At 39.5% G+C, this 128555-nt stretch overlaps 1 protein-coding gene and 2 long non-coding RNA genes across 4 annotated transcripts; 2 read left to right on the plus strand and 1 right to left on the minus strand.

Annotated features, from left to right (window-relative positions):
• Positions 1-25183: 25183 nt before the first annotated feature.
• SPACA1 (sperm acrosome associated 1) lies at positions 25184-46118 on the minus strand. Of its 2 annotated transcripts, XM_081528609.1 has the most exons (7): positions 45801-46118; positions 41385-41441; positions 35109-35210; positions 34253-34359; positions 33131-33266; positions 26166-26286; positions 25184-25428 (listed from the first exon to the last, which is right to left on the minus strand). In XM_081528609.1, the coding sequence occupies exons 1-7, from the start codon at positions 46012-46014 to the stop codon at positions 25272-25274; spliced, it is 894 nt and encodes a 297-aa protein (XP_081384735.1). In that variant the 5' UTR covers positions 46015-46118; the 3' UTR covers positions 25184-25271. The 2 variants fall into 2 exon arrangements, with proteins under 2 accessions (XP_081384735.1, XP_081384736.1); XM_081528610.1 differs by lacking the exon at positions 41385-41441 and having other exon boundaries at positions 45795-46118.
• Positions 46119-46151: 33 nt separating this feature from the next.
• On the plus strand, positions 46152-112921 carry LOC145520997 (uncharacterized). Its single transcript, XR_014064974.1, has 6 exons — positions 46152-46306; positions 78440-78551; positions 82073-82213; positions 102690-102792; positions 109410-109517; positions 110431-112921. It is a non-coding gene; the product is annotated as an uncharacterized LOC145520997 (long non-coding RNA).
• A 1087-nt stretch (positions 112922-114008) lies between these two features.
• LOC145521000 (uncharacterized) lies at positions 114009-121421 on the plus strand. The gene is made up of 3 exons (XR_014064977.1): positions 114009-116005; positions 117115-117233; positions 121098-121421. It is a non-coding gene; the product is annotated as an uncharacterized LOC145521000 (long non-coding RNA).
• The last annotated feature ends 7134 nt before the right edge of the window (positions 121422-128555 follow it).

Here is a 128555-nt window from a genome sequence, read left to right on the forward strand (position 1 = left end):
GTCTGGTATTCCCATCTCTTTCAGAATTTTCCACAGTTTGCTGTGATCCACACTGTCAAAGGCTTTGGCATAGTCAATAAAGCAGAAATAGATGTTTTTCTGAAACTCTCTTGCTTTTTCGATGATCCAGAGGATGTTGGCAATTTGATCTCTGGTTCCTCTGCCTTTTCTAAAACCACCTTGAACATCTGGAAGTTCACGGTTCACGTATTGCTGAAGCCTGGCTTGGAGAATTTTGAGCATTACCTTACTAGTGTGTGAGATGAGTGCAATTGTGCAGTAGTTTGAGCATTCTTTGGCATTGCCATTCTTTGGGATTGGAATGAAAACTGACCTTTTCCAGTTCTGTGGCCACTGCTGAGTTTTCCAAGTTTGATGACATGTTAAGTGCAGCACTTTCACAGCATCATCTTTTAGGATTTGAAATAGCTCAACTGGGATTCCATCATCTCCACTAGCTTTGTTTGTAGTGATGCTTCCTAAGGCCCATTTGACTTCACATTCCAGGATGTCTGGCTCTAGTTGAGTGATGACACCATCTTGATTATCTGGGTCGTGAAGATCTTTTTTGTACAGTTCTTCTGTGTATTCTTGCCACTTCTTCTTGATATCTTCTGCTTCTGTCAGGTCCACACCATTTCTGTCCTTTATTGAGCCCATCTTTGCATGAAATGTTCCCTTGGTATCTCTAATTTTCTTGAAGAGATCTCTAGTCTTTCCCATTCTATTGTTTTCCTCTATTTCTTTGCATTGATTCTTGAAAAAGGCTTTCTTATCTCTCTTTGCTATTCTTTGAAATTCTGCACTCAAATGGGTATATTTTTCCTTTTCTCCTTTGCTTTTCGCGTCTCTTCTTTTCACAGATATTTGTAAGGACTCCTCAGACAGCCATTTTGCTTTTTTGCATATCACTAAAGCTAACTCAAAAACAAACAAACAAAAAAACCAGTACTGCAATGAATGATAGATTATTTATCACAAATATTAAAGAAAAAATTCATGCACAGGGAATAGTATTGAGCTAGGTCAGTTATTCTCCATCCTGGCTGCATTTTAGAATCACCTAGGCATCCAGGTATCTGTAAAACAAAATACCAAAGACTGGATGCTGTCTCAAGAGGTTCAGAGAGTTCTTCCGATGCTATCAGACTAACCTGTGTGTGTGTGTACTCAGCTGTATCCAACTCTTTGCAATTTCATGGAACCTGAAAAATTCAAATTGTCTTCTAATACTAAGCACTGAAATTTCAGTGACTTTAGCTTTGTTTTTTCTTTTTAAATTTAAATAGAGTTAATCTGGCAGTTTTATTGTTCCCAACCTCACCCAGCCACCTTGTTGCCTTGCCAAGTGTATTTTCAAAACCATTAGGCAATATGTTGCATAGTTTAGCAATTATAACTTTAAAATGTAGGTTATGGAAAAGCAGAAATACTTTAAACTACAGCTGAGATACAGTATCCTAAGGACATATGTGAGTTTCCCAGATGGCTTAATCCCAAGGGAACATATGTAGACGTATACTTAATATAAACCATCAGAAAGCCCTGAAAATTAATCCGTTGTCATAAAGAGAGTGAAAGAATAATGAGTTTTTATTATTCAATGTATTCCCTTTAAATCTTGTTTTCAATGCCTTAACGATTGTTTGGAGACAAATTATACTATGGAATGTCTTATTAGACTCACCATGTGACTTTGAGGAAATAAGCCTTTCTCCTGGTATAAGTGGGAAATTAAGGAGAATGTTTTCTCTAGAGTTATGTCAAAAGGGCTCTAAATTTCAAAGTGAAGGAATGTGTAAGCAGATAAAGATACTTCAGTGAATTGGATTTTCTTGATTTATCTTTCCAAATGTAGGTATTTTCTATCTTGTTTTCAAATGCTGCTCAAATTCTTTTCATTTTCTTCATTAATCACAGTGTTTCAATGATATAACCTGTTTAACTGGTTTTTTGGTGTAATAGCCACATGTCTTTGTTTTTCTTTTTTCTTTTTCTTTTTTAAATGTTTCTTTATTGGCTACACTGGGTCTTAGTTGCAGCACATGGGATTTTCAATCTGCCTTGCAGCATGCAGGATCTAGTTCTCTGACCAGGGATTGAACCTAGGCCCCCTGCATTGGGAACGCAGAGTCTTAGCCACTGGACTACCAGTTAAGTCCCAAGTCTTTGTTTTTCTAATTGATTCATTGTTTATATCTTATCTATTCAAATAGATTTTATGTTTCCTATATTCTTATATATTTATTATATATTTTCAAATTCAAACATAACTTCTTTTTACTTTTGAACACTTCTGATATATCTTCTAATCCATACATTTATTTAATGCAATATTCTTAACATTTTCTGAGAAAACTAACTGATGAACACTCTAGATTTGAAGCAAGATGGAAATTTTTTTGCTGGTTATTTATTCTTGGAAAAACTTCATTCTCATATCAACTCAGTAATATATACCTTTTGTTCACTAACAAGACATTAATAGGAATAATGTATAGAACCAGTAATAGTGAATATGGACATCCCCACTACAGTAGGCAAGTTTTCTTCTTTCTTCCTATGTGTCCAACTCCCTCTTCCTATCTCATATTCAGTGTCAAATATGTACATGACCAGGCTACACCTGATTTTTCCATGGGATTGAACAACCTCAGATGATTGCCGGTCCAATTACCAACGCCAGATGCTTATAGAAGAGTGTTCAACTGAATCATCTTGCTGTACACTTGAACTAACACAGCACTGTAAATTAACTATACTAAAATTTAAAATCTTTTAATTAAAAATTTTACAGGAGGGAACAACTGAAAGATTTATTTAACAAATTAAAATATTTCGAATCTGCTGTAAATATAAGCAAAGTCCGATCTACATTCCATATTTCCCAAATTCCTGATATCCTTCTGTCTGTCACAATATAACACGATTGTATCTTGCCAGTGACCCAAATGTGGGCTAATAGCATTGCTTTATAACTGTCAATAGAAGGACTTTAATCAAACTGAATATGCAGTAAATGAATGTCATGTTTATGAAACAAAAGTGTTTACAAAATGACTTGTCATGCTTAATGCAACAACTCGAGGACAGTAGATTCTTAGTTGCTCTAAATGTCTTTCTGTGTATTGAATTATAGTTTTATAATTATAGTTTCTCATATATGGAAAACTTTATATGAGAAAGAACAAAATCACACTAGTATTTGGGGGGATATGTTTTTCAATATCAGAGAAGGCAATGGCACCCCACTCCAGTACTCTTGCCTGGAAAATCCCATGGACGGAGGAGCCTGGTAGGCTACAGTCCATGGGGTCGCTAAGAGTCGGACAGGACTGAAGCGACTTAGCAGCAGCAGCAGCAGCAGTTTTTCAATATTAGGAAGGAAACAAAGCTTATCTAATTATCCATCATATTGTCAGAGACAACTGCAAATACATACTTAAGGATTAGATGTTTATTTCTTTCCTTTCTCACAGGTCTTTTACACTTTAGTTTTATTTAATATCCAAAGTGAACTTCACAGAAGTCAATATGCATCTTAGCCCTGAAATCTATCATAACACTTCCTAGATAGTCTCAGGGAAGAGCAAATAGACTAACGAAGGAAGACTGAAGACATTCTGAAGTCTCCACTGAAATGTACCATGATTCAAAGAATAAATAAAAATTTGGGTTTTTTCTCCCTCCAGTATGTGGATTTTGCTTTTCAGACCAAGCCATGGTGACATTTTTGAGCATTACTTTGTCGATGCCTCATTGCTACTATTTGCATTTATATTGAGCAAAAATGTCAAGATACAATCCAGGTGGGAAAAGAAAAACATAAGTAGAGAACAAACAGTTGGCAATAAGTGTCTGATTTAAAGATTTCAAGGTGACCACCAATCTGCCTTTTAAGTAATTAGGGCTTATTTCTGCTCTTATGTACCCTCTCATCTTAAGTTTCTTGCGTTGGCAGAGTCTAATAGGCAGGAGGACAAAGGGTTGTCTTCTGGGTATCCAATTAGGTTACATTGTCAAGATGCTACTGTTTTCTTTTATCTGAAGTAAATATGAAAGCTAATTTAAGGAAATAAACACATAGATTTTTCATTTAGAAATATTTCTAATTTCAGATATTTCGGAAAACTTATTTTTAAAAAGGAAAACCAAGGTGTGGTTAATAATGAAAGTTAACCCCTGAACTCTGTACCTCATTGTTGAGATAATAGATGGTTCATAGGGGTTTTCTACCTGGTCTGATCTTGTAAACAGTTCACTGAAATATTAATAGATATTAAGGACAGGAAAGAAGGAGAAAAGGACAGAAGAGATTTCCAAGTGCCCTCTGGCAAATGAGAATGGCTTGCTTGTCCTTTGATGAGAAAGAAGTCCAGCACCTATCAGGGAAAGGGTCACTTCAGAGACACAGAGAATATGCAGCTGGCGGTAAAGATAGACTGATGGATGGGCAGAAAAAGAGTAGTTGTTGTTTAGTTGCTAAGTCATGTCTGACTCTTGTGGCCTCATGGACTGTAGCCCATCAGGCTCCTCTGTCCATGGGATTCTCCAGGCAAGAATACTGGAGTGGGTTGCCATTTCCTTTTCAGGGGATCTTCCCGACCCAGGGATTGTACCCATGTCTTCTGCATTAGCAGCTGGATTCTTAACCACTGAGCACCAGAGAAGCCCAGAGAAAAGGTAGACAAGTCAGAAATATAATCCTTCAGGGAACCATCATCACCTGCTCCATAAGAAGCTGGGGTTGAAACAGAGATGTTCTCTGGCAGGATCTCCCCTCCAGAATTAGAAATGAGCAGATGGTGAATGTTGGAGTCCCCTTTGGAGACAAGAGCTTGAAACATAAATTGAAGGATGAGGAAGCTGGCAATTCCTGTCATGGGTAGTGAAAGGGGAATGAAAGTTTAACACAGAGAACGTGACATTTTTGACTGGGAACTCCCATACTTTAAAGCTGCTTTTTTTGACATTGTCTTGGCTGGGAAAGTTATGAAGAAAAAGAAAATAGTTTTGCCTATTTTTCTGAGAAGTATTTGGCATTCTCAGAAGGTTATTGTAATTTGAAGAGCTTATGCCTCATCTAAAAGCATTCCTAACAATAAGCATAGACATCACTTTGTCGACAAAGATCTGTCTAGTCAAAGCTATGGTTTTTCCACTATGTATGATTGTGAGAGTTGGACCATAAAGAAAGCTGAGCACCAAAGAATAGATGCGTTCAAACTGTGGTGCTGGAGAAGACTCTTGAGAGTCCCTTGGATTGCAAGGAGATCAAAAAAGTCAATACTAAAGGAAATCAACCCTGAATATTCACTGGAAGGACTGATGCTGAAGCTGAAGCTCCAATACTTTGGCCATCTGATGCAAAGAGCAGACTCATTAGAAAAGACCCTGATGCTGGGAAAGATTGAAGGCAGGAGAATAGGGCGATAGAAGATGAGATGGTTGTATGGCATCCCCAATTCAATGGACATGAGTTTAAGCAAACTCTGGGAGATGGTGAAGGACAGGGAAGCCTGGCCTGCTGCTGTCCACGGGGTCACAGAGAGTCGGACATGGCTAAGTGACTGAACAACAACAGCAAAGAACAAGGCTTGCCTCTCCTTTTTCCATTTTCCATTTTCCTTTGTCTCAGCAGTCATGAAAGAGAAAAGAGTCCCCTAGATTTTCATCTCTATTCTCCCCTCAGCAAGTTCTCCTGATAGAGAATTTGTTAGACAGCAAAGAATAGATTCTCACAAAGTCATTTCTATAGTAACCTTTGGCAAAAGTACTACAGGGGGCACAGAGAAAAGAGCAGTTGTTTTGTCAGGGGTGGAAGCACAGGAACTTTTGCCAAGGAGAATGCAACATTGGCATTTAGGGTGATATTACCAGGAAGAAAGAAGAGAATGGGAATTTTCTGAAAGCAAAGGCATAGAGTCTATAAAGTTCTGAAAATCATTTGTATATTCCATGAAGCATCAAAAGCCTAGTAGTGTTGGAACATATAGGGAACCTAAAGATATAGGGCAGTATAGGATCAGGACACATATCTTGGGTCACCTGCTTTTGGTGGATATTGTATATTTGTATGGACCATGAGCCAGTGGTGTCTGGATCTTCCAGCTCAATAAGTGATTCCTTTATTGCTCCTAAGCCTTTGCTCAACTCATAAGTCAGACCTGCAATGCTGCCCATGAAGAGCAGAAGATGTGGGTGACTTTCTGTACACAGGTTCAGTGTAGCTGGTGGGAGGCAGAGGCTCTTTTTTTTGTATCCCGCAGCCTTTCAAGCAAACTCCAGGTTTTCTTGGGTCTATCAAAAGGCTGATGGGGAGGGGGAGGGGGACATCTGTTAATGAAACAAGATTTCCTGTGGCCACAGGTAGTTAAAGGGAGTCATTCCTCAGTGGACCATAGAGATACCCAGGGACAGCCTGACTCAAAGTGTTGAAGAGGAAGCAATTTGTCTCAAAGTCATCTGCCTCTTAAGAGTTTGGAGACCAAGGATAAGAAGTTGGAGAGCACTTGGTCTGAAAGTCAGGCGATTGTGTTCCATGCGGAGCATAGTTATACCACCTTGAGTTAATGACTCCATGAGACTTACTAACAGGATGGAGACACAGCTCTATGTCTCCATCAGTGGGCAAGGATCTACATTTATCTGGATCTGGATCTGGATCTAGATCTCCTACGTTGTTTTGGATTTGCACAGAAATTATTAAGCATTTGAAAATCACATAGTAGACAAAACAGCAGATAGTTGTTAAGCCTTCAAAATAGAACTTGCATCTAATTTCATGGAAGCAAGGAATGGTGCAAGCCTGTGAGCCTAGTCAGGAGCATGCATGCATGCTGTCGGCTCGGTTGTGTAGGACTCTTTGCGACCCCATAGACTGTAGCCCACCAGGATCCCTGTCCGTGGGATTCTCCAGGCAAGAATACTGGAGTGGGTTGCCATGCCCTTCTCCAGGGGATCTTCCCAACCCAGGGATCCAACCTGTATCTCTTATGACTCCTGCATTGGCAGGCAGGTTCTTTACCACTAGTGCCACCTGGGAAGTCTAGCCACAAAGAAGGCAAATTCAGCACTCCCACGAAAATATTCTTGGGTTATCCTGAGCTTTAATCCTACTTTCCTTTTGAAGTTTTTCATTTTCAGTGGAAAAATCTGGGGCTGGGTTTGAAAATTCTGTAACATCATACAATCATCATCTAAAAAGGCTTGGCATTGTGACTTGTGAGTGACAGTTCTGACTATTTCTCCAAGGTAGAATTCCCACAAATCAGTTATTGATGAATCCATTGCCCTGGATGGCAGTTACCATTATAAGATGTTACCAAGAGATATGCTAATTCCTCTCCAGAACATTACTGCTTTATGTACATTGCTAATCATGAGAGGAAGAGCTGTGTTCATTTCTAAGATAAAAATAATCTGAAAGCTAGACATATAATAATCCTTGCCCTGCAAATTCCATTCTAAGAGTCACTTATGCTCAGGATAATAGAGCTTGAAGATATATTCTAACCTGTCAAAGAGAGTCCCAAACTGCATGCATAAATATGAACTAGATATGATGAGCTATTTTCTGAATATAAGTCAGGCATCTTTTGAAGCAGAGTGAACACCTTTGGTTCCCTGATATTTGAATACATTGCAGCCTTAATTTAATGACTAGCATTTGAATAACCTGAAGAAATGACTGTAACCTCTAAGTTTATCTAAAGGATTGAGCAAAGCTTTGCAATAGGAAAAGTCACTCTAGTTGAAAATATCTGTCATTATAAAGAGTAACTCATACTCACTGTTATTTCTATTTGCTAAAATGAATGCAAATGTCTTTGTCTGTCCTTCAGCATACCTGGGCTGAGGAAGTGGCTCTCTGCATCTTATTACTTGAGATGGTTTTCTTCAAAATTCTTCTTCACTATTCAGCATTGCTAAGAACTAAAACATGGCAATCAAGAAGCTCATTTCACAAAAAAATAAAAAAAGATTTACTTAGGATGGGAACTGTGAACCATTAACATATTAACATAATTTAGTTGGCAGTAGATTAGTGATTATTTTCACCAGTGGATTCTTGATTATTTTATGGCTTTTACTACCTTCTAAAGAGTTTTTTTCTCTGTGAAGGTGTCTTCAAAGAAGGGGTGCTTCTCAAAGACAGAGAAATCTCCTTAGTCATCCATATGTATTCTTGTCTCTACTTTCTCTGAACGCATTAATGTCTGGCAATGTAACAAGCAAACAGTGCTCAATAGATGGCTATTGAACAAAATAATTAATAATTAAATATAAAATAGAGTTAGTTGATTCCAAAATTCAGGGTGGAACTACAAGAGGGCTTTTTTTCTTTTCACTATGGGAAAAAAATCACTTTCATTTTAAATTCTTTTCATTGAAGCAAAATTATCCCCAGAATAAGGTTAGCAGTCATGAAAAGGAATGGATTACAATAAAGACCCCGTTTCAGCCATAGGTGGTCCATTCTATCACTCTCCAACTCTTCTGTGGTTCCTAAATATCTCTATTGCACACCATCACTTCCTTTGAAGATTTCCAAGAGAGCAAGAACTCTATTCAGTAGGTTGCTTTGTACTTTAATCTGTAAGCTTTGCCTCTGGAAGTTTTACTTTTCTTACACAGAAAATCACAGCCATTATTAAAAATCACAGAGACAGAGCCAACAAGGGCTTTGATCATGATTACTTTGCCTGTAATTGTTACAATGAAAGGAAATACAAAAATTTCACTGGGGCATTTCAGTGCACATCCCATAGTCCAAGGTATCCAAGGTGAGCTTGGCATTGGTTGCCTTGTTGGTACCTGAACTATTTTGGCACATTTTTTAGTGAACTTCCTCTGCTGTTGAAACACCAGTCACACATTGCTTGCCCAACTGAAGTAGAACAAGAATCCCATTGTCACATTTGTAAGTAGGCTGGTTTCAATCTGGAAGTGCCAAAAAACTCAACATGTTTAAACAATGAGGAAATACGTTGGCACTGGCTGGAATACAGAAGTTCACAGACAGGGTTACTTGAGAAATAGTATAATTTAGTGGATCCAATTTCCTTGGCCTTAGGGTTCTGTCTCTGAATATCCTGTATGTTGTTAAATGCCCCATTCTTAAGATGAAATCGAAATGGCTGCATCACTTCTAGACCTTAAATCTATGCAGGGTAATTTGTTGTTATTCAGTCCCTCAGTCATGGCTGACTCTTTGTGACCCCATGGACTGCAGCACCCCAGGCCTCCCTGTCCGTCACCATCTCCAGGAGCTCAGACTCATGTCCATTGAGTCAGTGATGCCATCCAATCATCTTGTCCTCTGTCACCCTCTTCTCCTCCTCCCTCAATCTTTCCCAGCATCAGGGTCTTTTCCAGTGAGTCAGCTCTTCACATCAAGTGACCAAATTATTGGAGCTTCAGCTTCAGCATCAGTCCTTTCAATGAATATTCAAGGTTGATTTCCTTTAGGATTGATTAGGGTTGATCTCCTTGCTGTCTGGGAGAAGGCAATGGCACCCCACTCCAGTACTCTTGCCTGGAAAATCCCATGGACAGAGGAGCCTGGTGGGCTACAGTCCATGGGGTCGCTAGGAGTCGGACATGACTGAGCGACTTCACTTTCACTTTTCCCTTTCATGCACTGGAGAAGGAAATGGCAACCCACTCCAGTATTCTTGCCTGGAGAATCCTAGGGACGGCGGAGCCTGGTGGGCTGCCGTCTATGGGGTCGCACAGAGACGGACACGACTGAAGCGACTTAGCAGCAACCTTGCTGTCCAAGGGACTCTCAAAAGTCTTCTCCAACACCACAATTGAAAAGCATCAATTCTTCATCTCTCAGACTCCTTTATGGTCCAACTCTCACATCCATACATGACTACTGGAAAAACCATAGCTTTGACTAGACGGACCTTTGTTGGCAAAGTGATATGTCTGCTTTTTAATACACTGTCTAGGTTTGCCATAACTTTTCTTCCAAGGAGCAAGCATCTTTTAATTTCATGGCTTCAGTCACTGTCTACAGTGATTTTGGGGCCTGAGAAAATAGTCTGTCATTGTTTCCATTGCTCCCCATCTATTTGCCATGAAGTGAGGGGGACTGCCCTATTACCACTTTGCCAACAGTATGAAAAGACAGAGTAGTAATAGAGGAACAAAAATCTGTCCTTTCCCATGCTCTCTCTTAAGATAGAAAAAAATATTTTCCAGAAGCTTTGCAAACATCATCTCAATGTCACATGCCCAATCTTGAACCAATCTCTTACTCAGGAATTATGCCATCACACTCTGAAACTGACATCATCCCTTGAGTCACAAGACTTCTATACAAAGTGGGGGCATGAAACAGGCATCAAGGAGAAAACTGTCATTGTCAACCATATCATCATTGTGCCAGGACTATATATAACAACTGTTAAGACAATTCTGAAGCTTTGAGCTAAAGATGACATTTCTTTCTTTAGAAACTTATCCAAAATAACAAAAAGGATATGAGTATGGGGGCAACGATCCCACATCACATACTATGAAATATCTGCAAAATATTATAAAATCGGAATCAAAATAAATAAGGAGCTTGAGCGATAACACAGACTTTCTCAGGTCACTGGCAAAATACATATGAACTAAAAATGTGTCACTTTGGAAAAGCCTCATCCGAGGATTTTGTAATCACAAGAGCAAGATTTGGAAGCTGGAGATTGACTACAAAAAAAGCAGGTAATGTGACTGACAGAGGTCGAGAGACATAAGAGCCAAATTGCCCAGCTGAGGAGATCCAATATATACATGAAACAGAACATATAATACAGGCAAAAGCACTCAAGTACAATAGAAGAAAATTCTTCTGGAGAATAACAGAATTGAATCTACAGGTTGAAAGAAGAACCTCAACCAGAAAAAATAATATTGAATAATCAATACCAAGTTGTATCCTGATAAGATTACTGATCTTCATGAACAACAACATACATATACCTATGGCTGATTCATGTTGCTATATGGAAGAAACCAACACAACATTGTAAAGCAATTATCTTCCAATTAAATAAATTATCCTCCAATTAAAAATAAATAAAATTTTAAAATTACAAAAAAGAACAACAACAAAATGAATGTTACATTTATCCCAAGTAGAAAAATAAGTTCCCAGAAGCAGAAATAATCCAGTTGATGGAACTTACCTGGTGGTCTAGTGGTTAAGACTCCCTGATTTCACTGCAGGGGACATGGTTTCAATCCCAGGTTGGGGAATAAAGATCCTACAAGCTGTGCAGCATCATCTAAAATAAATAAATACTTAAATTATCATCTGATCTGTAAAAATCCTTTAAGTAATTTAGAAATAATCCACTTGACCCCAGAGGCTTATCTTCAGTAACGATATGTCATAAATAGCCGATCAGTATCTGCAAACTTCAAAGGGAGATAAAGTATATTCAAGAATTGAAGGAAGTTAAGAGGAAATGGGGATTTTCTTTGGATTGAATGTGGTCAGGAAGCAGGAAGTAGGAGTAATTTGAGAACTAGGTACCTAATAATTGTTAAAAATAAGAAAAAATGAAGCAAAGCTAACATCGTGATTGGTAAAGTGTCGACAATCACTCATGCTTTACAAAATAGGGGGATGTTTGATCATTTTTGTGGTTGGACAATGTTCATGTTTTTGTCTGAAGATGGTTTTCTATGAAGTTACTTATACTGAGCTGCAGAATGCCATAGCCTAGTTGTGAATATCAGGCCAGCTCCTGGGGGTTGGGGGCTGCCATCTCCCACTTTAGTGTCTGTAGTAGAAAGTTGTGTTGTGAATATGAAGATTGTATGGTGTCTTGGAAATTCTGGTATTCTTTAGAAACTTGCAAATAAAATTATTAACTTACAAATCTGACTCTAAGATTTTTTTTTTCTTTTTTATTTATTTATTTATTTATTTTATTTTTTAAATAAATTTATTTATTTTAGTTGGGGGCTAATTACTTTACAATATTGTAATAGTTTTTGCCATACATTGACATGAATCAGCCATGGGTTTACATGTGTTCCCCTTCCTGGACCCCCCACCCACCTCCCTCCCCATCCCATCCCTCTGGGTCATCCCATTGCCCCGGCCCTGAGCCCTTGTCTCATGCATCGAACATGGAATGGTGTTCTGTTTCACATATGATAATATACATGTTTCAATGCTATTCTCCCAGAACGTGACTCTAAGATTTTATTATGCTGTATGTCTGCTGTTCTAACTTTGTGAGTGGTGGATTTGTGCTGCCCTAGTTACAAAAATTATAATAGTAGCAATAATGACAGCTACCATTTATTGTGTCTAATATGTGCCAGACAGCATATTAAGTGATCTATATTTGAGTCTCTTTTACTTCTCTTAAAACCCAGTGAGGTAAGTCTAATTATAGATAATTATAAGCTTGGAGAGTGTACATAAATTCCCCAAGGTCACACAAAAAATAAGTGACAGAAACACAATACCTTTCCATGTCTCTCTAACCTCAAATCCCATGTCATTTCGTTGATATATGTTAATAAGGTTTCAGAAGCCTGTTATTTTCTATTATCAAAACAGAACAGGAAATGCTAAAAGCAACAGCAGTGGAAATAATAGCATAGGAAGTAAATTTTTGTAAAAAACTTTGAGACCGCCTCCTTCCCCAAGATAAATTGTTTTTTTTAACCTCAAATTTATTGGATTACCTGATATTTCCATAATGACTTTCCTTTTGTTATCTTGTTCTTTCAGCTGATCCCAAATAATTGCTTTAGGATAACTTTCTTCTTTTCTAGATTTCTTATCCCACTGGTGGATAAAATTTAGGTAATAAGTTTCTCCAAAGCACAGTGAGGAACTCATCCACAGATGATCACAAAGAAAGAAGATCCTGACCTCTGTAACTCAGACAGCCCTCCTCTGCTGGACCCTTTTGGTAATGGACTGAGAAACTGGGATATCAAGACAAAATATGGTGACATTTTTGGCAGACAATTCTTTTAGAAGATTTTTCTTTTTGGAGTTGCCCTTGAACTAGAGCATTACATGAAACATGCCATCAGGTCAGTAAAATTTCCCAAGAATTAGCTCACCAAGGAAGTTTTATCTTTTATGAAAGTTTACCCACATGCCCATGAAGGGTCATGACTGCTAAGTGACGGATTAGTGGTTAAAACTGCCACAATTTCTCATACCATCTCCCCTGCGTTATATGTGTCTTTCCCACACTACTTTCCCAGGTTGATCATGTCTGATTGTCCTCTAGGATGCTGACAGAACAGCAAAGGAGAGAAAGGGGTTTAGGAGTTACAATAAAAGGGGAAGGGCTTCCCAGGTGGCTCAGTCATAAAGAATCTGCTTGCCAATGCAAGAGACACAGGAGAAGTGAGTTCAATCCCTGGGTCAGGAAGCTCCCCTCGAGGAGAGCATGGCAACGCACTCCAGTATTGTTGCCTGGAGAATCCCACAGACAGAGGAACCTAACGGGCTACAGTCCATGTGGTCTCAAATAGTCGGACATGGCTGAGCATACATATACCCTGGACCATAAACAGGGAACCTGGTTTGGGAGACCCCAGCCTTGCTGGTGTCTGTTTTGACATCAGGGAAACCCATTATTTCCAGGAGAAGGTCCTCCAGCCTGCAGAAAAGGAGATGATTGACTCCAGACAATGCCTGAATGAGCCCCTTGGTTTGAAAAATGCAGAATAAAGAAAAAGAATGGGAAATGAGCTGCTCAAGGAACTGGGTGACCCAATCAATGGGAACAAATAATTATTTGAATTTATTTAATTGATGAATAGAGTCAATATTTATGTGTAAAATTTTTACAGAGGGGTAAGTTTTGGGGCTTTTTTTTTGGTCAAATGTTTAATGCAGCTGTCTCCTATCCCTCTGAGTGCCCACGATGGCATTCCTTTCTGGGGCCTGGAAAGCCATAGCTCCATTCCCAATCCACTTGACTGCAGAAGTCCAGCCCTTTACAAGGCTTCCCTCACTGATTATTTCTAGAACCTACAAAGAATATTTGCAAGTTCTACACACCTGTCCAGGCTATACCTTACCACAAACCTATCCTTCAATTCTCCAAAGCATGATTTCAACCAGACAATCATGTTTAAGCCCAATCGTAATGCTGATAAAGAGCTTCCCAGGTGGTACTAGTGGTAAAGAAACTGCCTGCCAGTGCAGGAGACATGAGAGACTTTGGTTTGATCCCTGAGTCAGGAAGATCCCCTGGAGTAGGAAATGGCAACCCACTCCAGTAGTCTTGCCTGGGAAATTCCACAGACAGAGGAGCCTGGTGGGCTACGATCCATGGGGTTGCAGAGTCGGACACGACTGAGCACACACACATACCCTCCAGGGGTCTATATTATGACCCTCTAGGATTCTTTGTTGGTGTCTCTCTCCTTAGGCCATGACCTCTCTCCAAGTGCCAGTACGAACCTGACCCTTTTTCACCCAATCCAGAGGCTTCCTCTCACTCCCAGGCTCAGAGCAGTGTCTGCTGGGATATAATTCCTCTCCTAACTCAGCCCCCTGACTTTTACCACTCAAAAAAAAAAAGTGTGGGTTTTTTTTTTTTTTTGCTCATCTATTTTGCTCAAAGAGCTAAAATAGGTATTTTTCTAAAAAAGGACAATTTTCTCTTAAAGTTGAACTCATATCTCTGTCTCTAGTAGAAGTTTCAGACTTTTATCCCTATTCCTGTCAAAGAATAGCCAATCTAAGGTATAGCAAGCACCCTGTAAAATGAGGCACAGGAAATATATCGTTGACATTACCATAAAGATTATCATCTCCATTGTTAAGACAAAAGGCAGCTGATCCTATCAATTTTTCTAAAAAGCAAAAATGAATGTTGATGGCTATATTTTCCCTAGTATTTTCCTTTATGGAAAGAAAAATCTTTGTGAAAGATCCTTTGAACCAGAATAATATAGTATTCCTGATGTAGAATGGAATTATATCAATAAGTTAATAAATAATTTAATAACATGAAGGCACTTTTTTTCCTAGTGAAAAAAATTGAAGCACACTTTCAGCCATCCTTAATCACACAGTGGAAGGCTCTTGTGTGCTCTCATGCACGCTGCAGGAGAACTGGGAGCCAGTCATGTCTTCTCGGTGAAGTTAGCACCACTCAAAGCCATCGTCCTGTGTTTAAAATTCTTACTCAAAAGCTTCTTTTGTTACCCAGCCTCTTCTGACCCCTCCATTTGCCAGAAGCCTTTACATTATTAGCGTTTCCCAGGTGGTTCAGGGGTAAAGAATCCTTCTGCCAATGCCCAGGAGACATGGGTTTGATCCCTGGGTTGGGAAGATGTACTGGAGGAGGACATGGCAACCCACTCCAGTATTCTTGCCTGGGAAATCCCGTGGACAGAGGAGCCTGGCGGGCTACAGCCATGGGATTGCTAAGTCAGTCACAACTGAGCAGATATGCATACACTTTACATTATTCAATGACTGTCTCTGTACCTCATGTTTCTTTTACTTCTTTATGGAATGAGGTTGAAATTCGGTTTTGTCCATTTCATTCAGTGTGGTGTGCTTGTAATTGATGCCAATGGCTTCTTGGCCATCTGCAGCTCTCTTCCTCTTCTCCTAAGTTCTATTTCCCTTGTTGAGAGGGTCACTTCTTTCAAGTTATGTGACTCCTTTCACACACACACTCTGTCCTTTCACTGCAGGATTTTGCATCCTGACCTAGTCCCTGGTCAACAAGATGACAGCTTTCTGACTATTCACATGTAATTCCTTTCCTCTTTTTTCTGAAATCCTCCTGCCTTCATCCTGCTCCCATGGCCACTTTACCCTCCTTGTCTTACCTTTTATGATAGTTAACAGAGTCAATGTATCTGTCTGAAATTTGTCTCTAACAGTTTATCATCTGGAGTCACGACCTTTAGCCTTTTGAAGTGATGGAGAGTTTTACTCCATTTCTGTTAAAATACTACAGCACAGCTTCTGTGAGGTCTCACCCAATTTCCAACCTAAAGGTACCATTGGCTGCATGATCTCTGGTTTTCATGGGTTTGCCTATTAAATTTTGTCTTTCTTTTTTGAAACATCACCCTGATTCATGTTCAGATTGTTACTTATCTTATTGCCATCTTTAATGTAGCAAGCATTCCCATAAAGTAGTAGGAAGGGAGCTGGGCTTGAGATCAGCAAAACCAGAGTTAAATACCTTAACACTCACATAGTATTAAGTAAGTTCTTTAACCTCCTCCAAAGCTAGTGGAGGTGATGGAATTCCAGTTAAGCTATTTCAAATCCTCAAAGGTGATGCTGTGAAAGTGCTGCACTCGATGTGCCAGCAAATTTGGAAAACTCAGCAGTGGCCACAGGACTGAAAAAGGTCAGTTTTCGTTCCAATCCCAAAGAAAGGCAATGCCAAAGAATGCTCAAACTACCGCACAATTGCACTCATCTCACATGCTAGTAAAGTAATGCTCAAAATTCTCCAAGCCAGGCTTCAGCAATACGTGAACCGTGAACTTCCAGATGTTCAAGGTGGTTTTAGAAAAGGCAGAGGAACCAGAGATCAAATCGCCAACATCCTCTGGATCATCGAAAAAGCAAGAGAGTTTCAGAAAAACATCTATTTCTGCTTTATTGACTACGCCAAAGCCTTTGACAGTGTGGATCACAGCAAACTGTGGAAAATTCTGAAAGAGATGGGAATATCAGACCATCTGACCTGTCTCTTGAGAAACCTGTATGCAGGTCAGGAAGCAACAGTTAGAACTGGACATGGAAAAACAGACTGGTTCCAAATAGGAAAAGGAGTACGTCAAGGCTGTATATTGTCACCCTCCTTATTTAACTTATATGCAGAGTACATCATGAGAAATGCTGGGCTGGAAGAAACACAAGCTGGAATCAAGATTGCCGGGAGAAGTATCAATAACCTCAGATATGCGGATGACACCACCCTTATGGCAGAAAGTGAAGAAGAACTAAAGAGCCTCTTGATAAAAGTGAAAGAGGAGAGTTAAAAACTTGGTTTAAAGCTCAACGTTCAGAAAACTAAGATCATGGCATCTTGTCCCATTACTTCATGGGAAATAGATGGGGAAACAGTAGAAACAGTGTTAGACTTTATTTTTGGGGGCTCCAAAATCACTGCTGATGGTGATTGCATCCATGAAATTAAAAGACGCTTACTCCTTGGAAGGAAGGTTATGGCCAACCTAAATAGCATATTTAAAAGCAGAGACATTACTTTGCCAACAAAAGTCCGTCTAGTCAAGGCTGTGGTTTTTCCATTGGTCACGTATGGTTGTGAGAGTTGGATGGTGAAGAAAGCTGAGCACTGAAGAATTGATGGTTTTGAACTGTGGTGTTGGAGAAGATTCTTGAGAGTCCCTTGGACTGCAAGGAGATCCAATCAATCCATCCTAAAGGAGATCAATCCTGGGTGTTCATTGGAAGGACTGATGTTGAAGCTGAAACTCCAATACTTTGGCCACCTCATGCGAAGAGTTGACTCATTGGAAAAGACCCTAATGCTGGGTAGGATTGAGGGCAGGAGGAGAAGGGGACGAGAGAGAATGAGATGGTTGGACGGCATCGCCGACTCGATGGACATGGATTTGGGTAGACTCTGGGAGTTGGTGATGGACAGGGAGGCCTGGTGTGCTGTAGTCCACGGGGTCGCAAAGAGTCGGACATGACTGAGCAACTGAACTGAACTGAAGCCTTAGCTTTCTCATCTTTAAAAGGAAACTAATACCAACCTCACCCAGAACTTGTAAGGACTGGATGAGATCATGAGTCTGGGTGTAAACTCCGCAGGTCTGTTGATTAGCACTTGACTCACACAAAAGGAGCAAGGTTAGCCAAATGATGCTGAAGCACTTTTAGGTAAAACTTGAATACAATCAGATGTTTGCTGTCCCATTATCCTCCCATCCATTGCATTTGGAAAGCCTCTAATACCTTGCTTATCTGAGTATAATAGCTCTAGGGTTTCTGTGAAAGCAGAAATTAGGGGTAGCATACTAGTATGCGGGGGCAGATAAGGGGAGCTACATTTGCATATCTCAGAAGTCTTCTACTATTCATAGCGCAGAACTGATGAGACTGTGAAATTTACGAGAACCTAAAAGTTCCACTGGATCGCCCACCTCCAACCTATACCAAGTCTTGTCCTGGTTCTGCCATGGGTTGGGTAGAAAAGAGAGAAGGAGCCATCTTTACTTTGTAAAGACAGCCATTAAATAGACCATCCCATGGAGGCTTTGGACATGGCACCCAAAAGAATGCATTATGTTTGCTCTTGCTGAGCATGTAGGAAAGCTTCTCCTGTGAATACAGGGAAATTGAGAAGCACACAAAGAATTTTGAGTAAGACCATTTCCCATTTTAAGCCTCATTATATGAGAATATTCCACTCTAGAGAGCAGCAGTACACTCAGTCTTTCAGTTCTTTTGGAGTTTGTAATGTTCTTCCTACCAAAAAGTCTTAATGTACCATTCAGAATAAATTCTCCTCTCCCAGCTTGCATCATAAATTCCAATCACATTGAGCTCTGAAAGGGCTCATCTTCACTCTAGTTTTTGACAATGATCATTTTTACATACTCATTGTGTACCAAGTACTGGGTTAGGTACACAGCCACAAAGATTATATCATGCAGTTGGAGTCATCAAAAGCTTATACTTTAGGTGGACTGCTAATAAAAATGTAAAAGAAGAAATAAAGAGCATAAATTCAATGTAAGCAGATCAGTGCAGAGGCAGTAGAGGCAGCAGAGCTCCTGGTGGGGTTGGTGGGTGCACAGCATGCTAATTCTTCCTCCCATCCCCCCAACATTCTTGGCCCCTCCCACAGTATTTGGCCTTCTTCCATTAGAAATGCAATTCTGAACTTTAACTGGGATCAGCCTCCCTTGCAGCTAAGTGCAGTCATGTGACTAAGGGCATCCAATAAGACGTGAGTAGTAAATGGTGTGTGCAACTTCCAAAAAGAAGCTGCTTTATCCCCAATTTTCTCTTTTGCCTTAACTGTAGCCTGAAATTGTGCCTTTTGCTCCTACTGAAGCTCTCACCATGTGAATGACTAAAGCAACAGGATGGACGATCTCTGAATCATCTCGTAGACAAGACTCACCAAGTCATGCCAGACTGCCTGCCAGCCTCTAGATTGTTACATAGGAGAGGAAAATGAATCTCTTATCTGAGCCGTTTAATGCTTTAGTCCCTTTATTATGGTGGCTTAACCTGTACTGAGTAAAAGAGAAGCTTCATGGTGGAATGGTTTGAAGGGTGGCTCAGATTTAGATTAAAGGAAAGTGAAAATGAGAGAAGGGAGGAAGAAAGAAAATGAGAATTCCCCCTTGAAGCAGAAAAATAAGAACAAAGATGTGGATATTGACATGCTTGGAGAGGGGTTGATGAATTGATCTTGTTGAAGCTAAAGATGCACATACAAGAGGAATAAAAGACAGAGTTTAAGTTTAGTTTGGGGTCATTTTGTGGAAGCACTTGAATAAGTAAAGTAAAATTCTTCACATGGAAAAAGGGATCAATGTTTTATTAGAGAATCTGTCTGAAAGGCACTGAATGGCCAGAGGCAGCTGGGAGAGATATTCACCTAGGGGAGTCAAGGAAAGATGGATCTGAACTTGAATGAAAAGGAAGAACTGATTCTAGGGAGACATTTACTGGCCTTGGAGACTATTTGGATAGGTAGAGGTGAGGTTTTGAGGCTGCATGACTGGAAGACAGCGGTATCACACAGGAGGTACTTCAAAAATATGCATATAAAGAAAGCTTCAGTTTCTGAAGATAATAGCAGTGCATCCATGAAGAAATATCCAAATATACCAGCAGAAACACAGAATTAAAGCTCTGGGGATCTGTTCAGGTTGGAGATATATAATTAGGGGCATCCCAAAGAGAAATACGGAAGACTAAGGGATTAAGCCGTAAGAAAGAGGATGACAGGGAGGTAGATGGAAAGCAGGGTTACTGAAGTCAAAGGAGATTTTTGATGAAAAAAGAGGGAGGGGGCTAATTGACACAGAGTAGGTGACAGGGAAGGTAACGATAGAAAGAAATTAAACTTGGATTCTGCATTCACGTTCTCTTTTCCTGTATATCCTCATATCTAGCTTTACTTAAAATCTTTTTTCCCCTAAAGTCTGTTCTTGTTAGTTTTCTTCTGCTGCCAAGACACTCATCACATCCTGCCTTGATTTACACAAACTCCTTCTCATTGGCCTCTTTCTCATCAGTTCCCTACTCCAGTCTTTGCCAACTGTGACTGCCAAGTCCATTTTTCTTTCCTGCTGTTCAGACTCTGTTTCTCCCACTCTCCTTTGGCGTCTCTTCACCTTCCAGCTTCCCCACAACTCTGCACCTGCTTACAACTCTTTCTCATCCTTCCTGCAGCCCCCGGCCTGCACCCCACCCCCACCCCTTCCTCTGGCCCTGTCGACTCCTCTGGCATCTTGAGACAGCAGATTCAGGCACTGGTAACTTCAGGCCAACACCCTACGTCATCCTCCCACACAGAGCTCCCTACTTGTGCACATCGATGCAGCTCCTATTCCTGCTGCAAAGAAACCCAGCACATTCACTCCCTTTCTGAAGCTTGCTCGCTCTAATAACTGTATGCTGCATGCTGCTTTTCCCTAGAGAATACAAAAGACTATTGCTTGTATTGTACTGTTTTCTGTCCCTACTACCTCTAGGGTTGTATATTGTTTGTTCTGGAAGAACATAATTTCATTACTGTCGGATGATTTCTTTTCCTTGTAAAGCACTTTATTGGTGTTACCTGGGGGCACTGCATAAATAATACAAATCTCACAATGCCCAACTGGCTGGTCCAAAATCACCTTGAGTTTTATCTCAGGAATACCTAAAACCCTATCTGTCAGAAAAGGGAGAAGATTAATATACAGAAAGGAAGCTGTGATGTTCCTATTGTCCTCGACAAATAACGCATGCCAAAAAAAAAAAAGTATCCAAGTGAAAAAGAAGCTCAGTGGGCATTGATGGTAGCTCAGCATAATTCCTCTAAGTGATGGAAACATTCCTCAAGGACATATCTACTGTCATCATATAAAGCGAACGTTTGTATTACTACCTTTCACTCATGCAAGTTTCACTTAGCAGAGATAGTAATGTACTTTTGTTTTTGGTGAAAATACTCACTACAGAGCCTAGGGACTATTATTATTTCAAATAAGATCTATATTTATAAATACATGGACAGATACAAAAAAATAATAAACTAGTACACATATCTCTCAGAACACGATTGAAATAATTGTTGCTTAGTCCTAAATTTTCTTCCTAACAAGAAAAAAACTTGAATACCTACCATTTATTCAAATGCACAGGGTATTTTCACAAAATGTGGAAGTTGAATATCAAAAAAGATGTGTTCCCTTTTGCAATTTATTTCCTTTAAATGGTAAAGAAAAAAACCTTAATATTCAACATCCTAGTTTCCTTTTCAACAAGAATCAGAAAGCTGTCAAAGACAAACTGTTTTCCGTCACACAAATGACTTGATCACAGATAATAAAACTGCACAAAACTCCAAGTCTAAATAACCATGTAAATGGGTTCTATGTTTTTTTGAGACAGATGGTGGATCACAATAGTGATGGGTTATGAATTCCAAAAAGATTGTCTTCCAGAATATAACCAAAAATGACTGGAGAAGATTTAAAATATAAAGTGAAACAACAACAACAACAAAAAAAAGCACATCAATTTTCAAGAGATCAAGAAGACAGAAACAGAGAATATATGGATTATGTTAGAGTCACTCTGGGGAGAAACCCATTTTGAGTTGAAACATTATGCCTATGTTAACTGAATAAATTTGAAATGCATTTAAACAGGATGAGTAATTCCATGACATATTCAAGAATGTAGAAAACTGCAACCTACTCTGTCTATCAACCAGCTTATCATTTGCTACTGGCCCCAAAATATGCCCAACAGCCCGTCATTGCTGTGAACTCAATCTTCGGTAGCTCTTAGCTGCATAAAATGAGAGTGAATTAGGAACTATTATGGACAAGAATTAAGCCCTCATTAATGAGATCTTGCATTTCAGTAGGACTCAAAAGAATGCAGATTAATGATTAAACTACCCTATCTAGGAAAGCATCAAAGTCATTGTCAAAAGGCCAATAATAAATGAATTTCAGGAAGGCATGGGCAAATGTGATAAAGCAGAAAAAAAAAATCAGGAGTGCCAATTTCAACATGGACTCCCTTGATATGTATACTTAGGCCACTGAGCTACATTTTTTCATATGTATTGTATTACACAAAATCAATCACCTATTCCTGCATACATCTCCAGTCTCATCTCCCACTACTCATTTCCTCTTTCTATACACTTCAGCTAACTCTTCTTCAAGATGTGTCATGTTACTTTCTGACTCAGAGGCTTCACAAATACTGTTCCCTCTGCCTAGGCTCCCCTCCTCATTAAACAGGGCAACTGCTATGGAGGCTTTATGTCTCCTTTAAATGTCATTTCTCTTACTACAGCTTCACAGAAATTTGCAGGTTTCAATATGTTCATCTCAGTCGTAATTAGTTTGTAGTTAGTTTTAATGGCTATCTTGGGTAATTGACCAACTCAAAGAGAAGGGTCTTATCTTTTGTAGGGGACACAGTCTGTATTCCTAGTCCCTAGTACAGTATCTGGCCCATAGGAGTAGCCCAATGAATGTCAGTTAATTGACAGGACAAACAAAGGAGTCTCTTGGTGAGTAGGGTGTCATTTGAATGCTGCACAAAATCTAGCTGCTGCATATGCAGACCAATGCTTTGGGGTCCAAGAGGAAGTCCTCTTTTTGGTGTGAAATTGCTTGGCTTTTCTTTACCTCCTGGATCCAGATGCAGACTTCAAGACTTTGTATGTGTGTGTGTGTGTGTGTGTGTGTGTGTGTGTGTGTGTTATTTTGGTGACCAGAAGTAAGAGATGCCTGGAATTTAGGAGTAGATGAGGACTAGAAGATGCTTCTGGCCTGATCTACCTGGAGAGCAAAGTGATGGGTCCCATCTATAGTGAGTGGTATTACACCCACATCTCCACTTCAGAGAGTCACAGTGTACATATGGCATGTCGATGGGAAGTCTTGCACAAGTCTTCAACTCATTCAACCATGAAAACCTATTTTTCAGAAAACACGTGTCCCTCAGGATAGTCTTACTAAGGCTGCTGCATCAAACAGCCTCTAACCCTTAGTGGTTTAAAAATAACATGGTTTATTTCTCTTTCACACTACACATTTACTGTTCATTGACTGGAGATCCTACACTGCATGGTCTTCACTCTGGGATCCAAGGTGTTAGAGCAGCCACTTTGTAAGCATTTCTGGTTGTTCTAGCAGAGAAAAGTGAGCTCTGGATGTTTCCACAGTGAAATGTTCTAGACTGAGAATGACATCCGGAATTTGGGCTCATAACTCATGGGCCAGAACTAGTCACGTGACTCCACCCAGTCACAAGAGTCTGAGGAGCTACTGTCCTCGCACATGGCTGGAAAACAGATAATCAGAAATATTCACTAAATAGCACTGACAACTAAACCTCCTAACCTGACTGAACACTAATAGTCACTGAAGTATAGTTGGAAATGACTGCTGTTCATGGTTTTGAAAATAAAAATTGATAGTAATTACTATTGAAGAATGTTTAGCATCTACACTAAAGTTACATGACCATACTTAGTCAGGAATAAGAAATAGGAAGGTTTATTTTTTTTCATACTTATCTGGGGGAAAGAGGAATGTCTCTCTCACACACCACACACACAAAACAATTCTTTTGGAAGATTTTATGAAAACAATTTCTTTTCACTTAGTCTCTAGTGGAATTTCTACAACAGACAACAAAATCATTTCCCAGCCAATTCTTCATTGCTTCTCTCAAATACGAATGCGTTATAACAAAAAGCATGAAAAATTCCATAACACAGCCTACGTCTAACCTACCAGGGGGAGGTATACCATAAATGTCCATTCATAATGTCTTCTTCATAGATGCGCAGAGTTAACAAATTCCATAATTTCAATAAAGTTGGCATACAATTCAGACAAAAAATTAAGTGTATTTTGTACTTACTATCATAGCCTCTGAAAATTAATTTCTGATGAAGTCTACCATATCAAATTATCTAATGTCTTAGTATCTTGGTTGATAGTTGATCACAACTGTATCGGTTAATGACACAGCAGCGGTTAACCACAAGAAGGCAGCGATGGCATTGAGATAAGTTTTGAGATGTTACCACCTGCATTCCAAACACAATGAAGGCACTTATCAGTAGCCATGCAAAACTCCTTAATTCACTGTTTCTATAAATTACAGGGCATGTTAAATTCTCATCATTTACTCAGCCATCCCCAAGTTCCTTCTTAGTTCTTTGTTATATACTCTTTCTATATGCTGCTAAGTTGCTTCAGTCGTGTCCAACTCTGTGCGACCCCATAGACGGCAGCCCACCAAGGCTCCGCCGTCCCTGGGATTCTCCAGGCAAGAACACTGGAGCGGGTTGCCATTTCCTGCTCCAATGCATGAAAGTGAAAAGTGGAAGTGAAGTCGCTCAGTCGTGTCCAACTCTTCACGACCCCATGGACTGCAGCCTACCAGGCTCCTCCATCCATGGGATTTTCCAGGCAAGAGTACTGGAGTGGGGTGCCATTGCCTTCTCCGCTTTCTATATGTAATCCTAGTTAAATGGCTTAATACATGTAAAATGCTTTGAGCAATGCTTGGCACATAGTAGCTACTAAGTGTCAGTTGTTTTCATTATTATTATTATTTTATGTCTTAAAAGTGATGCTTTGCATGTCTCCTGCCCTTCAGGGATGTGAAAATTTGGTTTGCTTTAAGCAAGATCAATCCAGTGCTCCCAGTGAGAAGGTCTAACATGCAAGGTATCTTCTATACGGTTTTTTTTTCTTGTTGAGGACAGAACAGGCAAATCATCTTAGAAGTGATCAAAGTGATTAAAAATGTATTTAAAAGATTTTGTGTACGTACCTCTAGATAAAGTGATTATCTGAAATGGTAAATGTTGAGAACAAATTTAAAAATTTTTGATAACTGCACCACCAAGATGCACTGATTAAAAAAGTCCCTTCTCATATTGCATTACCTTCAGACTATAACAAATCACTTACAATACTGTTAAAGTATGTAACTATATATTTTATTTTTATAATAATGAATCTGATATGCTCTAATCTCCTTTGGTTTGTTATACATCATCCATGCATCATTCATTCCATTCACTTAAAGCATCATCTTCATGTCCAGGTATTTCTGTTGGTGACTGGTCAAGAGAAGTTGAATCTTTGTATCTCATTGAACCCAGCTCAGACTGTATCTCAGTTGTTGAGGTCTTTGCCCCCCAGAAATCTTTGACTGCCGTCCTGGAAGAAAAAAATTTTTTAATATTTTTTGAAATGAAAACTAAAACTTTAGTTTTCTATATATAGAAGCGCCTCCCTGTTGTTGTTCAGCCACTAAGTCGTGTCTAACTCTGCAACCCCATGGACTGTAGCCTGCCAGGCTCCTCTGTCCATGGGATAACCCTGGTAAGAATACTGGAATGGCATGTCATTTCCTTCTCTGAGGGATCTTCCCCACCCAGGGTTGAACCCAGGTCTCCTGCATTGGCAGATGGATTCTGCTAAGCCACCAGGGAAACCCACAGAAGTGCCTCCTTAGTAAGGATTTATTTTTATTTTGCAGCGCATCAGCTGCATTGTGATAGTAGATGAGCCCTCAGATGTACCAGGGGGTGATACTCATGTAGGTATTAGAAATACCTCAAATGATGAACTAGTTGTTTATAATAACCACATTTTAAAGTTGTGATTATTTTCAACTAGACAACACAAATATTAATTCAATAAACTTTTTGCTTTAACAACTACTATATAAAATTGTGAAAACTGCATTTAAAAGTTTTCTCATGGCTGGGGATCAAGTCATGAGATCAGGTAGCTTGAACCAGGATTATCTCAGGAGGGATGAAGAGAGTTGGACAGTCTTGAAATCTGCATGAGAAGCATAATGGACAGAGCCTTAGATTCACTGGACAGGGAGGGGCAGACAAGCAGATTTTTTATCAAGGGTGATGGTTTAGTTGCAGTTCTTCACCTACCAGTTTATAATTATGAAGATCAGTATAAAGATCACAAATATGCAGATAATAACTCCTATGGTCAGCACAAAAACTAGGACTGCATCAGTGTCTGGTCGGCTTGCTCTTTTCATCTGTAATTCTAGAGAAAAAAATACACAGTGATGATTATTACCACTGGAAAAAAAAAAGGAAATGAACATCTAAATGGGAACTTTATATTTGGAAAAAAACTCTAGAAATATACAGGAAGAATTAGTGGAAAGTGTTAACGAACTTTCTCTGCAAGTTAGAAACGTTCTTTACAAACACGCAGAAAGGTTCCAAGAATCTGACAATAAACATCCTGCATTTTCACCACCTAGACACTACCATCAACATTTTAACTATCCTTCTATCAATCCACTGATCCACCTTATTTTTTTGACGCATTTCAAGATAATTTGCTAATGTCTGCACACTTCTTACAGAATTCAAGAGAATATCATTAACTAGAGTTCAATATTTGTTTATATTTTTTCTTTTGAGGTAAAATGTATGGACCCTGAATTGAACAACAATCTTAAATATGTTATTTATTTAGTTATGGCAAATGCAAACACACATATGTAATTCAAATCCCTAAAAACACACAGAATTACTCTACCCCAGAAAGTTTCCTTGAGCCCCTCCCAGTAAATCCCTGCCCAAACCTTCAGGCACAACTGCTGTCCTGATTTTCTTTTCCACATAGATTGGTTCTGCCTGATCTAGAATTTCATAGGAATGGAAACATTCATTATACTTTCTTTTGGGTAAGGCTTTTTAACTCAGTATAATGTTTTAGAGATTCAATCATAATTGTTGCATGTATCAATAGTTTTTTCTTTTTTATTACTGGGTAGTACGCCTCAATTATTCAGTCTCCGGATGGACACCCACACTGTTTCAGTTTGGGGTTATTATAAATAAACTGCTATGAACATTCTTATACAAGTCATTCTGTGAACACACACTTGCACTTCTCTTGGATAAATACCTATGAGTGGAACTGCTGGGTCATAGGGTTAGAAGTATGCTTAGTTTTCTAAGAAATTACAGGATCTTTTCCCAAACTGATCATACTTGCTATACATGGTTTATTAAATTCTTTTCCTGGATCTTATCTTTTCATTTCTCTAGTGATTCCTTTCAAAGAGCTGAAGTTTTAAATGTTTTAATGTAAGTTTCAGGTGTACAGTATTATGATTTGATATCTATATACGGTGACTCCCACCACAAGTCTAGTTACTATCCACCACCATAAAGTTGCCTCTCCTCCATCATTCATTTCACCTACCCTAAACCCCCTTTCCCTCTGGCAACCAATAATCTGGTTCTCTGTATCCATGAGTGTGTTTCTGTTTTATTTATTTTTTTAAATTCAACATATGAGTGAAATCTTTGTATCTGTCTTTCTCCATCTGACTTTACTTCACTTAGCAATACCTTCAAGGTCCATCCATGTTGTTGCAAATGTCAGGATTTCATTCATTTTCTGGCTGAGCAGTATTCTATTTTGTGTATGTGTGTGTATACACACGCACACACAACACATATATATGTGTATATATATAAAACATCTTCTTTATCCATTTGTCCATCAATGGACAGTTAGGTGGCTTCTATATCTTGACTATTATAAATAATGGTTCAGAGAACATAGAGGTACATATGTCTTTTTGAATTAGTGTTATGTTCTTTGGATAAATATACAAAAGCGGAAAAGCTGTGTCCTATGGTAGTATTATTCTTAATTTTTTGAAGATCCAATCCCATGGACGGAGGAGCCTGGTGGGCTGCAGTCCATGGGGTCGCTAGGAGTCGGACACGACTGAGCGACTTCACTTTCACTTTTCACTTTCATGCCTTGGAGAAGGAAATGGCAACCCACTCCAGTGTTCTTGCCTGGAGAATCCCAGGGACGGGGGAGCCTGGTGGGCGGCCGTCTCGGGGGTCGCACAGAGTCGGACACGACTGAAGCGACTTAGCAGCAGCAGCAGCATACTGCTTTTCATAGTGACTGCACCAACAGTGTACATGGGTTCCCTTTTCTCCACCTCCTCTACAACATTTGCTATTTTTCGTCTTTTTGATAACAATCATTCTAATAGGTATAAGGTAGTATCTGTGGTTTTGATTTACATTTCCCCAACTGGTGATGTCAAGCATATTTGTATGCATCTGCTATCTCTATGTCTTCTTTGGAAAAAAAAATGTCTGTTCAGATCCTCTGCCTGGTTTTATCAGGTTGTTTTTTTTTTTTATATGTTGATTACTGTGAGTTCCTTATACATTCTGGCCTATTAACGCCTCATCAGAGATACCATGTACAAATGTCTCCTCCCATTCTGTAAGCAGTCTTTTTGTTTTGATGATGGTTTCCTTTGCTATGCAGAAGCTTTTTAGTTTGAAGTAGTCCCATTGTTTATTTTTGCTTTTGTTTCCCTTGTCTCTGCAGTTAAATCTACAAAAACATCACTAAGACCTATATCAATAAGGTTACTGCCTATGTTTTTTTTCCTAGGAATTTTATGATTTTAGGTCTTATGTTCAACTCTTTAGTCCATTTTGAGTTTATTTCTGTGTACAGTGTAAGATAGTGACCGTCTTTCATTCTTTTGCATGTGGCTGTCAAATTTTCCCAATACCATTTTTGGAATATGGAGTTTTAAATTTTATGAAGCCTAATTTATCAATATTTCCTTTTCTGGTGACTGGTTTTTGTCATATCTAAATGGGAAGCCTTGCTTACTCCTGAATCATACAGATACTCTTTTATGTTTTCATTTTTAAGCTTGATGATTTTAGCTTTTATTAATACACTTAGGACTGTAACACATCTCTAATTTTTGTATATGTCTTAATATCCAAACATCACTTTTAAATCAGCATTCTGTCCCATATCTGTCTGCTCTTCCTTATTAAGGAGACAAAACAAGTCTACCATATGTATTATAACACTGCTACATTGTAAGCTGATAAAAATGCAATTTATAGCAAATATTACTTACTTTGTGAATTATATACCTTTCTTATGGCTCTTCCTGGTCCCTAAATCATAGACTCATAAAAGATTCATGTGGGGAAGGTCCAGAAAGATCATCTGATACAACTTTTATACAGATAAGTAAACCAACATCCAGGGAGATTTAATGATTTGTGAAAGCTACGTTTTATCTATTTTAATATTTTAATTTTGATGAGTACCACTCTAACAGAGGCTTCCCAGGTGGTACTAGTGGTGAAGAATCTGCCTGCCTATGCAGGAGATGCAAGATTCGCAAGTTTGATCCCTGGGTCAAGAAGATCCCCTGGAGAAGGAAATGGCAACCCACTCTAGTATCCTTGCCTGGAGAATCCCATGGACAGAGAAGCCCAGCAGGCTACTGTACATGGAGCCATGAAGAGTTGAACACGACTGACTGCACACACGCACAACACTCTAACAGACTGGGTCTCCTACTCGGGCAATCTCAACTGCTTATTCATCTTGATTTTCTTTCTATTCTTTAAACACTATGAAGTATAATTTTCCATTTTTCTTAGTAGTTCAAGAGCTATAAACTCAATTTAGTAATCTCACTAAATACTTCCAAGTATGACAAACAATTTAAAAAAGTTAAAAGTTAGTCACTCAGTCATGTCTGACTCTTTGTGACCCCATGGACTGTAGCCCGCCAGGCTCCTCTGTCCATGGAATTTTCCAGGCAAGAATACTGGAGTGGGTTGCCATTCCCTTCTCCAGGGGATCTTCCCAACTCAGGGATCGAATCCAGGTCTCCTGTGTTGCAGGCAGACTCTTTACTGACTGAGCCACCAGGGAAGCCAATTTATATCATATTTATATTCTAACATTGTTAAATTTAAAAAGTTTTTAACTTTTGATAATTTTAGACTTATAGAAGCAGTGGAATTTAAAGCTCAAACAAACAAACAAAAACTTTTAGGATTAAAAGTTGAGGGGAAGAAATGCAAAATTTCTTTCCATTTATCCACTACCCTGAAATACTAGTCAAGAGAGATGGAAAATGAGAGGTATCAAGATTCTGATTCATTTTAATGGTAGTCTTCTTGCAAGGGTCCTTTAGAGTACTTTTATGTCTAATAAAAAATAGTTTCCATTTCTGTTGAAATTTTCTAATGAAAAACAGACTGCATTTTGATGCTCTTAAATTTTAGAAAAACTAAGCTTATGATTGTATTAGTTTTTGAGGGCCACCATAATAAAGTACCACTAACTAGGGGACTTAAAAACAACAGAAATACCTGTTATGTCACAGTTTTGGAGGATGAATGTTTGAATACCAGGCATTGGGAAGGCCATGCGCTCGCCAGTGGCTCTGGGAAGGATCCTTCCTTTACTCTTCCAGGCTCTGGGAGCCCCAGATGTTCCTTGGTTTGTGACAGCGTAACTCCAGTTTCTGTGTCCGTCTTCACATGGCTGTCTTCTCCCCGTGTGTCTTTGAGTCTTCACGTATTCTCCTCTCTCACATTCTGTGTTTCTGTGCCCAGATTTCCCTCTTCTCATGAGGACACCAGGTAAACTGGATTAAAAGCCCACTCTTCTCTAGTATGTAAGATCGTGTCTTAACTGAATTAATTACATCTACAACAATCCTATTTCCAGACACCATCACACTCTTAAGTTCCCAGAGTTTGGACTTGAAAATATCTTTTTAGGGGGACATGATTCAATCAAAATAATGCCTAACTATAAAAGACAATTATTGTGGAAGTGAAAAATCTGTCATATGAGGGAATGCATGGGGCATTTTCATTAATTAAACCGTATCTACCCTGAAAATATTTCAATCATGTATTTGTTTTGAGCCAGTACCATACTGTGAGGACATTTATAGCCAAAACATTTGTCTGACGTCTAAAACAGCCAAAAGGGTCTGTCACAGCAGTATACCCAATTGTCCTTTTTAAAAGCAACTAACAGATACCAACATTTTCTGGAAACATTTTGTCATCTAACCAGTGCATGTGCTGAGATGGCACAGCCACCCCACCAGTCCTGGACAGCTACAAGAGAGAAAAGTCAACTTGTCTCACTTGCTGACCTTGGGGACTGTGCCCCAGTCCTTAGCTTACACCTGTTGCCTTTGAATCACAGGAAGAGCTAACCACTACAGGAAGAGCTAAGCAGTCCTAACAAGGACCAAGCTGGGGGACACGAACTGAGAAAGGCTCTCGAAACCTTTAATAGCCTGAACTGTGACTCACTGAGATCTTTATTAGTTGATGATGTTTGGTCCTTTTTTGCCTTTTATTGACATTATTCTTTTAATAATACCTAGTATATCCCAATCGGAGAAGGCAATGGCACCCCACTCCAGTACTCTTGCCTGGAGAATCCCATGGACGGAGGAGCCTGGTAGGCTATACAGTCCATGGGGTCGCTAAGAGTCGGACACGACTGAGCGACTTCACTTTCACTTTTCCCTTTCATGCACTGGAGAAGGAAATGGCAACCCACTCCAGTGTTCTTGCCTGGAGAATCCCAGGGACGGCGGAGCCTGGTGGGCTGCCGTCTATGGGGTCGCACAGAATCGGACACGACTGAAGTGACTTAGCAGCAGCAGTATATTCTAATACAAGACTATGGTTATTAGCTTTCACTGTAAAGATTTTTTTTTGAGGACACTGAACAATACATCAAAGAAAGTTTACAGTTTATTTTTTTAAATCACCTCCAAATACCTCAGCTTGTTTCCAGTTAAATAAAGGGTGTTACATTTCATGGTATCTTTAGACTGCAGCTTAAGTTCTTTACTTGGGATTGAGAAATAGCCTCAAGAAATCCACAAAATCTTGTGAAATTACAGGTAACTTTTACCATATTTGTATATGTGGGTATTTTTCTTGGAAAAGTCTCCTGAGCCTTGACTGGAGCCTCAAAAGAACTTGTGACCAAATCTCCCACACCCCCAACAACAGCAATGACAACAATAAAAATGGTTAAGAGCAGCTCAACAAAAGGAAATAATTATTTGGAGATAGAAGACATCATAGTTTAAATTGAAAAGACATGCACATGGACCCTTTCTGCAAAGGAAGCAGTTTCTAACACAGAAAATTATGCTCAGGTTAAGATTTGCCTTTTGTGACATTTATTGAAGACTGCATTACTATTTTATAAAAAAATTTCTTCAAATGAGTAATTTTTTAAAAGATACATTTTCACATAATATTTCTTAATCTTATTTTGTGTGCTGTGCTAAGTTGTTTCAGTCGTGTCCGACTCTGCGATCCTATGGACTGTAGCCCACCAGGCTCCTCTGACCATAGGATTCTCCAGGCAAGAATACTAGAGTGGGTTGTCATGCCCAAATTTTTGTTACACATCTGTAAGAATTCTATGTATTCATTTTTGCCTCTGTGAAAGAAGTAAAAGTAAGAATATAATTCAAATTAAAGGACTGCCCTTTGGGAATTCTTCAGGAATACACCAGTTTCCCAAAGTGAGGTACATCTGACTCTACTTTGTGAAAATAAAAATGAAGGGAAGTGAAGTGATAGTCGCTCAGTCGTGTCTGACTCTTTGCAACCCCATGGACTGTAGCCCCCAGGCTCCTCTGTCCATGGAATTCTCCAGGCAAGGATACTGGAGGGGATAGCCATTTCCTTCTCCAGGGAATCGTCCCAACCCAGGGATCAAACCTGGGTCTCCCGCATTGCGGGCAATCTTTATCATCTGAGCCACCAGGGAAACCCACACTACCTTGTAGAAAAGTCTTAATGGTATAAAATTAGTGGTTCCCAAAATGTGATCTCTGGACCAACAGCAACTAGGAACTTGTCAAAAATGGAAATTTTTGTGCCAGCCTTACTCAAGATCTACAGATGCAGAAACTACGGGAGCTGGGCTAGTCATCTGTGTTTCAACAAGACCATTATGTGATTCTGATGCTCTCTGAAGTTTGAGATACAAGCAAGTCAAAATGTTGCTGGGTACTTACCAGTCGTCGTATAGATTGTGAATCTAATAGATGCTACTATTTCATTATTATCCAACGTTTCACACTCAAAAGCCTTGGGGTAAGCATCCCTTTGAACCTCAAGGATTGCTGAATCATTTGCAAGTATAATGGCTTGCTATTTAAAAAAAAAAAAGATATCAATATTCTTCATGAAAACCTAAGATCAAAAAATAATTTATTTCTTATAACAAAATAAGAGTCACTTTCTCTCAGTCTAGGACAGTAATTAATTACGCACATGTATTTTAAAGTCAGACAGAACAAGTACCAACTTCCTGCCTGTGTAAATCAGAGCGAGTTATTCTCTGCATCTCAGCTACAGCTGGTCCTCCATATCTTTGGGCTCCACATCAGCAGATTCAACAAACTATAGATTAAAAATACTCAGAAAAAAAAATTTCCAGAAAGTTCCAAAAAGCAAAACTTGAATTGGTTGCACAGTAACTCTTTACTTGGCATTTATATTGCATTTACAAATACTTATACAGCATTTACATTATATTATCAATAATCTAGAGATGATTTAAAGTATATGGAAGGAAGTATCTGTTATATGCAAATACTACACTATGTTATATAAGAAAATTGAGCATCTCTGATTCTGGTGTCTGAAGGGGTCCTGGAATCAATTCCCTGAGGATACTGAGCAACAACTGTACTTATCTGCAAAATGGGTATAATGATGTGAATTACCTCATAGATTGTTATATGAGTAAAAGAAACTCTAGCAGTTGGTGTATATCTGGCATTTAATAAGCCCTCAACCAACGTTAGCTACTGTTATCATTACAAAAGTATTATACATACAAATGAAAACCTTGCTTCCAAAATAGAACACTTTATATAAAATAGATGCTTCTAAGTTCTGATAATAGCTGGCCCTAAGACATATATAAAGTTTTAGCCCTACAGTTTTAGCCCTTTAATTTTTTAAGAAATTTAAAAAAAATTTAAATCACAATAATAATAAAGTTGTATGATTTTTACTTCATTTTTGCAAACTGCCTTTGAAGAGAAAGTACTCTGAGAGTCATCAAGCACTGGGAAACAAATCTTATCACTCACTGGAAAGCACCAAATTACATACATTCCATTACTCACCTGGTCTGGCCTTAGAAGTCTCCAAATATATTTGAAACGGTTTTCAGGAGATGTATGAACACATGCAAGCCTAACATGTTCAAGGCTTTCTGAAATTGGTCTACCCCCTGAAAAAAAATTACATACATATATACCAATGGGCCTTGTGAACAGCTTTATACACAATACTACTTTTAAAAGTCACCTCCAATTTTAAAAGAAATTACACTCTGGAAGTTAGTAAACTTATTACTGGAAGTCTGACTGTAGAGGAGCAGAGAGTCATCATGGATGCAATGATAAAGTCACTGAAGAGGCAAGTAAACACCATACCTGTCTGTTCTTTTAGCAAAATAAACTATAGAGAAGAGACAGTTAAGGGCGAACTACTTAGTGATCTATTAAACTTTGAGATATACTTACTAGTGGCTGCCAATTTTCTGGTTAGGGACAACCCTGCCCCTGTCCACCTCTTTCTGGCTTAGAGACAATGAAACCTCAGACTAGTGAAGTTTGATAAAAGAAAGGCTCTCAAAATTCCCAATGTAGAGCTTACCAATCTACTGAAAGACTGTCACAACCAAAAGGTCAAAAGCATTTCTCTGGAGGATAGTTTCAACCACAAACCTGAGTGCAGTAAGGTTCCAGTGTACTAGAGAGAATGTATGTTAAATTTAGACACGACTGAAAAAATGTAAAGAAAAGTAGAAAGACCTATTAACTGTCTGGAGAAGTGGAATTTGAAGTTTTCTTATGATTTCCTGTCAGTATATCATTTTGGTCATCTCCCTCCACTCAAGGCAAACTGAGGTTAAGGATATGTCCCCAGAGTAAACACTTCCTCATCAGTCTCCCTCCAGTATAAAGTCCAACTCACAGCCACAATCTACTGGTCCACGACATTCTTCCACTCGTACGATACACTTGGATTCACCACCAGGGCATCCGCTTGTCAATATAACTTCTCTAATACCGATACCTTTGATAAAAGAAATTGGCAAATGTTAAAAAAAAAAAAGAATTCCAGGGTCATTTTACTTTTCCACCTAGGTCATTTTGAAACTTTTCTCCTAATTTCAGAAATTAAATTCCTAAATTCAGGGTAATAACATTTAGAGATGGTCAGCAGGTAAAGAATCAACCTACAACGCAGGAGACCTGGGTTTGATCCCTGAGTCAGAAAGATCCCCTGCAGAAGGGAATGGTTACCCACTCCAGTATTCTTGCCTGGAGAGGAGCCTGGTGGGCTACAGTCCATGAGGTCAAAAAAGAGTTGGATACAACTGAAGTGACTGAGCACGAGCACAAGCATTTTGAATTACTTCATAAAAGAGCATTTTCCAAAATAAGTCACATGAGACACTAGTTCCTCTGGTTGATAACATAATAAAAAAGATTCCATGATTATCTACATTTGGAAATTATACATTAAATTAAAATGAAATGAAACTCCTCAGAATTTTAGAGGACCTTTTAATATGCTAGTAAATGAATATACTATTATGTGTCAACTTTCATTGATCAAAGATGCAAAAGTTTTACATTCTAACATTTTTGAGATCAGAATGCATTTTAGAATTGACAGCATATCAAGAATGATAGTATTTTTCCTTTTTAGAGATGTATAAAATGTGCTTATTACAGCTAATAAAGTCTACTACAGAAATAGTAGAAAAACAGTTAACACACAGGATCTTCCAAATTTATTTGACCATGGAACTTTGGAATGGGGGAAGTTGGAGCTTGCAGAGGAAATTACAAAAATTACATTGTAACATAAATGATGTTTTTTAACATCTAGACTGGTAAAAATCTCTGTATTAAATTTATCAAGATAGACTTAACGATCAAACCTCCATTTCCAAAGAGATAACTCTTGTTAGAACTGCCACACATTTCATAAGAAATCAAGTCTTTACTGACCCATCTCAGATCTCCACAGAGTTTGCCCTACCAACACCAGAAGTGAGAGAGATGATAAAAGCTGGTTAAAAGCTGGTTCAGTGACCTGCCAAACATGTCCTGTGATAAGACTGTGCCGTCACAGGCTAAGGAGTAGTCCATCTTGATATTCTTCCTACCAGGTTCCTTCTTTCAGTCCCTGTAAGATGTTAATCATACAACCCATTCTTAAGACAAGGGTAAGCTGAAGTCTAGAGATGGCTTCAGCCACTCAGTCATTTCTGACTCTTTGTGACCCCATGGACTGCAGCATGCCAGGTTTCCCTGCCCATCACCAACTCCCAGACCTTGCTCAAACTCATGTCCGTTGAGTTGGTGATGCCATCCAACCATCTCATCCTCTGTCATCCCCTTCTCCTCCCGCCTTCAATCTTTCCCAGCATCAGGGTCTTTTCTAATGAGTCAGTTCTTCACAAAGTATTGGAGTTTCAGTTTCAACATCAGTCCTTCCAATGAACATTCAGGACTGATTTCTTTTAGGACGGACGGGCTGAATCTCCTTGCAGTCCAAGGGACTCTCAAGAGTCTTCAACACCACAGTTCAAAATCATCAGTTGCTAGGCACTCAGCTTTCTTTATGGTCCAACTTTCACATCCATATATGTCTACCGGAAAAAACATAGCTTTGACTAAATGGACCTTTGTCAGCAAAGTCATGTCTCTGCTTTTTAATATACTGTCTAGGTTGGTCATAGTTGGGGTTCCCTTGTGGCTCAGCTGGTAAGGAATCCGCCTGCAAGGCAGGAGACCTGGGTTTGATCCATGGGTTGGGAAGATCCCCTCAAGAAGGGAAAGGTTACCCACTTCAGTATTCTGGCCTGGATAATTTCATGGACTGTATAGTCCATGGGATTGCAAAGAGTCAGACATGACTGAGCAACTTTCACTTTCACTCTCTAGGTTGGTCATGGCTTTTCTTCCAAGGAGCAAGCATCTTTTAATTTCATGGCTGCAGTCATATGTAGTAATTTTGGAGCCCAAGAAAATAAAGTCTGTCACTCTTTCCATTGTTTCCCCATATATTTGCCATGAAGTGATGGGACCCTATGCCATGATCTTAGTTTTTCCAATGTTGAGTTTTAAGCCAGCTTTTTCACTCTCCTCTTTCACTTTCATTAAGAGGCAAGTCTTTAGTTCCTTGCTTTCGGCCATAACCATGGTGTCATCTGCATATCTGAAGTTTTTGATACTTCTCTCTGTAATCCTGATTCTACCTTATGCTTCATCCAGCCCAGCATTTTGCATGATAGATTCTGCATATAAGTTAAATAAGCAAGGTAACAATATACAGCCTTGACGTACTGCTTTCCCAATTTGGAACCAGTCCTTTGTTTCATGTCCGGGTCTAACTGTTGCTTTTGACCTGCACACAGGTTTCTCGGGAGGCAGGTAAGGTGGTCTGGTATTCCCATCTCTTAAGAATTTTCCAACACAGTCAAAGGCTTTGGCATAGTCAATGAAGCAGAAGTAGATGTTTTTCTGGAATTCTCTTGCTTTTTCTATGATCCAACGGATGTTCGCAATTTGATCTCTGGTTCCTCTGCCTTTTCTAAATCCAGCTTGAACATCTTGAAGTTCTTGGTTCACGTACTGCTGAAACCTAGCTTGGAGAATTTTGAGCATTTCTTTGCTAGCGTGTGAGAGAAGTGCAATTGTGCAGTAGTTTGAACATTCTTTGACATTGCGTTTCTTTGGCATTGGAATGAAAACTGACCTTTTCCAGTCCTGTGGCCACTGCTGAGTTTTCTAAATTTGCTAGCATATTGAGTACAGCACTTTCACAGCATCAGCTTTTAGGATTTGAAATAGCTCAGTTGGAATTTTATCACCTCCACTAGCTTTGTTCATAGTGATGCTTCCTAAGGTCCATTTGACTTCGCATTCCAGGATTTCTGGCTCTAGGTGAGTGATCACACCATTGTGGTTATCTGGGTCATTAAGATCTTTTTTGTATAGTTCTTCTGTGTATTCTTGCCACCTCTTCTTAATATCTTCTGCTGTTAGGTCCATGTCATTTCTGTCCTTTATTGTGCCCATCTTTGCATGAAATGTTCCATTGGTATCTCTAATTCTCTTGAAGAGATATCTAGTCTTTCCTGTTCTATCATTTTCCTCTATTTCTTTGCATTGATCACTGAGGAAGGCTTTCTTATCTCTTCTTGCTATTCTTTGGAACTCTGCATTCAGATGGGTATATCTTTCCTTTTTTCCTTTGCCTTTCACTTCTCTTCTTTTCTCAGCTATTTTTAAGGCCTCCTCAGACAACCATTTTGCCTTTTTGCTTTTCTTTTTCTTGGGGATGGCTTTGATCACAGTCTCCTGGACAATGTCATGAACCTCCATCCAGAGTTCTTAAGGCACTCTATTAGATCTAATCCCTTGAATCTACCTGTCACTTCCACTATATAATTGTAAGGGATTTGATTTAGGTCATACCTAAATGGTCTAGTGGTTTTCCCTACTTTCTTCAATTTAAGTCTGAATTTGGCAATAAGGAGTTCATGATCTGAGCCACAGTCAGCTCTCGGTCTTATTTTTGTTGACTGTATAGAGCTTGGCTTATAATACAAGAGATGGCTTATAATCTCTTGGCTTATAATGTAAGAGATGGCTTATAAGAGAGTGTTTCAATCTTCAGAGTGCATGCAAAACACCTGAGATATACTAACGTGCAAATTATGATGCAGTAAGTAGGTCTGCAGTAGGTCCTGAGGTTCTGAATTTCTCACAAGCTCTCAGGCTATGCTGATGCAGCTAGCCTGTGGACCAAACTTTGAGAAGCAAACCAGAGAGTCCTCCATACGAGATAAGGAGAGGGAAGGTGGATGGGGAAAGGTCTCTTTTGATTAAACGAGATTCTTAAGAATGGCTGCAGAATGGCTCCACTTAAATTTTTGAATAATAACTTCTCTAGGGGGATAGTCTTATTCTGAAATGCATAAATATTTTCCAAGCAGGTATTTTATGTATTTATTTATTTAGCCAAATAGATTTCATTGCCATGATGTGTGTAGATGTGACACATAAGTCAATACTTAAAAACATGCTTATGTGTTCCAAGAAAAGAAAACTTTTTGAATGCTAAAATATTGTTTTGGGAGTTCAACAGAATTTTTACTAAAGCATTTTTTTCTTTTAAATAATTTTTACAGATTGAAAATATTTTTAATAGTTAAAATATTATAGATGTGAAATATTGCCTTTTATGGTTTATTTTTAGAACTTACCACCATCTGACATATTACATGTTTTACATTATGTATCTCTTTGACCCTACTAAAAATATATATTCCTTAAAGGCAGAGAGTTTCCATTGCTTTGTTCACTGCTATATTCTAACACCTATAATAATACCTGGCACATAGTAGGCAAAAACTTAAAATGCAGAAAACAAAAAATAATTTGTTGAATGTGTGTTAGTCGCTCAGTTGTATCCGACTCTTTGCAATCCCAGGGACTGTAGCCCGCCAGGCTCCTCTGTCCATGGGATTCTCCAGGCAAGAAAACTGGAGTGGGTTGCCATGCCCTCCTCCAAGAGATCTTCCTAACCCAGAGATCCAACCTGGATCTCCCACATTGCAGACGGATCCTTTATCATCTGAGCCATTAGGGAAGCTCAAATTTATTGAATAAAGATAGATAATTTCTGAAGCACATCTTTAAAGAGTAGGACAATACCAATTATTAGAATTGTCATAAAAATCATTCTCTGTAAGAATTTTGCAAGTAAGCAGAATAAAAATATAAATTGCAAATGAATAAACACAAAATTATTACACATATTCCTCTCATCTCTGACTGACTGACGAAGAAATTAAGGCAAAAAACAGGTTTAAAACTATCTCAAGAGACAGTAAGTAGAATAATTGTTGCAAGGGATTGGGGTAAGTGGGAAATTAGTGTTTAACTGATATAGAGGTTTCAGTTTGGGATGATGAAAAAGTTGGGAGTGGACTGCAATAATGATTGCATGACAATATGAGTGTGCTTAATGTCATTAAAACATACATTTAAAAAATGGTTAAAAGTGTAAATTTTGTTAAGTCTATTTTAGCATTATTTTTAAGACTTTATCTCAAATAAAAACAATTTAGCTATAATAATAAAAAAATACATATTGTTTTGATCTGTATCTTCATGGACTTTGATTTCTTCCCCTCTGGTTTTTGTTCTTCCCTTCTGTCACTATCTTTTCCCAAGGCAGACTCTATTTAGAATAAACTTAATTACACTGTGAATTATCTACTGTCTTCTTAGCATATTAGTGTATAGTGGTTCTCAAAAGATGGTCTTTTAAAAAGCAGCATCAGCTTCATTTGTGAACTCACTTGAGAAATACAAATTCTTAGACCTCATTGAAGGCCTAAGTGAGTCAGAAATTTTGAAGTAGGACTCACAATCTGTGTTTTAACAAGCTCTTCAGGCACGTATGGTGAACACTTTAAAGTTTGAGGTGGTACAATGGTAAAGAATTCACCAGCCAACGCAAGAGATGTAGGAGATGCAGGTTTGATCCCTGGGTTGGGAAGATCCCCTGGAGAAGGAAATGGCAACCCACTCCAGTATTCTTACCTCAGAAATCCCATGGACAGAGGAGCCTGCTGGGCTATAACGCATGGGGTCACTAAAGAGTCCGACACAACTAAGCACTCACCATCTTATTACAGCACATGTAGTGTTAATTCAATCCTTATATAAGAGATTTTACGTCCAATTTCTATCCACGGAATGATCAAAATAAATCACAGTCTTTGAATATTATTTTCCCCACAAAGCCAATACCTTTTTTTTCTAAGACATGACATATAAAATGGAAAACTGTAGAATTTAGAATAGATTATTTAAAAAAGCAAAGCTTTCGATAGATTTGCCAACACAGTATGTGGAAGACATCTGTGAGATGCATCAGAAGATCTTTAATCTTCCAAACCTCTGAGATAAAGTTTTACTCTTGTGAAAGCAGTTAATCTGCACCCCCCCCCACAAAATAATAATATGTATATATTACAGAGCTCGCTTAAAATAAGACTTAGAGGTTATGAACTGAAAATATCCTCTCTTAGAAAGCAATCAGTTTGAGTTTTGTGTGTAAATCACAGTTACAAACAGAAATCAGAGAGAGATGCATGATAGTACACTTTGTCCCCCCATCCCCCACTACAATATTATTTATCTGCTCTTTGTTACTTACCACATGTAACGGTGCACATTCCAAATTCTACTTCTTTGACTATCGTCTTATTTGAAACTAAAAATAAATGCAAAAATACATTATTTAATCATAGGGAAACTTTTCTAAGTGAAAAACTCTTACTTGGAGATGGAGGAGATAAGCACTGATCATAAGGGAAGCAGATATTTAAAAAATCATATTAAATCAGAAAAGCAATGCCATTACTAGTACATCTTCTATTCCTGTTTAAATCAAAAGAAAGCTAAACCTTTAAAGAATTAAATTAGGAAATACCTTACAAAGATTTATATTTAAACCTGTACATAATTTTAAAAATAATGCTTTTCATCAGTTTAATATATGGTGAGTTAAAAGTTATATAGAAGGTCAGAAAAAAATACAAAAAAAAAAAAAAAGCCTGCCAATTATAGGGCCCAATTTTTTCTATTCTCTACTTTCCAAAAAATTTTGAATGTATTATTTCTATGCAAAAAGAAGCCTTCATGCTAAGTATTCATTAAAATTATGTTATAAATTGGTTCTACTCATTCTCAGGTTAAGATGGTAAGTTATTCCTAAGAATTTATTTCAACATTTTATTTAGCAGGGTGATCAAGGAATATACAAGTATTTGAGTAGTCAAAAAGTACTGGTTTTAAGTCTCATGTTTCTCTTTTTCTAATTGTTCTGCAATTTGACATGAATTCTACTAGCTGTATATAACCAACTCTTGCTAACTCACATTAGGACTAAAATCTCAATAAAAATAAATATTAAATGAGGTGCTACAAGGTAATTTTTAAAAGGCATGATGTTGTGAGGCAACATTTATTACATGGGAAAATACATCAAAATTGGAGTCCAAATTGCTACTTCTACTACTAATCAGCTATTCTGAGTTTGGACAAATTCCGTAAACTGAGTCAGGCCTAATTAACCCCTCTGTAAAATTTGGAAAGGAGAACCTATCTCACTGATATTATTGTAAGAATTAAATGTGATAACGTATATGCAAGCATGTTCTTTTTTATTTTTTATTTTTTTTTAATTTTATAAATTTATTTATTTTAGTTGGGGGCTAATTACTTTACAATATTGTAATAGTTTTTGCCATACATTGACATGAATCAGCCATGGGTTTACATGTGTTCCCCTTCCTGGACCCCCCACCCACCTCCCTCCCCATCCCATCCCTCTGGGTCATCCCATTGCCCCGGCCCTGAGCCCTTGTCTCATGCATCGAACATGGAATGGTGTTCTGTTTCACATACGATAATATACATGTTTCAATGCTATTCTCCCAGAATGTCCCACCCTCACCTTCTCCCTCAGAGTCCATAAAATTGTTCCATGCATCTGTGTCTCTTATTCTGTCCCGCATATAGGGTTATCATTACCATCTTTCAAATTCCATATATATGCATCAGTATACTGTATTGTTGTTTTTCTTTCTGGCTTACTTCACTCCGTATAATGGGCTCCAGTTTCATCCATCTCAGTAGAACCGATTCAAATGTATTTTTTTAATGGCTGAGTAATATTCCATTGTGTATATGTACCACAGCTTCGTATATGCAAGCATGTTCTATATCGTTTAGCCTTCTAAACATGCCTAAGATATAACCTCACTCACACTTCATTCATTCATTTTGTAATTACTAATTTCATGTAAGTCTAGGATTTTTTTCCTATTTTGATTATTACAATTTTTCATAAACACTTCTATACTTATAAGCACCAAATACAGTGCCTTGAATATACAGTAATTTATACTTGATGAATATACAAGTAAATTAATATTGACTTTGTGAAATTGGACTATCACGATGATCGATTCTGAATTGACATTTTTGCTTGAAATGCTTGGATACGTTCTGCTGGTACATTAGGAAATACAAATTAAAAGCCAAATCTTAAGAACAGAAAACAAGAGTATGCAAATGAGTACTGCTGCTGCTGCTAAGTCACTTCAGTCATGTCCGACTCTGTGCGACCCCATAGACGGCAGCCCACCAGGCTCCGCCGTCCCTGGGATTCTCCAGGCAAGAATGCTGGAGTGGGTTGCCATTTCCTTCTCCAGTGCATGAAAGGGAAAAGCGAAAGTGAAGTCACTCAGTCGTGTCCGACTCTTAGCGACCCCATGGACTGCAGCCTACCAGGCTCCTCCATCCATGGGAGTTTCGAGGCAAGAGTACTGGAGTGGGGTGCCATTGCCTTCTCCGAGCAGCAGCAGCAGCATATACCAATATTTACTTGATAAGACTTGTAAATGAACAAATCATGATGGCAGGTGTGTATACAAAAGTGATCAAAGAAAACAGATTATGTAGAAATGAATAAAATTCATTGGACTAATCATTCTAATTGGCATTTATAAATCTAAAATGAAAATCTTTGAAACTATGGAAAAAACAAGATGGCAGTCTTCTTTTGAACAAAATATGTGCCTTCACAGATTTCACAAGTACTGTGTTTTGACAATGCCAGTGCAAAAAGAAACCAAAGTAATGATAAACTAGAATCTGTTAGGGATGTACTTGAAATCTGGAATCAGTATTTACAGAATGGATACATTCCAGATTCATGCATAACAGCTGATGAGCATTCAGCTGCAATTAGAGTACTTTGCCCAATTAGGGTATGTATTTCTTCAAAACCAAGAAATATAGAATAAAAATTTGGAGCTTTACAGGTTTAAATTCTTATTATTACAAACAACTTATAATCGCAAATAAGTTGTTTTCACTATCCCTTTACTCTTACGTTTGCAAGTTACTTGTAAATACCTTAAGCTTTATATATGTACATAAATGATGATGATTGCTTTTACTGGTCCGCTGAGGGTTAAAAGGGACTTCACCAAGTTTTAATTAATGATTCTGGAAATTTTTAGATCTCGGATTAAGTTCTGGATTCTCATTCTCCCCAGAAAAAAAACAGCTGCACATAGAACTGTATATATTAAATGGTACAAGGGCTCCCTGAAGTTCAGAGGATGAAACAGAGAAACTGAGAGAATAACTTGCCTACATTTGAACTGGAATCTAAGGCATTATAACTCCATCACCTGCCTACATTCTAGCATTTTACAACTATCCCTTAACCAGTTTGATACTGTTAATTCAATTACTTTCAAAACAAAAGCAACTATGCTTCAGAACGTTCTTTTCTACCCTAGTCCTCTTTTCACATTTCCAAAGTAGAGGACCTCTCCAAGCTGTCTTACATGTAATGTTATCAAGGTAACACAAACCTCAATTACACCATTAACCTCAGATAGTCAATTTCTTTGTCACTGAGGGTCACTGTCATCAGGATATAAAAGAATGGCTGATAAATACATCACCTACTTTATATGTACAGGAGACAGGAGACTGCCAAGGATATTAAAAAGAATCTCAACTGGGTCATTTATAGAGGGAAGAGAATCATTCTCCTTTAGATGACTGCAAACCTGCAACTGATCTTTTACCTACCAGCATGTGAGTTAACTAATCAATATCCCAGCTTGTCAAGTTTTATTGCTTAATGAGCCAGGAAAATAAGGCAAATTTCTGTATCAAATATAGGCTGGTCTTCTTTCCTTAAAATGTGTATCACTTAACAAAGCCTCTAGTTGGATCTCTTGATAGGTGTTTTCTACTGCCACCCTTCCTTTGTGATTCGAAGGTGAACTTAAAATACCATCACACTGCAGAGGGGCTGCATGAAGCTAACAGAGGTTTTCTGGGCTATTATGTCGGCATCTTGGTCTATCTAGATATGTCACAGTGAAGGGAATTTGGAATTCCCTTGAGTTTCCAATCCAAAGGGCAAATGTGAAAAGGAAGACTTCAGGCAATCTGCACTAAAAAAAAAAAAAAAAAAAACACTACAGAGGGAAAGTCTTTGGTGACTCATACGGTAAAGACTCCGCCTATAATGCAGAAGAGCTGAGTTCCATCCCTAGAGCAAGAAGATGCCCTGGAGAAGGAAATGACAACCTACTCCAGTATTCCTGCCTGGAGAATTCCATGGACAGAGGAGTCTGGTGGGCTACAGTCCATGGAGTCGCAAAGAGTTAGACACGACTGAGCGACACACACACAACGGGAAAGAAAAATCATAACTGCAAGTGGGTGGAAGGTTACTTTGTGACTCCTACCCTTAAAAAATTAAGCATCTATTCCCTTGTCCAGAGCAATATTTAGCAATATTTCAGTAGCAATTTCTATACATAAGCTTGTTTATCTTGCTGAGGTTTTGGAGATTTAGCGCATCCTTTTTTGCAGGGCCATTAAGTTTGCAATAATGTATACATTCAGGGCTGCTTTCGAGAGAGCGCTCTACAGACGTTAACCTGGGTAATTCTCATCTTCCTCCAAAAGCAGGGAAGGCGTCGCCTTCAACAGGTGCCTCTGTCTGGGTCCCCGCCAGGGAGCCTCTCACCCTCACTATCATCCTCGGCCTCAGCCTGGGGCTCGTTCCCCGTCTCGCCGTCATTCTCGGCCTCCTCATCGCCCCCCGGCTCGCCCTCGCCTTCGTGGGGCAAGCTGGGATCCTGGATCGCGGTGACGTTGATCCCGCACGTTGACTGGAGGCCCGCCAGGAGCAACCAGCCGACTGTCAGCAGCAGCCTAGCAGAGAAGCCCGCGCCCCCGCGTCTCATGGTTCTAGGCCCGGACGGCTGCCCCAGTCGCAGTCGCAGCCGCCCGCTCCTGACGAGAGGTGTGTAAAAGAGAGGAGCCGCCAGACTCCGAACGCCTGCACCGTGCCCCGGCAACCACTGGGGCGTCACGGGTCGTCACCATCGCGCAGAGCCCATAGAACACGCGCAAGGCCTCCAGCATGCTGCCCCGTTGACCACTTCCGATGGCGCTCGGGCCACGCCCCACCCCTTCCGGCGTTCCAGGAGAAGCCGGCGCACCGGGCGGGGCCACGCCCTCACTCTTCCTCAGTTGGTGAGCTTCGCCAAGCGTCCTGGGTGGCATTTGTTACTCACCGTGTGTATTTCTGAAAGGTGATGTCTCGTCTCTAAACCAGACTCACTAGAACCCTCGCGTATGCTCCCTGTGACTTGGCTTCAGATTCCTTATGCACAGTATCCAATTCGGTGTGTATCAAGAATGATTCATCTTGTTAAGCCTTGTCAAGTAGGTTGCCCCAAGCTTCATCCGTATCTGCTGGCGAGGCTTGATTTGTAGAGGATATAGGGGCTACGCTTTCACACTCTGATCCGAACACTGTTGTTAATGAACCTCAAGCATGTACTCACGTTTTAAGATTTTGTGCAGTGCTGTCAGCTCCACATGGGACTTCGCTGAGCTAGAATGCCAGGTGGCGTGGGAAAGGAGGGGAGGGGAGGATGCAGCTATTGTCAAACTAGTTTTCTCCATTCTGTATTTGGAGAGCTGATGTTTTTGGAGCCAAATATTGGACGTAACCTTTGTTCCTTGTGAATGTCTGTCTTTGTGCTTTTGGCCTATTTTTAAAATCTCATTGAGATTCTTTTAGGGGCTGATTTTGTTACCTTAATATATTTATCCCAAGTTTGATTTGGAAAATGTTTCCTTCAGATCAGTAACGAAAATGTTTAAAAGGGCAACAGGCTAATAATAGAGCACTAAGAAGTCAGTCTCTGACAGTGATCCATTAATCCGCATGTCGATTTAACCCAAGGATTCCTGTCTTTTACTAAGATTGAATCGGACTGGAAGCAAGAATACCTTGGCATTCCCACTTGAATCAGTAGAAAACATTAGAGGTGTAACTTCCCCACTACCCTCCTGATGGTATTTAGTATCAGTGTGTCCAGTTTTGTCATAGAAAGAAATGAAATCAGTTAGGTTCCTTTAATTGATGATTTAATTTCAAGAAATCAGCTCTAATTAAGACTTCTTTAAGAGATTCAATGACTTTTTGAGTCGAAAAGAAGCTTAGAAAGAATCTAACAGTCCAAGTTCCACATTTTTAGATGAAGTGATTAAGAACTGGAGAGATTAAATGACTTATCTAAGATCACCCAGAAAATTATTTGCAATGCAGAGCCTCATACTACATTTCCTGAATGCTCATTCAATGCTGAGTGATTTCATATAATTTAAAATTAACAATAAAGAAGCAGTCAGTGGGGTAGTCCAAGAGTTCAAGCACTGAAAACAAATTAGGGTTAAATTTTTTTTAAATCTTGTTAATTCATTATTCCACATTTGATTTGATCTAGTGGCTACAATGTGGTATTAAGAAGTATTAATGAACAGATAGTTTGATGGATTTCTAAATGGGATTTGAAACAAAGCTCCTTTGGTTATGTTTCTATGTGATGTTACCTCCTACCTTGAGATTTAATGTCTAAGTTGCTGTGACACATGGGCTGAAGAGTAATCAACTACATCTACTACAGAGTGAACTTAAGACATAAACTGACTTTTAGAACATATATACATCCAGATGTATGGATGTGAGAGTTGGACCATAAAGAAGGCTGAGTGCTGAAGAATTGATGCTTTCGAACTGTGGTGCTGGAGAAGACTCTTGAGATTCCCTTGGACTGCAAGAAGATTGAACCAATGAATGCTAAAGGAAATCAGTCCTGAATATTCATTGGAAAGACTGATGCTGAAGCTCCAATACTTTGGCCACTTGATGTGAAGAGCCAACTCATTGGAAAAGATCCTGATGCTGAGAAGGACTGGGGACAGGAGGAGAAGGGGACGACAGAGGATGAGATGGTTGAAAGGCATCATTGACTCAATGGACATGAGTTTGAGCAAACTCCAAGAAATAATGAAGGACAGGGAAGCCTGGTGTGCTGCAGTCCATGGGGTCTCAAAGAGTCAAACACAACTGACAACAACAATACATCCAGCCTCAGCAAACTAACAGCTAAGCAAGTAATGAGAAACCTAACAGGAGGATCTTCAGCCCCACTTATTTGTACCAAAATTAGATTACTTGAAACAAAAATGAAAATTTTATTTGAATTTTTTCTTTCAAAAATGCTTCTAGTTTTGAAAATAGACAAGAACTGCTAAGAATTGTTAGTATTAAAGTTCAAATTGATATTAGTAAGGAGTCCATGATAATGTTTTGTATAATTTAAAATACCATAAATATTATAGCACCTCACAAGATTATGAGGAAAGTTCGAAGTGAGAAGACATGATCTTGAGACACAAAAACGTTTGTTTCATGGGCAAATGAGTAACTATACCATTTTACATTCCTGCCAGCAATGTGTGAGTGATCCAGTTTTTCTGCATCCTCACCAGCAATAGGTATGGTCAATTTAAAAAAAAATTTTTTACCCATTTTGATAAGTGTATTATGTGTTCTAGCTACTAGTCCTCTGTTGGATATGTGGTTTGAAAATATTTCCTCTGAGTATGTAGCTTGTCTTTTCAACCTCATCATGGAGTCTAACACAGGGTGAAAGCTTTAACTTTAAGGAAGACCAGTTAAACAGTTTTCCATTGATTGATCTGGCTGTTGCTGTCAAGTCTAAGAACTCTTTGCCTATCCCTGTCCTGAAGATTTTCTCCTATGTTTTTTTTACAGTTTATATCTAAGTCTATGACCTATTTTGAGTTCATTTTTGTATAAGTACTGAGGCTTTGATTTTTTTGTTTGTTTGTTTTGGTTTGGTTTTGGAGGGGGCAGGGTTTGCCTTTGGATATCCAGTTATTCCAGGTTAGTCTGTTAAAAAAGGCCGTTCTTCCTCCTTTGAATAGCACTGGCTCCTCTGTCAAAGATTGATTGGCCATATTTGCAAGTCTGTGTCTGAGTTCTTCGTTCTGTTCCGCTGATCTACGTGTCTCCCTCTGTCAACACTACAGAGTCCTGATACTGTAGCTACGTAATACATCTTGAAGTGGGGTAGATTGTTCTCCACCACTCCTTTTATTTTCTAAAAAAAGTTTTTTAGCTTTTCTAGTTCCTTTACCTTTTCATATAAATTCTAAAATAATTTACCTATATCTACAAAAAATGTTGATGATTTTGATAGGAATTATGTTAAACCTGTTGATCAGTTTGAGAACTGACATTTTCACTATATGAATCTGCCAATTGTGCTCATGATTTTTTTCCAATTATTATTTATTTATGTGGTTGTTTTTACCATGTGTGTTTTACACATTTTGTTAGATTTATACCTTAGCATTTTTCTATTTTGGGGTGATTTTAAATGATATTGTATTTTAAATTAAGTATGCAGAAATACAATTGACTTTTGTATGTTTATCTTGTATCCAGCGAACTTTCTAAATTCACTTATTAGTGCTAGATTTTGTGTAGCTTTTTTAAAAAAATTTTCCACACACTCATGTCATATGTAAATAAGGACGGTTTTATTTCTTCCTTTCCAATATGAATGCCTTTTATCTCCTTTTATTGTCTTCCTACACTGCCCAGAACTTCCATCAAAGTGGTGAGAGCAGACCTCTTTGCCTTTTTTCCAGCTTTGGAGGGAAAGTGCATAGTTAGCTATTGGTTTTTGCAGATGTTCCTTAACAAGTTGAGGCAGTCATCCTTATTCCTATTTTTTTGTGAGTGATATCATGAACAGATGTTGAATTTCATTAAATGCTTTTTCTGCATCAATTTATATGATCATGTGATTTTTCTTCTTTTTAGCTTGTGTATATGATGGATTACGTTGATTGATCTTTGAATATTGAACCAGCTTTGCATCCCTGGAATAAATCTACTGGATCATAATGTATAGTTCTTTTTTATATAATGCTAAATCCTATTTGCTAGTATTTTGTTAAATATTTTAAAGTTGAATTCTTTTGGGATGTTGGTCTCTAGTTTTCTTTTTCTGTACTAGTTTTTATTTTGGGGAGGATATCAGGGTTAAACTGGTTTCACCAAGTGAATTGCAAAGTATTTCCTTTCTATTTTCTGGAAGAGATTGTGTAGAATTTCTATTAATTCTTTAAACATGTGGAAAAATTCTCCAGTGAACCCATTTGGGCCTCTAATTTCTTTGGAGAGAATTTTTTAATTACAAAATCAATTTGCTTAATAATTGTAAGGCTGTTCAAATGATCTGTTCTATGTTGGGTGAGTTTTAGCAGTTTGTGCTTTTTGAGGAATTGGTCCATTTTGTCTAAGTTGTCAGATTTATAGGTGTAGAGTTCTTTGTAGTACTCCCTTATCTTTTTGGTGTCTAAAGTATCTGTAATGACACCCCTTGTTTTATTCCTGATATTGATAATTTGTGTCTTCTCTTTTTCCTTTGTCAGCCTTGCTAGAGGTTTGTCAATTTTATTGATCTTTTCAAAGAGAGAGCTTTTTGTTTCATTAATTTTCCCTATTTTCTGTCTTTAATTTCATTGAGTTTTATTCATATGTTATTTCTTTTCTTCTGCTTGCTTTGGGTTTATTTTTCACTTCTTTTTCTTGGTTCTTTTTTTTTTAATTGAAGGATATTTGCTTTACAGTATTGCATTCGTTTCTACCAAACATCCTGAGTCAGTCATCAGTTCAGTTCAGTTGCTCAGTTGTGTCCGACTCTTTGCAACCCCATGAACCGCAGCATGCCAGGCCTCCCTGTCCATCACCAACTGCCAGAGTCTACCCAAACCCATGTCCATTCAGTTGGTGATGCCATCCAACCATCTCATCCTCTGTCGTTCCCTTCTCCTTCTGCCCTCAATCTTTCCCAGCATCAGGGTCTTTTCAAATGAGTCAGCTCTTCGCATCAGGTGGCCAAAGTATTGGAGTTTCAGCTTCAACATCAGTCCTTCCAATGAACACTCAGGACTGATTTCCTTTAGGATGTACAAGTTGGATCTCCTTGCAGTCCAAGGGACTCTCAAGAGTCTTCTCCAACACCACAGTTCAAAAGCATCAATTCTTCGGCGCTCAGCTTTCTTTATATCCAACTCTCACATCCATACATGACTACTGGAAGAACCATAGCCTTGACTAGATGGACCTTTGTGGACAAAGTAATATCTGCTTTGTAATAAGCTGTCTAGGTTGGTCATAACTTTCCTTCCAAAGAGTAAGCGTCTTTTAATTTCATGGCTGTAATCACCATCTGTGGTGATTTTGGAGCCCAGAAAAATAAAGTCAGCCACTGTTTCCACTGTTTCCCCATCTATTTGCCATGAAGTGATGGGACCAGATACCATGATCTTAGTTTTCTGAATGTTGAGTTTTAAGCCAACTTATTCACTCTCCTCTTTCACTTTCATCAAGAGGCTCTTTAGTTCTTCTTCACTTTCTGCCATAAGGGTGGTGTCATCTACATATCTGAGGTTATTGATATTTCTCCAGGCAATCTTGATTCCAGCTTGTGCTTCCTCCAGCCCAGCATTTCTCATGATGTACTCTGCATATAAGTTAAATAAGCAGGGTGACAATATACGGCCTTTATGTACTCCTTTTCCTATTTGGAACCAGTCTGTCATAGGTTTACCTATGTTCCCTTCCACTTGAACGTCCCCCCTCTCCCCTCCCCAGCCCACTACTCTAGGGAACTCAAACCAGGTCTTGATAAGACTTCTTTTTCTAGGTTATTGAGGTGCAAGCTTAGGTTATTTGAGAATTTTCCTCTTATCAATTGTAAGCATTTAGTGCTATAAATATTCATCTCAGCTTTAGGTCTGTCCCAGAAATTTTGATGTATTGTATTTTTATTTAATTTAAATTATTTTTTACTTCCCTTTTAGATTTTTCTCTTTGACTCATGGATTACTTAATAACATACTGTTCAGTGTCCATGTGTTTGAACATTTTCCTGTGATCTCCCTGTTATTGAGTCCTAATTTGATTCCACTATGGTCAGAGAACACACTGTGTATGATTTCACTTCTTTTAAATTTATTGAGGTTTGTTCTGTGGCCCAGGATATGGTTTATTTTTGGTATGTACCATTGACACTTGGTAATAATCTGTATTAAAGGACAGAAATGGTATGGACCTGACAGAAACAGAAGATATTAAGAAGAGGTGGCAAGAATACACAGAAGAACTATACAAAAAAGATCTTCATGACCCAGATAATCACGATGGTGTGATCACTCACCTAGAGCCAGACATCCTGGAATGTGAAGTCAAATGGGCCTTAGGAAGCATCACTACGAACAAAGCTAGTGGAGATGATGGAATCCCAGTTGAGCTATTTCAAATCCTAAAAGATGATGCTGTGAAAGTGCTGCACTTAATATGTCATCAAATTTGGAAAACTCAGCAGTGGCCACAGAACTGGAAAAGGTCAGTTTCATTCCAATCCCAAAGAAAGACAATGCCAAACTGCACAATTGTACTCATCTCACACACTAGCAAAGTAATGCTCAAAACTCTATGCAGGTCAGGAAGCAACAGAATTGGACATGGAACAACAGACTGGTTCCAAATTGGGAAAGGAGTATGTCAAGGCTGTATATTGTCACCCTACTTATTTAACTTATATGCAGACTACATCATGAGAAATGCTGGACTGGATGAACCACAAGCTGGAAGCAAGATTGCTGGGATAAATATCCATAACCTCAGATATGCAGATGACACCACATTAATGGCAGAAAGTGAAGAAGAACTAAAGATCCTCTTGATGAAAGTGAAAGAGGAGAGTGAAAAAGTTGGCTTAAAACTCAACATTCAGAAAACTAAGATCATGGCATCTGGTACCATCACTTCATGACAAATAGATGGAGAAAGAATGGAAACCAGTGACAGACTTTATTTTGGGGGGCTCCAAAATCACTGCAGATGGTGACTGCAGCCATGAAATTAAAAGACACTTACTCCTTGGAGTAAGTGACTTCCCTGGTGGCTCAGACGTTAAAGCGTCTTTCTACTATGTGGGAGACTGGGGTTCAATCCCTGGGTGGGGAAGATCTCCTGGAGAAGGAAATGGCAACCCACTCCAGTATTCTTGCCTGGAAAATCCCATGAACAGAGGAGCCTGGTCGGCTACAATCCATGAGGTGGCAAAGAGTCAGACACAACTGAGAGACTTCACTTTCACTTTCTACTCCTTGGAAGGAAAGTTATGACCAACCTAGACAGCTTATTAAAAAGCAGAGACATTACTTTGCCTACAAAGGTCCATCTAGTCACAGCTATGGTTTTTCCAGTAGTCATGTATAGATGTGAGAGTTGGACTATAAAGAAAGCTGAGCACCAAAGAATTGATGCTTTTGAACTGTGGTGTTGGAGAAGACTCTTGAGAGTCCCTTGGACTGCAAGGAGATCCAACTTATACATCCTAAAGGAAATCAGTTCTGAATAGTCCTTGGAAGGACTGATGCTGAAGCTGAAACTCCAATACTTTGGCCGCCTGATGTGAAGAACTGACTCATTGGAAAAGACTCTGATACTGGGAATTATTGAAGGCAGGAAAAGAAGGGGACAACAGAGGATGAGATGGTTGGATGGCATCACCGACTCAATGGACATGAGTTTGAGTAAGCTCCAGGAGTTGGTGATGGACAAGGAAGCCTGGTGTGCTGCAGTCCACGAGGTCGCAGAAAGTCAGACATGACTGAACAACTGAACTGAACTGAATTGAATAATCTATATTCAGTTTTTGTTGGGTGGAACATTCTACACATGTCAATTATATCCCATTGGTTGATAGTGCTGTTGAATTCTTCCATATCCTTGCTGATTTTTCTATCTGTTGTTCTGTCTATTGCTAAGAGAGTGGTTTGGAAGTCTTTAGCTCTAATTTTGTATTGTATCTTTATTTTTTTAATTCTGTCACTTTTTGCTTCACAATATTTTGTAACTCTTGTTTGCAGCATGCCCATTTAAAATTAGTGTCTTCTTGGTGGATTGATCTGTTTATCATTATGTAATACAGCTCCGTCTCTCCAACTCAGAGTCCCTCATGCTGTGCCTGGCTTTACCTTCCCTGCACCACAGACTGGAAATACTCTGAAAGCAATACACTTGGACTTAATTAGGTTCACTTCATTCAGGGATAATTGCACTTCATTGCCTGATGGTCTGTGTCTTGAAAACTGTTGTTTCCTATATTTGTTTCTTTTGGGGAGGGTGGGAAAATAACTAGAGGTGGCAGGGTAAAACTGGTGCCTCTTATTCCATCTTTGGCCTAAGCCAAAGTCTCAAGATGAGTTTTATTAGTATTGGATATAGTGGACTCCTTTCCTATGCTTCTGTTCTCCAAGTGACAATCTAGGAAATTCAAACCTTTAGAAAGCTCCAAGTGACTATTATGAATAAGGAGTTAGTCTAACTCTACAGTGCAATGATATGGCTAGATCACTGGGGCTTTCTCTTGAGAGCCAAGTTTTGCTGGTCCTCTGAGTCCATACTTTCTACATCTCAGATACCACTTCTAGAGCTTCTTCTGTAAATGTTTATCATTAATTGACTATTAGGTAGAGTTGTTTCCTTATAAGAGCCAAATACAATATTTAGGGGGAAGTAGACAATAGATATTATTATTAGACATCATTTCTAGACATTAGATAACTTTTGCAAGTTTAAGCTAGTTTTTTGCACAGTATATCTGGGCTGTACAGGCTTTTGTGCAATTATTGTGTGATAACCAATTCTAAGTACCTTTAAAATAAATGACTAACGTACACTTATAAGCTGAGCTTTAAATTAATATTTTATTTAATAAAGATACTTTTATCTGTAGATAGCAGTGGTCTCTACCCTATCAATGGAACCCATGGAGAATTGTGAAACATGATAGGGGCATTATTCCTTCTTTCCAAGTGATTCACAAGAAATTCTTCACTTTTATTTTAGGACCAGTTGGTTCAAATAGTGGCACATCTCCCCTTTTCCTTTTTTATCCACAGAATACAGTTGATGGAATTGTGAATATTATTTTGAGGTTATAGATGAAAGATCATCTTATATTTGGTTTGTTAAACCTTGAATCAATCTTACACAGTTACTCTTAACTCCCTACTAAGTATATATTTGTATCCAAGAAGTCATAACCATCCAAAACCTGTATGTACCTAACAACTGGGTGTCAAAATATATGAAGAAAATTTGTTGGAAATGAAAAGATAGATAGACAAATTCACAATTATAATGAGAGACATCAACACCCCTCTTTGAAGTAATTAAGTATCAAGTATGTAGAATTTAAGTTAAGATACAGTTGACCTGAATAGCTCTATCCATCTATAGGATCTAATTGACATTTATAAAATGTTCCATCTCACAGCAACAGAATATACATTCTTCTCAAGTTAACCTGGAACATTTATCAAAATAGATCACATTCTGAGCCATAAGACCTAACTTAAGAGATTTAAAAACAGAAATCCATTGATACAAAGTATGTTTTCAGACCACAATCAAATTAAACTAGAAATAAGTAAAATATAGTTAGAAAATCACCCAGATATTTGGATATTGAACAACATACTTCCAAATAACACATGAATCAAGGAATAAATCTCAAGGGAAACTTAGAAATATTTTGAACTAAGGTCAAGATGAAAACACTACTTACCAAGATTTTGTGGAATATAACAAAAGCAATGCTTAAATGGAATTTTATATCATTGAATGTATATTTTAAAAGATAAAATAGATCTAAAAATCAATAATCTTATCTTTGCCTGTAAAGAGCTAGAAAAAAAAATAAAGCCAAAGTAAACAGAAGAAAATAATAAAAACTAGAAAAGAAATCAATGAAATTGAAAATGGGAAGTCAGTGGAGAAAATCAACAAAACCAAAAGCTTTTAAAAATTTTGATAAAATCAATAAACCTCTTGTTCAGTTACTCAGTCATCTCTAACTCTTTGTGAACCAATGAACTGCAGCATACCAGGCTTCCCTGTCCTTCACAATTTCCTGGAGTTTGCTCAAACTCATGTCCATTGAGTCGGCGATGAGTCCAATAATCTCATCCTCTCTCATCCACTTCTCCTCCTGCCTTCATCTTTCCCAGCATCAGGGCCTTTTCTGACAAGTTGGCTCTTCACATAAGGTGGTCAAAGTATTGATACTTCAGTTTCAGCATCAGCCCTTCCAATGAATATTCAGGGTAGATTTCCCTTAGGATTGACTGGTCTGATATCCTTGCTCTCCAAGGGACTCTCAAGAGTCTTCTCCAGCACCACAGTTCAAAGGCATCAATTCTTTGGCACTCAGCCTTTTTTATCATCTAGCTGTCACAGTCATATGTGACTACTGGAAAACCCATAGCTTTGACTATATGGACTTTTGTAGGCAAAGTAATGTCTCTGCTTTTTAATATGCTGTCTAGGTTTGTCATAGCTTTTCTTCCAAGAAGCAAGTGCCTTTTGATTTCATGGCTGCAGTCACCATCCACAGTGGTTTTGGAGCCCAAGAAAGTAAAATCTGTCACTGTTTCCACTTTTTCAACATCTGTTTGCCATGAAGTGATGGGACCAGATACCATGATCTTAAGTTTTTTGAATGTTGAGTTTTAGACCAGCTGTTTCACTCTCCTCTTTCACTCTCATCAAGAGGCTCTTTAATTCCTCTTTGGTCTCTGCCAAGTAAGGTGATGTCATCTGCATGTATGAGGTTATTGATATTTCTCCCAGCAATCTTGAGTCCAGCTTGTGCTTCAACCAGCCCAGCATTTCTCATGATGTACTCTGCATATAAGTTAAATAAGCAGGGTGACAATATACAACCTTGACTCTTTTTCCCAATTTTGAACCAATCTGTTGTTCCATGTCCAGTTCTAACTGTTGCTTCTTGACCTGACTACAGGTTTCTCAGGAGGCAGGTCAGGTGGTCTGGTATTCCCAACTCTTTAAGAATTTTCCACAGTTTATTATGCTCCACACAGTCAAAGGCCAATTAAGAAGAAAAGGAAAGAAGACACAACTATTAGCAGAAAGGAAAGAGGGGCCATCACTACTAATCCCATGGGCATTAAAAAAAGATAGTAAAGGAATATTATGAATAACCATTTTCCTGAAGATTTGACAACCAAGATGAAATGAACTAAGTCCTTGAAAGACACAACCTGCCAACATTTACACAAGAAGAAATAGACAGTCTGAACAAACCTATATCTATCTAATTAAATCAATAATTAATAACCTGCCAAACTCAAAAGCACCAAGCCTAAATGAGTTCCCTGGTGAATTCTACCAAACATACAGGGAAGAAACTACCCCAATTCTCTACAATCTCTTCCAGAAAATAGAAGCATGAGAGAATACTGCTTAAGTCATACTATGAGACAAGAATTACTCTAATATTAAAGTCAGACAAAAACATTACAAGAAATGAAAACCTACAGATCAATAACCCCAATAAAAATAGATGTAAAAATTTTCAAGAAAGATTAGTAAATCAAATCTGACAATGTATGAAAAACATTATGCATGGTGACCAAGTAGAATTTAGTCCAGTTATGCAAGGCCAGTTCAGTATCCAAAAATAAATCAATATAATCCATCATGTCAACAGGCTAAAAAAGAAAAATCATGTGACCATATTAATAGATGCAGAAAAATCATTTAACAAGATCTAACACCCATTCATGGGTAGGCGCTGGAGCGGTGCCTACCCATGAACCTTGTGCAAGGCAGGACCCAGGAGAAAGGAGCAATGACCCCACAATAGACTGACCCAAACTTGCCCGTGAGTGTCCAGAAGTCTCTGACAGAGGCGTGGGATGGTGGTGGCCTGCTGCAGGTTTGGGGGCACTGAGTGTTGCAGTGAGTGTTGCAGTGCGTGCATGGGATCTTTTGAAGGAAGTCGCCATTATCTTCATTACCTCCACCATAGTTTGGCCTCAGGCCAAATAACCAGGAGGGAATACAGCCCTGCCCTTCAAGAGAAAATTGGATTAAAGATTTACTGAGCATGGTCCTGCCCATCAGAACAAGACCCAGTTTCCCTCTCAGTCAGTCTCTCCCATCAAGAAGCTTTCATAAGCCTCTTATCCTTCTCCATCAGAGGGCAGATGGACTGAAAAACACAATCACAGAAAACTAACCAATCTGATCACATGGACCACAGCTCAATGAAATTATGAACCATGCCATGTAGGGCCACCCAAGACGGACGGGTCCTGGTGGAGAGTTCTGACAAAATGTGGTCCACCAGAGAAGGGAATGGCAAACCACTTCAGTACTCTTGCCTTGAGAACCCCATGAACAGTATGAAAAGGCAAAAAGATAGGAAACAGAAAGATGAACTCCCCAGATTGGTAGGTGCCCAATATGCTGCTGGAGATCAGTGGAGAACTAACTCCAGAAAGAATGAAGAGATGGAGCCAAAGCAAAAACAACACCCAGTTGTGGATGTGACTGGTGATGGAAGTATAAAGTCCTATGCTGTAAAGAGCAATATTGCATAGGAACCTGGAATGTTAAGTCCATGAATCAAGGCAAATTGGAAGTGGTCAACCAGGAGATGGCAAGCGTGAACATCGACATTTTAGGAAGCAGCGAACTAAAATGGACTGGAATAGGTGAATTTAACTCAGATGACCATTATGTCTACTACTGTGGGCAAGAATCCCTTAAAAGAAATGGAATAGCCATCATGGTCAACAAAAGAGACTGAAATGCAGTACTTGGATGTAATCTCAAAAGGACAGAATGATTTCTGTTCATTTCCAAGGCAAACCATTCAATATCACAGTAATCCAAGTCTATGCGCTGACCAATAATGCTGAAGAAGCTGAAGTTGAATGGTTTTATGAAGACCTACAAGACCTTCTAGAACCTACACCCAAATAAGATGTCCTTTTTATTATAGGGGACTGGAATGCAAAAGTAGGAAGTCAAGAAACACCTGGAGTAACAGGCAAATTTGGCCTCGGAGTACAGAGTGAAGCAGGGCAAAGGCTAACAGAGTTTTGCCAAGAGAACGCACTGGTCATAGCAAACACCCTCTTCGAACAACAACACAAGAGAAGACTCTACACACGGACATCACCAGATGGTCAATACTGAAATCAGATTGATTATATTCTTTGCAGCCAAAGATGGAGAAGCTCTATACAGTAAGCAAAAACAAGACCGGGAGCTAACTGTGGCTCAGATCATGAACTCCTTATTGCAAAATTCAGACTTAAATTGAAGAAAGTAGGGAAAACCACTAGACCATTCAGGTATGACCTAAATCAAACCCCTTAATGACTGTACAGTGGAAGTGACAAAAGAGTCAAGGGATTAGAACTGATAGAGTGCCAGAAGAACTATGGACAGAGGTTCGTGACATTGTACAGGAGGCAGTGGTCAAGATCATGCCCAAGAAAAAGACATGCAAAAAGGCAAAATGCTTGTCTGAGGAGGCCTTATAAACAGCTATGAAAAGAAGAGAAGTGAAAGGCAAAGGAGGAAAAGAAAGATACACTCATTTGAATGCAGAGTTCCAAAGAATAGCAAGGAGAGATAAGAAAGCCTTCCTCAGTGATCACTGCAAAGAAATAGAGGAAAACAATAAAATGGGAAAGACTAGAAATCTCTTCAAGAAAATTAGAGATATCAAGGGAAATTTTCATGCAATATTGGGCACAATAAAGGATAGAAATGGTATGGACCCTGCAGAAGCAGAAGATATTAAGAAGAGGTGGCAAGAATACACAGAAGAACTATACAAAAAAGATCTTCATTACCCAGATAATCACGATGGTGTGATCACTCACCTAGAGCCAGACATCCTGGAATGCAAAGTCAAGTGGGCCTTAGGAAGCATCACTACAAACAAAGCTAGTGGAGGTGATGAATTCCAACTGAGCTATTTCAAATCCTAAAAGATGATGCTGTGAAAGTGCTACACTCAATTTGCCAGCAAATTTGGAAAACTCAACAGTGGCCACAGGACTGGAAAAGGTCAGTTTTCATTCCAATCTCAAAGAAACGCAATGCCAAAGAATGCCCAAACTACCACACAATTGCACTCATCTCACACACTAGCAAAGTAATGCTCAAAATTCTATAAGCTAGACTTCAACAGTACGTGAACCGTGAACTTCCAGATGTTCAGGCTGGTTTTAGAAAAGGCAGAGGAACCAGAGATCAAATTGCCAACATCTGCTGGATCATCGAAAAAGCAAGAGAGTTCCAGAAAAATGTCTATTTCTGCTTTATTGACTATGCCAAAGACTGTCACTATGTGGATCATGACAAACTGTGCAAGATTCTTAGAGATGGGAATACCAGACCACCTGACCTGCCTCCTGAAAAATCTGTATGCAGGTCAGGAAGCAACAGTTAGAACTGGACATGGAACAACAGACTGGTTCCAAATCAGGAAAGGAATACGTTAAGACTGTATATTGTCACTGTGCTTATTTAATTAATATGTAGAGTACATCATGAGAAATGCAGGACTGGATGAACCACAAGCTGGAATCAAGATTGCCGGGAGAAATATCAATAACCTCAGCTATGCAGATAACACCACCCTTATGGCAGAAAGTGAAGAAGAACTAAAGAACCTCTTGATGAAAGTGAAAGAGGAGAGTGAAAAAGTTGGCTTAAAACTCAACATTCAGAAAACTAAGATCATGACATCTGGTCCCATCACTTCATGGCAAATAGATGGGGAAACAGTGGAAACAGTGACACACTTTATTTTGGGGGGCTACAAAATCACTGCAGACGGTGACTGTAGTCATGAAATCAAAAGATGCTTGCTCCTTGGAAGAACCAACTTAGCTTATTAAAAAGCAGAAACATTATTTTGCCAACAAAGGTCCATCTAGTCAAAGCTGTTGTTTTTCCAGTAGTCATGTATGGATGTGAGAGTTGGACTATAAAGAAAGCTGAGTACCAAAGAATTGATGCTTTTGAATGGTGGTGTTGGGGAAGACTCTTGAGAGTCCCTTGGACTGCAAGGAGATCCAACTTGTACATCCTAAAGGAAATCAGTCCTGAATATTCCTTGGAAGGACTGATGCTGAAGCTGAAACTCCAATACTTTGGCCACCTGATGTGAAGAGCTGACTCATTTGAAAAGACCCTGATGCTGGGAAAGATTGAACTCAGGAGGAGAGAGGGGCGACAGAGGAAGAAATGGTTGGATGGCATCACTGACTCAATGGGCATGAGTTTGAGTAAACTCCAGGAAATGGTGATGGACTGGAGGCCTGGCATGCTGCAGTCCATGGAGTCACAGAGTCGGACATGACTGAGCAACTGAACTGAACTGAACTAAATACCCACTCATGATTTAAAAAAAAAAAGCAAAAAACCACTCAACAAACCAGGAATACAGAACTCTCAACTTGATATAGAATATCTACAAACATTCTACAGCTAACACATAATTAAATGGTGAAAAACCAGATACTTTCTCATTAAGATCAGGGAGAAGCCAAAAATTTCTGCTTTCACCACTCCTTATCAACACTGTATTGGAAGTCCTAGCTCATGAAGTAAAATAAGGAATAGAATTAAAAAGTATAAAGATTGGGAAAGAAGGGAAAAAACTCATGATTTTTATAGATATATAAAATTTTATAGATATATATAAGATTTATATATATATATATATATAGAAAACATGATTATATAGAAATGTGAAAGAACAAACAACAAAAAATACTTTTGGAACTAATAAGCAATTATAGCAAGGTGGCAGGAGACAAAGTTAATTTATAGATGTCATTGCTTTCTTATATGCCAGCAATGAAACTTGGAATATGAAATAAAAACACAAATATCATATATATAAGCACCAAAGAAACCCACTTAAGTATATATCTAAGAAAATATGTGATAAATTACAAAACTCTGATGGAGAAAATAAGGAATATCTACATATATAGAGATATAACTGGTGAGAGACTCCATGAACACAAGTAGAAAGACTCAATATTTTCAACTTGTAAGTTCTTTCTAACTTGATCTGTAAATTTAACATAATCCCAATCACAATCCTAGTTTTTGCATGTTAATAACTTAAGTCTAAAGTTTACATGGAAAGATGGAAGTATCAAAGTAGCCAATACTGTATTTAAGGGAGGAGAACAAAGTCGAGGACACTATCTGACTTTGAGATTTAATATAAAGCTCCAGTAATCAAGACAATGTGATATTGTCCTCCTCATGCCAAAATTTAAAAAAAAAAAAAGGATAAGTAGTTCAGTGAAACAGCAGAGAGCCGAGAAATAGACCCAAACAAATACAGTCAATGGATCTTTGACAGAGGAGCGAGCAAAGGCAATCCAGTGGAAAAAGGATAACGTTTTCAACAAATGGTGCTATAATAACAGATCCCTGGGTTGGGAAGATCCCCTGGAGAAGGGAAAGGCTACCAACTCCAGTATTCTGGCCTGGAGAATTCCATGGATTGTATAGTCCTTGCGGTCAGAGAGTCGGACATGACTTTCACTTTCATAATAATAGATGATCACATGCAAAAAATCAATTCAAATTGGACTTAGATTTAAATGTAAAATCAAACTATAAAATTACTAGAAGATAACATAGAAAATCTAGGGGACCTTGGGGTTGGCAGTCATTTCTTAGATACAACACCATTCCAAAAGCTTCATCCATGAAAGAAAAAATAGATAAGTTGACTTCATTAAAAACACATGCTTTGTGAAAGACATATTAAGAGAATGAAAAGCCCGGCCACAATCTGGGAGAAAATATTTGCAAAACACGTATCTGTTAAAGGACTAGTATCCAAAACATACAAAGAATTCTTATAACTCAACAATAAGACAACCTTTTTTAAAATGGGCAAAAGATTTGAATAGGTGGCAAGTAAGCATATGAAAAGCTGCTCAACACCAAATATCATTACAAGAGAATTGTGAATTAAAACAACAATGATATATCACTATATACCTAAAATTCAAAACATCAAATGCTGGTGAGGATTTGATAACTCTCATGACATGAGCTCTCACTCATTGCTAGGGGAATTGCAAAGAAGATGGTTTGGAAGTATTTCTAAAACTAAAAATAGTTTTACCATCTTATCAAACAAGGAACACTTGAGCTCCTTGATGTTTACTCAAAATGAGCTGAAAACCTAAGACCACACAAAAACATGCACACACATTTATAGCAGCTTTATTCATAACTGCTAATATGTAAAAGCAACAAAGAGATGAATGGATAAATTTTGGTACATATATACAACAAAATATTATTCAGCAATTTTAAAGAAATGAGCTATCAAATCATGAAAAGACATTGAGCATCCTTAAATGCATATGGCTCAGGGAAAGAAGCCAATCTGAAAAGGCTACATACTGTATGATTCCAACTACATAGCATTCTGGAAAAGGCAAAACTACGTAGATAGTAAAAAAGTGAATGGTGCTGGAGGTTAAGGGTAGGGAGAGATGAATAGGTGGAGTACAGGTGATTTTTAGGGAAGATGTTCTATATGGTATTGTAATAGTAGATGTTGTCATTATTTGTCAAAAACCACAGAATATACAATACAAAGAGTGAATCCTAATATAAACTATGGACTTCTGTTCATAATAAAGTATCGACATTGGCTCATCAATTGTTTTAACAAACGTACCACACTAATGAAAGTTGTTAGTAATGGGGAAGCTGGGGGCAGGGGAAAGAGCAGAGGTTTCCATTTACCATACAGGAACCCTCTCCTTTCTGCTCAGTTCTTCTCTAAACCTAAAACAGCTCAAAAAACAAAACATATTAATTGTTTCAATTTAAAAAAGGAGCAAGAAAGAGAGCTGAAGCAGGGAAAACGGTGAGCATAAGACTATACTGCCCAAGCTTTTTACAACTTGTTCATGGTGGGGAGTAACCATCCAGGCTTTAGCTACCTCCAGCTCTACTCACATCACAGAGCACAATGAATCAACACATCGGCAGCCCATTTATGGCTTAGGCTACAGGACACCTGTTGGGAAATTTTGCTCTAAGAAACCAAGAGAGAAAAAGTGAATTTTAATGGTAGTTTTAATTATATTCTTTGTGAAAAATCATGAGCTGTATACTGACTAATTAGCAAGTTGGAAATAATTGTTTCTATTGCTGCCATGATGTGGTGAAATTGGAATGCTCTAACAATGCGGGTTTCAAAATTAACTGATATAGACCTTCCCCAAAACAGCATAGCTGTTAAGTTTTCAAAACCCCATAGTATTACATATACTTGAATCCAGTAATTTATTATTGGTAATTTATGCTATGGAAATGAATTTAATGAATTAAATTATTGTACAAAGATTTTTATTATTATGTTATTTATAATAACAAAACATGAAAACCAAAAACTATCTGAATATCCATATAATAGGAGAATGATTGAATAATCTTTGTTTGTCAGCTCAATGGGGTATGATGCAGCCATTACAAATCATGATTAGGAAGTTTCACTATCATTTAAATTGCTGTTAATAATCATGATTACAATTAGCTCAACATAACACTAAAAAAAATGAATATAAAAGCCTCAAATATTACATTCTTTCCTTTTAACCTCCACAAGTTTGTCCATGCCTGTTCCTTGGACAAACTTGGAATAAAAATACAATTATGTAAACATCATATGTGAATATACAGATTCTGGCAAGGCACTGAAATTAAAAAGCTGCATGGTGAGATTTAGCATTTTCTTTTTAAATTTTTAAATTCCTACCATTGTTTGTATAATAAATAATTCATCCTTCAATGATGAGCAGTGCTATGCTTCTTTTAATTCAGAAGGAATTTAAATAAGAGACCTGAATGATCACTCTTGAATAGTCATCATGGCAGTATCTACACTGGCAGAAAAATTTGAGAATTTAGGTACTTATCCAGATAATTTAACATTCTGAACTTCCCCTTCTCTAGCCCACCCCATCTCACCCCCCAGATAATCACTTTTTTAAAAATCACAGAAAATTGAAACATTTTTTTCCTTTGATAAAACTGTGTCAACTCATAACTCACTTTGCTAGTTACAGTCTGTTACAGCAGTGCTTCTCAATATTTAATTGCGTATAAATCACGTGGGGATGTTGTTACAAGGCAGACTTTGATTTGGTAGATATATGGCGGGACCTGATGGTCTTCATTTCTAGCCCCCAAGTGATGCCTGTACTGCTGGTCCAAGGACCATACTTCAGTAACAAATCATATAGCACTTGAGTAATTTGCTTATTTAGTGAATCCCAGTAATTTATGTACTTGTATATGTGTATACGTGTGTGTGTGTGCCTAGTTGCCCTGTCAAGTTCTTTGTGACCCCATGGACTAGGGTCCCCCAGGCTCCTCTGTCCACGGAATTTTCCAGGCAAGAATATTGGATGGAGTGGGTTGCCATTTCCTACTACAGGGGATCTTCTCAACCTAGGGATCAAACTAGAATCCCTTGCATCTACTGCATTGACACGCAGATTCTTTACGCTGTGCCACCTGGAAGCCCAGGATGCATATGCATATAAATGTGCACATATGCATACCTCTGGATGCATATGCATACCTATGGATTGATATGGATATAAATGTGCACATATATGCATATATGTGGATGCATATGCATATAAATGTGCATATGGGTGCATATCCATATAAATGTGCACATATGCATACATACCTACACATATTCAAAGTGTTCAGTCAGGTTTGGCCATCACCATCAAGCAGATTTTAGAAACACCCAATTTATACTATAATTTATGCTCTATAGACAGCCTAGTAGCCTTAGTTTTCTCACTTTTGAAACAAAGATAATAAACAGAGGGATACTTACTGTTTCTAGATTCTGTGGAAAAAAGAAAGAAATGTTATAGAGTTAGATCATTCTTGGCAGAGGCTTGACTTGTTTGGTGATAAAAGCAAAATCTGGTTGTAAATATTCAAAAAGCATCAGTAGACTCTTGTAACTCTTGCTAATGAAATTGACATCTAACACTCTTCTTTCTCATAAACTATGCTCAATAAATAGTTGTCCAATGAAGCCACACAAACAAATACATGAATACCTATAGCTATCTTTGTGAGGCATCCCATGCAGCAGTTTTCAGATACTGGCCAAAAACATTATCCCTTTTTTTTTTCCCCATTATATTCTCACATGATAATCTGATCGGTTTCAACTAGGATGAACGTATTCATTTTGTGGAAAATGTTATATCAGTCAGATGCTGTTTTCTATAACATAGTGCTTGAATTGATAATATCTTCCATAGTCCATGAGTAACTCTCAACAAATTATATTTTCCAGACACTGTTCTCAGGAAAAATAATGCTGAGAGATCAGGGGCCCTCGGTAGGATGGAAAGAGGGGACGTCTGAAATACCCTTCTCACTTCTTCCTTTGCATAGATAATGCATTGCTTTCCCCTACCGAATAGGAATTGTTGCCATAGTAATGTTTTAAAAACACTCCTCCTAGATCAATATTAGAACTGCAGAAAGTATCTCAGATATGCTATGCAATTTGTGAGTCTAAAGCTATACTCTCACTCTTATTTATCTGCTCAACTGCGAAATAAAGATTTGAGCCACTCCTCATGACTGGTCAGTTCTGTGATGTGAAGAATGTCAGTCAACCAACAGGGTGTCATGTGAATGTTTTCCAAGCAGAGGACTATGCCAGGTGCCAAAAAAAAAAAACAACACAACAAAGTCAAGTGCAGAAGCTGTGGCTCTGCTGATCTAGAAAAATGCAGTGCCAAATGTACCAGGGGATCCCAACTGTCCCCGAAAATGCACACTCTGATATCTGCCATATTATATTTTAGAGTTCACCTAAGACAATTAAATGTCTTTCTTTTTCACTGTCCTCTTCACCTTCAGCTTCCCATCACAATTGCCAATCTGTCCACATAAATGTCACATAAGTACACACACACCCTGCACAAAGTATGAGAAATGAGTTTCAATTCTTTATATTATAGAATGTTTAGAAACATTCAGATGGTTTAGAATCAAGAGCTAGAAGATTAAAAAAAATACACCAATTACGTGTGTGCTTCCTTTTGTAGCAAAGCTATACATACACAGGCACTGCTTATTATGCCAAGATGTAGACATTTATTCCAAAAGGGCCCATTATCTTCAAGTGCTGTTGCACAAAGCTCCTCGTGTTATCCCAATAAAGAATGTGCTTCTGAGGAGCTGGGGAAGAAGAGGTCCAGGTTCCAGCTACAGCCCTGCTTCCAGCTGTGTGACCCTGAGCAAGTCATTTCACCTTTCCTGAGCCTGGCTGGCTTCCCATGGGTCATAAAGATGGAAGTTGCATTTCACAAACTTTGAGTCTTCCTCTAACGGTAAAACTCTGTGGCTCCATGAAGCAGAGTAAAATATGGGATGCCCTCATCCTCCTTTGGTTTGCTGCTCCATTTTTGTAGTCCCTGCTGACATAGTGCAGTACTAAGTATCTGTTCTTACAGAGACTTGGCAGTAAACACAACCTGTCTGTCAAAAAGATTTAATGCAGTGTTTCCCCAGTCATGCATATTACAGGAGTAAAGTCAGGGATTCACTTTGGAAGCTACCAACTTCAGAGACGACACTCATTATTTCAAATGTTAACTGTGTTTATACATATATGTATATATACATATATGTTATATAAAACATTATCAAGTGAGCATTGTGAAGTAATTGATCAAGTTGTTTTAATTTTCTATAGCTCTCAATATAGAAATAAAAACCAAGTCCCACTACATATGGCTTCTAGCCATCAGTCCTATTTTATTCCCCCATTGTGGACTTGATTGAAATTGCATGTAGTTTATTGACCTGTAAAATAAGATTCAGCCTTTAAAATGCAAGCTATTTTCAATACAAATCATTCTTTGTTTGACTAGTTGTGACAGTCACTTTAGTTACATGAAAAGCGCTCAAAGTGTGGGCTCGGAATGCTAAATTATAATTTAAACATTATTTGGCATAGACATGACTGTGCCACTAAGTGAATTCTTGGTTATCTGCATTGTGGCAAATTGCCATCTGCCCAGGTAATTGAAAATTGACTGTATTTTCATTAGTTTGAAATTTCCCTTGGCCTGCTTCTTTTCTCCCAGTCATCTCTGGCCGCTGAAACTTTCCTCATCAGGATCTATTTCTTTAGTTGGAAAACTTCAGAAACAGTATCGTGTGGGACTCCTAGAGAGCTAGATGTTAGAGAATTATATTAGCTGTTATATAAGAAGCATATTCAGGATGTTTCTATTTGCTCAGATTAAAAGGCATGAATAGTCATGACAACTTCCATAATCAAACAACTGTATACTACTCTGAGACTGTCAGGCAGCATGGTAGAATGAGCTGATGTGAGCAGACTGCTTCCCTGCATTTCTGTCATTACACACAGCTCCCCAAACAAATGCTGGATAACATAGGACAACACCCCAATACAAGCCCAGCACAAAAAAGAAAGATAAAAATATAGGAAACAGATCCAAAGAAAGCCAAAGCCAGAGCAGTGTGCAGTCTCAGTGTGATGCAGCCGTAGCCCAAAGGGATCGAATGAGATAGAGACCTTGAGGACCACCTACTCCAAGACAGGAAGTTCAACCTGGACCCCCTGAGGCGGGGAACCTAACTGAACCTTGGAAATGGATGTCAGAGCCCTGAGCACCTATTTTAGGGAAAGGGGCCAGGAAAACTCCCCACTAAGCCTTGAGGAAGGTTGCTGTCCTCCTGGGGCTTTGGGTTAGAAAACAGTCACTAGAAATCAAAACTCAAGTTTGAGTGTGCAATTTGGATTTAAGACTACCTGCATGGTGGCAAAGCCTCAGGCCAAGAAACAAGATTACTGTTGGCCCAGGGCTATTGGAATTCTAGGGCCCAGAGGAAGGAGTTCCAACCAAGGGTGTCTGGGAAGTTTTCCTAGTAAAGATGTTTGAGCCAGTGCTTGAAGGATAAACAGAATTCTAATAGGCAGAATTGAGGTGGGTCAGTCCCCATGGAGACCTCTCTGGGCAGAGGCATAGGAGGGAGCCCATGGTGTAAGGTGAGGAGTTTGCAAAGTGGGTAGAGGGAGAAAAGCTGCTGTATGTGTAGATTAGGACACTCTAGGGTCCAAGGTTTTCAACGTAAAAATATATGTATGGCTGAGTCCCTTTGCTATTCACTTGAAACTATCACAATATTGTTAACTGGCTATACCCCAGTACAAGATAAAAAGGGTTTTGCTTTTTTTTAAAAATAACAGTATTGTGTTCAAGTTGATTGCAGCTGTCATCTTGTTTAAGGCAAGTAACCAAGTCTTGTTCCTTTCTGCTATATAGTGAGCATTGTGACTAATGATTGATATGAATGAGGGAAAGGGTTGTTTAACACTGCCTGACCTCTCTCTGAGTTTTTTTGAGGCAAATTATTCCCTGTCATCGGGTGAACAAGCCCTTGGTGCTGCAACTCCCTATGCAGCTTGCTGTAGAGAAGGCTGAATGAGGGGCAGCTCAGTCTTCACATAATTTGGGGCATTGGTTCTTGTTATTTTCAGTTTGGGGCTCACATTTTCAACCATCATTTGTCTGCTGTGTCTCATTCAAGCATACACAACCTCTCACTGAATCTCAGTTTCCACTGCCTTGGGAGATCACTACCTATCTCCTGAAATCTTTCTTGGGATCTTCCCTAGGGTGTATTTTATATAGTCTCCATAGCTTATTGCTATCGTTCAGTCACTAAGTCAACTCTGTGCAACCCCATGGACCGCAGCATGCCAGGCTTTCCTGTCTTTTGCTATTCCCTGGAGCTTGCTCAAACTCAGGTCTGTTGAGTGGATGATGCCATCCAACCATGTCATCCTCTGTCGCCCCCTTCTCCTTCTGCCCCCAGTTTTTCCCAGCATCGGGGTCTTTGCCAATGAGTCATAGCTTATACTTAAAAACAAATCATTTACAAAAGAGCATTGAAAGGACATAGTACTTCTCTCATATGATAGAGTGGGTGTCACATGGAAAGAAACTCTATTTGATTGGAATAGGTCAGACAAGCTTTTTTTAGTGAAGAGTCAAATAGGAAATAACTTCATTTCTCGCATCTTCTTCATTGTTGTTGTTGCCGGTTTTTTGTTTTTTGGTTTTTTTTTGCTTTTACAATACTTAAAAATGATGTAAAAATCAGTCTTAGCTCGTAGGCCTAAAATGGGTCCCACCAGCTATAGTTTGCCAAGCCCTGATGAAGATTAATCCAAGGAATACAACAGTTTTGGCATTTAATTACAGTGAAGTCCAGAGCTAGCATGAGTGAATGCCTGAGACCCTGAGGGATGACTGTTGGAGTGCTGTGACCAGCTAACAGAGAATGCTAAAAACACAAGACCATGCTTGCCTGAATAACCAGAACATCCATCAAAAGGAAATCATTTTCAAAGTGAAGTCATGCTTGCATGACGAACAGCAGAATATCAGTCCAAACAGATGTGTAGGAGGCAATGGAAAGTCAAAACCACCGAAGAGTAGATTATTAAAAGCAAATGAAGCTAAGTGCCAGAGAGGATGTATGAAACAACTGGAACGGAAGCTGAAGGAAGCATCTACATGAAAGTGAAACCACCCTGCTGTGTCACCCCTCAGCCTCAAGACCAACTGACCACCTCTAGTCTAATTATCCCATATAAACTTATATCTAAAATATAAAGCTCTTTTTCTGGACAAAGGGGGAAGAGAGATGAGAAAGAATAAGAGAGGAGGGAGGAAATGAAAGGAGAGGAGAGAAGGGTGAAGAGATGGGGGAAGATCAAAAACATACCAACTAGTAAACCTTTAAATACATATAAGGTGACCACCGGCATTTGTCTCAACCCTGAAGATGCTGATAGCAAAAACAACAACAAAATATTGCCTGTTTTTCTTTCTCTTCACTTATTTCTCACAAGGAAAGTAAAAGTGAAAGTTGGTCTCTCAGTCGCGTCTGACACTTTGCCATCCCATGAACTGTAGCCTGCCAGGCTCTCTGTCCATGAAATTCTCCAGGCAAGAAAACTAGAGTGAGTTGCCAATTCCTTCTCCAGGGGATCCCCCCGACCCAGGGATTGAACCCAAGTAAAAGTGAAAGTAAAAGTTAAAGTTGGTCTCTCAGTCGCGTCCGACACTTTGCCATCCCATGAACTGTAGCCTGCCAGGCTCTCTGTCCATGAAATTCTCCAGGCAAGAAAACTGGAGTTGCCAATTCCTTCTCCAGGGGATCCCCCCGACCCAGGGATTGAACCCAAGTCTCCTGCGTTGCAGGCAGATTCTTTACCATTAGAGCCATCAGGGAAGCCGACAAGGAGGTGACAGCTTATTCTTCAGGACTGGTCACAAGGCCACACTAGGCTGCAAGGAGATCAGGAAATAGCTAAGCACATTGTCTCCTCTGATTAATCAGGAGCAAAGGGACATTGAGGTTGGATTAGGCTAAGATGGCCCTTGCCACATACAGCTAATGTGACCATCACCTCATTGTGGTGAGCAAATATTTTTCTCCCAAGCCAGGGATCTGAAACCACAGGAAATTTAAGAAGGATTCAGAACCACAGGTATGTGACTGGACAAAGTATTTTGGCAGATGGACGTTAGTAAACACTAGAGCATTAAACAGAAATGAAGGTACATAAAATGCACTGCTCTTTTAAGCCACTCAAAGGAATGTGACAATAACCTTGAAAGAACAGCGGTAGTCTGAAACTAAACAAAACATAATTTATTAGAAGAGCTCTTTTGAAATGAAAACAATTTAAAAAGTGCTACTGGACTGGGAGAACATATTCACAATGCACATCTCCGACAAAGAACCTGTATCTAGATTATCTAAAGAAATCGACTCCATGGACTGTAGCCCACCAGGCTCCTCTGTCCATGGAATTCTCCAGGCAAGAATACTGGAGTGGGTAGCCTTTCCGTTCTGCAGGTGATCTTCCTGACCTAGGGATTGAACCTGGGTCTCCTGCATTGCAGGCAGATTCTTTATCATTTGAGCCACCAGGGAAGCCCAAAGAATTCTCAGAACTCAATAATAAAAAAAAGGCAAAATGTGCAATTTTAAAATGGGCAAAAGATTGGGATAGGGCCCCATCCACAAGGTCATGTTAGCTTCCGTTCCCCACTGAATACTCTGCCCAAACTCCATCAATTAGAACTTCAAAGGACAATGACTTGGTTGCCTAGAGCCTATAAAACTTTAATTTTTGAGCTCCTTCTCTCCCCAAAACTTCCAGGCATACTCAGATGGGTATATATGGCCTCCAGTCCCCTTTGGGGCAGGCGTGTCTTGGTCTGGCCCCAAATATCTTTCATTTTAAAGCGGCTGAGTTCAGGGTCAAGGACAGAGTGGGCTCAAGGAGTGCAGACAGAGGCAGTGATTCTGTACCAGTAATCAGGCTTTGCATTTACTTTCGGTTTCAAGCAGCCACCTGTGCAGCCTGACCAAATTAACTTGTAATGGCTTTAGTCTGCCTAAAACCCTATTCTCATTGTGGACACCATTTACTGCAGCTTCAGGGATTCATTAACTCAGTAGCTATAGCCATATTGTCTAGTTTCTGGCCACAGGACTTGCTGCCCCATTGTTACTGTATTTCTTCTTCCCACCCAGAGTCAAGTTAGTACACAAAGCACCGTTCAAGGGGCCTGTCTTATTCCTACCTCTCTTCTCTCAGCCTCTAAAATAACTCTATACTATAACTCTCTATATTAACAGTAGACAGCGGGGGACAGTGAAGGACTCTTACACATCTTGCTGCCCAATTGGATAAGAGTATTTGCCACTGGAATCCAGGGAGTCCTTTCACATTCCTGAACCTGGCCCATGTGGTCCTCTTCCTTTCCTTTCCAGTAAGCCATGTCTCTGTCAGCATCTTATGTTGTTGTAGCTGTTCAGTTGCTAAGTTGTGTCCTGGACTGTAGCCCTCCAGATTCCTCTGTCCATGAGACTTTTGGAGTGGGTTGCCATTTCCTTCTCCAGGGGTTCTTCCCCACCCAGGGATTGAACCCACATCTCCTGCATTGGCTGGTGAGTTCTTTACCACTGAGCTACCAGGGAAGCTCCAGCATCTTATACTCTCTCCAAAAACTGTCAAGAACTATGAAAGGTCTGAGATTTTATTCTACTTGCAAACTAATAAGGTAGCCTACCACAGTGTCAGGCTTCCCAGATGGCAGAGTGGTAAAGAATCTGCCTGCCAATGCAGAAGACTCAAGAGACTTGGGTTAGATCCCTGGGTCAGGAAGATCCCCAGAGTAGGAAATAGGAACCCACTCCAGTATTCTTGCCTGGAAAATTCCATGGACAGAGAAGTCTGGTGGGCTACAGTCCACAGGGCTGCAAAGAGTTGGACACAACTGTGTATGTACATGCACCATATAGATGCTGGCAGAAGACACAAGACTCCAAGTGTCACAAACTGAATGCTTGTGTTCCCCCGACCAAGTTCCTATGTTGACGCCAAATCCCGAACAAAGGGCCCTTGGGAGGTGATGAGGTCATGAGAGCAGACCCCTCAGAAATAGGATTAGTACCCTTACAAAACATGCCCCTCAGAGTTCTCTCCCCTTCTGACCTGGGAGGACACAGCAACCATCTGCAGGTCCATCTATGAACAAGAAAGAGAGCTCTCTAGACATACATATTCTGGAGCTTTGGTCTTGGACCTCTTCAGCCCCTAGAACTATAGGAAATAAATTCCTGCTGTTTATAAGCCACTCAGTCCACGGTATTTTTTCATAGCAGCCTGGGACTGAGATACATGGCTCAGAGACAGAATTCCTTAATGCAGTAGTTCCCCTTTATCCACTGGGATACAGTCCTAGACTCCAGAGAGTACACAACCCTATTTACATATACTATGTTTTTTCTTACACATATATACCTATGGTAAGGTTTAATTTATAAATTAGGCACAGTAAGAGGTTAGCAATAATAACTTATAAGATAGAAAAACTATATACTGAAATAAAAGTTATATGTATATGGTCTCCCTTTCTCTCAAAATATCAAGTCCAAATTCAGTGCCTTTTCCATCTTAACACTTAACATGTACTGTGGTCATAACATTTGCAGTTTGATGTACGACAACAAAACTAGCAAGACTTTTCTTTTTCCTCCCTCACATCTTTCACCTTTTCACCTCAAGGAAGCACTTGATGGCTTCTCTTTGGTATATCTGAATTGCCAGCATCACTGCTCTTGGGCTTTGGGCTCTTATTAACTAAAACAAGGATCACTTGAACACAAACAAGCATTGGGATACCCTGACAGTGGGTCTGATAACCCAGACAGCTACTCAGTGACTAAAGCACAAGTTACCCTGGACAGAGGGATGATTCCTGTCCCAGGCTGATGCAGCAATATTTCATCACACTACTCAGAATGACATGCAATTTAAAACTTATAAATGTTTATTTCTGAAAATTTCCATTTAATATTTTCAGACTGCAGTTGGCTGCAGGGAATTGGAACTTTGGGCTTCCCAGGTGGCACAAGTGGTAAAGAACCCACCTGTCAATGCAAGAGACATAAGAGACCCAGGTTCAATCCCTGAGTCAGGAAGGTCTCCTGGAGGAGGACATGGCAACTCACTCCAGTATTCTTGTTTAGAGAATCCCATGAACAGAGGTGCCTGGAGGGCTCCAGTCCATAGAATGGCAAAAAATCAGACAGGACTGAAGTGATTTAGTACATACACATGCACGCAACTGAACTCATGGAAAGTGAAACGTTAGATAAGAAGGGAATACTGTACTCTCAGCACAGCAAATGGCATGAGCTCCATGCTTGTGTCACTTCTCCTTGCCTCTCTCATCTAGCGGGAGCTTTGTGGAGGGGCCCAGTGAATGCCATGTGCACACACTGGGTGCTGTTAGAACTGAAGAACCCTGAGCTTTTGTACTGGACAGTAAACAAATCTCCTCTGCTCCACAGGAGGGCACTCTGTCCTCTGAGGTGGTTTGCTGTACAAACCTGAAAAGACAGTTCAGAACAGGAGGGCAGATACACCTCTGCTCATAAGAAATGCAGAACATGCAGAACACCTGTGGAGAATTGCCTCTGAATATCCAGTGCCTCTCTCTTCTCGATACGCTCTTACTTGTTTACTTTCTTGGAGTTTTTTGTTCCCACCAGAACATAAGTTCCATGAGAACAGTAACCTTCTCTGCTTGGTTTCTGCTCTTCCGCTACCATTTTAAATAGCACTTAGCACCACTTAGCACATAATAGAAATTCAGTAAATACAAGTTGACCAAATAAATCTCTCACAATCTTACTTGTCTTTCAAGACCCAGCTTAGACGACCTGCCTTCAGAAGAACCATTCCAGATCCCTGGAATTGAGATTTTAGTGTCTAGGCATCTTAGCTTTCATAATATTACTTCTTATCTTTTAAGCACGGCTCTTGGAGTTGAACCTGTTGTGTAATAATTCTTTTTATTTGTGTTTGACTAGACTGAAAAATTTCTGAAGGCAGGGATGGAGTCTTATCTGCAGGGCTTAGACTAGATTAAAACACCTCCAGTGCAAAATCTAAGGAGATACTCATTCAAGTTCATGCACATGACCCCAGGTGCCTTCCTTGTCTCACCTTTGTCCAGCCCTAATCATCTTTTTTCTTTTTTTTTAATGGCTACACTGGGTCTTCCTTGTGGTGCACAGGCTTAGTTGCCCCAAGGCATGTGGAATCTTAGTTCCCTGACCAGGGATCAAACCCATGTCCCCTACATTGAAAAGGAAGATTCTTAACCAAGGGACCACCAGGGAAGTCCTTCTGATTATCTTTATACCCTCAGAACCCACTAGAGTGGCATTCATCTAGTAGACCATCAATGCTTTTTCCATTAAAATGAATAGATTTGAAAGGATCCCAAGCAAAGAGTGTTTGAGACCTAAGTGTTTCGTACCTGTACCTGGTATTGACCCTCAGCCCCTTCAGGGTCATGCTCTACCCCTCTGTGGTTCACTTTGTGCCACAGAGGCTGACTTGTACAAGTTTCACCGAAAGGCACTCTTGGCCTCTAGCTTCTGGTTGCGCTTGGTCAGTGGGGGGACACCCGGTAGGAACTGGAAGGACAAAGGGGGCAGGGGGGAATGGCCTTAGGGTATATACTCCCTCAACGCCTCACTGCAGGGTCACCTTGAACTGACCGTGTCTCCAAACTTGAACTGACCGTGTCTCCAACGAAGACCTAGATCTTATCAGTCAGTCCTGTCTCCTAGGCACAGTTACTGTCTTCGGGTTCCAGTGATTGCTTCCTCCCCTTGCCCTTTCCTGCCTACCGCGGTAATGGCTCCCCATCGTGGCTAGCTCTGCAATGCATTCCCATACCTTTTTATCTCCTTCAAGCCTGCCCACACTTTTTTATGAGTTCATTTATTGAAACTTTTCCAATTACCTCATTTGAGCGTTTTTATTTTTTTCTACTGGGTCTCCAAAAGACTACGATATTAAACCTCAAGAGATACTTATAATAAGCGTGGGAAAAAGCAAAGATATAAAAGATATTTTAAATATAAATATATTTTATAATATAAATATATTTATATTATAAAATATAAAATTTTTTATATAAAAGATGCCATTTTAAAAGGAAATTTGACAGCAACTATATGACACTTTATTGATTCAATGAATCACAATAGCTAAAATTGATGAAGTAATGAAATTAGGCCAAAGGGGAGCTTGTTTGAAGGCCAAGAATATTGGTGATGTATTATGGGTATTACGGGTATTGGGAGGGGAGGAGGGTATTTTATAATTTATGTTTATGTCATTAATAAGTTAATAGGAAATCTATATATCAAAATTAAAATGCTCAATTATATGATTACAGAGGGTCTTAGATGATTCCAAGAATTATTAGGGCATAAGGACTTTAAAGAGTGTGGAAACTAAAGGCTGCTATTCAAAATTTTTAAAAATTATTTTAATGATTAACATTCTAAGCATGAACAGTCTTAATTCAAAATGGCATAAATGGTCCTGGCTAGGAAAAGGAAAGCTTTAATTGAATAGAAAAGGGTTAAAGTTGATATACTGTTTTAGCTGGGACACTCAATTACCAAAAAGTAGAAGAGCAAATTGATTAATAGATGGTTTTAACAATGGTTTTATGCTCTGGTCACTACAAATAGAGTGAGAGGTGATTAGTAGAACGGAAATTCTACTAATTAAATTCTTAACATCTTAATAAGCCCAGAGAATTTTGGATAATAATAGCAGGTTTATTTTGATGTGGGGCTGACATGTTACTTTAGATTCTGACTCTTCTAATGGTGTCATTAAAAAAAAAATCTTTGGATGAATTGGGAAAAGCAATTCATTAATCCTTTTTTCTCTGCAATTAATTAACTACAGAAAGAATGTGATTGTCTGTTAAATTTTAAGGTTGTTTAGAAGGTACAAAGCAGAATTGAATCGTTATATAGATAATTGAATCCTGAGATTTTTTTTTTATGCAAAGAATCCAAATAATTGATGCACGAGGATGAATTATCCAGATTATGATCTCATTTATCGTCTTCGCTTTAATAACTGCAGATTAAATTTCAACTGACATTTATTGAAGAGCAGCTGATTTCAAAGTATCCCATACATTGTCCTAGCTAATCTTCCTAACACCTTTGCTGTACAGGTATCAGTTGCATCTTATGGATGCAGAAACAAGTTCACAGATGTTTGCAACTGGCCATGGAGTTGCACTCAAACCCATACCCCATTACTTTAAGTCCTGCACAGTTTCCTGTAAACCTCATTTATGTCTCATTTATGGGCAAATAAATGAGAAATGAAACTTGAACATGGGTGTCAAAGCCACAAGCGCCAAGTAAACACCAGCAGACCAGGAGTGAAGTTGTAACTGAAATGTTACAAAGTTGTAATTGAAAATGCCTAGAACTTGGCTGCAAAGTCTTTCTTTGGGGTCTCAGAGCAGAGGGGAGAGTAAGTTTACATTAAAACTGTTTTGTTTCCCTCATCTGTTACCAGTCACCTTCTCTGGAAACTATTTACCATTTTTTAACCTGATTTTTTGAGGAATAAGGAAAATATTATGACATAAAATGGTCAGCAGCTAAAAAGTGACTCATGGTTTATCTAAGGAATAGAGAGAGGCTTTCCAGAAGACTGCATTTGCCTCTTCCAATGTTACAGATAAGCATGTTATTTTACATATAGACGATCAAAACTCTGAAAGGGAACAAACAACAATTTAAAATTCCAATGCCTGAGAAAAAAAAATGTATCCAAAGGGATAATTTCTCTGGCGTTCACTGTCTCCTATTTACAGAGAAAAGAATGCATACTATTGAAAATACATGAGAAAACGGAAAGAAGCAGGAGGTGGAGAGAGATGGAACAGAATCGCTGTTGTCTAGTAAAGAGCAGATGGTTCTCAGTTGGTAAGAATACCAATCACTTTCCAGCGGTGTGTGACTTAGTAGAACTAAAATAAATGACATATTGGTCCAGAGAGAAAACTGCCATACGTCTAAGCTGGCCAGAGAAATGAAGAGCTTATAGAATGTATTCAAGGAAACGCGATTATCATTTGCATTTTCCCCTCAGTTTGACTTTGTACGTCACATCCCTAGCTTCCTGCACACTAAGCAGTGAAATGAGCTTTTTTTCTGGACCCACTCAGCAACCCACCCAAACACTGGCTCATAAGCACCCAACAGAAACCAATCTGTAAAAAAGCTCCTGAAAACCCAGAAGGGTTCATTATATTCTTTTCCTTATGGGATATTTCTCATCCTGCCTTCTTGCCTTTTTCAGTCCAGAAATTGCTCTGGCCATCATTAGAAGTAGTCTTCAATGAAACCTATACCTTTTTCTTTTTTTCTCCAAGGAACTACAAGAGTAAAACTCTTAAAAGAAGGCCCAACTAGGGATTTCCATGGTGGTTCAGTGATTAAAGTTCTGCATTTCCACTGCAGTGGACATGAGTTTGATCCCTGGTAGGGGAAATAAAGTCTTCCCCGGTGGTTCACTGGTAAAGAATCCACCTGGAATGCATGAGACCTGTGTACTATCCCTGCATCAGGAAGATCCCCTGGAGAAGGAAATGGCAACCCACTCCAGTATTCCTGCCTGGGAAATCCTATGAACAGAGGAGCCTGGCAGGCTACTGTCCATGGGGTCGCAAAGAGTCGGACATGTCTGAACGACTATCACTCACTCAGGGGAACTAAGATCCCGTAAGCCACCCCATGTAGCCTAAATAAAGACACCTTAAAGGAAAAAAAAAAAATTTAACTCAAAGATCAACTAGTCTTTCTAGGTAAACCTACTAGAAAGAAGCAGTTTCTCTGTTTATCCCTTCCTCAATTGTTTAATCGGTGCCTCATCATTTTCACACAACCTGTCAGGTGCTAGGGGGTCCTGAGGACTGGCCTGAACTGGCTTTCAGCCTAGAAGGGAAGACAGAACACACAGTACACTGTAGTTAGGGCTCCTCACAGATAAGAACAGCAGTATAGGATAGCACAGACATGGAAGTTGAACCACTTTATAATTTAAAATACAGTTTCATGATTTGACAGTGGTGCTGTTTGTTGCAAATGCATATGCTGCAAATCCAAACTGGGCTCTGGCTATTCTGAGGTCGCTTCTGGGCAAAAGAAAAGTAGCCTTTATAATCGGGTGGCTTTGGTGAGGCTCCTTTCCAGTGAAGAGAATCTGCCCTGCACTTTTCAAGTGAGCCAGGACTTGACTCAGTTGTCACAGCTTCTTACGAGTTCCTTTAAATCTAGTGAGTGCCATTTTTTTTTTAACTTTTGCTGGCAAACACTAAAATGAGGAAAAAATACCCACAAGTTATTTAACACGAAACGTACTCTAATTTGTATCATGTCTGCCTCTGGGGAGGCACCCCAGGCAATGTATAAGAATGAGGTCAGTCCTGAAAACAGTGACTCCTAAGCACAGAGGAAGAGAAAGATTTTCCTTCTTTCCCTAAAGGATTCTCCTTCTGTTAAGATTTCAAAGTGGAGGATACCGTCCCTTGCTAAGGGCACTGCCCCCAATCCCAATGCCACCGCTTCCCCGGAGGGAGGGGCATGGGGACTTGAAGGGGAAAGCAGGAGCGCAGCCGGAGGGCGGAGTCCCACTCAGCATCTCCTCCCTGAACCTTCCTCCCTTTGCAGCCGTGGCAAATTGAGTATTCCTCTGCCTCCTGCCATCCGTTCATTCTACTTTCTCTGCCCTGAGAAAAGTCCCAGAAGGTCACCCAGTGTATCATCCATCATGGCATCTTGACAGAATACCCTCAGTCCTGCTAAGGGAATACATGGGGTCATTAAGGGCTTTCAACATGAGGAGGAGGAACCAGATTACATATAAACCAAATGACTTCTCTTGCCCATGAGGGATATTAGTGTCGAAATAGATTTCCTAGAGGCTATCGCAGGATCTTCCAGCTTGGACACCCTGAAGGAGAGAAGGGACCATCATGTCTAATGTTAGATAGGGATGGGAGGAGGGACTAGGGGGTAAACAGCATAGTCCCCACATTTTCTTCCCACTTGAGATGTCTGTTAAGCTTCTGTTAGATACTGATCACAAGTGCTTTTGAAGAAGTATTGGATATGAAGTGAAACAAATTGCTGATCATTTACCTTTACTTAGATCACCTTTGAGTGTACATCAACAGTTGATGAGAAATAACGAAATTAATGGGAATTGTCTACTAAAAAGAAATTGCTACCTACCTCTCTGCTCCCTGTAGGCTTTCACAGTCAGGAGAATCAGTTACCAGAAAGCTTGCTGGGAAAAATAAAGTTAAGGGACAAAATCAGGAAGAAATGATCTTAAATCAGTGACCCCTTTTTAATGCCCCCTTCTCAACAACCACACCTGCACTCAATATTACTATCGACTTAAGTGAAAATGTGAATTGGGCCCCTAGTTCCCATTGATTAATCACACTGAGAGACAAATCAGCCAAGAACCCAATTGAATTAAAAGGCTTCTTTATTTGCTGAACAAGATAAAACCCAGGAACAATCCTTTAACATAGACAGTTATGACTCAGTTGTGAACACTCAGCACAAAATGATCCTGAGATGAAGGAGAGAAATGACAGCTCTCATTATTATTGTTACTATCATTAGTTACCATTATTACCACATTTTATAAAAAAGAAAGAAAGAAAGAAAACTCATGGGAATAAAATAGATGTGCCACAGTAAAACTTCTCTCGAGAATTTAAAATTGAGAAAAAGGAAAAATCCAAGCTTCCCTGATTGTGCTTGAATTAAATGAATGTTTAATATACTCTGCTAACATCATTTTTTGGCCTAGGGACTGTTAACTAAAAGGCTAAAAGGACTGGTACATTTTCAGAAAAGGAAAAGGAGATAAAGTCAAGATACTGCAGCAAAATAAATACTGTTGTAGTTGATAATTATCTGTCACACAATACAGTAACTTTCAATTAACTTGGTCACAGTTTAATTAAAACCTAAGTTTTCTTTATTGGGCTCTCCAGGAAGCTAGTAATTTGCGTTTGTATTATGCTTAGACTGCTCATTTTGTTCTCCCCCCCAGTTGTTATTAGCAGGTAATTCAATAATGATTGCTTGTGACTAGGCTCAATAGTCACAGAGTTTATCAGCTGACCAGCAAATGACCTCTGAACGAACCTCCTTAGGTTTCTCTAACTTGTCTTATTCACAAGGCACTCTTGTTCCAAGAGGTCAGATACAGCTATCAGTGGCAAAGGACAGCACCTGTCTTTAGATGGCTCATAAGTTAGTGGTCCTACAGGGATTATTATGCTGCTTTATACATTATGGGGGCTTCCCTGGTGGCTCAGAGAATAAAGAATCCACCCGCAATGCAGGAGACCTGGGTTCAACCCCTAGATTTGAAAGATCTCCTGGAGAAGGAAATGGCTACCCACTCCAATATTCTTTTCTAGAGAATTCCACGGACAGAGGAACCTGGAGGGCTATAGCCCATGAAATCGCAGAGAGTTGGACACGCCTGAGCAACTAAGCATACAAACGTTATGGACTGCATGTATTCAGGAAAAGCAACAAGGAAGCAAAGAAAAAGCAAGGTGCTGTCCTGTCCCTGATGAAGTCTGTGATGTAGTCCAGGGAGGCATGCTGGTGTCTTAGCCCCTCACGAGGGCCTCCCACCAGTCTTACTTCCCCACACCTCTGCACCCTACCCTAGTCCACGTGTTGCTCTTCTGTCTGATCTGTCTTCCTGATCAGCTGTTACTCTCCCCAGGACAGCTGAGTCCAGGCTCTTCAGCCCTCAGAATCTATACAATATGGTCCCAGTTACATGAATCTCTTCTCCAGACTCACCCTCAATGCCCTGTGAGGATGCTAGCTCCAGCTAGCTTCATCCCCACTTGAGTCATCACCTCCCCATCCTTTGTTTAGCCATATGCTACCTGTACTTCAAGTTTGAGTTCTCCTCCTCCATAAAACTTGTCAGAACATCCTAGTCCTCAGTTCTCTCTCCCTCTCTCTTTCCCTTTCCTATTCAAGGGACTTTCTGCTTTGGCAAAGATTTCATTTAGCAACCAATCTACCAGGTTAAATCATTGGTTTACTGTGTAGAGGCCAGAATTTACACATTCTTGTTATCCCCAGGCCTTATTCTAGCACTATTTTTCCTTACCTAGTATTCCTCAACAAATGATAGTAAGTCATGTTGGATGCTGATAAAAATGGTAAATAACTGATGATCTGATACCTTACAACATTCCTATATGTTGACACATACAGCTGCTATACTTCAAATTTACTTATGTCTTACCTCTCCAAACTACACTATATTTTCTCTGAGAATCTAAGCGTGTCTTCCACTTTTTTGTTTTATTCCTAATTTTTAGTCCAGCACTGTGTGAACTGTAGAGATTTACTACATAATTGGTGGTTTAATTTAATTAATTTGGTATAAGCTGACATAAATATCTACAAAATGAAATACAAATATCTATGCTACTGCTAAAGACCATAAATTAATTACCATTTTTCAACAGTGTTAGTAGACTGACTTGTGTTGACATTTTACTGCTCAGTCTCATGGGTTATTTATTTAATCAATAGCTACTTGCCCATTAGAGTTCACTAGCATATCAAAAAAATTTTTTTCTGAGATCTACCAAAAAGAATAAATTGTACATGTGTTTACTCTGTGACCCTAAATTGTGTTACTTTAAGAGGTATTAAATCTGTTTGATGACCTAGGAGTCCCTAAGAAGACAACAAAGTGTGCAAAACATAGGTATATAACTACTCTGTAAATATATAAATATTGTAAATATATGTAAAAAGCATAATACATGGATTTGCTTAAATCTCTTCTGAAGTAAATCAAGGTAAAATAAATCAATTTGATTCTACAGGACTTTGTCTTGCTTGGATAAGAAATATAAAAATGCAGGAAGGTACACTAGGGTTAGTGTTAGTTGTGTCTCCAGGATTTGCCATAATTTTGTTGTTGTTGTTCAGTTTAAGTTGTGTCCGACTCTTTGCGGCCCCTTGGACTGCATCGCACCCTCTCCTTCACTATCTCCTGGAGTTTGCTCAAACTCATGTCCATTGAGTCAGTGATGCCATCTAACCATGTCATCCTCTGTTTCTCCCTTCTCCTCCCACACTCAATCTTTCTCAGCATCAGGGTCTTTTCCAGTGAGTCAGATCTACACATCAGGTAGCCACAGGACTACCTGTGGTCCTTCCAGTGAATATTCAGGGTTGATTTGCTTTAGGATTGACTTCTTGGATCTCCTTGCTGTCCAAGAGATTCTCAAGAGTCTTCTTCAGCACCGCAGTTTGAAAACATCAGTTCTTCAATGCTCAGCTTTCTTTATGGTCCAAATCACACATCCTTACATGACTACTGGAAAAACCATAACTTTGACTATTATGGACCTTTGTTGACAAAGTAATCTCTCTGCTTTTTAATATGCTGTCTAGGTTTGTCATAGCTTTTCTTCCAAGGAGCAAGTGTGTTTTAATTTCGTGGCTGCAGTCACTGTCTGCAGTGATTTTGGAGCCCAAGAAAAGAAAATCTGCCACTGTTTCCACTTTTTCTGCATATGTTTGCCATGAAGTGATGGGACCGAATGCTATGATCTTTGTTTTCTGAATGTTGAGTTTTAAACCAGCTTTTTCACTCTCCTCTTTCACTCTCATCAAGAAGCTCTTTAGTTACAAGTTTTTAACTTGTTTCCTAGAGTTTCTGTTGGTGTTGCTTCTGGCACATCAAAGGAAGACAATATGTCATCTTGGCTGTAATGCAGTTCTGTGTTGGAATAATCTTTGCTTCTACTTCCAACAAGCAGTCCATTCTCTATTGAAATGAGAGCCAGCTAAGAAAAAAGAAAGCTAAATTGCAGCAGGCAGAATAGATCAATGTTTGAGTCTACCTAGTAAGCAAGTGAACCAAGCCATTGCCTTGAAATTGGACAGATTGAGCTTAAAATGACTTCTCTGAGACACATTGAAGAACTGATGTCATTTGTGCTATTTCTTGGAGTTCATACACCAGAAGACTTTATCTTGAAGCAAACAACATAGATAAACATGAACAAAGGAAACCATGGTCTTGTTTTTTATATAAGACTTACATGCAGTCCATGGTCAGGCCTGTCACCCACATTCTTGTTTCACTTAGGACCAGATCTTTTAATGAAATTATTGAATTATTAAAGAAGCACTTCTCACCAGCCCATCAGTCACTGTTTAGGGATTTATATTTCACAAACAAAATCAATAGTCTCATGAGGACATTGCTGTTTATATTGCAGAACAGCACCATCTGTCAACCCTGAAACTTGGGTAAATTTTTATATGGCATGCTATGGAAGCATCTTCTATTCAGAGGCCTGAAAAAAGTTTCTTTGAGTGCCTCTTATCAACATTGAACACCTTTAACAGTCTAAGAAAAGGGCATAGTTAATAAAATGCAACTATATATAAGAAAGCCTTCCTCAGCGATCAGTGCAAAGAAATAGAGGAAAACAATAGAATGGGAAAGACTATAGATCTCTCAGGAAAATTAGAGATACCAAGGGAACATTCATGCAAAGATGGGCTCAATAAAGGACAGAAATGATATGGACCTAACAGAAGCAGAAGATATTAAGAAGAGGTGGCAAGAATACACAGAAGCACTGTACAAAAAAGATCTCCACGACCCAGATAATCATGATGATGTGATCACTCACACTCACCTAGAGCCATACATCCTGGAATGTGAAGTCAAGTGGGCCTTAGAAAGCATCACTACGAACAAAGCTAGTGGAGGTGATGGAATTCCAGTTGAGCTATGTCAAATCCTCAAAGATGATGCTGTAAAAATGTTGCACTTGATATGCCAGCAAATCTGGAAAACTTAGCAGTGGCCACAGGACTAGAAAAGGTCAGTTTTCATTCCAATCCCAAAGAAAGGCAATGCCAAAGAATGCTCAAACTACCACACAATTGCACTCATCTCACACACTAGTAAAGTAATGCTCAAAATTCTCCAAGCTAGGCTTCAGCAATACGTGAACCATGAACTTCCAGATGTTCAAGCTGGCTTTAGAAAAGGCAGAGGAACCAGAGATCAAATGGCCAACATCCTCTGGATCATCAAAAAAGCAAGAGAGTTCCAGAAAAACGTCTGTTTCTGCTTTATTGATTATGCCAAAGGCTTTGACTGTGTGAATCACAATAAACTGTGGAAAATTCTGAAAGAGATGGGAATACCAGACCATCTGACCTGTCTCTTGAGAAACCTGGATGCAGGCCAGGAAGCAACAGTTAGAACTGGACATGGAACAACTGGCTGGTTCCAAATAGGAAAAGGAGTACATCAAGGCTGTATATTGTCACCCTGCTTATTTAACTTATATGCAGAGTACATCATGAGAAATGCTGGGCTGGAAGAAACACAAGTTAGAATCAAGATTGCTGGGAGAAATATCAATAACCTCAGATATGCAGATGACACCACCCTTATGGCAAAAAGTGAAGAAGAACTAAAGGGCCTCTCGATGAAAGTGAAAGAGGAGAGTGAAAAAGTTGGCTTAAAGCTCAACATTCAGAAAACTAAGATCATGGCATCTGGTCCCATCACTTCATGGGAAATAGATGGGGAAACAGTGTCAGACTTTATTGTTTTGGGCTCCAAAATCACTGCTGATGGTGATTGCAGCCATGAAATTAAAAGACACTTACTCCTTGGAAGGAAGGTTATGACCAACCTAGATAGCATATTTAAAAGGAGAGACATTACTTTGCCAACAAAGGTCCATCTAGTCAAAGCTATGGTTTATCCAGTGGTCATGTATGGATGTGAGAGTTGGACGGTGAAGAAAGCTGAGCACTGAAGAATTGTTGCTTTTGAACTGTGGTGTCGGAGAAGACTCTTGAGAGTCCCTTGGACTGCAAGGAGATCCAACCAGTCCATCCTAAAGGAAATCAGTCCTGAGTGTTCATTGGAAGGACTGATGTTGAAGCTGAAACTCCAATACTTTGGCCACCTCATGTGAAGAGTTGACTCATTGGAAAAGACCCTAATGATGGGAAGGATTGGGGGCAGGAGGAGAAGGGGACGACAGAGGATGAGATGGTTGGATGGCATCACTGACTCGATGGACATGGGTTTGGGTAAACTCCGGGAGTTGGTGATGGACAGGGAGGCCTGGCGTTCTGGGATTCATGTGTTCGCAAGGAGTCGGACACTAACTGAACTGAACTGAACTGAAAAGAGGCCCCAGAGAGCTCTTTTGCTCCTTCCACCATGAGAACTCGGTAGAAAAATGGATACATGTGTATATTTGCCTAAGTCCCTTTACTGTTCACCTGAAACTATTGCAACATTATGAATTAGCTATACATCAATACAAAATTAAAAGTTTAAAAGAAGATGCTATTAGAAAAATAAAAAGAAACTGTGAACCAGGAAGTGGGTTCTTGGCTGACTCAGAATCTGCAGACACATTAATCTTGGACTTCAAACCTCCAGAACTATGAGAAATAAATATTTGTTGTTTAAGCCACCCAGTCTGTGGTATTCTGTAGGAGCAACCCAAATAAACTAAGTCAGAAGTATTGTTGGGAAAGCATTTACTCTAATGAGAATTTGTGGAAATTGTTCCAACTATTAAACCTTTGCAGCTTTAGATGGGTTTCAACAGATATTCCAAAATCTCTTCTAAGAAAATTAAAAAATACAGGTGAGCTTGTGTCCATTCTTTTCAACTCAGTCATTAAACTAGTGGCCTTAGAGGAAAAAAGATGTAATCTTCTCAGACCTATTCAGTGCACTGTACCAGTGGTGTTAACTGTAGATTACTCATTTTTTATGGATGTCTACATGGTGTCAGGCACTATTTCATGTCTGGTAACACAGTGGTGAGCAAAGCAACTAGATCCATGCCTTCATGGAGCTTCACTTTGGTTGGGGAAATGGACAATAAGCATATAAATACATAAATACATATGTATATACATACATACTTATACCTATAAATAGTATAAAATAGAACAATAAGGAAATGCAATGGTATTCTGAATTTAAAGAACCTTAAAAATAACAATAAAGATGGGGACTTCCCTGGTGTTCGGTGGTTAAGGCATCGCCTTCCAAGGCAGGGAATGCAGGTTCAGTTCCTGGTTGGGGAGCTAAGATCCCACATGCCTCATGGCCAAAAGAAGCAAAACATAAAGTGGAAACAGTATTGTAACAAATTCAATAAAGACTTTAAAAATGGTCCACAACAAAAAAAATCTTGAACAAAAAATAGAAATTCTTTGAGAGCAAAAGCTCATGTCCTGTTTTTTTCTAAGACCTCTGGAGTCTAATGTAGGGGTACTTACTTACCTGACTTAGACTTAATACTTAGTAGGTGTGCACATTCATTTTACCTTAATTTAGACTTGGTACTTGTAGGTGTGCACATATCTTTTTTCCTTTAACAGCTGTTGAGTTAATTCAAAATGCATAAGAAATAAGACATTAACTGAAGCAGCAACTTTGAAAGAAAGGATTAGAAATTCACAGACAAATCTTAAAATCCTTGGCAATCAAAATTCTAATGCAAATGGCAGTAAGCACAGGGAAAGTGTTTAGAGATGCTCTCTGACAGGGGACTGAGCTTCCAGTCTTCCTCCGATTAGGGCACTGCACAAAAGCTTTCTCATCCATCTAAACCTCAGTGCACTCTGCGCTCACTGAAAAGTAGGGAGCATTGGCTTTACTTTGACTCAGATTTATTATGGCGGGACACACAATTGCTTCATTACTGCTAGGCTTGAGGGAGATTCTAGGATGAAACCTAAGTGCTAAAAGCCATTTGATGCTGAATTTTCAGCCATACCTCCTGAGGGGTCAACAGAGACACCAAGTTGGGGAGAGAAGTCATCCTCCCCTAGACACCAGGCAACTGAACCAGCATCCCTTCCAAATCTCCAGTCAATAGTACATTACAGGAAAAGGCAGAAAGAGGTCACAGTTTCAAGGAGGAAGTGTTAGGTCGTTTATTTCTTTGGGTTGTCAGTATTAGCTCCTACAGACACATTTCTTAGAGGAAGTAGGTTGTGGTTGGTTTTGCAGTTCTTAGTTGTAGTAAGAGCCTGTGTTTGAGTCACATTAGTCTCTATCTATTTATGACAATGATTTAAAAAAGCTACTGTGTTGCATTCAAAATATGAGTAAAGTTATACAGTAAATAAATAAATAAATAAAAACAACAGTTTCCATAGAGCAAAGAAAATTTTTGCAAACTCATTTTGTTCAGACACTCAGTCATGTCCAACTCTTTGCGACCCCATGGACTGCAGCACACCAGGCTTCCTTGTCCTCACCATCTCCTGGAGCTTACTCAAACTCAAGTACATCGAGTCAGTAATGCCATCTAACCATCTCATCCTCTGTTGTTCCCTCCTCCTCCTGCCCTCAACCTTTCCCAGCATCAGGGCCTTTTCAAATGAGTTGGCTCTTTGCATCATGTGGCCAAAGTATTGGAGCTTCAGCTTCATCATCAGCCCTTCTAATGAATATTCAGGATTGATTTCCTTTAGGATTGGCTGGTTTGATCTCCTTGCAGTCCCAGGGACTCTCAAGAGCCTTCTCCAATACCACAGCTCAAAAGCATCTATTCTTTGGCATTCAGCCTTCTTTATGGTCCAACTCTCACATCCATACATGACTACCAGAAAAACCATAGGTTTGACTATAACGATCTTTGTCAGCAAAGTAATGTCTCTGCTTTTTAATACACTGTCTAGGTTTGTCATAGCTTTTCTTCCAAAGAGTAAGCATCTTTTAGCTTTGTGGCTGTAGTCACCATTTGGGCAATATTGACATTGCACTAGTAATAGAAATTGTGTATTACAATTCAGGTTTCTTGTTTGATAGGATCAATAGGAAATAACACCCTCACTGTTACAGGGCAGCCCACTGTCATAGACAGAACCCGGGACCCAGAGCCTTCACAGATTCACTCATGCACTGGCTCTATGACCACTGACTTTATGGTCACATCTGGATTCAGTTTGGCTCATTTCTCTATTAACTGCTGGTGCTTGGGGAAATTACCCATCTTCTCTGAGCCTCTGCTGCCTTCTCCATAAAATGAGAATGACAATATATACATTGAAGATTGTATGGTGACTAAATGACAAGGCATATTAGTTTTCCAGGACTGCCATAACAAAAATCCACAGACTGGGTGGCTTGAACAATAGAACACTTAAGTTTCCAGAGGTGGGAAGTCCACGAACAAGGTGTTAACAGGGTCAGATTCTTCTGAGACCTCTCTTTTTGGTCTGCAGATGGCTGTCCTCTTGCTGCCCCATGACAAAGTCATTCCCCTGGGCACAGGTGGATCACCATGGTCTCTTCCTCCTCTTAGAAGGACGCTAGCGTTATTGATTAAGGGGCTTCCCTGGTGGCTCAGTGTTAAAGAATCCACATGCCAATCAGGAGACATGGGTTTGATCCCTGGGTTGCAAAGATCCCCTGGAGAAGGAAATGGCAACTCACTCCAGTATTCTTGCCTAGAGTCCATGGGGTCACAATAGAGTCGGACATGACTTAGCAACAAAACGACAACAGTAAGTCATATTGGATTAGGGCCCCCACCTTAATGGCCTCATTTTAACTTACATATGTATGCTAACTCGCTTCAGTCATGTCTGACTCTTTGCAACCCCATGTACTGTAGCCTACCAGGCTCCTCTGTCCACGAGATTCTCCAGGCAAGAATACTGGAGTGGGTTGGTTGCCTTGCCCTCCTCCAGGGTATCTTCCCAACCCAGGGATCGAACTCACATCTCTTATGTCTCCTATATCGGCAGGAGGTTCTTTACCACTAATGCCTCCTGAAAAGCATTTTAGCTTAATTACCTTTAAAAACCTTATCTCTAAATACAGCTACATTTTGGGAGTTGGAACTTCACCTTAGGAATTGGTGGAGGACATTGGTCCATAACACAGTGTCTATAAGTGAAAGAGTAAAAGTCTTTCCGTTGTGTCTGACTTTTTGAGACCCCATGGACTCTAGCCTGCCAGGCTGCTCTGACCATGGAATTCTGTAGGCCAGAATACTGGAGTGGGTAGCCATTCCCTTCTCCAGGAGATCTTCCCAACCCAGGGATCGAACCCAGGTCTCCCGCATTACAGGCAGATTCTTTACCATCTGAGCTATCAGGGAAGCTTCTGGTGTCTAAAAGTGTCTATAGGGTACTTATTAAATATCAGATTCCTTCTCAACACTTGACAGATTAGGGATTGTTCTAAACTAACAGATCTCAAAATGTGTCCAGGGATCCTGAAGTTTAATAAGCTTCTTTCAAGGGCATCTGTGAGACTCAAACCTTTTTTTTTAATACTAAGGCAGACAATATTTGCCTTTTTAAGACATTTATTTATTTGGCTGTGTCAGGTCTTAGTCGCAGCACTCGGGATCGTCACTGTGGCACATGGGCTCTCTAGTTGTGGCGCCTGGGCTCAGTAATTTCTGCACTCAGGCTTAGCTGCCCCATGGCATGTGGGATCCCAGTTTCCTGACCATGGATCAAACCCATGCCCCCTGCATTGCAAGGCAGACTTCCAACCACTGGACCACTAGGGAAGTCCCTTCAGTGTTATCTTTTGCACTGATGGTGTTAAAGCAATGGTAGGTAAAAACCATCAGCCCCTTAGCACTAATCAAGACAGTGGTACCAAACTTTGCTTGTAGCCATTGTATTTTTCAACACCATGCATTCATGGCAAAAACAATTGTCATTTTCACCTAAGAATGTCCTTGATGAAGTGAGTTATTTTTTTGTTAAATATTTAATTTTGTTAAATCTTAATGCTTGAATACATGCATTTTTAATATTTTATATGATGAAATAGGATACACACTCATAAAGTGTATATGCTTCACACTCAAGTACAATGGGTGTCTTGTGCAGCGAGATGTTGAGCTGACCTAGCAGCAATTTTCATGGAATACAAGCTTACACACTTGTCAACTTTGATTTGATGAAGTTTGACTTGTAGGCAAACAATGGATATTGGGACATTGGTATCTGATGACACTTTTCTTGAAAATGAGCAGTAGATCTCTCACTTCAAGGTGGGGGAAAACTATGTTTTTCAGTATTTGTTCAATAAAATTGGAACTATCAGGGGAAAATTGAAATTTTGGAAACTCATACCTGCCATCCTGAGCTTAACAGCTTTCCAGTGATGAGTTTCCTAATGTGACTGGTGGAGGTGATATTTTAAAATATGATTTTTAAAATATTATATAAGGAAACATGCCCAAATTTGGAAGATCTGCATAACTCAGTGAAATAATATTTTCCAAATGACCAATGAATAACCAGTTCAAAATCATGCATGGGTGAAAAATTCATTCAAAGAAGAAGGCAGGGACTTTCCTGGCAGTCCAATGGTTGAGACTTTACCTACCAATACAGGGTGCAGGTTTGATCCCTGGTCAGGGAGCTAAGATCCCACATGGCTTGCAGCCAAAAAACCAAAACAGAAAAAACAGAAACAATATCGTAATAAATTCGATAAAGACTTTTAAATAATAAAATAAGAAAAACAAAGTAGAAGATAAACCAGTAGATTTTAAAGTAAAGATTTGTTTTCAGATTCTATATCTTGTTGAGCTTTGGTGTAGTATCAAAGAAGAGTATCTACAATTATGTGAAAAGAATATTAAAATACACTTCTCTTTTCTAACTACATATCTGTGTGATGTCATATTCTTCACATATTTCAGCTCAAACAACATATCACAACAGCAATTGCAGACACAGGTGTGAGAACCCACTGTCTTCCATTAAGCCAGGTATTAATTTACAAAAATTCAAAACACCACTACTATTCTTAATATGCTTTTTTTTTTTTGCTTTGGAAAACATAGTTGTTATTAAAAACATATTTATATTTATATTACTACATGATGGGTTTATTATTATTTTTAAGTGAATTAATAAAGATATATTTTAAAACACCTTTTAGCTTCAATTTCTAAGATACCAAATATTTATAAATGTAACCCACATAAATAAGATCTCTTTAAGTGTTCTAATTAGTTTTTAAGTGGTTAGTATAAATGGCTCCTGAGTCTCCTCTCCCATCCCCCCAAAATATTGATACCTGTTGACCTAGATCAGTATTTCCCAAGATACACTGTTGATCATACATGAGACAGTTCTAATGACACAGAAAAACTTTAAGCAATTTTATAATCACAAAGTTATTTTTATGGCAAATGATACTGGTTTACCAACTTTTATAATTTTATAAAGTTTTCCTCTTTTCATTCATTTATATTTAAACAATCAGTTTAATGGAAGCACAGAGGTATGATTAAAAAAAAATGGTGATGGTTGTATGTGAATAACTGAAGTGTGGGAAGTCCTGGTTCCCAGAATATGTTTTCAAAAGTATATATTCTGTGGGCTTATTTTTTGTAACTTGGGTCTTCTCACTCAACATTTTTATGTATTAACAATATGAGGAAACAGAATTTACTTAGAAAGAAAATTATTATCCTTCACAGACCACAAAGTTACATCAGAAGCCAGGATAATTAGTTTGACTTAGCCTCTATGGTAACAATTTGAAGTCTCCCTCTTATTCTGAGTTTTGTAGACCTAGCTCTAGTTACACAATGAGGAATATTACTTGGTGAAATAGACAACATTACTCCCCAGCTCTTTGACTTTAATCTCACCCACAAGTTATGTCAACCTCTGGGCTTCCTTTGAACCAGGAAGCATCCCAAACTCATGCTGTATGTACACTGACTGATACCTCTGCTCACTTTCTGACTCCATGGACAGTGGCCTGGGAGCCATTCTTGAGAAACAAGGGACTCTAAGGGGTGGAGTCCTGAAGCCAGCACCAAGAGACCTAGGTTCTTCTCCTGATCCTGCCCTGAGTTTGTTCTAAGGTCCTGGGCAAATTTGTGTCCTAAGGTCTGATTTTGTCCTAAGGTCTCCTTACACTTGACTTGGCCTTCCCAGGTGTCACTAGTAGTAAGGAACCTGCTTGCCAATGCAGGAGATGTAAGAGTGAGATGCAGGCTCGATTCCTGGGTCAGGAAGATCCCCTGGAGGAGGGCATAGCAACTCACTACAGTATTCTTGCCTAGAGAATCCCCATGGACAGAGGAGCCTGGTGGGCCACAATCCATACGGTCTCAAAGAGTTGTACATGACTGAAGCGACTTAGCATACACACAGCACAAACACACCTGACCTTCCTTCTCTGGAAAACAAGGGGATGAACTAAATGATTTTCTAGTTTGAACAGCCAGACTCAGAAGAAGACTAGAAGTAGCTTCTGGGGGAGCCATAAAGGGACGGGAGCATCCACCCTCGTGAGGTACCACTCAGGCTGCTGAAAGCTGAAGTCTGCCTTTTCGGACCAGACTCCATTTCTATTTAACCATGTGATTTTTATCTTAATGTGTGACTCTGCAATAGCACCAAAATTTAACATAATTAAAAGAAGAGGGTGGACACATCAGACGGGTGACAAGGCCTGGCTGCCTGAGCCCCAGGAACCGTGAGTTCTCATCTCGGTACCACCTCTGTCTTGGAACACATCATGTACCCTTTCTAAAACCTAGAGAGCTTCCGGCCAACAGCCATAACCTATCTCCCAAGACTGTTGTAAGAAATCATTTCTAAAAACAGCAGCACACAAGAGTTTACAAAATGAAGTGCTAAACTGAATCCTGGGCAACACGCTGAGTGTTCTTACCCCATTGAGCGAACTAATAAGTATACATTTGCTATTAATTGAAAAGTCCTTAAGAATATAACTACTTAATCAATACAACACCAGCAGCCTGGCTAATTAGCATGAAGCCACAGGCCTGAGACCTGAAAGAAATTAAATTGGTGCTTAATAGAAATTGGACTGTGAGCAAGACGATTTCTGGAAATGTAAAATACGGCCCACGAGACCAAAGCAGAACCACATTCTGTGCCTTCAGGGCTGGGTTCACAAGGTGATCAGTCTGCATTGTGACACAGGTTACTCATACTAGAGGAGATGTGAGAAGACCAACAAAAATGTGTTCTGTTAGCCCAGGAAAATTCTGACATCTCTCAGAAGACTGACTCATAAAATGTGCTTTTATAATGAACTTGAGAAGATATTTTACAAAGGAAAAAAAAAGGCTGCTGTTATTATTCAAAATAAATTTACCTTTTTAAATAAGTTCATTCAAACTAAGCAATTTAAGAATTAACTAGAGAGAGGTAGGGAAGGGGATTAGGAAGAGAGAGACAGAGAGTGATTAGTTTATTTAGATGCTAGTTTGTTTTTTCCTCTAAGTCCTGTACGAGGCTTAGCAGGAGAACTGCAATACCAATGGATGGAGGTGTGTGTATGTGTGCATACAACATCCACACAGAAATCAGGAAAGGAAAGCAGCTGGAATAGTCAATTGAGCTAGTCATCTCTGGAGAGCTGCAATCATTCCTGCAACTGGCCGGTTGGTATTCATATTAACCTTTTCTTGATGATGAAAGCTAGCCACAGCAGTCTTTAGGGCAGCCTTCTTCAAGGAAGTGCTTTAATGCTGGCCGAAGAAAGGGCCTGAATGAATGAATTGCAAGAGTTTTTGTCATTTCCATGTTCTTCTGTTCTCCTTCTCTGCCTGCCTTGCACATCTTGCAAACCCAGCAACAGTCCATCCTCCTAGGACAGCAGCAGGCTGCCTTGATTGGCCTGTGTTCTTTTGCCTGACACAAAGGTTTAGTCATGGTCAGATTCTCCTGCCTCATTTCCATGGAGTTAAGCTAAATGACAGTCTGGCACTCTGTCTTGTCTCTCGGAGTCAGCAGGAAATGGCAGCTCCACAGAGACCTATTTGAAGGGAGAAGATACTTTTTGCTAGAACCAGCTTGCCCAAACATTTCTTATTCCACAGGTCATCAATAAAGTATTAATGACTTAGAGATTTAAAAGTTCTCAATCAGGCTTCGCCTTCCAGGTTTGTCCTCTAGCATACTCTGTGTGTGTGTGTGTGTGTGTGTGTGTATGCACGCACGTGCTTAGTCATTCAGTCATGTCCAACTCTCTGCAACCTCATGGACCCTGCCAGGTTCCTCTGTGCGTGGGATTCTACAGGCAAGAACACAGGAGTGGGTTGCCATTCCCTTGTCTAGGGGATCTTCCTGACCCAGGGATTGAATCTGGGTCTCCTGCACTGCAGGCAGATTCTTTACCATCTGAGCCACCAGGGAAGCCCAGAGTACTTTGTATCTACAGGCAAATATAACATGGGAAACAGACTCTAAATTAAGTTATCCCAGAGTCTGGGCCATCTGAGCACAGGTTTGAGAACATAAAGAGAGCAGGGTATACTTTCCAACATCTGCTCTACCCAACCATGGAAGGATCAAAGATGACCATCTAGTTGATTTGTTGACAGGGTACATTTCTTCTGCCTGTTATTCCACTGCAGTGAACTGAAAAACAGCAATTCTTTGTCATTTGCAAAGCTGTGGCAAAGAAAACAGAACTCAGGGGGAAGAGGAGAAAGAGAAAAGAGAACAAAATCAGGTATCAACCAAGTCTGCACACAAAGCTCTCCATGGAAAGCTTGTTCTTTTATGGATGTTTAATAAGTATCATTTTAACAGCTGTTACTCTGACACTACTTGTTGGCATTGAAAAGTATGCCAGAAACTGTAATACAGACCAGAGATGAAACTTCCATTTTTCCCAAGTGTCGTGTCTTCTCTTTTGAAACCAAGTACTTTGCCAACAAAGTTCCATCTAGTCAAGGCTATGGTTTTTCCAGTAGTCATGTATGGATGTGAGAGTTGAACTATAAAAAAAGCTGAGCGCTGAAGAATTGCTGCTTTTGAACTGTGGTGTTGGAGAAGACTCTTGAGAGTCCCTTGGACTGCAAGGAGATCCAACCAGTCCATCCTAAAGGAAATCAGTCCTGAATATTCATTGGAAGGACTGATGCTGAAGCTGAAACTCCAATATTTTGGCCACCTGATGCAAAGAAGTGACTCATTTGCAAAGACCCTGATGCTGGGAAAGATTAAAGGTGGGAGGAGAAGGGGACGACAGAGGATGAGATGATTGGATGATATCACCAACTCAATGGACATGAGTGAGCAAACTCTAGGAGTTGGTGATGGACAGGGAGGCCTGGCGTGCTGCAGTCCATGGGGTCGCAAAGAGTCAGACATGACTGAGTGACTGAACTGAACCGAACCCACAAATTATAACTTAATTCCTTGAGCAATGGAAATTAAGTTAAAGTTAGAATTAATGTCCAGTTCACTAAAATGCACTGAATCACTAAACATGGGAGGCAAAATTATTTAAGTTAGAGAAAACAACATACTTCTGTGTAATATTTGAAAGAAGACAAATTATTTGCTAAAAGTACTACCTCAGGCACATTGAGTTTTGCCAGTGGGGTGGAGGCTGTGAATAGGTCGCCTGGGAATTTTTGTCTTCCTTCAGTCAAATGTTCTCTAAAACAGCACCCTGATCAAACCGCCACTCTAACATCAGAAAAAAAAATGTCAAAACCAAAGGAAGAATTCCTAAAACTTAGGAAATTGAATGTTTATTTTTGCTATTGTTTTCATACTAAATAGGAACATGAAAGAAATATTTCACCCAGCAGCTGCATCTAATTTAATATGAAGCTCCCCAAAGAGGAGTGAACAGGATGTGATGAGGAGCCGAGAAACAGGGATGCTAATATTTTGTGAGGCATCTGGTATTGTTCTACCACCTAGAAATCTAAGAATCAAATTAGCAGATTGAATTCTGCCAGAGTGATCAAATTATTGTCAAAAGGATTTTGCAAAGTAGTCTCCTCCTTCTCAACATCTGCTCTACCTTCTCATTCAGTGAAGGACCAGAAATGACCATCTATTTGATTTGTCAAAAAGGGTACATTTTGCCAATTGCTGGTTGGTTCAGCTATATCCTGCACCTTTTATCATAAGAGTCTTGAGTTAGTGAATCAGTCAACAGAGAACTCAAACTAGTGTACCCGTAGGTCCACATAGAGGTGATTTAAATATTTTATTTGATTCATAAAATGTTGAATCATAAAATTTTTACATATTTTATAAATATGTTAAAAGTGTGTCAAGATTTCAGGCAAACCGTCAAGCATCCTCACCAGCAAATCAATAAAAGCAGTCCTTAAAAAAAAATTTTTTTTTTTTAGCCATGAAAGAAAGAGTGATAAGGGTTATCCTAATGTTCTACTTGGACTTTCCTGGTGGTTCAGTGATAAAGAATCCTCCTGCAATAGGGGAGACCTGGGTTCAATCCCTTGGTCAGGAAGATCCCCTAGTGGAGGGCATGGCAACCCACTCCAGTAATCTTGCCTGGAGAATCCCATGGAGAGTCCATGGGTTTGCAAAAGAGTCAGACATGACTTAGTGACTAAATAACGACAACAACAATGTTCCACTCAGAGCCTTTTAATCTGCTTGAGAAGTATCATTTAAACCTAAAAAATTGCAGTGGTTACTACCAAGAACTGCTGTCATCCTTGTTGTACCATTGGAATCAGAGGACAGATTGCTGGGCAAAATCTGTTAGGCAAAAAAGCTCAAGTGAAAAGTTGCCAAGGATGGGACTTGCCAAAGTCTTGGGAGAGGTAAGGAATGAAAAAGTATTTATCTGTCCGGGATGGATATGTGCACTTTGCCCTTTTCATGGAGTCATTTCTCTTCCCTCCGATCAAAATGGAAGCTAGAGTTCCAGCGTACATCAACCATACTGGATTCAAAGACAACTGACTGGAATCTGACCAGTAAGGATGTGGCTTGTGTAGCTCAAATTTATGACGGTGCATCTGCTCTGAGTGGTGTCTTGACTGGAAGCCAGAAACTCTTCCGTCAGCCACATCCATATGCTATGCATGTGTTTGCTGCTACGCACATTTTTTAATTTTAGCTCTTGTGGGTACATGTTCTACACTTTCTCCCTGTACGTGATTTTCTCAAATATGCTTTAGAAAATACACACAATCTTTTCAAAGTCTTTGCTGACTCACTGGGGGTTCTTTTGAATGTTTTCCTTTGGAAAGCCTTGAGTTAAGTAGTCAAAAATGTACAACTGAAACTACTCTTCGTCTGCTAAAAGATCAAAACCTACTGCTTAATCTAATGCTGCTATTATGTGATGACCCATTAGAAAATGTCTTTTCTTTCTGTCTAGAAGCAAATTATAGCACTTTTTGATGGACTATAAATTGGTGAGAAAAGATAGGGAGACACTCCTCCTAGCCAGAGTGAGTTAGTTGCTCAGTCCTGTCTGACTCTTGGCGACCCCATGGACTGTAGCCAGCCAGCTTCCTCTGCCCATGGAATTTTCCAGGCAAGAATGGCAGAGTGGGTTGCCATTTCCTTCTCCACTAGCCAGTGTGGGATCAGCCTATTTATTAGTCTTCCAAACATTTTGCATCTTAAAGTTTAGCCAATGGACAGCACCGATTTCAATACTGCACTTGTCAGTACTGCCCCAAAAGTGTCTCCTTGAAGCCCATGATTTAGGAGATGGAGACTTGGACATTTCTGGTTAAAAATTCAAGCAACTATGTTACCCAGCAGATTAACCTCCATTGCTCTCTTTTCAAGTGGCTGAGTAGTGAATCAAAATTAACCACCTGTTCAGGCATTCTTAGAACAAGATTGAGAAATGTGAACTCCATTTGTTGGCTGCAGCATTCCTGGAGGCCTGGGCTTTCACCCAGTGAACATTTATCATCTTTTTGTAACTCAGAAAACAATAAGTCTTCATAACTTGGATGTTTATAAATATGTTCTTACTTAGCATTTAAATGAGCACTCTCAAAACATTCGATCTGTGTTTCACTTGACCCTGAAATCAAAGTTCTATTTTCCTTCTCCTATATAGGCAGGTAATATACTTATGCTTTCATCTGACTGTTTATAAATTCTTTCTTTCATTTTGATTCTTTATTTCTTCTTATTTTACTTTCTCCATAGCATCTACGCTCTTACGCATACAGAAAGCGTTCTTAATTAGTACCAAGCTTGAGATTTGGGAAACAACATTGACGGCTTCTGAATTTTGTTTTCCTCTAATATTTTAAATCATTTGAAAACTGCCTCTGATAATGTAGCGTGAAATACAGAATCTGAATTTTTAGTATGTGTTTGCATTCTTAACTGCTCTGAGGCACCCTTTAAAACATAGACTGCATCAAACTTGTCAAAGGAATTAGGAATGTTATTTGAAAAGTTGATACTTTTAGAGTGGGTGACAGCAAAATAAATGAATGACAGCAACATAATTGATTAATTCAATAAATTCAGCCTATAAAATAAGCCCATTTGGAATATTCTATGGAACAAACATCTTAATATTTCATGTTCAGCCAATCATCTGATCATCGTATGGCCAGCAATGAATTCAAGGAGAAAAATAACCCTTAAGAAATGGCTTTGTGAGGCATATTTCTAGATGTCTTCCCTAAGGATGAATAACCTTTTATTCAATCTAGCTGATATCTTTAGGGTCACTGCATTTGATGAAATGATAAAAGGAAAAAAAAACATGGGATTTTACCCAAGGCTGGGAGCCACGGAGAACTACACTCTGAGACTGGATACACAACACAGTTCCTGAATCTTTCTTAAGGCTACTGTATAAACTCAAACATTTTTAAAGAAGCATTCAGAGGAGTATGAGACATCACATGCCTGACTAATAGTGCATTCCTGTTGGGTCTAGTGACTCCACGCTATGCTTCCCACATCAGACATAAACCCACAGTGCAGACATTAACAGCCTGGCCACCTCCTCTACTCCTGAAACAGTAGTAACACTGTGTATTTCCTTGTGATAAAGGGTGAGAGACCAAGTTATCATCCACTTGAAAATCTTATCCAGCTAACAGGAAGCCATTCCATTTCTCTAAACATTCACAAACATTTGGTCTTATTCTACATCCACCTAAAACTTAGCCTTTTTTCTCCTACGAAGGAAAGCACGTTTTCACTTAGTGCTAACCTTGTTCCTGTGATGGCTCCATGTCCAACCCATCCAGCCAGTCACAGAGTCCTAACTCTCTTTGCTCCTAATTTCTCCCATCCACTTCCTTGTCTCTGTGCCCACTGCATGTATGCATGCTAAGTCATTTCAGTCGTGTCCAACTCTTTGTGACTCCACGGACTGTAGTCCACCAGGCTCCTCTGTCCATGGGATTCTCCAGGCAAAGAGCACTGGAGTGGATTGCCATTCCCTCTTTCAAGGGATCTTCCAAACCTAGATATTGAACCTGTGTCTCTTATTGGCAGACCGGGTTCTTTACCACTAGTGCCACCTGGGAAGCCTCGCTGTGCCTACTGCCACTGGCTTATTTCAGACCCTCCTCATCCTGCCATACCCCACTCCAGCCTACTTCTCTACTTAACCCTCCACACTGCTGCCAGAAGGATATTTTTAACCTTCAATATCAAAATAAGTTTAGACTCACAGACAAGTTGCAAAGGCAGTACAGAGATTCCATATACCATCCATCAAGCATCCCCTAATACTAATTTCTTCTGTGACCGTAGTACAATTACAGAAGAATGTTTTTTAACCAGACTCTAGTCATTTCATTTCTTAGTTTAGACTCCTCCCATGGGTCCTTGACACCTTCAGGGTAATGCAAATCCCTTGGTATGACTGCAGCACCCTCCCCAGTCTCAACTTAGCTTCAGTGCTTTTCTACCTGTGATGGCTAATTTTATGGCGATTTGACTAGGTCATGGGACACCTAGCTATTTGGTTAAACACTACCTCTAGGAGTGTCTATGATGATGTTTCAGAGTCACATTTGAATTGGTAGACTGAATGAAACAGATTGCCCTCCCCAGTGTAGGTGGGCATCATCCAATCTGTTGAGGGCCTGATTTGAGCAAAAAAGCAAGAGGAGGGAGAATTCACTCTCTCCGCCTGACTGCTTGAGATGTGACATTGATCTTCTGCCCTGAGATGGGGACTTATACCAATGGCACTCCTGAAGTCTTGGACTCAGACTGGAACTACACCCAGTGGCTTCCTGGGTCTCCAGCTCCCAGATCACAGACTGTTGGACTTCTTAGTCTCCATCAGGTGAGAAAATTCCTCACCCCCTCTTTCTCTCATGCACATGCATGCCCACAGTTCTGTTTCTCTGCAGAACCCTGACTAACACACTATCTGAACTCTATAAACCTTTTGTAGGAAACTACATGTAGTTTCTTGAATTTGTTCTGATTCTTCTGGGCTGTTGCACATACTGTTTTCTCTCCCTTTGGTACTCTTTATTCCACTGCCCACTTTGCAAACCTTTCTGCTTTGACTAACATCGACCTGGCATTCAAGAGTCTGCTCTGTCCTGTTCTCTGACTCAGCACCTAGGCATCTGTTTATCATCTCACTGCAGTATGCTGTTATCATCTCTGCTCACTGGAGCCTCTCGTATGGTTTCTGGGATAGTAGCTGCTAACTCATAATGAGTTTTCAGTATGTCTAGAGCAGGGCCCGCAAACTCTAGCCTCTGTGTCAAATTCTACCCTCCTCTTGTTTTATAAATAAGGTTTTGTTGGAACCCAGCCATGTTCATTGATTTCTGTGTTATCTGTGGCTGCCTTTGCACTACAATGGCAGAACTGAGTGGATGTGACAGAGATCATATGGTCCACAAATATAAAATATTTACCATCTGGTAAAAGAAAAAGTTTGTCAATTGCTAGTCTAGCGCATAAAACCAAGAATCAACTACATTTAATATTTGATTACCAAGGGCAATGTGTGTTAGAAGTCAGTGAATTTGTTCCAAGGAGACTTTGTCAGTGAATTAATCATCATCCTTATATATTAAATGGGAATTGGCAAAGATGTTTTAAAATAACAATTTCCAGTGGTAGCAAGGGTACAGGAAACAGACACTCTCACCCACTGATGCTGTGAGGGTAAATTATTAGTACATTATTTCTGGGGGGCAATTTGACAATATGTTTCCAAAGCATTAAAATACTGCATAACCTTTGTTCCAAAAATTTCATTCCTAGGGATTTACCCTAAGGAGTAATTAGAGATGTGCACAAGAGGTACTGGCTTCCCAGACAGCTCAATGGACAATAATCCACCTGCAATACAGGAGACACAGGAAAGGTAGGTTTGATCCCTGGGTTGGGAAGATGCCCTGGAGAAGGAAATGGCAGCCCATTCCAGCATTCTTGCCTGGAGAATCCCATGGACAGAGGAGCCTGGTGGGCTACAGTCCATGGGTCACAAAGAGTTGGACAGGACTGAGGGACTAAGCACAAGAGGTACTACCATCTCACTGGAGCATTATTTCCAATATGGAGAAATTATACCAACTAAATACCACCTAAATAGCTAACAGAAGAAAAAGCTGGTTAAATAAATTATATCCACAGCCTGGGAAATTAATGTAGCCCTTTCAAATCATAGGAGAACTCATATGAATACAGGGAAATGCTCACAATATACTGTTAACAGGGAAAAGAAAGTTTTAAAACTGTAAGTAAAGTATGATGCCATTTTTATTTTTTAAATAGTATATGTAACCCTTGCACAGAAAGAAAAAGCCTAAAAGGAAATAAGCATGAAGGTTAATAGGAATTATCTCTATTATGTCTGGTATTTATTTTCTTTGTTGTTCATCTCCAAATTTTCCATTTTCTACAATAAATCTATATTATTTTGACAATTGCAGTTTTTTTAGAAAGAAAAACATGCAGTTCTCCCTTTCCCTATGATTTGGAAAAATTTTCACTTTTTAAAATTAGATCATTTCAAATAAAGAAGGCAAAATTAAAGATGCTCTGGCTAAATAGAGGTTGGGAGCTAAGAAATGCCTTCTCCCCTACTCACCTCCACATCAAGAAGATCAACACAGCTCAGCTGGAGCACTGACCAAGAGGAGGAAAAACGCTCCCTTGGGCGTATCAGTATCGGGGTAATTTGTCGCCTAAGGTCAACCACCATGAAGATTAAATAAATATCAGTGGCCCCAAAGGTAGAAATCTGTAAACTTTCAGAGGGTATAGGAAAGGATGAGCTGTTCACTTGATTTCAAGCAACTGGTTTTATTGATTTTTTCCCTCACTTTCAGCTAGATATGAAGTATTATATAGACACAATGTTTGAAAACAGCCTCACACATAGTCGACCCTCCAAGGGACAGTGAAAGTTAGAATCTAATGTGCCAAACTACAATGAATGTCGTGTGTGTGGTGGCAGGTAGAGGTGGGGAGTACTATGAGTGCAAATGGAATTTTCTAATTAATAAATCCATGGACTTTTTCTTCTGTGGGTGAAAATTTGTATAGCTTTGATGTTAAAACTGTGGTGGCTTTTGAACTGTGGTGTTGGAGGAAACTCTTGAGAGTCCCTTGGACTGAAGGAAATCCAACCAGTCCATCCTAAAGGAAATTATTCCTGGGTGTTCATTGGAAGGACTGATGTTGAAGCTGAAACTCCAATACTTTGGCCACCTGATGCGAAGAGCTGACTCATTTGAAAAGACCCTGATGCTGGAAAAGATTGAGGGCAGGAAGAGAAGGGGACGACAGAGGATGAGATGGTTGGATGGCATCACCGATGCAATGGACATGAGTTTGGGTTAACTCTGGGAGTTGGTGATGGACAAGGAGGCCTGGCGTTCTGCAGTCCACGGGGTCACAAAGAGTCGGACATGACTGAGTGACTGAACTGAACTGAACTCAACTGATTTTAAAATCTGCTTGAAAAATTGGTTGCTATTTCCCAAATCCTTATTTGTGCTAAATCAGGGCCCCCACCACATGGGCCAGGCTCTCCACATTGCCTCCTATTCCCTCTTCCTTGCTCTACCCTTCACTTCTCTACTTTCTCTTTCTAAAATATGCATGACTGTGGCTTGTGAAGACAGACAAAGGTAGGGTTTCTCAAATTGTGATCCAGGTATCAGATTCACCTGAAGCGCTTGTTTAAAATGTAAAACCCGAGACACGATCCCAGGCATACCAAGTCAGAATCTCAGGCTGAGCCCAAGGATCTGTACCAGCACCAAGATCCCCATTATCAAGCTCCTGCATATTAAAGAGGGACTTCCCCAGTGGCCCAGTGGCTAAGACTCTGCATTCCCAATGAAGGGAACCCAGGTCCAATCCCTGGATGGGGACTAGATCCCACATGCCCAAGGTCATAGATCCCACATGCCGCAACTAAGATCCAGAACAGCCAAATAAAATTTAAAAAGAAAAAATGTTTTCTAAAAATAAAAAAAAGAAAATTTGAGAACCTCTGGGTCAATGAATGCTAGCATTTCTGAATAGAATCATTTTTTACTAAGACTGGCAAGATAAAATGACTCAAAACATAAATGTAAAGGCTAAAATGTCAAGGATTGATAAGGAAGTTTTTTTACTGAGGAGGTGGTATCTTTTGACTTACTCTTTTTCCCACCCCTAAAAGCCACATCAGTCTGCCTTCAGTTAAGAGAAGCAATCATTCTCTTAAGGAGAACAGGATGGGTCCAAGAAGAAATTAAATGTTAAAGCCATATTAATTGTTCATGTCTTTAAGAATTCTGCACTCTCGGAGTACTTGATATTTACGTTTTCCCCCTGTTTTTAAGCCCTAAAATAACTGTTCTAAGTCCCGGAAGGAGTATTTTTTACTTTACTATCCTACTTCTTTATTTGTATTTATAAATTTATTCCTTAATCAATCCACCCTTCAGAAAAACCTTTTGACTGAAATAATATCTTAACTGGGATTGTGGATTGGAGTTTTGTCTTTAAAACTTAATTTGAATGAATGTGTTGGTAGCTGGATAAAGTATGGCATTAAATTTGAGGGGGCAGTATCCTTGTTTTTTCAGTCTGATATATAGTGATGAGCAAAAAGGGATCTCTGCTGGGGAGAAATAATCTTTCATTCTTCCTACATTTGCATTCTTACCCACATCAATTTCAAGTGCAGTAATTACAACTCTGCAACTATATTCTCAACCTCAGTCTACATTTCTGGGGAGGGGATATAAAGTATTATAATGCTGCATTATTTTAAATTGTCAGCAGATTTCATATTTGACTCCTGTGCAATAACCTTTATCTAGCCACCATCTTAATCTTCATGGTTTCAAAGGTGAGCTATTGCTCATCATGAATATGATGGTTGACAAGGTACAGACTGCTGAGTTTGATCTTAATAGAAGTTGAAAGATATTCATCAGACTCTTGCCTCTCTAAGGTTCTGCAGTGGATAACAAAATTGTGAAATGCTATGTTTGAAAGACTGAAGATTGACAAGCTCACAGCTATTCCCATTTTCTTCATTCAGAGGACATTTTGGTATTGCTCTGACAGAAACATCTCTGCAAATGAGGGTATCATAAAAGCTTTGCCTAATAAACTGCAATGCTTCCAGACCCCCAGGTCAGACTGAAGCACTACAGTTTCCATTGCCATGTAAATGTGACAGGCTGTGATGGGAGCTTTAGCTGTTCATCCCTGAGTTATAAATTCATCCTTGCTGAAAACACTGCATTAATAGGGTTCTGCTTGTGTATATGTATGTGGATATGTTCTGTCTCTGTGTGTGTGATCATTAAAAGGATGGTATTAAAAAGGAATGGAGGTACTCAAATACTATTTATATCACATGTTGTAACATACAGGAACTTTCAAACATTGTAAACTCCATGACATGTTAAGTACATGATCAAGGATGTGTGTGTGTGTGTGTGTGTGTGTGTGTGTGTATTTGAGAAGTGTTTTAAAAAATCCAGACATCTGACACTAACAAATGTTTTTCTGGTCCTCTACTAGAAAAAGGAAAAGACAATATTCTGATTTCTCGCTTTTGTCCCTGGATATGTATATATACAATGGAGTTTTGGGAGTTTTGTTGTAAATTTCAAGCCTTTTATAGAGAGCCATCAGGTCTTAGAAAATGCTGTTAAAGTGGGAGCAGTTAGTGCCCTAGTATGTATATTCAATCAAAAATGAGATTAAATTGAGAAGTCTCTATGGCTTTTTAAAATTAAAGAAAGTCAGGAGGTGAGGCACATTGAGGTAAGAGTGGTGATGGTGGAGAACTTAGAACTCAGGTTCTTTGAGTTCTGATAATCTAACATGTGCCTGCCAGCAGGAGCCCCAAAGCTTACAGGAATAGCTTAACCAGTAAACAACTCTCAAATACAGACTCAGAGCAAACTTGACAGACAGGATACCAGCTCAAGACAAATAAGACTAAATTTAACAGGCTATAAAATACTATATTTAGTTTCAAAAAATCAATTAAATAAATACAGGCTGGAAGAGACTTGACTAAATGGCTGTTCACTGGAAGGATACCTGAGACTTATACTTGGCCACAACTTTAACATCAACTAATAATAGCAGGAAGATGGTAGCGATCTACATATTTATAGGAGTCTTTCGTAGATTTATCTCATTTGAAACTTCCAAAGATGTTGTAAGATAAGTGGTTTAATCCCTAAGTAAAAAGATTCAGAAAACTTAAAGTTAGGAAAGATTTAAGAGCCTGTTCCTAAATAACATACCTATAACCTAAGAGTTCAATAAACTAGAAGGCAGGATAGGAACTAAAATTTACTGAGTTCCTACTATGTACTGAGTCTTTATATATATGGATGGACATATAGCTTTGTTTATATATTAATTCATTTAGGGCTTCCCTGGTGGCTCAGTGGTGAAGAATCTGCCTGCCAATGTAGGAGACACGGGTTCGATCCCTGGTCTGGGAAGGTCCCACAACCGTGGAGGAGCTAGGCCCATGTGCCACAACTACTGAGCCCGTGTTTTAGAGCCCGAAAGCCACAGCTACTGAGCCCATGTGCCTCATCTACTGAAGTCTGCATCCCTAGAGCCCATGCTGGACAACAAGAGGCAAAAGCAGCCTGTGCGTCACAACTAGAGAGTAGCTCCCACTCACCACAACTAGAGAAAAAGTCTACACAGTGATGAAGACCCAGCACAGCCAAAAATAAATAAATAATTCATCTTAGCCTGAATACAATACTATAAAATGGTCAATGTCAGTTTCAATCTTTAGATGAAAAAATTGAGGTTCGTGTACTTGTTTAAAATCATAGTAATAATAAATGGTGGTAATGGGTTGAATGATGTCCATCAAAAATATCAGGCCCTCATGCTTGCAACCTGTGAATGAATGTTATCTTACTTGGAGAAAGGGTCTTTGCATATGAGATTAAATTAGGGATCTTGAGATGAGATTATCTGGATGGATCCTAAATGTTATCACAATTGTCCATGTAAGTGAGAAGTAGAGAGAGATTAGGCACACACAGAGAGAAGGTAAAGCCAAGACAAAGCAGAGACAGAGATGTAGCCACAAGCCCAGGAATGCCAACAGCCCCCAGAGCAGGAAGGGCAAGGAAGGACTCCCTCCCAGAACTTCTGGAGTCATTGCAGCCCAGCCATGTCTTGATTTCAAACTCCACCCTCCAGAACTGTAAGGAAATACATTTCTGTGTATAGAGCCACTCAGTTTGCGATAATTTGTTACAGCAACCCAAGGAAACTAATACAGTGTTGGAAGTGAAGTTAAAACCCATATTTGCTAGACTCTAAAATCCATGTTCTTTGTATTCTAGAGATTCTAAAGAAAGAAGATTATGGGAGTTGGGGGGAAGGTTGAAAAAGAGGGACAAAGCTGAAAACCATCTTTATGTAAGATATCCAGGGCTGAAATATGGAGAACTAAGAATGTTTCACACATCCTTCTAAACCAATCAATCCCCATAACTACAACTTCAAGAAGAAACAACAAGACGTAGAAAGATGAAACTCAAAGACAAAGAGCAAATCTCAAACTAAATATGGGTTCAACTAATACATGCAATTTTAAAACCAAAGGAGAAAAGCAAATTAGCAAGAATTTCTTCTTCTCTTAGGAAGAAATCCAATAACAAGCAAAAAAACCTCACAGCACCAATAAACTAACATACTCATCATTTAAAAAGAGATCTAGGAAGAAACAATCATTGTAAAAGAATATACCAACATACTAAAAAGTGCCATGCATGCTGGGGCCCCTAGAAGAGGAATGAAAACATCACCTATAAAGAGACCGTCCACAGCAGCATAAAGAACTAACTACGTATTAGAAGGACCAGTACGGCCACTCCCATGCAGAACAAAATTACACACAGATGCTAAAGATGATGGACTTAAAGAACTACTTTAATGTAAAAAGAGGCTCAAGCCCAGATGCATACTTAGACTTGTTCTGTTTATTTCTTGAGGTCTCAACCACACTAACGAAAGGGAAATGATGAGAAAGCCATTTGGCTCAATGAAAGGAAGAAATTTTAAACAACCAGAACTTCTCAACAATGAAATAACCTCCCTTGTGTGACAGTGACCTTCCCATTATAAAAAACATAACAGTAGAGGCTGGGTAACCATCTGCCAGAGATGCTGTAGATGAGATTTCAGCATCTCTAAATTGTAAAGTCTCTTGCAACTCAAGGAAACTATGATTTAAAAAAAAACATAAAAAATAATTTATAAAAATATTTAAAGGACAACTGATTGTGATGATGTTTATTTCTCTAAGGAGAATGAAGATGCAATTTAAATTGAAATCTAAATGTTTAATTTACCTTAAAACACAATAGTGGCTAATCAAAGTTCTCAAATGGATATAGTTAACATGTCTCAATGAAATTTAACATGTAAGTAGAGGTTAAGTAGCTATTCAACCACACTAATGGAGTCTACATTTGGCAGAAGCACTGGGAGTCATCTTATAAGCCTTCTTGGCTAGCAGCATCCAAGGATACAGTGAAGGGGTGGAAGCAGATGGCCACTCGGAGGCAGAGATCTGAATTATTAAAGGTGAGAGACTCAACTTCTGAACTCTTAACAAGGTGTTTAACCCACAGAGCTTCAGTGGCCTCCACATTATATATATGGGAATAAATAATACTCATCATAACTCACCAGTGGTTGTAAGAATCTAACAAGAAAATGAATATGAAAGTGCTTTGTAATCAGTGCTTGATTACACACATAACTGATTATCATTATCAGGACTTCAAAGCCTCGCTATGTTTTGATGTCCTTATAACTCATAGCTATAAGCCTTAGGTTGGGTTGGCCTGGAAGTGGGCCCTGAGATGGGAATTTGGGTGCAAGCATTTGCTTGGACTGTTTTCCCAGAAAACTCTAATGGGAGAGTTGGGAAGTGTGACAGGAAAGGGAAGTCATCATGGGTGCACAACAGGTTAAGTTATTGCTGCTGCTGCGGCTAATGGAGGTGCAGTTCTGCTGAGGACCTCTGGGAGGCAGCATTGAACACACCTGAGTGGTGAGTAAGCTACCATCTTGTTCCAGTTCCCATCAGCCTTTATTGGGTTGAAGGAAGGGGGTCACTAGCTTGTTTCTGACCTCCTCCAACAGTCAGAGAAAGCCCAGAGACAAAGAGTCATAGATGCTTAGAGTAGGAGTCATTGGGTCTGCGGGCTCCCATGTGGGATGGCCCAGCAGAATATGCACAAGGCAACCTCAGCACACTCTCCATGCTCTTATCTTCATTTGCAAAAACTAAGGCACACAGAAGTTTTAAGACTTGCTTAAAAATATATAATTGCAAAACAAAGACATATATCCCAACCTAGTGAGCTACTCAGTTACAAAAACTGTGAAATATCACCTTAAGTGAACCAATTCATTAGAACCTTGTGGTCTTCTTAAAGGCCATGTGTATAGGAGTTGATAGTATGACAATATTTTGGCTTTTTTTTTTCAGACCAAAAGAGCATCAACTTGAGAAATATGCATCTAAGAGAAATATGAAAAGATAATTAAAATCAAAACTGAATGGTAAAGAAGAATGCAAATATTTGTAAGAAAGACAAAGGCAACATAGTTCAGATTTAAGATGCTCATCAACCAAAACCTGCCCTTAGTCTGCCCATCTCCATCTGCACTCCACCTCCCATCTTGGTATTTAAATGAAGGTCTTTGGAAATTCACAGAGGAGATTTCACTCATGTCTAGTTTTGCTCTTCCATCCTACAATCTTGCAGAACATCGTTTTCTCTCTTTTCAGGGGCCAGCCCTGACCTGCTTGAGACAGCATGTGAATCCTCACTGATCTCAGTTGTAAAGTATGATGTATTACAGCATTGGCCTGTCAGTCAGGCTTCTTAATGGTGCAAAGAGTGGGATTCGGTTCAGCAATCTACTGAGAGGAGTGGGACCAGGGAGCACCTTCATTCTGAGTATTTGATGTCATTGACTTCCAGTGTGGCCTTTGAGCAAATCATTTAACCTCCTTGGCTCAGTTAACCATATGGAAAATGAACATGATAATATCTCACAAGGGCATTGTGAGATTACTCAATGTTTATAAAGTGCTTGGGAGATGGAAGGCCGTGGATGTAACTTGCAATGTCATTAATCATGTGGTCAGTTGAATTCAGGCAGCTGGATGCTTATTGGATCCTTTACTTGCTAGATAATTTCACCTCAATACCTCACAAATCATGACGCTTAAATCTATGAGAGTGTGGATGATGAATCACACCTTGGTGGAAGACTCAGAATTTTTCAAGTGTTCACGTTTGAACTGCCCTTTCATAGACTCTATTTCTTCCTTGCTCAAGAGCAGAAAAGTATTTCATTCATTCTTTTATTTGGGGAGCTACACCTCTTCTTCAAGTACAATGGGCTTTTTCTTATCTTCATCTTCTCTGTTGCTTTAGGTTTTTGCTCAGTCATTCAACAATCACTCCCTAAGCCTGAGCTCTGTATCCAGGTAAAAGCACAAGTAGGACAAGTTTCCATCTAGGAGGAGATCCCAGTCTGGAAAGGGAAACAAGACATAGACACAAAGAAATGCAAAGAAAGTTCATGCTCCAAAGGGCTACGGAAACCCAGATGAATTTCTGAACTGTGTGTCAGGAAGTGAATTAACCTGCGATCCCTCCAGAAATGAGTTTCTCCTTCTGGAAGCCTCTTCCTTGAATTCCGCATCACACATCTATCCTAGTTCTATTACTACCTTTGTTCTCCATCAGTCCCTCTTTTCCCATCAGTTTCTCAAAGGCAGGCATTTCTCTAATGTTCTACACTTGGTTTTCTTCTCTCTTTACCTTCCTGTCCTCAATAAAGCTTCTCTTTCCCCACTGTCAGTGACTATTAGAAGGGCAGAGCTCTCACTCTGACCTCTCTCCTGTGTCAGACTTACCTGGAGGTCCTTGAACTCGGCATGGCCCCTCCAAACTCACCATTTTTCTAACCATATAACTTCCTCAGCATGATCTCTCAAGTTCTCTTACTAGGACCATTTTCCTTTGAACTCAGGCCTTAAATCTGAGCATCACATGAGACTCTGCCTCCTCACTCATCCTCACATCAGAACAACTGCCACATCCTCTTCATTTTGATTCTGCCAGGCCCCGCAGACACTCCATCCCATGGCTGCCCCTCCCAGTCACATGCTCACAGCAGCGTCTTATCTCCCATCCTGGAGGCTAACTTTTCCTTTTCCAGTGTGGTCCACATACAGTGACAACCAGAATATTGTTAAGCATGCTTCAATTTATATCATTTTTCTGTCCAAAAATCTTGATGGCTACCCAATGCCTACTAAATTAAGTTAAATTTCCTCATTTTGGGACTCAGGAACCTTTCCAGAATGTCTACAAACTTGATTTTTAATCTTTTCTCCCACCACACTCCAACACTGAGCATGAGGGAGGCAGGCGAATGGTTGCTGGTCTCCAGGTAGATAACCCATTAGTCCCCTTTAGGTCTTTGCACACACTGTCCCTCCTGTCTAGAAGCCTCTTCCTGCCTGTTTCTGCCTGGTACACCCTGTATACACCAAGTCCAACCTCCAGCATCGCCAGTGTCACATAACACATTTTTCTCATCCCTAGTTGCCTCAGTTGATTCTTCCTTCAAGCCTCCAGAAATCTTTTTGGTTCCTCTCAAATGGCATAATTTTGCTCTGCTTCTACTCTTTCCCCCCATCCCCTTCTATTCCCTCCTTATCTGCTGCTAGATGGAAAGCTCTTTGAGGAAATAGAATGTATCTTATTCCATCTTCATTACTTCCCATGGGACTTACAGCAATACTTGGTCGAAGTGAGCAAAATCAGAAACCCCAGCCTTACTGTTGCTTCAACTACTCTTCATGTATATAAATGTGTCTTGTTCTACAAAGCATCTTAAATATAATAGCTGGGTTCACTATCAGAAAAAAGGCAACAAAAAATTAAACCATAAAAACTGTACAGTGTCTGCTTTAACAATGGAAATAGTTACTGCCTATTTCAATTCACAGTGAAAAACAAGCATTTTTGCAATTACAGAGCCTCTGCTGGTTGTTCAGTGATGGCATATAGATAAACCTCACCCTCCAGACATTCATCATCAAGTGCAGGAGGCTAATAAACAAATACATTGCAATGCCAGGTAATAAGTACAAACTAAAAATATGGCCAAGATGCAGGGGCTAGAGGCAATGATGTTGGGGAATGTGAATATGAGAAGACTGGCCAGAGGAATTGTCCCAAAAGTCAGAGTTGTCCCAAAAAACAAAGATGGGGAGACCACAGTCCATGCAGAGAGAGCAGCATTTGCAAAGGCCCAGGGACATGAAATAAGAAGGTGGTGTAGCAGAACAGGGGCCAGTTCAGTATCGCTGCCACATAAAATTCAGGTAGGGGATGCCTAGTGGGTTAACAGTAGCACAGTGATCAGTAGCCACATTGTAGTCTTTGATATCTTGCTCTGGAGTTTGGACTTTGTTTTCTATGGATGGTAGGGAGCTAATAAAGGGCTTTTAGCAAGGCAAAGGGACGTAGATTGAATTTTCTTATAATGGGCTCGATTCTGATTGAGAGAAGTAAAATACTAGCACTGACTAGAGAAAGGAAGTCAGGCCAAGATCTGGAGAAAACGCACAGCGTTTCCTGAGAAGTGTTGATGCTTAGATCTCCAGGAGAATCTGCAAGTGGAGGCCCCGTTTGCCGTCAGCGCTGCATTCTGGAAAAGCAGCGGCAGTGTGGAGAACTCCTGTGCACCAGGTAGTATTGCAAGCACCTTCAATGGATGACCTCACTGAATTTACCCAACTATCATAAGAAGTCCGAAGTACAGAAAGGGACGCCGAGGCCCAGAGGGGTCGAGCTACTCGTTCTAGGTCCCCAGTTGGTGAGAGGGACACCCTGCCTTCCACCCTGAGCAGTCTTCCAACCCCTGCGCAGCATCACAGCCTCCCCACAGTGGCGCGAAAACTGTTGCACAAATCTGCGCCTCTGTTTGTGTTCCTGTTCTTTTCTAATGTGAGAACAACAATGTTTCTATGTTTGGTAGGAACCTCGGGAGCCGGTTGTGTTAGGCGCGGCCTCACACCGGGAGAGGATGCGGCGGGAAGGGCGCCTTGCTACGCACCAGCGCGCCTCGCTCGGCAGAAGAACCGGGTTGTGATTCAAAACAAAAATACTCCTGAGCAGCAGTGGAAACTCCATTTACAAGTTAAGCGCACGTTTTCTAAAAGGAGAGAAGATTCCAGGAGGGGAGCAACCTCTCATTGCCTATTCATGAGACAGCCTGTCTCCCAGGGATTGTAGCGTTTCCAGGCGAGCTGTGGGGCTGTGCCCAGAACCGCAGCCACTGTGCAAACAGCCGGTCCCGGGACGCAAAACTTTTGATGCAAACATATACGGCCCAGAGCGCAAAGCCTGCTTGTCATCATCTTACTGCAGCGACTCTAATATTAGCACTTTGGATCTTGTGTTGTGGGCTATGTGTCTGGGCACACGTATACTTCTACGAATAGGACTCCCATATGTGCAGGCTGGGATATTAATGTAATAAGAAAGATTCCAAAACCCAAGTCTGCAATCTGCTGCACTACTTTTGAGTCACGAGTCACAGTGTGTGTGTGCAGACACGCACACAGAGTGCTGTATAATACAGCACTATAGCTTTTCTGTTTTGGGGTGTGGATGTCTAGGGTAAATCTCATCTCTCTTTCTTGCACCTTCCCTCACACTGTCCCAACCTTGGTACCCTTGAAGAAACTCGGGTGCCTTTGTTATCTGTGTGCCTTTTCAAAGGGAAAATATTGTAATATAATTGAAACAGACTAGTTGCTGAAAATGGACGTGTGTGTCACATGACAAAAACCCCTGCTTCTTTCTTAAACTTGAAATTTTGACTGTTTAAAATTGTTGATGAATGGACAAGAAGTCTAGCCGGACTGAGATGTCTACATAGCCACTTCAGGTCCATCCTGTTCTGTCTGAATGTACAAAAAGCCTGCCCTCTTCTCTACTTGAAAGCTCCACAGACCCACTGCCTTCCACCCCAGGCTCTTTATGAGTGTCAAAGTGAACTCAAGAAATGTGCCATGTTTGAAGTTGTAAATGTGCTGTAGGTACAGCTACTCGCCCTCAAATGTGGTTTTATAGGACAAGGATATGGACTGAATTGTGGAATTTTGATGCTAGGTGGATTTCTAGGACCCTTGATGAAGGGGATCTGGAAGCATCTTGGGGATCTGCCCAAGATGCTAATTCGAAAGCTATTCCAGGTTAGAAGAAGTGAGATGAGCAAAATTATATCAGCTAGATTTGGAGATGACAAATGAAGCTGGGGAGTAGGAAGGTGCCTTGGATGCAGATGAAAGGAACGTGAGACCATGCCAAGCTCTGAAGATGAGGAATGGCTAAATGCTATTAAAGACCATGAGACTAGGCCGAGATTTGCTAGAAGAAAAGTATTCATTGCCCGAGTATTTTAAGAAAGTGAAAGTTGCCTCACTGAACTAGACTAGAAAGAAGAAAGAAGAATCAAGAGGTGGCAGATGAAGAGGCTGAAATAATTGGCACAGGAAATGGGGGCACGTCAGGAGGAAAGCACTTTTGGGGGATTTGGGGAACTGAAAGCAAGCTTAGCCTTTTTTTTTTTTGCTCCACCGAATGGAATGTGGGATCTTACTTTCCCAAGCAGAGATCAAACCTGTGCCCCCTGCAGCAGAAGCACAGAGTCTTAAGCACTGGATCACCAGGGAAGTCCGGTGTCTGCTTTTCTAGACTGATCCTCACTGATGCTAGAAAGTGTTAGCTTGTGCGTTATTAAACGTGACAAGGATATTAAGTGGGCTCCTATATGAGCGAGAGAAGAAGCCGTGGTTAGTTATAGGGATTAAGGGGCCTAGAGGGACCCAAACACTTGGCAAAGTGGACCTTTTTCAGCAGCTCATCAGTTCTGCCTCTAGATCAATTCACATCTCCACCACTGTCCTCTGAGGTGTTGACCATCACTGACAAGCCAGGCATCAATGTGGACTCTTCACAAACTCTGGTGTGAGTACCAAAAGTTGGTATTTGGATGGGTTCTCCACTTGGATTTGATGGCATAAATTGCAGGAGGGCTAGGGACCACCGTGCAGTGGCTGGAGGGCCTCGGCAGGCCAGGAATACAGATTGTGTCAGGCGTGTGCCCACTTCCTAACCTTCTTTTCAGTGTGTGTGTTTGTAGCCAGCCATAGCAAGGAGCAGCGCAGGAACCTGTTTTGTTCCTTGGCATTAAGGAACAAAGGTGATGGTGATCGGATTTGTCACCAACCAGAATCAACTCTTGGTCAGTTATTGGGGACTTGGGAAATATGTAGCTCAGATACGTTAAATGCAGAGTTAATCTTAAGCCTTTAATAAGCCAGTGGTTATAAAGACTTGCCAACAAAATTCTTCACCAGAACTGTTTTGACAAAGGTGAGTTTCCTCCATTCCCCGCTTATTAATGAATTGGGAAAAAATTTAGTAAAGGGTAGAAGGTGAAGTGACCCTTTGAAAAGTCAAGATCTGAGTCTCCCTGGAAACAGAACTCTTTATGACAACTTCTCCCAGAATTTGAAAACCAATTATGTCCATTTTTAAAGAGGGTTAATTAGTTAAGAACAGAGTTAATCAATAAGAATGTACTGAGCCCCAAAAAGTACCAGAAGCTTGAGAAACAAGCCAGCTGTTGTGTCAGGGTCCTTTAGCATCTGAGCCAAGCTGGTTTGTATAGAAGACGATTTTCCAACACTCAGCCAGGGCCCACCCATCTTGACAAATGGTTGGAGTGGCAAAGTGGGTCTTGGGTCCCTCCCCAGATGTCAACAAGTCTTTTCAGCGTTTTTTCTTAACCAAGATGGTTAGAATTCAAGGTGTGATCCCTCATGTGAAGAGAAAATATGAGACCTGAAAACTATCAGGACCCAGATTAGGTAGATATATGGGAGTTGGTGACATTGGGCAGGCACTTTCTTGGACCCTCTCAGCACCATGGAAAGGGTGCCCTTCCCCTTCTCCATCTCTTTGTGAAATCATTCTTAACACTTGGTCTCAAGGCAGATACATATTAGATTCCATGTTAAAATCACATCAGATTGATCAAGGACACCCTCAATTAACAATGCTCTCTTTAACAGCTTTGTGTCACTAGGTGTCAGACTGCATTTCCTGCCTATGTCAACACTGAACACCAGGTGTGGTTGCCACTACTTCCACCGAATTCCAATTAGTTCATTTCGAAGGCTGCCACCCATGGGTAGGTACATAGAGAACCCAACTTTGAAGTTAGGACTTCTCTAAACCATGCTGGTTTAAAATCCCAGGGAATTCCTTTTTGCAGCAAACCTCCTAGGGTGTTTTTACACAAGGAAATGAAAAACTAAAATTACAGTATAAGGTATTCAACTGATTTCCCTGAGGGGTTCTGGTTGGGAAGAATTGTACTACTGTGAAAATTTCATCTATCATAGGCTTGTAAGATTCATCTCTTTCACTCCTAAACCCACATAGGCTATTCAAAAACCTCAGATTGGGGGCATCTTATTTGCTATTTATTATTTGGTAAGGATACCTTTTATTAAATTCTCTGTTCATGTTTTTAAAGACTTATTTTTTCAAATATGTGTTTATAATCCTTTTTACTTTGATCTGAATTTTACTTTGATTTTTATAAATGGATATTGTATGTCCCTGGTACAAAATTCAAAAAGTATGAAATGATATATAGGGGAAAACTCTCTTTACATCTCTGTGCCCCAATCACTCAGTCTCAGAGGCAACTATTGCTACTTCATTGTGCTTCTAGATACATTTGAGACAGATTTTTCATGTAAAACTTTTAACACAAATGGGAGAATGTTATACAAGGTGTTATATACCTTACTTTTTTCCAATAAGCAGTATATCTTAGAGAATTTTCCATATCAGTGTGTTCTCTTTAACTGCTACAGAACATTCCTTTCTTTGGTTATACCAAAATTTATTTAAGTAATCTTTTATTGATTAAGAACAAAAACAACCTAAAAAATTTAGGTTGTTTCCAATCTTGTGCTAATACAGGCAATACTGGAATTAAATAGGTCATGTCATAGAAAGAGGGTATAATGGTAGGAGAAATATTTAGAAGTAAATCACTGGGTCAAAGAGTATGCTTGATTTTGAATTTTAATAAATATTGCAAATTGCTTTCCATAAAGTTGTAATGACATGAATAGCATGGGATAGTGCCTGTTATCCAACCCCGGACCACAAAATGTGTTACCAGAGTATATTATCATTTTTTTTAAATGTTTGCCAATGTGATAAGTGGGAAATGATATCCCATTGTAATTTCATTTTGGTATTTTCTTAACATAAATGAGGCTGAGTTCCTTTTCATATACTGTGGAACCATTTAGACTTGCTTTTCAGTTAATTGTCTTCATAACTTTTGCTAGTTTTCTAACAGACTTGGGTCTTTCTTTTACTGTTAATTAGCTCTTTATATCAGGAAAATCAAGCTTTCACTGAGATAAGCTTTTAAAATGTTTCCCCAGGTTCTTACCAGTCTTTTTAATTCTGTGAAAAAATTAACTTCTATTGGTTTTTGCCATATGCAAAATTTTGATTTTTCAAAGGATTCTAGAATTACCTTAAGTTCTTTAAAAATTACTTACCAAGTAATTATTAAATATCACTGAATTAGTGTTTGTCCCCTTGGACCAAGGAGACTTAAAATTTTACATTAGATCTGTATTAGTTCTCTTTGCTCCATAACAGATTACCACAAATTCAGCAGTTTTTAAAAATATCCATTTATTATCTCAAATTTTCTTTGGGTCAGGAGTCTGAACATGGCTTAACTGAGTCCTCTGCATGGGATCTCACTAGACTGCAGTTAAGATGTTGGCCAAGGCTGGGATCTCACCTGGGGAAGAGTCTGCCTCTAGTCCTCACTCAGGTTTTGGAGAAGTTATTTCCTAGAAACTATAGGATTCATGACAACTGTCTTCTTCAAAGCCAACAATGGAAAGAGACTCTAGAACCCAAATCCTGGCAAAATGAAATCTTTCATGATGTAACATAATCATGGGAGTGACTCTCCTCATCTTTGTCATATTCTGCTGGTTAGAAGCAAGCCACAAGTCCTGCCCATGCTTAAGTGACTGAGGGAGGGCTTATAAAAGGGCATGAATAGCACAAAGCAGGGATCACTAGGTGTTATTTTAGAATCTGTCTGTCCAACGTATATTATGAAGTTCTAGGGAAAGTATGGCTTCCCGGGTGGCTCAGTGGTAAAGAATCCACCTGCCAAGCAAAAGATGTGGGTCAGATGCCTGGGTTGGGAAGATCCCCTGGAGGAGAAAATAGCAACCCACTCCAGTATTCTTGCCCAGGAAATCCCGTGAACAGAGGAGCCTGATGGACTACATACAGTCCATGGGGTCACAAAGAGTTGGACACCACTGAACGAATAAACAGCAGCAGCAGGGAAACGATAGAAATGAAATCATAGGGGAGCATTCCCTCAATAACATAAAGTATAGAAGGAAAAACTTAACTTTCATGTAAGACATAATGTGGAAACTTCTACCACGAAATCTACAAAAACTGGGGCCAAACAGATAAGATCAGAGGTCTACACAGAGACAATCATATTATTTGTTGTTCAGTCGCTCAGTTATGTCCTACTCTTTGTGACCCGATGCATGGCAACACACCAGGCTTCCCTGTCCTTCACTATCTCCCCGAGTTTGCTCAGACTCATATCCATCAAGTTGATGATGCCATCCAACCATCTCATCCTCTGTCACCCCCTATTCCTCCTGCCCTCAATCTTTCCCAGCATCAGTCTTTTCCAGTAAGTCAGCTCTTTGCATCAGGTTATAATTATGTTATAGAGGACTGCAACTGGAGGGCAGATTCTGATCTTCATCTAACCCTGGCCTACATTGGGTCATAGTGGAAATGAGTTGTCCAAGAGTAGTAGCGGGACTTCCCTGGTGGTCCACTGGCTGACTGTGTGTTCCCAATGCAGAGGGCCCTGGTTGAATCCTTGGTCAGAGAACTAGATCCCACATGGCACTACTAAGAACTGGCATAGACAAATAAATAAATATCAAAAAATAAAATAAAAGAAAGTAGTAGGACAAGGAGCAAAACTGAATCAGTGCCAAGCCTTTGAACTGAGTGATTAGAGCAGAGGGTTCCAGAGTCTACTATTCGGCTCATGGTGACAAGAGTGGAGGAGGGCAGAAAAGAGGTAAGGGGTGTCACCTGTGAAGATTAGGAGACTGCAAATGCAGTCTCTATTAGCAAAGTGTGGTGAGCTTAGTTGTTCCGGATAGCTCTCTTGAAAGCCTTCTTTCTGTTATAATTACAGCAAACAACTCAGTTATTTCTTAGAAGTCACACCTTGTATCTCTTTCTACTCCTGATTCAGAAAGGTCTTTCATAATAGCCATTCCCTATTTGACATGGCTGTAGGTGACCACCTGAATCTATTTTTTAGATTTTATCTCCAACATGCCATCATTTCAAGTGATGATTTTCTAGCTGTACTCTTTTTTAAATTTATTTTTTAATAAGAGGAAAATTGCTTTACAAAGTTGTGTTCATTTCTGCCATATAACAACTAGAATCAGTCATAATTATACATCTACCCCCTCCCTCCAGAGCCTCCCTCCCCTCCCCTCATCACACCCCATCACAGAGCACCAGGCTGGGCTCCCTGAGTTATATAGCAGCTTCTCACTAGTTATCTATTTTACACATGGTATTGTATATACGTCAATGCTACTTTCTTCATTCACCTCACCCTCTCCTTCCCCAGCTTTAGCTGTAATCTTGTGTGTGGAGTGTCAAGGGCATCCCAGGAATGCAGGAGGGTCTCAGAAAAGAGGCACAGGCTCCACACAGAACCTTAACCGGAGCACTGCTGCTCTTATTGGTTTCATTTGCTTAAAATTCGTTATCAGGTTTTTTTCAAGAAAGGTTACCTCAGTTTTAAAAAATGATTATTGGAGTATCTGTTCATTTTCTTAATCTTTGTAAAGAAAATTCAATCTCATCTCTTCTACATCACATTTTATTTCTGACCACAATGGTATTACCAAATTTGACTCTCCTCTTTATTCATCAGACTTAACTCTAAATGACTTTGACTGCTACCAAAGAAATCAAATCTTTGCCCAAAGACTAAAGATGAGTCATTAATTTGAAGATTCAATAGAATGGGGTGCAGCCTCTGAAGAAGATTCTAGAAGATGAATTCTGCAAATATTTTAAGCAAACCTATCATTTTTTAAATAAGAGCATAACTCCTCAAGATGAATGCTCTGAAAAATGTAGGACTCAATAGTAAACATGGAGAAGATCCTCATTATTCACTGTTCACATTCATATTTTTTTAATTGGGATGAAATTCCAAAAGTCTGTAATAAAAGGCCTGAACTTGAATTAAAAACTCTGTTACACTAAGCCAACTTTGTTACCCTGTAAGAAGTAACTTCCTTGAAGGATCCACTTATGCTTTTTCATGAAGGAGGCACTTATACTTTTCAGGTTTAACCTACTCTGTTGGGTAAGGAAAATACAAGCTGTAAAATTCTTCTGACATACACTCAGCAATCCCTATTACGTTTTGGTATAGTCATGTAAAACTCAGTCAATTGTTTTTCAGTCAAACCCAAACAAGCATCATGATTGCATTGCTGTGAGAATTTGACCAGAGACTAAATGTGTAATGGGTAAAAATTTTAGTCCACAAACAGAGGTACAAAACAAATCATCTGTTTTTCTAAAACTCAACTCAATTACTATTTGAAACTCTGTGTATATGTTAGTTGCTCAGTTGTGTCAGACTCTTTGTGACCTCATAGACTATAGTCCACCAGGCTCCTCTGTCCATCAAATTCTCCAGGCAAGGATTCTGGAGTGGGTAGCCATTCCCTTCTCTAGAATATCTTCCTGACTGAGGGATAGAACCTGGTTCTACCTGCATTGCAGGTGGATTCTTTACTGTCTGAACCACCAGAGAAGCCCATTGCAGACTCTAATCCCAGTCAATTCAGGTCCTCTCCATCACGGCCTCCCCACCCTCAACTCCTGCCCTATTTCTAGTGTATCGTTTACATTTCAGGGGACACTGGAGGGTAAGCATATCGTGAATGGACAATTGGCACTTAATTGTTGTCACAGAGAATGAGATGGTTGGATGGCATCACGGACTCAATAGACATGAGTTTGAGTAAACTCTAGGAGTTGGTGATGGACAGGGAGGCCTGACATGCTGCAGTCCATGGGGTCACAAAGTCGGACACGACTGAGTGACTGAACTGAACTGAACTGTTATCCCTTATCACTGCTACATCCCATGGAGATGTTATGTCCTATTAGGCCCCTATACAATTATGGTCTACACAGTTGTTGCTGAACGGGCCCAAACACGAGATTTCTCCAGCTGTGGATTTTTCTCATCTATACCAATACACTTCTTGGATGTCTGATAAATATTTTCTACCTGTACCATTTCAGGTATGGATGGAAAAAATTGTTGCAAAGGGGTCTCAGGAAGATCTATCCACATCCTCTAAGTAGAGATCTCTATTTCTGGTGTCTGGGGTGATTCCTGAGTTTGCAGGAAAACATATAAACTCTTCTAAATCCCTACAAACCTAACTGAGGTTTCTATAATGTGCATTATTCTACTACAATTATACCACTGAAGACTCAGTTTTGAGGGTAGGGGACAAAGAGACCTTTAAAAATTTTTTTTTTTTTTGCTGTGGAATATTTTAAAAGTCTTTTTTGAATTTGTTACAATATTGCTTCTGCTTTACATTTTGGTTTTTTGGTCATGAAGCATGTGGGATCTTAGCTCCCCTGCCAGGGATCAAACCTACAATCCCTGCATTGGAAGGTGAAGTCTTAACCACTGGACTGCCAGGGAAGTCCTGCGTAAGACCTCTTTTCAGAGACATTCACCAGAATATAATGTTCCTCCTCCCCTCTAATTCCTCCACTACTTTTACCACCTGATGCAAAGAGTTGATTCATTGGAAAAGACCCTGATGTTGGGAAAGATTGAGGGCAGGAGGAGAAGCGGGTGACAGAGGATGAGATGATTGGATGGCATCATTGATTCAATAGACATGAGTTTGAGCAAACCCCAGGAGATAGTGAAGGACAGGGAAGCATGGCATGCTGCAGTCCATGGGGTCACAGAGTCAGACAAGACTGAGCAACTGAACAGTCCTCTCTAATTATCTTCCTTTCTCACACATAGGTATTCTTAACTTAGCTGGGAAAAGAAATCTGACTCACACAATTAAGCACACTCCCAAATCCACACTTTGGACTTTTTTCCTTGAGTTTTTCAAGGCTTAGCACTTGAAAGTCAAACACCAGACTCTTTTAAATCAAAAACCTTGGCTCTTAAACTTCCACTTCTGACCAAGGTGAAATCACAGAAACAGGTCTATTTTCCTTCCTGAAACAACTTAAAAACTAGACAGTTGATGAAGCAATGGTTTCTAAAACACTGGATATCAGGGGAAAAACAGAGAAGTCATCCCTGACATGCAGAAAACATGTAGGAGGAACCCCCTCAATTGCACTAGCTGGCTACTTGGAGAGTTTCCATGCTGCAACACGTGGAGACCCAAAGGGAGCCCAGGAGAACTGGAAGAGATGAAGCTGGGAGTTCAGAAAGACCAAGTGTTAGAATTCACAGGGCAGCATACTGCAGAGAAGAGTGCCATAAGGAGTACGAACTCAAGAGATATGAAGATGTTCCAGCTGAGTACTGATGAACGTGGGTGTGAGACAGCTGCCTGAGAAGCAAGGGAAAGAGCCACCTGAAAGAAGCAAAGATAACCCCACAGCTCATCTAGAATTGGGTATAGAAAAGGAACCCAGAATAGTTCCTGTTCCCACCAGTCATAGGGGGGAACCTCATAATTGCCAGGGTATCTGTAAAGTACAAAGAAGGGTTTTGCTTCCATAGTGGAGAAAAACTAGCCACAGTGATTTGGCAGCTTTTAGTTCAGTTCAGTCGCTCAGTTGTGTCCAACTCTTTGTGACCCCCATGGACTGCAGTATGCCAGGCTTCCCTGTTCAGGTTTGGTCCTACCTAAAAAAGCTTAAAGAGCTTCCCAAGTAGTGCTAGTGGTTAAAGAACCTGCCCGCAAATGCAGGAGATATGAGACTCGAGTTCGATCCCCAGGTCAGAAAGATCCCTTGGAGGAGGAAATGGAAACTCACTCTGGTATTATTGCTTGGAGAATTCCACGGACAAATGAGCCTGGTGGGCCACGGTCCACAGGGTTGCAAGAAGTTGGACACAACTGAAGCAACTTAGTATGCATGCACAAAAGCTTAAAAGCAAGACTCAAAAGCATGAAAGTGTTTCCAAGTAGCTCAACCAGCTCCCAGAAAAAAAAAGTTCAATAATATTTATAGGAATAAAACTATCCATCAATTAACAAGTTGAAATTCACAGCGTCTGGCATCTAATCAAAAATTACCAGGCACACAAACAAACAGAGAAAGACAAGTGATAACTATAGATTGAAAACAATAACAAAAAAATCTAAGCTGACTCTGTAATAAAACAGAGTTAGTACTTAAAACTTTAAAACATTTTTATAATGGATTTCCATATGTTCTAGAAACTAGAAGAACAATTGAACATCTTAAGTGGGAACCTGGAAGATATAAAAAAGACAAAGTTTCCAGAGATGAAAACTATAATGTCTGAGATGAAAAATACACTGGATGAAATTATTGGCAGATTAGCTATTTGGCTTCCCTGATGGCTCAGTGGGTAAAGAATCTGCCTGCAATGCAGAAGATGTGAAACTCGAGTTCTATCCTTGGGTCGGTCTGGTGGGCTATAGTCCATGGGGTCACAAAGAGTCGGACACAACTGAGCGACTCAGCAGTGGCATGCAGCCATTACAGACATAAAGCTTAGTGAACTGAAGATATAGTAATAGAACCTATCTAAATATGAAGCATAAGGAGAAAAAAAAGTGGAAAGAAATGAAGCAAAAATCAGGGACTTGTGGATAACTTCAGGAACACCAGTATATGTGAAATTGGAGTTCCCAAAGGAGATGAGAGAATGGGAGGGACAGAAAAAAATATTTGATTAAATAATCAGTGAAAATTAGCCAAATTTGATGAATACAACAAACTTACACATCCTAGAATTTCAACAAACCCCAAGTCCAAGAAAAAAAATCAAAAATCCATCCCTGAAAAGAAAAATCTATGCTCACTATGAAGAGAAGGCAGTTTCTTTAGCCTGATAAAGGATGGTTACAAGAAACCTATAATTAATATCATACCTAACAATGGTAGACTGAATGCTTTCCCCTGAGTTCAGGATCAAGGCAAGAATGTCTGTTCTTGCCACTTCATTCAACATTGTGTTAGAAATTCTAGACAATAAAATAAGGCCAAAAAAAGGAATAAAAGGCATTCATATTGGAGAGGAAAATAAAACTGTCTTTATTCATAACTGACATGATTGGCTATGTAAAATCTTATAAATGAGCTTAGGGTTACAGGATACGATAAGTATACAAAAAGTAACTATTTTCTACATTAGCAATGACCATCATGAACTGAAATTTTAAGAATACCATTTACAAAAGCACTAAAAATACAAGATACTTAGGGATAAATCTGACAAAAGATGTGATGGTCTTACACAAGTAAAATAAAACATTTCTCAGTGATTATTAAATATAAACTTGAAAAAGGAAGAGATTTACCTTGTTCTTGAGTCAGAAGACATATTGTTAAAATGTTTATTCTTCTTAAATTCATCTATAGAGTCAATACAACCTCAGTCAAAAATCCAGAAAATTTTTTTGGTAGTAATTTACAAGCTGATTCTAAAACTCATATGGAAACACACACAAAGAATCTGGAATAATAAAACAAAACAAAATTTTAAAGAAAAGTAAAGATGAAGGGCTTACAGCACCTGATTTCAAGACTTACACAAATCTACAGAAATCAAGGCATTACAATATTGGTGAAAAGATAGACAAACAGAACAATGGAACAAAATAGGTGTACTACACAGGGACAAATAATTTTTGACGAAGTTAATTCAGTGGAGAAAGGATAGTCTTGTCCAAAATAAGTAATAGAGCAATTGGATATCCATTGGCAAATAAATAAACTTCAATTTATACTTTTCACTAAATTAAAAAATTAACTTAAAATGGATCCTATGATCCATTTAAATGTAAAGATTTAAATGTAAAGCCTAAAATTATTAAACTTCTGGAAGAAAACATTGAAGAAAATCTTTGTGACCTTGAGTTGGCAGAAATTTCTTAATACAGTATTAAGAACACTATCCAGGCTTTCCTGGTGGTTCAGAGGTAAAGAATCTGCCTGCAGGGCAAGAGATGTGGGTTCGATCCCTGGGTTGTGGAGATCCTTTGGCGTAGGGAATGGCAACTCACTCCAGTATCCTTGCCTGAAGAATCCCATGGACACAGGAGCCTAGCAGGCTACAGTCCATGGGGTCGCTAGGAGTCGGACACGACTGAGCAACTTCACTTCCACTTTTCCCTTTCATGCACTGGAGAAGGAAATGGCAACCCACTTCAATATTCTTGCCTGGAGAATCCCAGGGACGGCGGAGCCTGGTGGGCTGCCGTCTATGGGGTCGCACAGAGTCGGACACGACTGAAGCGACTTAGCAACTTAGCAGAGCTAGACAAAGTACTGTATGATTGTATCTATATAAAATTCTTGAAAACCTTCAAGCTAATCTATAGTGGCAGAAAGCAGGTCAGGGCTGTCTAGGAAAACAAGACACGGAGGGAGGAAGAGTTACAAAAAGGCACAAAGCAACTTTGGGGTGATGGATATGTTTACAATTTTGATTGTGATGATGGTTTTTTGGGTGCATACATATGTCAGAACTCATTATGCACTTTAAATATGTATGGCTTATGTCAATAATGGCTTCTCTGGTACCTCAGACCGCAAAGAAACTGCCTGCAATGCAGGAGATCGGGGTTTGATCCCTGGATCAGGAAGATCCCCTGGAGAAGGGAATGGCAACCCACTCTAGTATTCTTGCCTGGAGAATTCCATGGACAGAAGATCCTGGCGGGCTACAGTCTATGGGATTAACAAAGAGTCGGACATGACTGAGCGGCTAACTTTCTTTCTTTCTGTCAATAAAGGTGTTTTAAAATATCTTTGCTCTTGAAACTCAAATATATCTTCTCTCTTTCCCTCTGTTTTTCCTATATTAACTCATCTTCAAGGCAAGGCATGCTACCAACTGAATGAAGGAAGGGTAAAATATATAAAGATATACACAAAGGGAAAAAGCCTAAGTTTCTATTTCAAAATGTACCATAGTATACAAGCACTGTAGTCCAGTGGAGGGAACACTGGACTAATGGTGGCTAATTGGCTGTGTTACATAGCTTCCCTCTGGGGAGGGTTCTCTTGGTATGTATGTATGTTAAACTTTCTTGTAAAAATGTTAGGGGTTGAGGAGCTTGTCCATAGTGAAATTGTGAGGTGAATAAATTTTATCTATGGTGTTCCTCAATTCCCTTCCTTGAATGTCTCTTCTCTAATTTTCTGTATCACTCTTCCTTCCTTCCATCCTTACTTACCTTCCAGTCAAGACCCACTGCTTTCATGCTTCCACCCACCCATGTACTCCTGAGTATTCTGGCTGACACCGAAAAGGTTCATGATAAATTTAGCCTGATTAAGATGTTAGTAATTCCGTGAGAGTCATTACACCTAGCATAGGCATTGAGAATCTCTATGCTAGAGCAGGCTGTCTGGGCTCAAATCCTAGCTCCATCCCTAGCTGGCGGGGTAACCTTGAGCATGTTCTTTAACCACTCAGAACCTCACTTTCTTCATCTGTAAAATAAGCATAATTGTACCTATCTCATGAGTTAGTGGAGAAGGCAATGGCACTCCACTCCAGTACTCTTGCCTGGAAGATCCCATGGACAGAGGAGCCTGGTAGGCTGCAGTCCATGGGGTCATTAGGAGTCGGACACGACTGAGCGACTTCACTTTCACTTTTCACTTTCATACACTGGAGAAGGCAATGGCAACCCACTCCAGTGTTCTTGCCTAGAGAATCACGTGGACAGAGGAGTCTGGTGGGCTGCTGTCCATAGGGTTGCACAGAGTCAGACACAACTGAAGCAACTTAGCAGCAGCAGCATGAGTTAGTCATGGAGATGAAATGAATCAAAATTTCTAAAGCATTTAGTTCAGTATCTAGCATACAGCAAACACTACATAGGTATTTCTAAAGTAAAATTGATAAAAGGGCAGGGACTATTGCTCTAATATGAGAGAGAACCTTGAGGGGTGGGATAGGGAGTGGGAGGGAGGCTCAAGAGACAGGAGATATATGTGTACTTACAGTTGTAAGTACTTACAGTACTCACGTTGTCATATAGCAGAAGCTAATACAACATCGTAAAGCAATTATATTCCAATTAAAAAATAGCAAATAAATAAAAAGCTACTGACCTTACAAAAAAACAAAAGAGAGAGAGAGAGAGAAATGTCCATCAGAGATAAA

The sequence above is a fragment of the Giraffa tippelskirchi genome, chromosome 9 (genome assembly GCF_054371585.1).
Source record: "Giraffa tippelskirchi isolate mGirTip1 chromosome 9, T2T-mGirTip1v1.2.pri, whole genome shotgun sequence".
Lineage (NCBI taxonomy): Eukaryota > Metazoa > Chordata > Mammalia > Artiodactyla > Giraffidae > Giraffa > Giraffa tippelskirchi.

Excerpts from the sequence above, each read along its gene's own strand:
- SPACA1 (XM_081528609.1), bottom strand. The coding sequence starts at position 46,014 with ATGAGACGCGGGGGCGCGGGCTTCTCTGCTAGGCTGCTGCTGACAGTC. Across the intron at positions 35,211-41,384 it reads AATGTGCACCGTTACATGTG|GTATCGGTATTAGAGAAGTT; the intron begins GTAAGTAACAAA and ends CTTTTATCAAAG. Across the intron at positions 34,360-35,108 it reads TGGACCAGTAGATTGTGGCT|GGGGTAGACCAATTTCAGAA; the intron begins GTGAGTTGGACT and ends ATTTTTTTTCAG.